This window comes from Apodemus sylvaticus, chromosome 11, assembly GCF_947179515.1.
Source record: "Apodemus sylvaticus chromosome 11, mApoSyl1.1, whole genome shotgun sequence".
NCBI lineage: Eukaryota > Metazoa > Chordata > Mammalia > Rodentia > Muridae > Apodemus > Apodemus sylvaticus.
This window is the reverse complement of record NC_067482.1, coordinates 20,904,119-21,048,297: the sequence shown is the minus strand read 5'-3', so window position 1 is coordinate 21,048,297 and position 144,179 is coordinate 20,904,119. Positions and strand designations below refer to the sequence as shown.

The window sequence follows — 144,179 nt, the reverse complement described above, 5'->3', positions numbered from 1 at the left end:
ATCTAAATGAATGATTGCCAGGTTAATTCTGCTGAACTAAACTACATTTGGTAGCAATTCCTCAAACATAAGTTGCATTAGTAAGTTTTGTCTGAGCTTCCAAAATGTTAATAGAGTGCAAGTCGAATTCCCACAGGCAAGTCAATGGGCAGCCAGGACACACTGGAGCAGAGCGTCCCTACAGTGCCTGCCTGATATCAATAAAGGAGATGGTGGCTCTGCCCCTCTGCCAGCCTCCGCCCATGTTGTAGACAGACAACCCATGGGGCCTTGCGTGGAGCATCAGTCTCCTTGAGAAGAACTCAGAACTCTATATCTCTGATGATCTTAATTTTAATTAGCATATGAAGTGACAGGCTTCCTCAAAGCACTTTCATTGTGTATCGTTACTCTGCAAGCTAAAAAAGTAACTATAGGCAAGTGCTACTTAAAACTGTTTTTCTAGTCTGAAAGATTATAGAACTTTTTCATATAGCAATAAAATATTCCAGCAGATCCTCCAACTCTAGCACAGATTTTAACCCCAGTACTCAGGAAACAGAGGTGGTGGATCTCTGGGAGATGAAGGCCAGCCTGGTCTACAGAGTGAATTCCATAACAGTCAAGGCCTCAGAGAGAAACCCTGTCTTGAAAAAAAAAGCTGAAATAGATTAATTAATTAATTGATTAATTAATCCTAGTATTCTGAACTATAATAATTATATGTATTTAAATAACTTGGGCCATAAAATGTGTCTCAAGATTCTATGAATTCAAATATATGCTAATAAAAATATTTTATATAGGGGCTGGAGAGATGGATCAGTGGATAAGAGCACTACCTGCTCTTCTAGAAGTCCTAAATTCAATTCCAAGCAACCACATGTTGGCTCACAACCATCTATAATGAATTCTGATGCTCTCTTCTGGCATGCAGGTGTACATATAGATAGAGCACTCATATACATTAAATAATTAAAAATAAATCTTTAAACAATATATTTTACATTAAAAAACTCTATGAACTTATAAAACTCTGACAATCATTCAAAGCCCCTGAAGATTTTGTGCAAGGGCTCAAGAATCTATGGTTCCATCAGGCTCTTGGATAGTTCTGATACTGATGCCATTGGCAACATAAAACCTTGAGAACCTAGATCCTGAGATACCAAATGAGAATGAGAAAAGGAATGATTTTTTTAAGGGTTTGTAATAATGTTTCCCTAAAATCTCTATAGTGAGAAAAGAAGTGGAACTCTGAAAAAAAGTAAGAGAAGTACCTGTTTGTTACTGACTCATACAATTCACAGTCCCTAGATATTCTTTTTTTTCCTTTTATATGTTTTTTTACACTCCAGATTTTATTCCCCACCATGTCCACCTTCCAACTGTTGCACATCCCATACCTCCTCTTAACCCCCATTTCTATTACTATGTCCCCATCTCCCAAACCCCAATACAATTAGACCTCTAAATTCCCTGGGGCCTCCAGTCTCTTGTGGGTTAGGTGCATCTTCTCTGACTGAACCCAGACCCAGAAGTCCTCTGCTATATATGTGTTGGGGGCCTCATATCAGCTGGTGTATGCTACCTGGTTCAGAGTCTGAGAGATCCCCGGGGACCAGGTTAGTTGAGACTGTTGGTCCTCCTGCAGGGTCGCCCTCCTCCTCAGCTTCTTCCAGCTTTTCCCTAATTCAACCACAGGGGTCACCAGCTTCCGTCCTTTGGTTGGGTATAAATATCTGCATCTGACTCTTTCAGCCGCTTGTTGGACCTTTCAGAAGGCAGTCATGCTAGGCCCCTGTTTGTAAGCACACCATAGCCTCAGTAATAGTGTCAGGCCTTGGGGCCTCCTCCTGAGCTGGATCCCAGTTTGGGCCTGTCAGTGGACCTCCTTTTCCTCAGGCTCTTCTTCCATTTTTATCCCTGTAGTTCTTTTTTTTTAAATTTATATTTCAAATGTTATCCCCTTTCCTGGTGTCCCTGCAGTTCTTTTAGACAGGAACAATTATGGGTCAGTTTTGACTGTGGGATGGCAACCCCATCCCTCCACTTGATGCCCTGTCTTTTTGCTGGAGGTGGACTCTCCACTGGAGGGCATTTCATCTAAGTTCCCTCTTTGAGTCCTGAGCATCTCCCACCTCCCAGGTCTCTTCATGTACCACACTTTCATTACTCATTCCACATTTTTTGTGACCATCTAGTCTGATTCTATTTCCTTGCTATTGTTAATATAGCGGCAATATGAGTACAATTAACACAGCAACAATAAATATGGATACCCATGTGTCTCTGTGATAACATGAAGATTCTGTAGAAAATATTTACACTCAATTAGGAGCTTCTAACCTGCCTTTGATCTTTCAGTTCCCAGATAAAAGACACACAACGTTTACTCTTTACAATAAACCTTTATCAGCACTAAAGCTGGGCAGATATCTACCCTCTATGCAATTAAAATTTATTTTTTATCAATAAGCCCGAGTTATTACTATGTTCCATCTGGGCTGCTCTTAACTCCAACTGGCCAGCCCTCAGGACCATGCTTTCTTGACTCCTAATCCATGACAGTGGTCTCTCTCTCTCTTTCTCTCCCCCCATGGTCTCCTCCAATTCCACATATACTCCTTGAACCCCAAGCTCCCCCATCTCAATTCTGCCTAGCTCTGGGCTATAGGCATCCTTATTTACTAATCATAAATAATTTGGGGACAAGGTCACATAGCCTCACATGGGTCTATAATTCAGACACTTTCCTCTCTGGGACAACCAGGCCTTAGGGGCCTGCACTTAACATTACAATAGATTGCAACAGACCAAACCTCAAGATTCCTTTGATTATATGCCCAGGAGTAGTATACCTGGGCCTTATTTATTTATTTATTTATTTATTTATTTATTTATTTATTTTACTTATTCACTTCACATCCTGTTCACTGCCTCCCTCCTGGTCAACCCTTCCCACAATCCTTACCCCATTCCTCATCCCCTTCTCCTCTGAGCCTCTGGAGGCTCCCCTGGGTATCTCCAACCTGGCACTTCAAGTCTCTGGGAGGCTAGGCACTTCCTCTCCTACTGAGGCTAGACAAAGCAGCCCAGCTAGAACATATCCCACAGACAGGCAACGACTTTGGGACCCACATGAAGACCAAGCTGCACATCTGCTTCATATATCCAGAGAGACCTAGGTCCAGCCTGTGTATGTTCTTTGGTTGGTGGTTTAGTCTCTGAGAGCCCCAAGTACCCCCAGAGCTCCCAGGGACGAAACCACTGACCAAAGAGTACAGATGGAGGGAGCCATGGCTCCAGCTGCATACGCAGCAGCTTGTTATACATCAAAGCGAGGAGAGGCCCTTGGTCCTGAGAAGTCTCCATGCACGAGTATAGGGGAATGCCAAGACAGGGAAAAGAGAGTGGGTGGGTTGGTGAGCAGGGGGAAAGGAATGCGATAGGGTGTTTTCAGAGGGGAAACCAGGAAAGGGTTTTTTGAAATGTAAAGAAAGAAAATATCTAATAAAAAATAAAATAAAATAACAAAATAAAAAACAATTAATGGGAAAAAGTTCATGAATTTTAAAGAGAGAAAGGAAGTACATTTTGGAGGGTGTTTGGAGGGAAGAAAATAATGAGCAAAATGTTATAATTACCATCTCAAAAATAAATTTTAAGGTAACTATATATGATTACTATGTGTTGGTTTTAAATAAAACAAAATAAAATAATCACAAAACATAGTTATACATAATAAAATAATAAATTTTAATGTTGTACAGCAGAGAGGTGACTATATTTTATAAAAACCAAATATTTATTTTATTAATAACTAAAATAGAAGTACTCAAAATCTCCAAAAACAAAATAATAAGAAATATACACATAAATTACCCTCATTTGATCAATGCATGTATTAAGGTATTGCCTATATTTCGCAAATATATATACTATATAAATGCAAATATATAGAGTTCATCAAAGTATTCTTAAATGTTTAAGATGAAAATATTAACTATCCTTAGCTGATCATTATGTGTTATATATACATATAGAATTATATTTTATCCCCCTAACTTATACAACAAAAAAAATAATTAATACAAATATAGTCACATATGCTAAGGTTTGAAATTTAAATGATAGAATTTAAATGTTTCTTTTTCCTTTCATTTCCACAGCCTGGTGAAAGTCATCACAGATGGCCAAAATCACATTCATTGAAAAGATCAGCACATTCCAGCAGACATCATCCACGAACGTCTTCGATTTACCAAAGATATGATTACCCTGCACATTATTTCCCTGTTTCACAGAAATATCAAGCTCAAAATCATCAAATTTTATCAAATCAACGTTCAAGGAATAATATTTGCCCTCCAGGAACTACTTTCATGCTGACCAGTCGTCGCCGTCACCCTAAGTTTCTATGCATTCCTAAAAAAGAGTTAATCTCTAACCAAATAAAACCAAATGCAACCACACCAGCACCGACCAACAAACCTACCACAAATGCAACCACACCAGCACCGACCAACAAACCTACCACAAATGCAACCACGCAAGCACCGACCAACAAACCTACCACAAATGCAACCACACCAGCACCGACCAACAAACCTACCACAAATGCAACCACACCAGCACCGACCAACAAACCTACCACAAATGCAACCACACCAGCACCAACTACCAAACCTACCACAAATGCAACCACATCAGCACCAACTACCAAACCTACCACAAATGCAACCACAGCAGCACCGACCAACAAACCTACCACAAATGCAACCACAGCAGCACCGACCAACAAACCTACCACAAATGCAACCACACCAGCACCAACTACCAAACCTACCACAAATGCAACCACAGCAGCACCGACCAACAAACCTACCACAAATGCAACCACAGCAGCACCGACCAACAAACCTACCACAAATGCAACCACACCAGCACCAACTACCAAACCTACCACAAATGCAACCACAGCAGCACCAACTACCAAACCTACCACAAATGCAACCACAGCAGCACCGACCAACAAACCTACCACAAATGCAACCACAGCAGCACCGACCAACAAACCTACCACAAATGCAACCACACCAGCACCAACTACCAAACCTACCACAAATGCAACCACACCAGCACCAACTACCAAACCTACCACAAATGCAACCACACCAACACCAACCACCAAACCCACCACAAAAGAACCTACTACTTCACCTAAGCCTAGCACTTCAACTACATCAACTAATTCTGCTAACAGCTCTTCCTCTACTACATCTAGTACTACCATCCAAACTACAACTCTGACACCTTTTCAAATACTTTTGCAGTTCTTACAGCAGTTTTTTGGTTAAAGATATGATGGGATGGTCTCCAAACTGTCAGAACAGTTTGATCTCTTAGGATAAATAAACCTCAATGATGATTTTGAAGAAATCAACCTGATCAAACTAGAAAATCAAACAAATAAAAACAATTTGAGCAATGAAATGTATCTGTTGTCCTGATGACTATCATGCTACCCTATGTTTTATCATCTATCACCAACTGATAAACAGGTTTCCTAGAAGAAATCATGGAGCTTTTGACTGAAAATATCTGTATATACACAGATGTTTGCATATATCTATTGTAAGTTGTATGAGTTTAAGTAAAAACAAAAAAATACAAGAGTTATTGAGGCATCCAGTCTTGTTCCAATGAAGCTGGTAAGGTACATAGGCATGGTGGGGCAAAGGGAATATAAAAAAAAATTAAATTAAGTAAAATAAAATAAAACCTAAATGAAAAGCAGAGAGACCCATCTTCCCTGCTTGCTGAGTCCTCTGGAGAAAGCAGAGCTGCCCTGAGCATCCTGCTATCCCAAGCACCTCCATTCTCCTGACACCTCTCCTCCTCCTTCATCATACACACTGCACCTGAACCATATAGGCAAGCTTCCTTTCCTCACCCATCTTTCCTGCTTGCTCAGTCCTCTGGCCATGCTAAGCTTCTCTGAGCAGCCTACTAGCCAGGTAGACCTCCATTCTCCTGTCACCTCTCTGCCTACCTTCATCAGACCTGTGGCTCCTGAACCATACAGACCTGCAGAACCCAAACTATACAGACCTGCAGATCCAGAACTATACAGCCCAAGGATACATGTCAGAAGCCTGCCACACCATAACTATTGAGGTCAATCCCCCTCCTAATACCTACTATAACAGGCACACCAAGGGACCAAAGCCATCCGGATGGCTAAAGGTCCTGAAAAGAGCACAATCAACAAAAGCCAAGGTAATATGATACCTTCAGAGCACAGTTACCCTACTACAGCAAGCCCCGGATATCCTAACACAACCTCAACACAAGAAAATGATTTTATAAGATTTAAATCAAATCTTATAAAGATGATAGAGGCCTTTAGAGAGGAAAGGAATAGATCTCTTAAAGATATACAAGAAAATACAATTAAACAGGTGAAGGAAATAAATAAAATTGTGCAAGAAAAGCTGAGGAAAAAATCCTACAAGAGTGTGTTGCACGTAGATATAACTACTACTAAATAATATGGCCTACAGCAATGAAAAGGAAGACAGAACCTCTACCACCACACCTATGTATTTTATCAGAAAACTCCAACAAAAGCTAACAGGCAAAGAAACACACCAGTTATAGTTTATATGGTCATCCATCCAGCATACAGAACTGATTGGGGGGAAAAGGCTGTTGAATTGTTAGAATAAGTAACGATCTAATGGACAAAAAAGCAGTCAAGAAATCTATAATTGTTCTGCTTCCTATGTAGAAAATGTCAGAGATTAGAAAAGATTAACTATTGGGGCTATACTGGTGTTCTCACCTGTGAGCTTGGGTGTGTCAGCACACCTGGGGGACATAGTATTACCCGAGGACCCAGCTATAACATTCCTGGACATATACCCAAAAGATGCTCCAACATATAAAAAGGACAAATGCTCTGCTATCTTCATAGAAGCCATATTTATAACAGCCAGAAGCTGGAACCCAGATGTCCCTCAACAGAAGAATGGATACAGAAAATGTGGTACAGTTACACAATGGAGTACTACTCAGCTATTAAAAACAATGATTTCGTGAAATTTGCCAGCAAATGGATGGAACTAGAAAATATCATACTGAGTAAGGTAACCCAGTCACAAAAGGTCACACATGGTATGTACTCACTGATAAGTGGATATTAAGAAAAAAAGCTTAGAATACCCACGCTACAACTCACAGACCACATGAAGCTCAAGAAGAAGGAAGACCAAAGTGTAGATGCTTCAGTCCTACATAGAAAAGGGAACAAAATAATCACAGAAGGTAGAGGAAAGGAGGGACCTTGGAGGGAGCAGGACAGGGAGGGGGGTGCAGGGTCAGGTGTGGGAGGAGATGGGAGGGGGAGATGTACAGAGGGTCAGGAAATTTAATGGAGGTGTGTAGTAGTGGGGCATGGGAAACTGGAGGTAGCCACTAGAAAGTCCCAATGCCAGGAAAGCAAGAGGCTCCCAGGGCCCAATGGGGATGGCATTCTCTGAAATACACAACAAAGGGGAGAGAGAACCTGTAGAGACCATATCCAGAGGTTAGGCACAGCCCCAGATTGAGGGATGGGGTCACCCACCCTTCTCAAAAATATTAACCAAGAATTGGTCCTGTCTAAAGGAAATAGGGGGACAAAGGTGGAGCAGAGACTGAAGAAATGGCCATCCAGAAATTTCCCCACCTGGGGATCCATTCCATATACAGACACCAAGTCCAGACAACTATTGTTGATGCCAAGAAGAGCTTGCTGACAGAAGCCTGATACAGCTCTCTCCTGAGAGGCTCTGCCAGAGACTGACCAATACAGAGAGATGCAGATGTTTACAGCCAACCATCGGATTGAGCACAGGGACCCCAATGGAGATGTTAAGGGAAGGACTGAAGGAACTGAAGGAGTTTGTAACCCTACAGGAAAAACAGAAATATCAACCAAACAGACACACACAGAGAGCTCTCAAGGACTAAACCACCAACCAAAGTACACATGGAGGGAACCATGGCTCCACCTGCATATTGTAGCAGAGGATGGCCTTACCTGACATCAATGGGAGGAAAGGGCCTTGGTCCTGTGGAGACTCGATACCCCAAGGTAGGGGAATGCTAGAACAGTGAGGCAGGAGTGGGTGGGTGGAGGAGCACCCTCATAAAAGCAGGGGGGGGGACTGGGATAGGGGGGTTATTGAGGGGAAACTGTGAAAAAGGATAACATCTGACATATAAACAAATAAAATAACCAATAAAAATTTAAACAAAAAGAAAATAATAAGTTATATTAGCATTTTATTCACTTTTCTAAGAAGATTAATATATCTTACAGAAAACTGGATGATGAAAATGTAAGTAAATTATATAAATGAAAATTAAGGAAATGCTACAATATATTTACTTAAGTAGAAAAGTACATAAATATGCAAATAACTACAAAGCAATAGGAAGTGGGAAATATGTTTACAACTTTAATGGTGATGTTGTAATAACAACAGAATTTCTAAATATAAACCATGAGAGAAACAGAGACATCAAGGAAATAATTTTAATAATTTAAAAATAAAACACATCTTTCCAAATGCTAAGGAAATGATGTGGTAATCATAATGCCTGAGTATGAAATAGAAATAAGAACACGTTGGAGACAGGATGTACCTTTCTGTCTTACCCACAATGCCCATCTCAGGGCTTTAGGCAGCATTATGGGGAGAAAGAATATGTCCATCTGAGAAGAAAGGGAAATGAACACAGGAGTCTGCCTTTTCCCCAGATACTAAACCTGCCACACACCCAGTATCGGTATTCAGAGTAAGGTTCTAGACCTACCTGGCTTTAGGCCACTAGCCACAGCTACAGGCTTTAGATCTGTGTAGTGACCTTGATCTCAGCTTAATACTACAGCTGAACTAACTGCAGTGGCCCTGCACCCCCCCCCCCAAAAAAAAGAAATGCTTAGCAGCAAGTGCTGGTGCAGGCTTCAACTCGCTCAAACAGATCCAGTCAGCAAATCCATACAAGTAAATCCATGCCTAACCATCTGCTGATGGGCAACCTGAGGACTTGGGCAGAAGCCTCACTCTTGGATCAGAGCAGACAGCTGTTCAGAATCCATAAATGTGTGAGTGTTAGAAATCTTTCAGGGAACTCATAAAGCCCCACACATAGCCAAGGAAGTATTGGAAACTGATGGCCACTTAGGAAGAGAGAGTCAGTTTTCCTCAGTGATGTCGCCTCTCAGAGGCTACTCATGCTGAAGTAAATGGTCCTACATCCAATGTGTACACTCAATTGATCTTTAAAAATGAAATAAAATACAAGGGCTCATGAACTTTGAAAGAAAAGGTTGGTGGGAAACAAAGAAAGGATTTGATCAAAATAATTTTATACGTGCATGCAACTTTCAGACAATTAAAAGGGTTAAGTCTTTCTCACATTGAACTTGGTCTGAGAAGACCGGATGAAGAACTAAATTCTTCGAATGTACAAAGGACATATTTGAGACACAAGGGTCAGGGAAACAAGACAGCAGCTGAGGTCGCCTGGTCATCTCCCCATAGGCATGCTGGAACATCTTAGACTTTTGTTGTTTGATATTTTCTATTTTAAGTGTTTATATTTGTGACTTACAATGTAATTATTTAAGTATATGGAATTATTTGCTTAAATTATTCAATTCAATACATATATAATGATACTGGTGAGATAAGGGCAGCTAAGGTTTCTGTATCTTTAATAGTACATTTTACTAAGATTCCTATATGGAATACCTCTTTTCTAGCTATTCACCAGCTATATTTTAGATTATCATGAACTAGATGGACCCTCACTGCTGGGCTATGTCCTCTCTACCTAGGCCTATCTGAGCACCCATTACCCTGCTTCCTTTGCCATTGTCCTCTTCCATGCACTCTAACCTAATTTATTTACATTCCAGTCATTGCCTCCCCAGTTCCCCCTCCCACAGTTTCTCATCTGGTTCCTCCTCAGCCTTGCCTCCAAGAAGGTGCTCTCCTCTACACCAGGCCTTCCCCTTTCCTGGGGCCAGGACCAATTAGACCTCTGCTACATATGTGCCTTGGACAAGCCCATGCATGCTCCTGGTTGGTGGCTTAGTCTCTGGGAGCTCCCTAGGGTCCAGGTTAGCTGAGACTGCTGGTCTTCCTGTGGGGTTGCCATCCCATTCAGCTTCTTCAGCCCTTCCCCTAACTCAACCATAGCGGTTCCCAACATCAGCCCAAGGGTTGGGTGTAAGTATCTGCTTCTTTCTCAATGAGCTGCTGGTAGAGCTTCTCAGAGGACAGCCATGCTAGGCTCCTGTTTGTAAACACACGATAGCATCAGTAATAGTGTCAGGCCTTGGTGGTCCTTCCCCGGTGCCCCCCATGAGATGGAGCCCAAATTGTGCTGGTCATTGAACCTCCTTTCCTTCAGTCTCTTCTCCATTTTTATCCCTGAAGGTTTTTTTTTAGACAAAAACAATTCTGAGTCAGACAGAGTTTTTGACTGTGGGTTAGTAACCCTGTCCCTCCACTTGAGGCTCTGACTATCTACCTGAGGTGAACTCTTTTAATTTTCTTTCCCCAATATTGGGTATTTTGGCTACTGTCACCCCCATTGAATCCTGAGAGTGTCTCAACTCCCAGATGTCTGGTACTCTATAGAGGATTTCCCCACCACCCACTCCAGGAGGCTACTTATTTCTACTTATTCTCTTGGCCCTCTGGGCTTCTCTCCTCCCCTCACCCCCAATATCTGATCCTATTCCCCCTTTCTCTCCCCCTCCCAGGTCCCTACCTTCCTCCACCTCTTGTGATTATTTTCTTCACCCTTCCAAGTGGGATTGAAATCTCCTCACTTGGGCATTTCTGCTTCCTACTCGTTATACAGTCTGTGAGATGTATCCTAGGCATTCTGTGCTTTTTGGCTAATATCCACTTATCAGTGAGTACATACCATGTATGTCCTTTTGAGTCTGACTTACTTCATTCAGAATGATATTTTCTAATTCTATCCATTTGCTTGCAAAATTCATGATGTCGTCATTTATAACAGCTGAATAGTATTCCATTGTGTAAATGAACCACATTTTTTTGTATCCATTCTTCAGCTGAGGCACATCTGGATTGATTCCGGCTTCTGTCAATTACAAATAGGCTGCTATGAACATAGTGGAGCACATGTCATTGTGGTATGGTGGACAATCTTTTGAGTATATGCCCAATAGTGGTATAGCTGGATCTTCAGGTACATCTATTTCCAAATTTCTGAAGAACCTCCAGACTGATTTCCAGAGTAGTTTTACCAGGCTGAAATCCCACCAGCAATGGAGGAGTGTTCTTCTTTCTCCACATCCTCGCCAGCATCTGATGCCACTGGAGTTTTTAATCTTAGCCATTCTGATTGGTGTGAGGTGGAATATCAGGGTCGTTTTGATTTGCATTTCTCTTGTTTTGTTTTGTTTTGTTTTGAGATAGGGTTTTGCTGTTCCTGGCTGTCCTGGAACTCATTCTGTAGACCATGCTGGCCTACTCAGAAATCTGCCTGCCTCTGCTTCCCAAGTGCTGGGATTAAAGGCATGTACCACCACTGCCCAGCTGATTTGCATTTCTCTAACATTTTTAAGTGCTTCTTGGCCATTCTAGATTCCTCTGTTGTGACTTCTCCGTTTAGCTCTATACCCCATTTTTAACTGGGTTATTTGGGGGTTTGGAGGTTGACCTCTTGAGTTCTTTATATATTTTGGATATTAGTCTTGTGTTGGATGTAGAGTTAGTGAAGATTTTTTCCCCAATCTGTAGGTTGGCAATTTGTCCTATTGACTGTGTCTTTTGCCTTACAAAAGCTTTTCAGTTTTATGAGGTCCCATTTACCAATTCTTGATCTTAGAGCCTGAGCCATTGGTATTCTGTTCAGAAGATTTTTCCTTGTGCCAATGAGTTCCAAGCTCTTTCCCATTTTCTCTTCTTTAGATTAAGTGTATCTGGTTTTATGTTGAGATCCTTGATCCACTTGGACATGAGTGGGCAACCTTTGTGCAAGGTAATAAATATGGATCTATTTTCATTCTCTTACATAAAGACTGCCAATGAGACCAGGACCATTTATTGAAGATGCTTTCTTTTTTCCTCTGTTGACTTTTTTCCTCTGTATGGTTTTGGCTTCTTTGTCAAAGATCAACTGTTCATAGGGGTATGGATTTAACTTCTGGGTCATGGATTCTATTCCATTGATTGACTTGTCTATCTCTATAACAATACCATATTTTTTTATCACTATTGTTCTGTAATATACCTTGAGGTCAGGGATGGTGATTTCCCCAGAAGTTCTTTTATTGTTGAGAATTGTTTTGGCTATCCTGGGTTTTCTGTTATTCCATATGAAGTTGAGAATTGCTCTTTCCATGTCTGTGAAGAATTGGGTTGGAATTTTGATGGTGATTGCATTGAATCTATAGATTGCTTTTGGAGCCATGGGAGAGAAAGATTGGATCTAGGGGAGAAGGGAGGTTGGGGGAGAGATAGGGGAAACTGTGGTCAGGATGTAATGTACAAAGAGAAAAAAATTAAAATTAAAATTCTCATTAAAAAAAACTGTAGGCCAACTGTGAAATCTAGGATTACAGCTGTTTGTTGTTTATTCCACTGCTTTCCTCACTGCACTACATGCGAACAAAATTTTTAATAAGTCTAAAATTTTGTAAAATGTTTAATGTTCATTTCCCAGCTGAAAATCTATTCATTACTAGTTTTTGGCACTGTGTTATTTTTTTGAGTCTTCTGCCCTTGCCAAGTTGTAATGATTGACATGGGAGAAATGGTGCTCTGCCGTTCTAACAGTCAGTAACCCTGCTTACTCTGAAAGGCCACAGGAAGGACCGAAGATCTGTTCCTGCTTGGAAGCCTTGGGCCAGGCTTGTTTAAAACTGCATTAGTGTCACCGGTGAGGCGCTGGCATCCTTCTCATTGTCACTGTGTGTATCGGGAAGAAAGGGATGCACACAGAAGCACTGCCAACCTCAGAAAACTACAGCTGTTCTTTCTATGTCTTCGAAAGCAAATTCATTGACAGAGGTGACCTTATCTTAAACCCAATACATTTCCTAATTAGAAAAAGCTTGACAACAGAGACATAAAAACCCAGACACTCTCTAATGCCTTCTGTCCCTCTGCTTCCAGGGAGTGTCATAAAAAGGATCACCTGTCTAAGAATTTCATGAATCCATTGTTTCTAATGGCCGAATAGTACTCCATTGTGTATATATCACATTTTTTTGTATCCATTCCTCCGTTGAGGGACATCTGGTTCTGGAAAGGCTCAGTGCAGCAGTATAGGGCAATACCAGAACAGGGAAGTGGGAAGGGGTGGGTGGGAAAACAGGGGGAGGGAAGAGGGCTTATGGGACTTTCGGGGAGTGGAGAGCCAGGAAAGGGGAAATCATTTAAAATGTAAATACAAAATATATCGAATAAAAAAATAAAAATAAGAAAAGGATCATCTGATGGTGAGGAATTGGACTGAACATCCTAAGAAGTCCCACACAGCACCAGGTAGGTGGGTGTTTGGGATATAATCTCATGTAAACTAAACCACCATCAGGTCACACCTCTGGGTCAGTCAGAGCAGTAATTAGTCTAATGATACTGTCCTCTCAGGAGCTGTTAAGCTCCTTGATATGAGGAAGCTCTCAACTCCAACATTATTAACAGAAAGTATACCCTATGAAAGTGCCTTCTGGTCATGAAATTTAAAAAAATTTTCTGACAATATTTTAGGAATTTGATGATATTAAACAATCTTTACTTCAATTCTGGATATACCAGTCCTGTTGTAGTAAACTACTTTCCCCTGAGCTTTTATACTAGAGAAGGCATTGTCCTTTGTATAATTTGTTATACACACACACACACACACACACACACACACATATGGATTCCAGGAAATCCTTAGGGCAATCTGATGATAAGGCTGAAACCCACACAAAGTCACACAGTAAGTAGCAGAGCTGGAATTTACAGCAAGTCTTCTGCAGCTAGCACAGTCTGACAAACCACAGGCCGGACCATGAAACTATTCTGACGGCCCACCACGTTAACTCACTTGCTCTGGTAGGCGTCTCTACAAATGACTTAACCTTTTTCTTTCTTTTCTAAGGTTTTCACTCTAACATTGTGGACACAATCAAACTAAGGAAAACAGTGTATCACACCCCTCTCTTACACTTCTCTGCTACAACCAGTAACCAAAGGAATGAGCATCTTTTGAAGTAGTTATTCAAAGGAACATTTTCAGTCTTGTACCATGCAAGAGGCCTTATGATATAAATATGAATAAAATGAGAGGTAGAACTCTCAGGATTTTGTAATGCATATCAGAGGGAAAATCCTCAGGACAATGAGAACAGGAGAAGAGCATGCTGGAAGTGGTTCTGTGTTCCAACCACAGCATGAGAGCAAGGACAGTCCTCTCTGCCTAAGGGAATAAAGTCCAAGGAACTTTGTAAAAATAAAACTTTAAAAAAAAAATAAGTTTTGTCTCAAGCAGTTTATATGATAGTTCACAAAAAGACAGCCTTGAGTTAAAAAAGAACTCTCTACCTCTCTTTCCTTCCCTCTCCTCCTCTCTGTCTGTATCTCTGTCTGTCTCTGTCTCTTCCTCTATCTCCATGTGTCTCTTTGTGTCTGTCTCTGTGTCTGTGTGTGTGTGTGTGTGTGCGTGCACGTGTGTCTTTCTCCATGTGAGTGGAGGCCACAGGTAAACTTGGATCTTGTTTCTCTGGAGCCATCCACTCTGTCTGTCTTTCATGTTGTTGCTGTTGTGTTTTGCTTTGGGTTTTTTTTTTTTTCTGTTGTTATTATTTTGAGACAAAGCCTCACTGGAACGTGGATCTTTCTGGCCAGCCTGCTACTATAATCAGTAAGACCCATGTCTCAGTGAGAGCTCCATCTCCCTCTCCCCAGGGCTGGACTTACAGGACCATGTCACCATGCTTGTCTTTAGACAAGCGCTGGGGATAGAACTTAAGCCAGGCCTCCTCATGCTTGCGCAGCACTTCTGGACTGTCGCCTCCCCAGCACCTTACACCTTCTTAGTATTAAACTTCCTCAGATCCCACCCTGTCTAGGCAGTAGGATCGCCTAGGCGCTGTGTATTGTTAGTCAAAAATCCTCATACTTTAGTTACTTAACATTCGTCAGTCTTCACTGATTCCTTTCTGCAAGAATGTGCTTAAGGCTCAAAATAATGTTGCCCACTGCTATGGAATAACAATGTATGCTTAAGTTTCAGGCCATCAGATCCTCAAAGATCACATCCATACAAAATAAGTCCTTTACCAAACTTTCCTCAACTTTATCCTTGTCAAACAACTAATGGGCCATTTTCTGATTTCCACAGAAGCCAACAGAACAAGAGCAAGGAGCTCTGCAGTTGCTAGCCAGGGTCTGCACCCTGACTGCTTGCTTCCTGCTAAGTGTCCACTTCATCTGTCAGGTACCAGCATTTACTGTGTATATCATATGGAGATTTCCAACCCCTTCAAAACCAGAGAGAGTAAGAGGAGAGTAAAGGTGAGAATAGGTTGACCAAGGCACTCACTCAGTTAGGAGAAGTTCTGTGTGCACACAGGTGGCTGTTGATAACCATTATGGGCTATGAGTTTCACAATGCTAGTTTAGTTTTACAAACATCTTAAAGGCTTTCATCATTACTCAAAGTATGCATGTATGAATATCACTTAATACCACATTACTATGTCTGCTTTTATGTTTTTATATAACAGTTAAGAGAACAGCCATTAGAAATTATGACAGGCAAAAAATATTGTGATAAGATTCTAGTGAGAGAACATACAGCTCTTGACAAGCACACCAATGAAAAAGACCAATCAGGAAGCTATAGCAGTGGACAACACAAACTGCAAGGGTGATGGAGATGTGTACTGAACTGCCAATGCTTAAAAGAGAATGGGGGTTTGGGTACACTCTGGCACTGGGTCTACTACAGCTTCTTGATTAAGTGTGTGGTTAAGGAGAATAAGGCATGATCTTAGAAAGTAGTGATCTGTCTCAGCCATACTAAGTTTGAAATGGCTCTTAGACTTCTACATGAAAATTTTAAAACACGAAATTGGCTATGTTCATTGTCTGGAGTTCACAAAGAAGCCAAGAATATAGGCTATACATAGAATATATTTGAAATCCTGAATCCTTACCACAGTAGTGAGGATAAGACTAGAAGAATCCAGGATATGGATAGAGAATTGCAATATAAAGGCAAACAGAAAAGAATGGTTTCTAAAGCCAAAACAATGTAAAACAGCCTTTAAGATATTTAAAGCCCACATAGAGAATAATTTTAAAATTAATAACAGCCCAAGGTAACACATCGTTTAATTATAAACATACTTGAATATAAGGCTCTAGACTGGTGTTTATTTACTTTTACTTTTATAAGTGAGAAAGAAGGACCAAGAGGTTTACTCTCACTAACTTAAGGATTCAGCCTCCATGGCCCCAGGGTACCATGATCACAGTGCATACAAGGACTATGGAGACTGATAAAGAGGGTAAGATTTACTCATCAAGATTACCATGTTTCCAACTTAACACCTAAAACCACAAAGCTTTCCCCTGGACTCAAATGCTGATTTCTGTGATTATCACAGGAAGAGTATTCAGCTGTGCTCAGAAGTTGTAGGATTTAATAAAACCCATGATTAATCCTGACCATCCAGGTGAATCTTGGAAAGGTTTTTAATCTGTCTTAGGGCAATAATTTCCCTGTGTGTAAAAAAAAAAAATTAATAACAACATGTAGTTCACAAAGCTGTAGAAGGATAAATAAGAATACCTCTGTAGAAACTGCAATGTATGGTATAAATGTGTGTGTGTGTGTGTGTGTGTGTGTGTGTGTGTGTGTACACTAGCTTAGAAGGCTTTAAGACCCAAATAAGCACAGTGAGGGTCACCTTTCAGTAAGTTAACACTTAATATAAAATTTGGATGTCAAATACCTCTAGACTTAAAGAAATAGCATTTTAGTAAAAACCTAAATAATTTCTTTATAGTGGAATGACGAAATCCGTTTATTCAGTGGTACTGTACTTTGTTTCATTTTGTTTGTTTGTTTGTTTTTGAAGCCCTTCTTGATCCTTCCCAAAAACCCAGATATGCCAAAATCAGGCTTGCAACCTGTGGGTCTTCATCCCTTTATGGATCAAATGACTCTTTCACAGGGGTCACCTAAGACCACTAGAAAACCCAGTTATTTACATTATAATTCATAATAGTGGCAAAATTACAGTTAATAAATAGCAACTAAAATAGGTTTATGGTTAGGGATTACCATGTGAGGAGCTGTGTTAGAGGGTGGCAGCATGAGGAAAACTGAGAACCACTGGCCTAAAGAATCATCATTGTTCTGTTCAGAATAAATAAAACTCACCAAGCTGCCAAAACTTCAAAAGAGAAACTCAAATGAGAGAAAGAATTTGAGAAAAAAAATCTGAATATAAGAAGGTAACCTTGAAATACCTTTACCAATCACTAGGAAACATAGATGTTCTGGAGGGTAACAATGACCAGTCACCTAGAGAGGGCCAGCTCTCAACACCCAGCAGCAGTAAGGAGCAGATCAGGGAGCCACTTACCTGGCTCCACCCCTTTTAATCCCAAGACTAAGGTCCAGACTCTGGGAGCAGAAGAGCTCTGTCCTTAAACAGACTTTCTTTTGGGTTTGAAAAGAATTACTAATGGCCCCCGCAACAGGCCAGTATTCACAAATGCAGAAATTACGTGTTTTCCAACTTCAGATGAAGGCAATGTTAACTTTGCACTCCCCTGGTGTCTTTCTTGTTCTGTGTCCTTTGTGCCTGATCTTTCCTTCCTCTGATGAACTTGGCACTTCTCTCATATTTCAGCCTCTGCTCTCTCCTCCCTTTCCTTTCTTGCCTGGGCCTCATGAGCTCCTTCCCTTCCCTCTTCCTGTCACTCCACCCACTCCCTCATTGCTCCTCTAATTTCTCATTTTAAGTGTCGACTGGGATTCCTAGACCTAGTAGCACACTTCTAATCCCAGGATGCAGAGGCAGGCAGATCTCTGTTAATTTGAGGCCAGATAGGTCTACAAAGTTTCAGAGAAAACAGAGTAATAGAAAGAGGACTTTATGCTCAGCACCTCATGGTACCTTCTCCAAAATTGATCATATAATTGTTCACAAAACAGGCCTCAACAGATACAAAAATATTGAAATTATTCCATGTGTCTTATCAGATCACCATGGCCTAAGGCTGGTCTTAAGCTCAAACATACGCATGGACCTTGAGCAATGCTCTTTTTAATGACAGTTTGACAAAGAAAGAAATTAAAGACTTTTTAGAATTTAATGAAAATAAAGACACATCATACCAAAATTTATGGGACACAATGAAAGCAGTGCTAAGTGGAAAACTCATAGCTCTGAATGTCTCCAAAAAGAGAATGGAGAGAGCTTACACTAACAGCTTGACAGTGCACTTGAAAGTTCTAGAACAAAAGGAAGCAAATACTCCCAAGGGGAGTAGACAGCAGGAAATAATCGAACTTAGGGCCAAAATCAACCAAACATAAACAAAAAGAACTATACGAAGAATCAACAAAACAAGGGGTTGGTTCTTTGAAAAAATCAACAAGATAAATAAACTCTTAGCCAGACTAACCAGCGAGCACAGAGACAGTATCCAAATTAATAAAATCAGAAATGAAAAGGGAGACAAAACAACAGAAACTGTGGAAATTCAAAAAAATCATCAGATCCTACTACAAGAGTTTATACTCAACAAGGTTTGAAAACCTGGTGAAATGGACAACTTTCTAGATACATACCAGGTGCCAACACTAAAACAGGATCAGATGAACCATCTAAATAGTCCGATATGACCTAAGGTAATAGAAGCAGTCATTAATAGTCTCCCATCAAAAAAAACAAAAAAACAAAAAACAAAAAACAGGACCAGATGAGTTTAGTGGAAAATTCTATCAGATCTTCAAAGAAGAGTTAATACCAATACTCTTCAAGCTTTTCCACAAAATAAAAACTCAAGGAACACTACCCAACTCATTCTATGAAGCCACAATAACACTTATACCTAAACCAAACAAAGACCAAATAAGGAAGGAGAACTTCAGACCAATCTCCCTCATGAACATTGATGCAAAAATACCGAACAAAATCCTGGCCAACCGAATCCAAGAATGCATCAGAACTATAATTTACCTCGATCAGGTAGGCTTCATCCCAGGGATGTAGGGATGGTTCAATATACGGATATATGTCAATGTAATCTACTACACAAACAAACTAAAGGGAAAAAAATCACATGGTCACTTCATTAGATGCTGAAAAGACTTTTGACAAAATCCAGCACCCCTTCATGATAAAAGTCTTGGAGAGATCAGGAATCCAAGGCCCATACCTAAACATAGTGAAAGCAATATACAGCAAACCGGCAGCCAACATCAAGTTAAACGGAGAGAAACTTGAAGCAATCCCACTAAAATTGGGGACCAGACAAGGCTGCCCACTCTCTCTATTCAATATATCTATTCAATATAGTACTTGAAGTCCTAGCCAGAGCAATCAGGCAGCAAAGGGAGGTCAAAGGTATACAAATTGGAAAGGAAGAAGTCAAAATATCACTGTTAGCAAGGTGATATGATAGTACATTTAAGTGACCTCCAAGATTTCCACCAGAGAACTTCTAAAGCTGATAAACAACTTCAGCATAGTGGCTGGATATAAAATTAACTCAAGTAAATCAGTAGCCTTCCTTTACTCAAAGGATAAACAAGGAGAAAGAAATTAGGGAAATGACACCCTTCACAATACCTAGGTGTGACCCTAATGAAGCAAGTAAAAGATCTATATGACAAGAACTTTAAGCCCCTGAAGAAAGAAATCAAAGAAAGTCTCAGAAGGTGGAAAGATCTCCCATGTTTATGGATTGGCAGGATCAATATTGTAAAAATGGCCATCTTGCCAAAAGCAATCTACAGATTCAATGCAATCCCCATCAAAATCCCAAATCAATTCTTAATATATCTAGAAAGAGCAATTCTCAAATTCATCTGGAATAACAAAAAAACCCAGGATAGCAAAAACTATTCTCCACAACAAAAGATCCTCTGGGGGAATCACCATCCCTGACCTCAAGCTCTACTACAGAGCAATCATAATAAAAACTGTTTGGTATTGGTATGCAGACAGGCAGGAAGATCAATGGAATAGAATTGAAGACCCAGAAAAGAACCCACACACACTTGCTATTTGAAAAAGGAACTAAAAATATCCAGTGGACAAAAGACAATATGTTTAACAAATGGTACTGGATCAACTGGAGGTCTACATGCAGAAAAATGCAAATCAACCCATTCTTATCTCCTTGTACAAAGCTCAAGTCCAAGTGAATCAAGGATCTACACATAAAACCAGACACACTGATGCTTATAGAAGAGAAAGTGGGGATGAATCTTGAACACATGGGCACAGGGGGGAAGTTCCTGAACAGAACACCAATGGCTTATGCTCTAAGAACAAGAATCGACAAATGGGACCTCATAAAACTGCAAAGCTTCTATAAGTCAAAGGACACAGTTAATAGGATAAAATGGCAACCAACAAATTGGGAAAAGATCTTTACTAACCCTACATCCGATAGAGGGCTAATATACAATGTATACAAAGAACTCAAAAAGTTAGTCTCCAGAGAGTCAAATAACCCTATTAAAAAATGGAGTACAGAGTTAAACAGGGAATTCTCAACTGAGGAAACTTGAATGGCCCTAAAACACCTAAAGAAATGTCCAGCATCCTTAGTTATCAGGGAAATGCAAATCAAAACAACACTGGATTCCACCTAACACCAGTCAGAATGGCTAAGAGGAAAAACTCAAGGGACAGCAGATGCTGGAGAGGATGTGGGGGAAAAGAAACACTTCTCCATTGTTGGTGGGATTGCAAGCTTGTAAAAACCACTCTGGAAATCAGTTTGGCGATTCCTCAGAAAATCAGACATAGTACTACCTGCTGACCCAGCTATACCACTCCTGGGCATATACCCAGAAGATGCTCCTACATGTAATAAGGATATATGCCCCACTATGTTCATTTCTGCCTTATTTATAATAGCCAGAAGCTGGAAAGAACCCAGATGTCCCTCAACAGAGGAACGGATACAGAAAGTGTGGTGTATATACACAATGGAGTACTATTCAGCTATTAAAAACAATGAATTTATGAAATTCTTAGGCAAATGGATGGAACTAGAAAGTATCATCCTGAGCGAGACAACCCAATCACAAAAGATCACACATGCTATGCACTCACTAAAAAGCATAAGCTAGACCAAAAGCTCAAAATAAACAAGTTACAATTCACCCAGCACAGGAGGCTCAAGAAGGAGAACTTATGTAAGGATGCTTTGGTTCCTATAAGAAAAGGAACAAAATACTCACAGGAGCAATAAGTGAGACAATGTGTGGAGCAGGGACTGAAGTAAAGGCCACCAAGAGACTGCCCTACCTGGGGATTCATCCTATAAACAGTCAATATACCCCAACACTACTAAGCAGTATATTCCAAAAGGAGCAATGGTTGTCTCCAGAGGGGCCCTGCCAGAGACTTACAAATACAGAGGCAGATGCTGGCAACCAACTATTGGACTGGGCATGGAGGACCCAACGGAGGAGCTGGAGGGTGGTCCAGAAGAGCTGAAGGGGCTTACAGCCCCATGGGGCAGAACAATGATTTTGGTCACCCAGACGCCCCAAGACTCCCAGGGACTGAACCATCAACCAAGGGGCTCACATAGTTCCAGCCAAAAATGTGACAGAGGAAGGCCTTGTTGGGCATCAGTGGGGAGGAATGGTCCTTGGTCAGATAAAGGGTCAACAGAGGCCCCAACAAAGGGAAACCGAGGCAAGGAGGTGGGAGTGTGTCAGGGGGCGGGGCATATACGTGGAGGCAGGGGGAGGTAGGAGGGGTTGGGGGTCTGTGGGGAGGGGGGAAATTGGGAAAGGTTTTACCATGGCAATGTAAATGAAGATGATATTCAATTAAAAATTTTAAAAAAAGTATAAACATGAATAGACAGACATACAATATATATTGGGTATAAAATTGCCTTTTTCTAAAGGTAACTTAATCTTCCTATAACTCACTTTCTTTATCTATATAAAGATAATATTAGCATCCACCTGAAGGCATAGTTAAAGAATTAAATAAATTTGTATTTGCAAATTATGTAGAACAAAGCCTGATATAAAGTAAGTGCTACATGAGAACTGTCTAAATCAAATAAGAAATAATAGATGTGAGCGGACAGATAGGGATAAACATCTCTTCCTGGAATATCTATACTTACTATAAATGCCTCTCCACTTACCGCATCATCTTTTGTTTGGTTGGTTTTATTTTTGAGCTTCTATTTTAACTACATTTGTTTCTTGGCCTTTTTCCCTTTCTTGCTTCCAAACCATCCCCTAGGTCCTTCCTTGCTCTCCTTCAAATTCATGGCCTCTTTTGTCATTAATTGTTATTGAATATGTGTATGTGTGTGTGTGTGTGTGTGTGTGTGTAAACACACACACACACACACACATATACATATATATATTCATTCATATGCATATATCCCCAAATCCAAACTGTTGGGTCCATGTAAAGTTACTTGCATGTGTCTTCAAAGATGACTGGCACTGACACTCATCTGGTGCACTCTTCCCTGGGGAGGGCAGCCTCTCCACTCCCAGCTTTACTCAGCTGCCTGTAGTTCTTTATTATTCTATGTATGTGTGTGCATATATACATATATGTACATACATACATTCATACATACATACATACATACATACATACATACATACATACATACATACTGTCTTAGTCAGGGCTTCTATTCCTGCACAAACATCGTGACCAAAAAACAAACTGGGGAGGAAAGGGTTCATTCAGTCTACGTTGTGGAAACATTGCTGCTCATCACCAAAGGAAGTCAGGACTGGAACTCAAGCAGGTCAGGAAGCAGGAGCTGATGCAGAGGCCATAGAGGGATGTTTCTTACTGGCTTGCTTCCCCTGGCTTGCTCAGCTTTCTGTCTTATAGAACCCAAGATTACCAGCCCAGGGATGGCACCACCCACAATGGGCCCTCCTACCTTGATCACTAATTGAGAAAATGCCCCACAGCTGGAGGGCTGTGGCATTTTCTCAACTGAAGCGCCTTTCTCTGTGATAACTCCAGCCTGTGTCAAGTTGACACACAAAACTAGCCAGTACTCATATATACATACACATATATGCATGTATATATAAACTTGTCAAATTTTCCTAAAGCAATTCTAATAGCAAATTCTGGTCTTCTGGTTTGATTTAAAATATAGCATTAAAAAAAAACAAAGAAATGTACATAATGCATTTGGATAAAATTCACCCTATTCTCTCCATTCCAATTCTTTCCTTATCCTCCCCACTAATTTTAACACCAGTTTTTACGGAGTTTGTTTTAAGTACTCAATGAGTCATTTAGTGTTGCCTGCATACTCAAGCATGTCAGACCATCTACTGAAGCATATGCAGCCTATCAAAGCTCACATCTTTAAAGAAAATTGACTTTCCCTTCGCCAACAGACATCAGTTGTCTACAGCTCCTCTGATGGGGGTGAGACTTTCTCAGTCCCTCCACCATCCATGCTGAAATTTTGGTTGCTTCTATCTTGTACAACTCTTGTGTGTGCAGTCTCATCCACTGTGAGTTCACCTATTTAACTATATGCATCTCCAGCAAACTGTTTGCTACAGACTACCTCTGAGTCACACGATATTTCTTAATGAACCTTAAGCCTTGAATACATGGAATGTGACATAGCTGCCCCATTTAAAGCCAACTACTCTACAGTCTCTTATACCTACACATTGACCAGTGGTAGGTGTCTGAATTATTCACCATAGAATACAAAAAGATGCTTCTCTGATGAAGGTAAGGAAATGCACTAATGTATTGGTATAAAGATTAGAACTTAGGATGTAGTTTATTATTCTATCCATTTAGCAGAATAATAGTATCAGGTTCTCCCCTTGGATTGATGATCTACCCAGCCACAGGATCTTTTAGTTAATATCACTTTAATTAATTCTCCTTCATTTTTAAGCATCAGAGGCACTATTTTACTTTACCTGAATAAAGAAGTTTATACCTATGTAAAAGTTATTACATATTCAATTTTTCATTCAAGAATGGATTATTTATTTGTTATCATGTCTATGAATTCACTCATTCAGTTACTATCTAATGAGTGTTTGCCATGTAATTCTAATTGAAAAAGAAAAATGTCCTTGACCTCATAAAGATGATCATTTGACCAATGAAAAGCATAACTATTTCCAAGGACAGAAGTCACAGAGTTACACATGGCTTTATAGCTTAATATAAATGACATAAGTAAGTAGGATCCCAAACTCATTCAGTTACTTACTGGTAGGCACAGTGTAAACCCAAGCTTCTGTTGCTGGTCTGTAACATCGTGTCTCACACACTGCTTTAAGATCTTCACAGTGCTCTCCCACTAACACCCTAAAAATGGGGAGAATGAGTAAGTTGAATATAAGAAAGTAGAATCAGATAGAAAGTCACTCCATGTACACTAATCTCCAACATCCTGACAATACAAACACTGTTGTACTGTCAAAAATGATTTGATAGCTAGTAAATTGATTCTTTCACTTCTGGCACTTTTTTCCCCACAGTTCAGCGAATGTTACACAATTTCTACTAAGAAAATTACACAAGAAACCTAAGGAAAATATAAATCTCTGTGGAGCATATCACCAGGAAAACCAGCCTATTCACAAGAATTCATATTCCCCACAAACTCTCCACCCATCTACATGTTCAGATGAAAATAATATTAGGGCGAATGGAAACCATTTAAAGGTAAATACACAAATCCCCTATCTCAGTTCTACATCTATTCTCCTCAAATTACAACCACTAAAGGTGTGATTCCTCTTACTCAGAATGATATCACTATATCTTCAAAAGAATATGGCACCACAACCTCTCGGTAGCTATGGCAACAGCACAATCTCCAGCTCCAGTTGCACCAGAAACCACAGGTGCCCTACTGATATCTTCTCAAGATACATTGGCCCTAGAACCTTGTTCAGAACAATGAGATATCACAGAGGCTACAGCTGTCTCAGCCACCATACCTCTACCAGAAACTATAGCTGTCCCAGATACAACACATAGCTATGCCACAATCCATATTGCATCTGAAATTTCCACATCTACAGCAGCATCCACAAATCAAGCTTCTTCTCTTACGACTAATAAAGCTACTACTAGTAAACAAGTTCATCTCTTAAAGAAGATGTGACTATGAAATTATTTTTAGACTTCCTCAACTCTTGTGGTACCAATGAACACTAATATAACATGTATATTGTAGGTATTCCTGCCACTTACAAGACACAATTTATAAGTGCACAGATACCATCTTTACTTTTGTTATAACTTCCTAAATGACAAAACATACTTGTTTAAAAACACTATCCATAATCTTTGAGTTAAACTATTAATCTTATATGACCAACTAACACATCAAAGCATTTCTATCCCACAAATCAAGTATATTTCCATAATTAAAGAATCAATTTCTGAGATTTATTTTCTTTAAATATCCAAGTGAGGGAAGAGAATATTAGATGACAATGAAGAAGAAGAGGAAGAAGAGGAAAAAGAGGAAGAAGAAGAAGAAGAAGAAGAAGAAGAAGAAGAAGAAGAAGAAGAAGAAGAAGAAGAAGAAGAAGAAGAAAAAGAAGAAGAAGAAGAAGAAGAAGAAGAAATTTGTATGAGTTAATAGCCATTTACATTTTCTTAAATGTAAGAGGATATGCTGTACCCTCAATCAAAAACTTACCTGAAAAATGTAAACTATTGGACATGAAGGAACAAAATGGATCTCTCCACACGAACACCAAAAGATTAATAGATTGATATATTCACTATCTCTCTGCCTTCTCATCTTCCTCTATCTATAGACATATCTGTCCTTGTATTTCTGGTTAAGAGTCAAATTCTTTATAAAAATAAACTTAAGATATAAGTGAATTTTTATACCCCTAAGTGTTAGAAAAGAGGTGGGAAAGGGTTGAAATGAGTGCACATAAGATGTGCAGCCAGGTACACACCCCTCACTCTGATATCACTTCTGACACTATAGAATTCTTTAAGTTTATGGTTTACACTTATTCAAGTTGATTTCTATCTAATTACTTGATTCTAGCTTATGTGAACCACTAGGTACACATAACATTTTACTGTTAATTCTATTCATTCACATTGTCAATATAAAATGTATTCAGTGAAAATGTTCTGAAAAAATTTTAATCACACAGGTATATGCAGATGATCTTAATTTAATGAAGCTGTTGTTTTCTGTTACTACTACTAAGAAACTTTGTCATTATTTTAAGGGTTTTTTTTTTTATTTTGGTTAACTAATAGAGTTTAAAATAGTAATCTATTTTTATTATGCAGATTTGAAAGTTTCTGCTCTTTTTTAGACATCGAGAGTAGTGCAGAGAGGCCCTGATTAAAGATTCACTTTCCCGATGGGGTGGGCAGGGCAGAAGACACCTTGAGGTCCTGCCTGCCACCAAGCAGAGCAGCTGTGTAGGTGGACACCCAAGTGGTTGTCACTACTAAGACCAAGTGTGTGGTAGGGAGATGGGAAAGAGAATCCCAGTGGTTTGCACTATGAAAAGAGGCAGAACGGAAGAGGCTTTGACAGCAGTGAGAAACAGCCTGATGTGAGGGGCTTTGCTGGCCATGGTGAGGTCCAGGCCTATGCCACAGAGTGCCATGCCTGGGTCTGTGGTCCTACGACAACAGGGACTTAATGTCCATGTCCATGGTGACACCAGAGGTTACAAGAGCTTGGGAGAGCTGGTCCCACCCCTCGCCTGGGCAGTGCAGAACAGCTGGCCCTTGTGGTGCGAGCGAACATGGGAGAGCTGGCTAGCTGACCAGCTCAGCTACCACCCAGGCCTAGACTCAGGGCTGTGAGTTAGCCTACCCCAAAACTACTCCACCATGAGCTGCAGGGGCTAGTCCTGCAGAACCGACGCTGCAGGATCCTGATGATTCAGAACACCAGGATATCTGAGAGGAATCTTGGTGAGGTCCAGTATTGATGGTATAGCAGAAGCCAGAGGCCTCTAATCAGATCAATAACTCATTGCAATGAACATTAGCAAGTAACACTGTGGTGAAGGGTGATGGGTCTTCTGAACATGGCACTGTCATCTTTAAATTTCTTTTTTTCTGGGAATCCTGTCCCTATAAGGACAGTCATTTCACCAATGAATGACTTCACTCTAAAAACTAGAATCACACAGTTAAAGAAGAAATCCCAAAGGACAAAACAACTACTTGCTCAAACACATTCATTGGGGGGGATGTGAAACAGTCAGAGTGTGGACTGGGAGGAAGATAAAAAGTGGACTGTAAAAAAAATATTAAAGAATAAAAAAAGAAAAAAAGAAAGAAAGAAACTGGAACTGATAGATGGTTCAGACTACCAAAAAAAATAAGTATATCAGAGGTGCCCTCTAGTGTTCCTCCTGCTGAACTGCAGCGTAGGTCTGGTTGCTTTTCATTTGCTTGACAGGCTTATAGCAGTAAGTTTTTGCTTAGTTGGCTGGTTAGTGTTAATTGGTTGGTTTGTTAGTTGACTGGTTTAATTAATATTTTTTTCAGACAAGTCTTAAAAATCTAAAACCCCGAAGTTCAAGCTGCACCACAGCACAGTTTAAGTTGAAAATTAGGAGCTTTAATCCATTTTTTAAAAAGCATTCTGTCTTATTAACGAACAGGAGCTTTTAGAAAAAATATTAAAAAAAAGGTAAAACATAAAACTACAGCCACCAACAATAGCCTTAAGCAAAATACAGAGACATTATTCATTGAAGCATTGCTTCTGAAGAAACCATGCCTTTCTGGGGGTTCATGTAGCTCTCCCAGATCCCAGATGGCCTGGACAGACAGTCTGCACCCTTAAGCATGAACTCCAGAGAGGCAGGAACAACAAGAAACAACACCACACGCAGCTGCTCTGAACAACGCTACTGCCTGAGCTCACTTCCAGATCTGCCCTTAGGCAGCACTTGAACATTTCACATGCATTCTCTACCTTACACTGGAACAGTGTTCACTGCTGATTAGTTCATCTCATTCTTCCACTGAACTCTACTTGTACAAGGGAGGATATATTGCTTAGGAACAGAAATCCTATGGAAGAAAGCATTGCTTATTTATGGAACCACTTTTGAACATGCACAGATGCGATGACCTCTGGGTAGTAGTGTGCACCATCAGATGTAAAGAGAGGCAAAAGTAGCTGTGTGGGTTAATATAACCGAATTGTTAGTTGTTGCTAAAAGCTGAAAAGAGAACAAAGACTTGGAGTTAGGTTATACAAAGGAATCCCAGCTGCCTCTAAACTATACATATTGACTATTGGTTCCTGCCCCCAAATCACAAGAATCTGTACTATATGGGGCTGGTATAAAATTGGTGATGTTGACATTTTTAATAATCTTTAAAATATCACTTAATATGCTTTGTTATTTTCTCTAAAACTTACTTTGACACATAGACTTGATGTATATTCCAGGCTTGGGACTCCCTGATAGTCCAAGCAGACACCACACCTGGACCTACCTGGGTTATCTTCTAAAGTGCTGGGATTACAACAGTAAGCAAGCATCTGAATCTGTCATGTTCTTAATAATGTTGGTTTTTAATAGCCTGTTGTTTCCCTTCACTGTTCCCATCAGTTAGCTGAATGGGGAAGAAAAGCATCAAAAAATTCCCCGATTAACCAACTGTAGCTTCTTGATGCTAATGACTTAAGGTGGCTCTCTTAAAAGAACTCCTCTTCATTTACCATTCTGTCCCAAATAATGATGGGTTTTAAGTGTGAGTTTGCATGAATCGCATCTTTTGTCCCTTTGAAGAATAATAGCTTTACATTCTTATTTGTAAACTGTGACCTCTATTTATAACTCTCTCCACAACTCAGCCTGAAAGTCTGGAGTACACTACACTTTTTTTCTCTTTTTTAAATTAGATATATTCTTTATTTACATTTCAAATGATTTCCCACTTCCTGGTCCCCCCCCAAATCCGATAAGCCATCTTCCCTCCCCTTCCCTGTTCCCCGATCAACCCCCTCCCATTTCCCTACCCTAGTATTTCCCTACACTGCTACATCAAGCCATTCCAGAACCAGGTGATTCTCCTCTCTTTGATGTCCAACAAGACCATCCTCTGCTGCCTATGTGTCTAGAGTCATTCATAACACCATGTGCACTCTTTAGTTCATGTTTTTGTCCCTGGGAGCTCTGGGAGTACTGGGTGGCTCATATCGTTGTTCCTCCTATGGCACCGCAAACCCCTTCAGCTCCTTGGGTTCTTTCTCTAGTTCACCCATTGAGGACCCTGTGCTCAGTTCAATGGCTGGTTGAGAGTGTCCCCCTCTGTATTTGCCATGCACTAGCAGAGCCTCCAAGGTGACAGCTATATCCTGCTCCAGTCAATGCTGACATTTTTAAACCAACACATGTTTAGAAATCAGGTTCACAATCAGGGCCTAAGAACCCAACAGACTCTGGGCATATTCATCCACAAATAGCAATTGACTGTCAGTATAACTTTGGATCTTAAACCTCAAAAACAAAGTTAACACTAAGCACCATTAGGAGGCAAGGATCATTCTAGGTCTCTACTGCCATACACACCTCAACCATAAGGTAAGAAGGAAAATGCCTGTCTTCTATAGGAAAAACTTAAAATGGTAGCATATAACTGAACTTGACTAAATATATAGCTACTAAATAGCAAAGCAGAGATTCAAATGCAGATGTTTCTAATACTGATGAACATTCCACGACATGCACTCATTTCACAGTATTTATCAAGTGACCATTATGCCAGGCCCAGGACAGCAGTGGAGAAGACAAAGTCCTACTTTCATAAAACGTGCTTACTCATCAAGATAGCTGCCAGGTACTCAGTAAGCAATGCATAAGCTTCTTATTAGAAGTGCCCACAAGGAAATGAACGAGGTGGCGTGTTAGAAGGTGACCGAGATAAGTACATGGCCACTAGAATGTTTTGGGAAAGCCTGTCAGAAGACTATGGGTTGTAAGGGATGAAATGAAATCAGTCAGAAGCCAAAGATTTCAGAGAGAGGGAAATCCAAGTCAAAAGCTCTGCTGTTCTTAAAGAAACAGGGAAAAGATGAGCGCCAGAGACAGTGCAAACTGTACAAAATCAATGGGGTTTGGTGTTGTCTCAAAATATGAAGCACGTTGGTATCCCCAAGAAAATCATCCAACAAAAAAGGTAAATGAAAGGCAATATCTTCCTGAAAGCAGAAAAGAATGGAAGCAAAGGTGTGAATGTTGCAACTTAAGGACATCTTACCTATTAAAGTAATATATATATATATATGACAAAAGAGGCTGAGCAGTAAGTGGGGCACAACTTTAATCCCAGCACTCAGGAGGCAGAGGCAGGCAGATCTCTTGAGTTCAAGGCCAGCCTGATCTACAGGGTGAATCCCAAGGAGGAAATGAAGACAAGAGAGCCATCTTACTAATGGCTTTTTTTTTCTCTCAATATTGCTCAATTAAAGAAGTTAGGATGTGAACTAAAGGAATAGAAAAAAATTTTTGAAGAGAAACAAGCCCAAAACAGGGGTTCTTAGCTAGTTGTAGTGGTACCATAAATCAGTGACTGTCTTAATAACCTTTTGCTCAGGGTCTGAAATAGTGAAGTCTTCCCACTAGAACCACAGCTGTCTAAGCAGTATCTTCATGGCCTACCTTTGAGGATTATCTGGAGATGTGCATGCAGTAAGGCAACTGAATTACTAGAAGTGCTTGCCCAGACCACTAATCTCATGTTAGCATAGCCACTTACTTATAAGGACCTCATAATATAGTTTTCAGTCTAAAATATTGGTCCTTCTCTTGTCTCCCAACTCCTACCAAATGAATATGACTAGTAGTTTAAAAAGCAAACTGAAGATATAAAATTGTTTCTTCAGAGTATTGCCAGCATATCTAAAAAGCTATTGCACCTGTGCCAATTTTTTGTCTTTATTCCTATTGTGATAACACAGACAAAACCCAATGTCTCCATTTGAGCTCTACATCCAAAACAACCCTTCCTTCCCAGGACTGCTGTCCCTGTAGATTCCTTATTGTTTCTATCTTCTGTTGCTACTCCCCTTTGGGAGGCTCCCAATAATTACAAAGTATGTATTCTAGCATTTTATGTTTTGAAGGAAGAAAAAGAGAGGCATATAAAGTGGAAAGAAAGGAAATGGAATAGAAAAAAGGAGACCCATGCAGCCCCTTCAGACAGCATTCAGCCACAGCACACAGATTTCCAATTGAAGTCTGACGAATCTGCTGACGTGGTTCTACCTGTGTCCACTGATGTGCCTTCCATTCATGTCTCTGTTTTCATCCTCACGGCTCTACTTTCATAGTGTACTGCTTTCCTATTCTGCTACTAAGTGGCCACAATTGAGTTATCATGCCTGACTTCTGAGAAGTTCTCCATGCTTTGATATTTGATCTTTTTAATTTCGTGTATGTTTACAATATTTACATCATTTCTCCCCCTCCCTTTCCTCTCTTCAACCCTTCCTCCCCTCCTGCACTCCCTTTCAAATTCATGCCCCTTTTTTCTTTATCATATATATATGAAATACATATTATGTATGTATGAAATATATGCATTTATATATGTGCTGCTGCTATCTTTTGTTGCTCCTGAATATATGGCTTACTTTTCACTTAAAACTATTCTCTGAGTGTGTCTCCTCAGTCTCTGTTATGTAATTCTGTCTGTTATAGTGACTTATCCACCCCTATACACATTCTAAAGCATTATACTCCTCAATAGTGAACCATCTATTCTTATCTCCAATCAACTGGTAACGTTCAGCCTATCGGGAGAATCTAGTGACTGGAGAGATGGGTCAAAGTTAAGAGCAACCGTTGCTCCTCCACAGGTTCCAGATCCAATTCCCAGCACCCACACTGTGGTCCACAACCATTTGTAACTAGAGTTCCCTGGGATCCGATGCCCTCTTTCTGATTTCCTCTGGCATTCGCATAGTGCACATACATACATTCAGGCAAAATATTAATAGGCATAAAATAAACTAAATAAATCTTAACAATTTTTTAAGTAAACAACTGTCAGACTAGAGCCTGTATACTCACGTAAAGCCAGCTAGGAATAAATAAATTCACAAAAAATTTCAACATTACCCAACACCATCTTTAAAGTTATCTGATAAACCCAAACATACAATTCCATAAATCAACAAAGCACATGGACAAATTCGAGAATGTTTTTCTTTCTCTCTCCTCTGTACCAACCCACGCCTCTGTTCCACACTTTCACTCCCAAGCTCTCCTTCTGAACTATAAAGTGCTACTGGAGCTTTCAGTGTCCTGCCAGGATCTTTCGATAACACTGTGCCTCACAGCACACCATAACATTTGGAGACTGGCACCTAGAACTCTGAAATGATGCAATCTCCCCCAAGTTAGGTGACTCTGCATCTAACTTTGAAATCACAGAATCTCCTACTGTCACTGAATCTCATCCTGGCCTCTGGCTGATTTTGAAGATAGGTATTCTTCTAATTAATCTCACAAAACTAGAAGTCACTTCTGTGACTGTTCACTGCTTCCTCACACTAGCAAAACATCCTTTATCCTCTCCTTCAGCCTTCTGTTTTACCTCCTTTTTGTTTGGTGGTGGTGTTTGGGCTGATAATTGAGCATCTACTGTTGACATGAAATTTTATATTAAGAAAATATACTATTGGGCAGTGGTTGCACATGCCTTTAATCCCAGCACTTGGGAGGCAGAGGCAGGCAGATTTCTGAGTTTGAGGCCAGCCTGGTCTACAGAGTGAGTTCCAAGACAGCCAGGACTACATAGAGAAACCCTGTCTCAAAAAATCAAAAGAAAAAAAATAAAATATAATATTATACTCTATCAAGCTGAAGGCCATTGTATGTGGAAATTTGATAGAAACACATTCAGAATTTTAATAATAATACATCGCCTATAGCAAAGTGCTTACTTACTTGGCCAAGAAATCTGGACACATTTTTCCAATATACACTCTGAATGAAACAGTTTTCTTCCATTAAGTAGGATTTTAGACAAACAATTCAATTCCTTGTCTAGCCTCCACCCAATTACTTCATAGAAAATGTTCTGTTTCACATTTGTAAGCATATTTCCTACTTTATTCTTGGGTACTATGAATTGGTCAAGTACTTTTTCCTATTTTTATAAATGTAGAGACAGAAACAGGTATACATTTATTCAGACTCATAGTGTTCCTTTAAATCTAATATTTCAAAAGAATAACAAAAATATCTTTGACATTAGAATAAATTCATAAATTTATGAAGAAAATCTAAGTTTCAGTAGTGCCCCTGAAAAAAGAATAGACTGATCCCAAATAAGAGGAGCAATAGAATGTTTTTATGAAGGCACTAGAATCAAGAAGAACACTTGATATTTGATAAGAAAAAGGAATGAGGAAGAGGACTCCAAGCAGCAGATGCATCATGAACAAAGGCAGCAGAGTAAGATGGATGTCCACTCCAGCTTTTTACTGCTCTCTTGAGAAATCCATTCTATGGTCCTTGGGTGCTTGCCAGGTTTCCTGTGAGAATATAAGGATGGGTTTTGTCCTTATCACATTGGTACATACCTCCTATGACATGTTCAACTTGTTTCTGGTTAACAAATGCCATTGTACATGTAGTATATTAAGAAAGATTGAGTACAATTTCCAATTATTAATGTACTTATTCAATCACCATAATCTGTCCAAAATTGTCTAGGATGCCAAAGACCTTCATTGACATTCAGGGGTTAAGATAAGGCAGGCAGCAGGGTGTGCGTTGGCGAGCAGGGTCAGGGCCGATAGCAACAGAAGGGATGCCAGGCAGCAATTGCAGAGGTTACTCAGCAGATTTTTCTCTGAGGGAACAAAGCTTTACTGGGGCTGGCACTCCATGTGGTCAGCAAAAAAGTCTGAACTCAATTTTAACTCTTAGGGGCTAGCAAGAAAGAAAAGGAAAAAGAGAAAATTCATACACACACACACACACACACACACACACACACACACATGGATAAAGCAACAGGCAGACTCCACAATAACTTCATACAAATGCATACATACATGCATGTATGCATACAGACAGACAGACATATACACATTCACGCAAAGAATGGATGGCGCAAACTTCCAGCAAGCAGGCCCCAAGCATATCACACACACACACATATACACATACATACATACACTCATGCATGTGTATAATAATATACAGTTGGTAGACGAGCAAGCTCCAACAACTTTTATTTTTTTGTTAATAGCTTCTATGTCCCAGCAAAATCTTTCAAACTGTATTAAATTACAGTGTGATTATATTCTATTTTTTCTAGTGAATGACTATGAAAAAACAGTATGTTCTCCAATACCTTTACAAGTTATGCATTACATAGTACACGTAAAGGAAACGAATTATACCCAAGAACTCGCATATCTTCCTAACTAAGCAACTTGTTATAAATTAACAAACTGTGAGCAAGCAGGTAGTTTTCTCAGCCAGTTTCTGTTGCTGGCAGGCAGCAATTTGCAGTTGCAAAGAAAGGATTAATTATTTTATTATTTATCTTAAAAAGTAATCTTACAAGAATCTTAAAATAGTCACAAATCTAAACTTTATATAAAAATCAGCCACTTCGCTCTGACTCTCTTGCCTCTTGCCCTCTTGGGCTCTCCTCTCCCCCTTCCCCACCCCCCCCACCCCCCGCCCTTCTCCACGCCCTTGTCTACTTCTCTACTCTCTCCCTCTCTCTGCCCTTCTCTGCCTCTACTACCCTCTTAACTCCCCTCCCCATGTCCTGAATAAACTCTATTCTATACTTCAAAAAAAAATCCTCAGGATGCATACCTAATCATCAGCAATTCTTATTAAAGCATATCAGGAAACTGAGGCCAAAAATGGGCCTAAGAAATCAGTCATTCAGCCTCGGGAAGTCCCATCAGCCAGTGCTGCCCTTGTTCCTGTTCCCCGGCCTTAAAAGGTCCCTAGCTTAACTAATAAGAGTGTGCCTTTCTGGACTTCAAATTGTTCCCTAAAATTTTTTACATCAGATCCAGTAGTGAAAATATCTCAACCTAGCTTCACTAACTATTTTTCCAAAGGCTTTCTAAGGGTGGTGGTCACTGTGACAATCTACATCTCTAAGTTCTTTCCTACGGTGGTGATTGAATCATAGTGTGCTCCAGCAGCAGTGTCTTAAAGAGATCAGGCACTATGATTGTGATACTGCCCAGTGAGGGGCTGGAAGCACCCTGAGAGTTTTCATAAAATTCTTAGGTTAAGGGGGATGAAAAGACAACAAGAATAGGAAAACTCCATAACACTGTGAAGTTCCTCCTTGAGGCACACCCATTATGACCATGCTAACCAGTGTGGGCCTGCATCCATGAGTTCTGAAGCTGTTTATCTTTCCTCTGGCGTCGCCCTTGGTGATAATCAATAGGAATCATGCACGCAGCATCCTTATGACACTGACGAAAGGAGATAGAAAGGATTTTCTATCTGCGTCATCCTTTCATTGCTGGACAGCTTCTCATGGACTGAGCTTCCTCAACAGCATCTGGGATAGTTCCAGCGTTTCCTACATGCACTGAGTATGGTGGAATTGGGGAGAGAATTCGTTTATTGATTGAAAACTCCTATTAAGTTCAGGGATTGCACGAACCACAGAGAATTCCATCAAGTTCCCTTTACATCAGAGGCTTAATTTAAGTATTCATCATTATGTATGGAAGTCTATGAAACCTGTGTCACTGTCTGGTATGCATTATGTACATTGCTATAGATGTATTTTTCTAAGAAAAATGATGCATAGGCTGAATGTGTTTCAAAGAGTCCATAAGCCAAAAAAAAAAAAAAAAACTAAAACCAATTAAAAAGCATACACTCCTCTAACCAGTAAAAACTAAAAGATATTACTTATAGTCCATAAACACCTTTAATGGCATCCCGATACCCAAAGTAATTTCAGAAACAAAATTATCTTGCTGATGTACCTTGATTTTGAACAATTTAGAAATTTTTCCCTTTCATGGTTTGTACTTCTTGCTACCCAACTCCATAATTACATTGTTGAAAGTTACCTCCTTTCAGACTTATATTTTCTAGTCAAGAAATTACTCAGCCCTCATAATGTTGCCTGCTTGTTCCAGTCTAATCCCACGGGTCACTCCGTTTCCTAGCTCGGGCATGCCTCACTTCAGCTTGGGGCTGGAGGTATGTCTGAAATATGTACTGTACTCACTGTGAGGTCCCTGAATCACCCAAGTCCCAGACAGAGGCAGTGATTCAACTGAACGTGCTATTCGCTGGAACCATACTCTAGGCTGCAAGTAGAACACAGGTTTCCCCACCTAATCCTAGAGACAGCAATAACGTGAAACTTAATCCTTCCTTTGCACAAACAAAAACATTTAACGAATCACCTGCAAATTATCCCAAAATAATACCTAAGAGAAGCAAAACAGCCAATGCCTGGGGTTCCCCACATGCTAGGAAGCTGCATGAAAATGTTACACTCCTCTACCAGTAAAAGGCAGGCTCCATAAGGAAAGGTAGTCTTGTACCTGGAAACTGAACGTGTTCATGAATATGTTAAATGAAAGGTTGAAAAATAGATTAACTAGGGCTGAAGAGTTGGCTCAGTGATTAAGAGCACTGACTCCTCTTCCAGAAAACCCAGGTTTGATTCCCAACACACACATGATGACTCACAATCATCTATAACTCTAGTATCAGGTGATCCAATCCCTACTTCTGTCTTTTGCTAGCACTGGGTATGTGCTACAGGGCACATAAACATGCGGGGAAAATACTCATTCACAATTTTTATAAGTTTTATATAAATTTACTCAAAAACAAAAAGATGAACTTGCTAAGGAAAGGTTCTAAGAATGAGAAGTTATTTCAATGGCCAGCCAAATGGCTCGTCAGATAAAGGCACACACACACACACACACAGACATACACAAATAAATAGTAATAGGAGGAGAAAAAGAAGAACTGCTTCCCTTTGTGTCCTGCAACACTGATATCCCACTATTACTCTCAGTATTGACTTTTACCATGCCTACTGTGTCATGCTCATCATGTTTATCCTCCAAACCCACCTAATGCATTCTGTCTCCTTTTGTGTGCATACACACCTGTGTGTCTATGTTTGTGTTCATACGGGTATGTGTATAGGTGTGCATGGATTTGCACGCATGTGTGTGCACATTCAAGTGGAAGTCGAAAGTCACTCTCCATCAATTTCCACCTTATCTTTCAAGACAGGATTTCTCACTGGACCTAGAGCTCACCAACCGGCTAGACTCTAGGCTAACCAGCTCCAGGGATCTGCCTCAGTAACAACAGGGTTACAGACAAAAGCAACTGCGCCCAGCTTTGATGAGTGATAGTGATCCCAACTCAGGTCCTCATGCTTACAGGGCAGGTATTTTACATCCTTCAAAACTCATCCTAAACGTGACCTCCTCCATAAAGCCTTCCCTGCACACACCTGTGCACACTCCTATTGTTAACCTTACTACAGTGTCATTAGTGTTAGCCTCCCATACAGTGTCCCTCCATTCCTACCAAATTATCTGACAGTCATCACTCGTGAGCAGATGAGTAGAGCTGCTTAAGTAAAAACTTAGGCAAATGCCTCATCATCTCTAATTTTCTATCAGTAGACATTCCACATTAAAGAAAAGACAACACTGTGTGTCATGTGGTCTTCAGTATGAAATTCTGACAGATTCATCATTGATTTCATTTCAGATATTACTGAACAGACCTTGCCTGGTTAAAGTTCAGGTTCTGGAAGCCTGTGGCTAGATGTGACCTGAACATTTTATGAAAGAAAGCTCAGTAGCTTCCTGTCTGCAGATATCATCACACCATCCTTTTCATTATTTCTGCCCTCCCATCTGAACTCCTCATATTTTTCCATTAATTTGTCTATTCACTTTACACCCTGATCATTATTTAAAATCAAGCAAATTATTCAGGAATTCTTAGAGGCAATTTTTTATATTCATTTAAACTATAGATGTATCTTTTTAATATTCTTAGAAGTAATACCTACAGAAATGCTGCTACATATGCAAGAAGTCTCTTATGAGGATATTTGTTGTAACATATTTATAATTTAAAAGTAGAATGATAACAGATTATACATCAAAAAGAAAGTGTAACACAATTTAACCATTAAATATCTAAAAATTAATCTATGCACACTGACACATAAAGCTCATTGTTGGCAAGGAAACAAGTTTAGAGAAATCATATAATAACCGTTATTTTTATAAAGTATACAGAAAGCCCTATATTTTTCCTCACTCTTATATGATAAAACCAGTACATTCAAGAATTTTTACAAAAGAGTTGAAAATAAAGACAATTGTCTTTTTTTCTTGTCTGCACTTTTTAAAATTATATAGGCATGTCTCCCTAAAACATCCTCTAGTCAGATCGCAGACATTGGGTAATACAATGTCTGCAGCTAATAACCCATCTAATGAAGTGTTGGGAAATGAAACCAAATGATTTCACAGACAGTTTAGTCCTGATTGGTCTCTCAGGTTGTCTATCTCCTGGAGCTGAGCTTAAATTCCTTCTACAAACACAAATCAGCAAAAGATAAATTTTGTACCAGAGTAAAGTGAAGAAGTCATCTGGATTTCGAATATCATTTTGCCTGGTAGCAGAAAGGTAACATGACTTCACCATATTGCAAGTAGAATGATCATTTCTAAATGTCATCTTTCATAGGTTAAAAAAAAAGTGAAAGAGTAACATAATTTTTTTTTCTTATAGGTAGCAAATCAAAACATGAAGACCATGATTCTACTGCTTTGTCTTCTAGGATCAGCCCAGTCATTACCAGTAAGTGTGATATATTTACTTACGTACTGACCAGCCTAAGTTCTGTCTATTTATAGCCATTTATCTCTTCATGCCTTTCTGAAGAACAGAAAGCCACTCTATTCTGTGACCCATTTTTTTAAGTTTCCTAATTTAATTTTCAAAAAAAAAAAAAGGTAAGCTAATAAAATGCTAGTGCAAAGACTATACTTTCAGGGGTCATTTCTATAGTTCGTTACTATAGAAGTTTCTCTGTGTAAAATGTTAGTGCAAATTTCACTATTTTGCATTTTTTTAAAAAATGCATTCATAATATCATGGAAATTTTTCAATTGTTTTGGCAAAGCAACATAGCAGAACTGAGGGACAGAGTGACAATTTTATGTTCCAAAACAAAATTACGATTTTCTTGGGGACTGGTTATTTGCTCATGACTAAAAGAGTAAGCTATTGCTCTGATTTTTTCTAATTGATAAACAAAGCATCTTAATCAGATAAACTCTCAGCTACAAGTGTGTGATACACATTATAAAATGGTGAACTTTTTTGATTTAACACATATCACTACAAACTATTTAAAATTGGGGAAGGGGACTGGTGTTCCATTCATACTTTAGTTGTTCTAAGTTATGTAGACACAGAGATGGAATATTTTATCTATACGTGGAACTTCTCTTTGACACAGTGCTTAAGAAATACAGGAAAAGATGCAACAGGTGTACTGTGAAGGAAGAACAAGAACCCTCAGCACCGGGCACTTCCATACTCGCCTGTACAATCAGGGGGGACTCACTGGAAGCTCTCTAGATAACAGGCATGCCCTGATTGCCAAAAACACAGTAATGAGGGCAAGACAAGGGGACTTGATCCCCGACAGAATTCACAGTGCCTACACATAGCAAATCATGGTTTAGGAAAAGCTTAGATTGTAAAAATTTCTGTGGAAAAAAATGATTGGGGGGACGAAAAAAATGACCAACACATTATTAAGATGTTCTCAGGACTAAATCTTTAACAAAAAGGCAAAATAAAAAGCAAAAGCCCTAAAATAGCGGAAGGGCTGGTGTCAGTCTTGCCCTCTGGGATGCACCCAGCAACAAATGCACTCTGAGATCAGACTGGAGGGCAGGGTTTCTTGTATTCAGGACCTGGAATCACTGCAGTGGTCCTAGTACTGACTCTATTGACACTCACCAGGTGGCCTTGGACAGGTCTTCTCTCACCTATAAAACATTTTAAAAAGCCACACAACTAGACTATCTGGATTGTGAGGTCATTTTCATCGAGAGTTCAACTAATTTTAATACAAAGTGATTATTCTGGCCAGGAAAGACTGAATTCTCATTATAGGATTGGCATATCACAGGCAAGCCACAATTGGGAAGCCTTAAAAAAATGCAGTAGGGACTCGTGGAAGTTTAATTCAAATAATGTAAGGGGGAAATAAAACACATGTGCATAGAGCTAAGACTCCAAGTGTACTCCAAGGTCTGGCAGAGGAAAGGGGCAGCTACTGTGGATGGGTGGGAGCCAGGGACCTCGGGACCACACTGGCCCTGGTTTCCTTTCTCCTTGTCACCCTCTTGACTTGGCAATGTCCCAGTCTCTAATTCTGTCACCTGCAGAGCATAAAATATCTGAGGACTTAAAACTGCTCCAAAAGACATGGTGTTGTTGGGGGCAAACTGCTGCCTTCCAGATATAAATGGATGAAAGCCTCAAGCACATTCCTCCTACTTTATCAAATATTTATATTCACAGAAGCAGCTTAGCCCTGCTTTGGGAGTTCCTGCAACAAAACCAACTCCAGGTCAAGTGACCCCACTATCTCAACAGCAACCAAATCAGGTATGTGCCCAACAATGACAAAGATTTATAAACCAGAAAAGAATGCATATTGAGACTGGCAATTTTTTAAAAATCAAGGTTTGCGTAGGCTCATGTCTGAAGAGGCTTTTTTGAGGGGAAGAAATGAGAAAGCCAATGTACTTGTTTTTATATTTAAATGAAGAAAGCAAAACAACCTCATTCTTTTTCCTTGTATGTGAATTAGTTACATGAGCAGGAATTTGGCTTAACAACTAAATATTCAAAGCTTTGAAAAGTAGATGGTGTCACCTATTTACAAAACTGTGAACCTGAGATACTCTGACATTCCATGGGATTTGTAAAACAAAAACAAAAAAACAAAAAACAAACAAGCAAACAAGCAAAAAACCAAACCAAAACAAAAAACAAAGATTAAAAGCTGTAGAGAGAAACCACAGCTTTTCTCATGGCTCCTTCACCCCCTTCTCGCCCTCTTTCTCCCCCACCCACATGTGTGTCCATGTGTGTCCATGTGTGTGTGTACCTGTGGCATGCACGTGGCACATGTCTGAATGTATGGAGACCAGCGGTAGGCATGAGGTGTCTTCCTCTATTGACTAGACCAGCAGGCCCTGGGTCCTCCTCCACATCCAGCACTAGATGTGCAAGCCCCTGTGAGTGCACATAAGTGTGAGAGCAATATAAATGACCTGAGACTACCATTGACACTGCCAGAGAAACAGATAATCTCTTCTCTAACACCCAGTTTCAATGTCCTGCAGGTTTTTCCTTCCATAAGTCTAATACCATTAACACAGCTGCTCACTCTGGGGTCAGACCTGCCCTTGGTAAGTACTCTTTTATACCGCCTCACTCCCTTTTGTTTAATACATCAGCACCTGATACTGAGGAGAGTCGAGAGCATAGGAAAACGCCTACCCACGGAGCGCATGCACACCTAATCACTGGACCTGGGCTGGACTAGGAGCAAGAAGAAAGGCAAAGAGAGTCAGATGACACTCAGTAATTCTTGAAAGTTTTCCTAATAAATCTTTATATAATTGTCCTCATTCTCACCTTTAATCCTGATAACCCCTTCTCTGAGATCCTGCACCATTTCTGTACCAGATCTTTCTTAATGCTCCCCACTGTATCCACAAGCTACATAAACACTATGACCAATATTACCTTCCTCTAGGATGACAAGAAAAGGACAACAAAAGTTTCTCTGCTCATAGAACATCTGTAAAGATCCTTCTGTTTGGGGAAGAAAAATGTTTCCCTCCTGATTCTGCCCAGTGTGCAGATTAAAAAAAAAAAAAGATTAATGCATGTTTTAGACTAGGTGTTTTATTCTATATCTTGCAACTTTGTCTGGAAATACCTATGAAAATTTTCATTCTCTAGTAGAAAAAAATCAGAAAATGTCCAAGAACCATTATTGTAGCCAGAAAGGGGTAAATGACCTAAATGATCTCAGAGATGCCAAAGGAAAACATTTAATTCCTGGGGAATGAGGGGACAAAATGGCGCTTGCAACAAAGGCCTTACAACCAAAGTTTGAAGCCCAGAAACCACATAAAGGTAGAGAAGACACCAAAATTGACCTCTGACCTCCACAAATAAAACATGCTGTGGCATAAGAATATATATACACACTAGTTTTTTGCTATTTTTTATTTTTATTTTAATGTAGGGACTTGAGAGATAATTTGGTGGTTAACAACTTGGAGAGGATTTATAGTAATATAATATAGAGAGAACTCTGTTGCTTTTGTAGAGACCTGAGATTCAGTTCCCTGCAATCACATAGATAGCTCACAACTTCCTATAACACCAGCTCCAGGAGGTCCAATGTCCTCTTCTGTTCTACTTAGAAACCTGCACACACACACACACACACACACACACACACACACACACAGGAACACACACACTGACACACGTGTATATGCCACACACATGCATATATATAATTAAATATAAAAATCTTTGGGAGATGAATGTAGAGGTTAGTATTACCTTGTGCTAAAAAAATAAATGAATATCTTAATCTCATCTCTCTGATTAATTATACACACTATAGATATTAAGAGCTTGGGCAGGAAATTCTTCCTTTGAATGCATTTTTACCTTTAATGTATGCTTTAGAATCCTAGATGCTCAAACTGAGAAACATAATGAAAATCTCCTTTGATGCCCACAGTTCAACCCTGCTGCTGTGCCCCACGGCACACAGATGCTCCCTTTCACCCTGGGACCACTGAATGGACAGCAACAGCTGCAACCCCAGGTAAACTGAGGCAAGGCCTCCTGAACTGTGAGGGCATCTTCGCTCAGCTGAAGCTTTGAAATGGGATAAAGGAGCCCATTTCAAAGTCCTTGAATGCAGATGATTCGCAGGTGTTTGTTCTACTGGTAACAAAATGGCATGAACTATTTCCACACCTTGCAATGCTCATGTGCAGTGTCACTTTAGTAACTGCAGGGTATGCATACTCTTGATCTGGGGAAATCAGGGTTGGTTTTGTGGGGGTTTTTTTCAAAATTTTCCCCTCTAAACTCATGTTATAGTGACACCCCTATAACTAAATCTATTGTTATATCAAGAATTGTTTCTTTTGAACTCATTCTTGGGCTTTTACGAAACAAAGATGCAATTTTTTATAATAATCTTAAGAATAAATTTTGCCCTCTGAAAGGGACCAAAGAAAGAGGCAAGTGCAATGTGAGCCTCTTTAATCCGTGAAGCTGGCAGAATTCGCATTCGAACTGCCCGGCTTCCGTCGCTCTCAGCTGCCTCAGTCACTCCACCCTAACCATGAAACATGAAGGAATCGAATCTGCTGTGGGCTAGGGCTCCTGTGTGCAGTGGGAGAAAGGAGGCCACAGAAACACACTCCATCAAATGCTGGTGTCTATTAAATCACGTAGTGTGGCGATTTAAAAGTTAAAATATTTTGAAAGAAACAAACTCAGCACAACATCTTATTCCCCAGAGTCAGAGGTATTAGTGAGCAAGTCATAAAGGTTTAGTATAGAAGATTTGACACCGTATATTCCCCAGCAAGCAGGAAGGTTAGGTCATTCATTCCTCATTCTCTCTGGGGAGTCTTCAATGTCTCTGGGCTGTGCCATCATGAAGAGTTGCACAGCTTTCTCCCAGGCCAAACCCCACCCCCTACAGCCTGCTTCATGTTACATAGAGTGATAACTTTTCGGAAGTAGCTTATTACTGTGGATTATACATAGTAATTGGTCATTATGACAGTCTCATGCATGTATATGAAGTGCATTGATCATAATCACCTCCTATTACTGTCTATGACCCCCACCTCTCCTCCTCGTGCTGACCGCCTTCCTCTTCCTATACATTCGCTCTTTTTCTCTCAGGTTTGTGTGTGTGAGCACATATGAACCAGTGAACTTAATTAGGTTAACTTACACAAGCATAGGTAAGGTATTACTTATAGGAACATGAATGACATACCACTGGCTATATGACTCAAGAAAATGTCTCTCTGCTACCCCAGCAAACATTGTCTATAGATCTTCAGAGAGAGGTGGGGCCTCGTGGACCCTCTCCTAAGTCCATGACAGAATGGTGACAGATCCAATCTTATGTAGAGCTTGTGCAGGTAATTACAGCTGCTGAGAGTCCTAGAGTATGACAGCCATGTCCCTCCCACAAGAGAGCACTGCACAGCACTCTGTCCGTTCCTCCAGTGCTTACATCTTTCTGTCATACGTTTCTGGTTCCCTGAGCCTTGGAAAGGGCAGTACAGATGGCCCATTTAGTCCTGAGCACTCACTGGACTTTTTATTCTTACCACTTACATCAGTTAGGAGTCTCTGCCTTATAGCTGCCACCCACTGCTAAAAATGAAGCTTCTCTGAAAAAAAGAGGGTGACAGTAGTACTAATTTATGGGCTTATATGACCATAACTTTAATAAACATAAATATGTATGGCCATAAACATAAATATTTAGAAAGTAAATGAAAATTGTATCACTTTCAATGATGCAAACCTAAGGATATGGTTGTAGCCTTTAACTATCAAAGCCCAGCCCTGGGAAGAAAGTATCCCAGAACCACATAGCTGCACAAATCTCAGCTCTCTGGGTTCAGCCTAAGCAACTAAGACAACAAATTTCCTTTATAATTACACTGCTGAACAGTTGGCTCTCCATTAAGAGATTTTTAAATTAGTGTTCTCCAAAATCGTACCTCTCCCTCCCCACCCACCCTGAGGGCTTGTTGTTCCTGCCGCTTTAGCTGCTGTTATATTTTGCTGTCTGTCGGTGACCAAGAAGCTGGCCAGCTTCTATGGGGAGATGTGTGCTTGTCACTGTCCGCCTCACAGGCACTGCTGCACCAGCTGAGAGGGAAAATTGTAAGGTCAAGAGCCAGTCAAACTCAGATCTGTGAGGGTGGTATATACTAACTTAAAAGTCAATTTTGATGATTTTTTTCTGACACTATGGATTTTCTTTTTTTTTTTTTTCACTGCTACAAGCTCCTTTAATACCCTTTACCTGAGCCCCATTGGTCCCAAAAAAGCATCTCTTCTAAACAGCAGTTTCTGATTGGCTGGCATTGTCAAGCCAACAACTGGTCTCTCTGGCAGTCTTCAATTGGGTCCTACTACCAGAGATGTTTTTGCAGCTGCTCAGCCCCTAGCGTTTACATAGAGGCTGCCCTGCCGTTCCTGCTACAACTTTGGATCCATCTGACTTTCTTCCTGACTAGATAGAGTTCTTGCACTTCTAATAAAGTGGAAGATAGATCTTCCTCAGGTTGTCACATGCAGATGCAATATGATATCTTTTTTTTAATTTTTTTATTCGATATAATTTATTTATATTTCAAATGATTTCCCCTTTTCTAGCCCCCCACTCCCTGAAAGTCCCATAAGCCCCCTTCTCTTCCCCTGTCCTCCCACCCACCCCTTCCCACTTCCCCGTTCTGGTTTTGTCGAATACTGCTTCACTGAGTCTTTCCAGAACCAGGGGTCACTCCTCCTTTCTTCTTGTACTTCATTTGATGTGTGGATTATGTTTTGGGTATTCCAGTTTTCTAGGTTAATATCCACTTATTAGTGAATGCATACCATGATTCACCTTTTGAGTCTGGGTTATCTCACTTAGTATGATGTTCTCTAGCTCCATCCATTTGCCTAAGAATTTCATGAATTCATTGTTTCTAATGGCTGAATAGTACTCCATTGTGTAGATATACCACATTTTTTGCATCCACTCTTCTGTTGAAGGATACCTGGGTTCTTTCCAGCATCTGGCAATTATAAATAGGGCTGCTATGAACATAGTAGAGCATGTATCCTTATTACATGGTGGGGAATCCTCTGGGTATATGCCCAGGAGTGGTATAGCAGGATCTTCTGGAAGTGAGGTGCCCAGTTTTCGGAGGAACCGCCAGATTGATTTCCAGAGTGGTTGTACCAATTTGCAACCCCACCAGCAGTGGAGGAGTGTTCCTCTTTCTCCACACCCTCTCCAACACCTGCTGTCTCCTGAATTTTTAATCTTAGCCATTCTGACTGGTGTAAGGTGAAATCTCAGGGTTGGATTTTCTAAATAAACAAAAATAAAATTTTATATTTTTCAGAGTAGTAGAGAATACCACAGCATGACAACTGTTCTTCCATTTCAGTCAGCAACTCACAACATAACCTAGTCTCACTTACTTGAAGATCTCAACTGTGGATGTGGGTTGATGAGCAAGTGTAACCCATAATCCAACCCCCTACATACACACACACACACACACACACACACACACACACCACACACACACACACACACCACACACACACACACACCACACACACACACCACACACACACACACACACACACACACACACACACACATACCACACACACACACACTACTATATTTTAACAGTGCTTTGGTCCCTTTATTTTTCAGATGTTACCCATTATTGTGGCACAACTTGGAGCGCAGGTAAGACTATTGCTAAACAGACTGATTGTTAATCACCCATGTACAGTATATGTCTCTTGTCTCAATTCACCAATCAGGCACAAGGATTCTAACTCACTTTGTACTGTGTACACACTACAATAGAGATCTAACTTACCTGGCCCTGGCAGGCTGGCAAGTTGCAGTTGTAAGCTCTTCACAGTACCATTTCAGTTAACAATGACAGTCTCGTGTAGACGTCATCGTTAACATCCACTCTGAAAATGAGTGAGATGCGGTTGCTCCTCTAGCCACACCCTCAGTAAATGAAGTGGACAGTCACCCCTGAATCACACTGACAAAAAAATAATAACTTAATGGGATGAATATGTGGGGGGGTTTATTTTACCTCAAATCTATTTTAGCCATAAGTGCTTATCCCAGAATGCTCGACATCTTTTTCTTCCTCTTCCTAATTGTTTTTGCAAACATTACTCTTGAACTCACTGATAAAATTTCCAAGGACCAACATCTACATCAGTATCAACATCAGATGGGAGCATCATTCATAAAATCGGAGACAAATATTGTATAAAATCCCTATGAACTCTTTGTATTTAAATAGGCATATATAGCTTATTAGGCTGACCCTGTATCTGCGATCCTCCTGCTTCAACCTCTCCAGTTCTAGGATTAAAGGAGTGTACCACTCATTACACTACTCCTACCAGCTCTTTGTTCCACATCTAAGTGTAGCTCGAGAAAAAAAAAATATCTGATGTGCCACAAAGATTTAAGTATAGGATACTCACCAAATGATATTTGTGGTGCATAAAAATACAGCTAAACCTTAAATTTAAGACTAAACCAAAAAGAAAACTCATATAAACTACAACATAACCACAAATTAGTTCAAGACCATTTAAATTATATTTATTACATTAATTTGGCAGTAAGACAGCTAAGAGGATGTTATAAAATACTAAGAGAAAAGGAAAAACAAAAAACCTATATAAAGGTTTCTATTACATGAAGAATAAATTTCCAAAAAACACCTGCAAAGACCATCATACATAAACCATAGGATTATTTTTCTGTTGCCTTCTGCATTCTCCAGGCTTCTTCCAATGTATATCTTTCACTCAATTTTATACATATATATATATATATACATATATAATACATATCATATGTATAATTTTCAAATAAAGGTAAGTCACATTATTCAATAATAAACATGAGCAGTCCTATATCACATGGTGACACAAATTTTGTGATATACATACCAGACCATTTAATATATTGTTGAAAGTAAAAATATTTTGTTAGAATACTTAAAAGTATTTAAGTTTTTTGTTATTTTATATACATTGCATTGAATATATTAAAATTTCCCTAACTGCTTCTGTTTTTTGTTTTGCTTTTAGGGCACTCTCCTAAGCTCAGAGGAACTGGTAAAAAGCAAATCTTTTAAGTCACTACTGCTTAAGTTCTTCTCCTTTCTGCCTTTCCAGCTCTTTTGACCAGCTGTGTGTTCAGAGCTCCTCGAATCTGGTACTCCTTCTCACCTAAAAACTTTGTCATCTTTTTCCTACTAATTTCCATTAATTTAACTTTGCATTAACTTTCTATATATTTCTGTGAGACTGTATGTTAACCTGTAGATCTACTGAACACTTTTAAACTTTATTTTGATTGACTTAAACTTTTTACTGAAGATTACATACCATACATACATACTATATTGACTCTGCAGGAAGGGTTAACGCTGTTGAACTTTCCACTTTGAGATTCTTTCCTATATTTTGGTAGGGGTGACTGAATTCTTTTCTATGAACACTAATAATTGAAGGATAGAAATTAAAGTTCTTATTCCCATCACTCATACTTTCTATGTAGTAGTGCACAGGCCATGTTTAGAAACATCTGTTTGGATTACTGTGCTATCTAACCATACCAACAGAGGGAACTGAGGCAGGTGCACAGAACAGTTTGTAAGTGCCTTTCACATTATGAAGAGCTATGTATCAGATCTTCTGTACTACCCTAAATAACGCCCCAGCTGCGGGGCAGCGTCTCCTTGGCCAGCGCTCACAGATGATCATTCCTATCTTCCTATTGTTGGGACATTTTCACATAACAAGCTCTTTAACAGACCTCTCAGCTTTAGGCCTCACAATACAAAGTACAGACCCATTATGGATGGAGCCGTACAGATAAACTGAGGCCCAGCAAGCTTAAATGAGTTGTCTCAAAGGCAACAGGAAAGGTAGATCCAGATCCACAGCCACGTGTTCTATAGTTCTATACTAGTTTTCAAACATTTTTTAGTTCAATCAATGGTGGTAATTAACTTTCCATACACCCCGACATACACCCCTGATTTCACAAAATAATACTTATACGGAATGTGTTCTGATAACTTCCAGTCTTCTCAGTCACTCATGATTTTTGTAAGCCGTGATCCTCAGCTTGAAATGTTCTGTGCCCTCCTCATCTAGCAGTGATCCAGGTCAGTCTCTAGTCAGGATCGAAGTCTAAGCCTTCGGTCTATCTATCTAGGGCTTCCATTCTCAGATCATCTCAGGATGACTTTGAAAACTAGCTTAAATTCATATTACCAAGCCTGGACCAGACCTCAAGCAGAGCGTAACCATGAAAACCTCTGAAAAAGAGGTGTTTCATCAGTAATCTCAGAAAATGTACAGGCAGTTCAAGTACCAAGAGAAATAACTATTTCTGACCCAACACAGTGATCCCTTTGAAACAGACACTGAAGGGACCTTAAAGGAACTCAAGCCACAAAGGCAATATCTGGTTAATCAACTTGCATTAATTTTTTCATTAACTTGTAGTCTTTTTTAAAAATTTTTTGTGGGCAAAAGAAATGCTGTCTTTTAGGTCAAGGACAGAAACAGAGCTTGTCAATACTTTGTGGATTTTCTACCTAGCACTATCTCCAGACATGCCTGATACCTTCAGACTACCCTTTTGTTATGACTGCCTTGTATTCTGATTCCCTTTTTAAGGAAAAGGAGCCCAGTAACAGATCCCAACACTGATACCAGCATCAGACTTGGCCCTGACAAGGGCTCCTTTCTGATGAATGCCAGGTCTCTGCAATTTCTCTGACTTTAGCCACTCCTTCCTGTCACTAACCAACCTGCTGTCCTCCAAACACTGAGTTTTTTCACTTTGTTTTCTGTTTCCTTCCCATTCTAGCCATTAGCCTCCCAAATCTTCACAGGCCTCCTTATCCACCCCTTGTTCCCTGGAGCCATTCCACCCGCCAGTCAGGCAGGGGCTAAACCAGATGGGCAGAAAGGAGTCCTTCCTACAAGACAGGCAGGCGCGAGCCCTGCCATACAGGGAACCACCCCTGGCCATGTTACAACTCCTGTTGTCACAGATGATGATGACTATGAAACGAGCACCCCTGCAGGCCTTCGAAGAGCCACACACACCACAGAGGGAACCACCATAGACCCACCGAACAGTAAGTTGCCCTAGGGTGGAGCATGTATGTCACCATGAAGGTCATCTGAAGAATAGCAGGGAGTTCTTTGTCTTGTGCTGACAAATGCAGACTTCAGTGAAAGCAAGGAGCCTTCTTTATTCACAGGCATCAAGACACATAAAGGAATTGTTTTACTAGGCTACAAAGCCAATGGTATTAGCCATAGAATACATTCAGTTACTGATGTAACATCCACAACACACACACACACACACACACACATATGCACACATGAACATAGGCTGTAACCAACTTGGAATGAGTCTCAGAATTTCTTGCATAATATTACAAGAAGTCACTGGTACACTGGTAATCATCTGGGATTAGCACAGTATAAACTTCTCATCTGCATTCCCTTTCTGTGTGTAAGCACAGAATGCTTTTACCTGTATCTAAAGCCACTCTTTTTCTTCTAGGAACTCAATAAGCTGTCTCAGATCTCCTCAACTACACATCACAGATGGAGCTCCATGTGAGCTATCCTAATTCATCACAGGACAGAAAAGACCGAGACCCAGTGGAAGGTCTTGGGAGGTATAAAGTCTTAAGTTTATCTGAAATATTTTCTTGAAATTTCAGGAGATATATTGAATGAAGAGACTTCCAAGTTCAAAAATCACTCATTAAATACATAAATTTGTCCTTGAAGTAGTTTAGTATACCACTTCATACAGACCTGGAAAATGTGTGTATTAAAATATATTTTGAAAACTGATTTTTTTTTCCTCTTTGGGCCTGAAAGAAACTTGGGTGACTTCATAAACTGCATTACCTCAGCACACCTTCATGACTTTAAGCCTAGAACTTCCTTCAGAAGTGGCAAGTTTTTCCGCCAAAGGAGAGGACAGCACCCTGAAGATAAACTCCAGGCCACTCACAACTACCTCATAACACACTCCCAGAGGAAATACTATTTAATTCTTAATAAACAAGTTATTTATAATAGTTCGAGGCAAACAACAGAAACAAACTGTTGCAGAGCATGATTAGCTCTAGAATCAGAGCTAGAAAGGTGGCATTTGGTGTCCGACTCTATAGCTGAGAGCAGGAAGCAGCGGTGACAGCACTCACTCAGTCAGACCAGTGTGATACTCTTGCATCATCCACCTGAAAGGCAGAATTTAACCTGGCTAGATTTGTAACCCAGACCACTGTGGTTCACTGTAGCTCCTATACAACAGACCTAAATATGCATCATGAAATGCATTCCATCCCAAGTCCTTCAGTGGTTAAAGATTTACCATTCAGCATTTCATATCTACAGAATCTCACAAACATACATACGGATTGGCACATCTTTGTGGTCAAACTTTCACAAAAGGGGGGGCAGCAAAAAGAATCACTTTAGTCTTGAAAACTCCTCATGTTTGATATACCAAAAGATACAGTAATTCCTTCATCTGCTTCTACATAGGATGTTGGAAGTTTTTACAGTGTAAGACTCAGAGGGGTAGAATTATAAAGTAAAATAACATTTGAATATTCTTGTACAAATGGACTTACTTTGCCAATACATCCAAGGGATCACAGAGACCTTCCAGTGATCAAGTGTTGACAACTTTGAGGATGACACTTATGTTTACCTTAATCCTCTCAGGTTACATACATTGATCTTCTGTCACAGGAATTCCCAATGTTTAATAGAATTACTAACACAGTAATTCTGACAAGAAACAATCTCCTTCAATGCACACCCAGAAATTAAAACTGTAATAAACCTAATTATAAATCCCACATATCAAATACATTCCTGAGTAGAAAGACTTCCCTGATAAACAAGGCATCAGTGAAAACAGAAGCCTGGGTTACCAGTTTGACTGTCTGATAACTGGTAGCATTTTCTTAGACTAGTCTTAAGACTGGCTTCGAGTGTTCAGACATTCTTTTCCTCTTCCATTAAGGAAGCAAGCACCATAAACTGCAGTCACATAGTGATGCCAAGTCGGACCTGCCACTGGGAAGGTATTTGCTGCAGGACGACCCAGAGTGAAAACTGCAGCATTCTTAGAAGCCATTTCTACATGAAACAACCAGAAATATCTACCCATAAACCATGTAAACATAAGCTTAAACTAAATGTATCACCAATTTAGTTTTCCTTAGATATATCTAAAATATACCTATGACCACATCAATGCCATCTGGTACAAATCATAATAAGACAAAGAAAACCCAGAGTGGACAGAAGTTATAACTAACTGTGGTTAAAATATCCCACACATGGCCTGGAATTACATCTGCCAGAGAGGTTGAAGCAGAAGGATCACTCTTTTCTTTCTTTTCTTCTATTCAAGCTCAAACAGTACCACTGCTATAGAGAGAGTTCAATGCCAGCTTGGAGAACTTAGTTAAACCTTCCCACAACAATAACGTAAAAAGAACAGAGGGGCTAGAAAGAGATGGCTCAGAGGTTAACACGCTTGCCATGTAAATACAGCATCAGAGTTCAGATTCCCAGATTCCAGCATGAAATGCTGGTGGACCCGGTGGCCTCCTATAATTCCAGCCTCAGAAGGTAGAGAAAGGGTTCCCCAGAGTGAGATCGATATCAAAACTAACCCTGTAGGAAAGTTCTGGGTTTCACTGAGAGACCATGCCTCATTGAATAAGATGGAAAATCAATCAACAAAGATTACCGATAACTTCAAGTTTCTATATGCACATATAACCATCCACCCACACATGCAGAAACACAAAAACACACACACAGTTGAAAAGATGGAAATAGGCTAGGTGTTTGATTCAGTGGAGGTTCAAGCCTCAGTCCTGAGGATGTCTTACTTTTGCAAAAGCTACAAAATATAGGGTTTTGTGGTTTCGTTACTAGCATCAGCTTAAGGCCTTGGAAGGGGTTCTATTAGTGAAAAGCCCTAGAACTTAATCTTGCATTTTATTTTGTAAACATCCTGTCATGTCCTGTCATCCTCATTTGATGGCAAGAAAGTCACCACAGCGCGTCTCTTTTTCTGACAAATCCTACTTAAGAGTATCAAAGAGAAATTGTTACATGCCTAGGGTGCTCTGTATATTTCTGTATAAGAAATATACATCCTAATTTACTTTTAACCCCAATTTAGCTATCAAAGCTAATAGATGTAAAAGCAAGGTAATGTATGTAAATCCTAAACAAGTTTTATTAATAATATATAATGCTAGCTTCATGCATAATTTTAAATATCCTAGTAGCCACATGAAAAAGGTAAAAACAAGTAGATTAAATTAATTTCACTAATAATATTCTTATTTAAGACAGCTAAAATATAATACTTAAAATAGCATTACTGATGGCTCATTTGCCTCTGTTTATGTAACTAAATTTGTGGAATCTAAGATTTATTTCCACTTAAGCCACATTTCAAGTTCTTAATGGCAACAAGCAGACAGGCTGGGCTATACTGGAGCACAGCTCTAAACTTAAGGAAAGAATAACCACAGGTTGAGACATGCTTGAGAAAACCACAAAACTTTAATATAAAAAAGTTTAAAAGTTGCAAGTTATCAATGAGATATTTCATGTAATGTGGTAGAACTTATTGTTGTCAAGATCCCAGTTTTCCCCAACTTGATCAACAGATTCAATGCCATCTTATCCAGAACCCCAGTAAAATATTTACGCCAACCTGAAACTTGATTTATATAATATACAACACAAGGTGTGAACCCTAATATAAAATATGTAACCCATATCATAGTGATGTATTAATATTAGATCATCAATCGCATCAAATGATCCACAATAATACAAGAGACTGATGAGATTAACTGTGTTGGGAAGAGAAAAACAAAGTTACCTGGAAAATCTCTACACTTTCCCCTCCATTTTTCTAAATATCTTTTAATTTTTTTAAAACACATACCAAAAACTCACAAATGGTTAATATTTTAGAATAATTGCCTCACATTTGCAAACTGCTATGATTTGCTAGAAATCTCCTCCCCCTAGTGGTTCTGAGGCAGTAAAACGATGTGTGTGGGGGGTCACAAAGTAGAGTCAAGGAAAAGCAGTCCCAATCCTGAGACCAAAAGGTCCTGGCAAGGACTTAAGTCCCAAATTGACAGTCATCCGTAAATCAAGCATGGACTGAAGTAATCTTGATGGAAGGTGGTTGAGGGTGACGTGAGAGAAGCCAGTGCCCCAGCAAAGTAAGAGAGTATATGACATGTGCCGTACATAAAAACAATTAGAAAGAAGGAGACACAGCATCCAGCTGAGGGGCCCTTGGGTCTGAAGAACCTCATCAGCCAGGGAAAAGAAGTCACAGCAGAAGTCCATCAAAATGCAGGCTCGGTCTTGAGGAAGCACAGCAGGTCTGACCAGTGAGATCTAGGATGGCAGGGGCCACATTAGGAAGGCTTTGTACTCACCCATTATTCCTGATTTTCCTCATTATTTACCATTTTGGCGTCTAACATTTTTATGTTGCTCCAGTTAAAATGTGTTATCCCAAATTTTATAGCTTATATTCCCAAACATAGTTTATAAGATTTGCTTTCAGTTTGTACTGGCTGGTTTTGTGTGTCAACTTGACACAGGTTGGAGTTATCACAGAGAAAGGAGCTTCAGTTGGGGAAGTGCCTCCATGAGATCCAGCTGTGGGGCTTTTTCTCAATTAGTGATCAAGGGGGTAGGGCCCCTTGTGGGTAGTAGCATCCCATCGGTTGTTAGTCTTGGGTTCTATAAGAGAACGGACTGAGCAAGCCAAGGGAAGCAAGCCAGTAAGGAACATCCCTCCATGGCCTCCACATCAGCTCCTGCTTGAGTTCCAGTCCTGACTTCCTTTGGTGATGAACAGCAGCATGGAAATGTAAGCTGAATAAGTCCTTTCCTCCCCAACTTGGTTCTTAGTCATGATGTTTGTGCAGGAATAGAAACCCTGACTAAGACACAATTCCTTGAATGTAGTCTCAGTTGTTTAATGCAAAATATTATTCTATATTTCATATGGAATTTTGCCTACTCCAAGCTCTCCAGTCCTATACAGGACAGTCAGCCCTCACCTGTGGATATCAGATGGAAACAGACCTGAGTGTGTGTCTAGGGTAAAGGAACTTAGCAAACATGGAGATTATTTTATTCCAGAGGGAACGTTACTTCCTCCTACCAGTGTGAAGTAAGATTCATAGACAAACACCCTTGTCTTGCCGCAGACCAATGCTTGTCTGTGAGTGGAATCTCTGAGACTGAAGAACTTCAGCCATGCCCTCGGGGCTCCTCGTGGGAGTTTTGTATGCTCAACCAGTTGCTGCAAGACTATTTACTAAAGCGGTCTCTCCTCACCTACTTCCACTTGTGGAGCGTCCACCAAGGAAATCCCATGTACTATATAATAAGTACCAGCACACTTTATCACTACTCAGATCAGACTTTGTGTCAGCAAGCTTTACCTAGTTAATTACCAATCATTCTCCCAAGTCCACACCCTGTCTGCCCCACACACTGTAACTGTGCCTCTTTTGCTTTTCAAAGGAATGTCTGGCCAGACCAGCTGTAACTGTGCCTCTTTTGCTTTTCAAAGGAATGTCTGGCCAGACCAGCTGAAACTGGTTATTCAGTCTGCTGAAACAGGCTCAGGGAAGCTTCTCTCTGCTCGACAAGCTACCCGCTGAAAGTCACCAACTTTTGCTCACATCTCTGATCCAATCCCTTTAAACTATTTACAACATTAAGCACATTTAACATGTTCTTACACTTCAATAAATTATTCTATGTGTTTTAAATAAGCCAAAGAAGACACTGTGTACACACATGACATGCTGAGAAATGAAATGGCCTCCCTCCCTCATACTCCTTTTTTCTTTGTGTTAACTGTTCTACCACATTTCATGATCCCAGGATTTGCAATCAGGAGCCTTTATCCTGCCCTCCTCCCCATGATCACACACAGTCGGAAGTAAACTCTATGTCTGCATCAGCCCTCTGAAAAACTGTAAGGAAGATCGCATTAGTTATTGCCAACCTCGCTAACACACATTAGGAATGTAGTAACGTTGACTATTATCGTTCACTACATCACAAAAAGTTTTGTATGTGTGTGTGCATGCTCACAGCTAATAAAAATTAATAAAAATCTTTTTTTAAAAAAATGAAACTAACTTTAGTATCTAATCTACAAGTTTGGATCCTATCTTATCTTGATTCTATATGAATCCTGTTTTATTTGAAAGAGAGCCTTTCTCTTTTTCTTGTCCATTGTGTGTTTGCATGTGTGTATGTGTATGTGTATGTATGTGTATATATGTGTATGTGTGTGTATGTATATGTGCGAATATATGTATTGTATGTATAAAGTTGGAAATAAAGGATATGAATCATTTTCAACTATTTTCTACCCTATCATTTTTATTATTTAAATTTGCTCTTTGAGGACTTTCTGAAGAGGATTCCATTTGCCCTGGAATTAAGTCCAACAACCAACAAGTGGGACCTCATAACTTAAAAACGTCTTTATAGCTAAGGAAATAATCACTTGAGTAAGGGAAAAATCCATATGGTGGTAGAGAACCTTGGATAGCTACACATCTGACAGAAGATTAATATCCTGAATATTCAAAACACTCAAAAAAACAAAACTCAAGGAAATACATAAAAGGCTAGAGAGATGGTTTAGTTAAGAGCACTTGCTCTTCAAAAAGAAATGTCTTTGATGAGGCATGAGAGCTACACTTACCTGTGGTTCTAAGTACAAATAGCTAGAATGTACAGGTCACTTCTCAGCACCTGTACAGTAATTCACAACCACACAATGGGAAGGAAAGACTGTCTGCTATTGCAAATCTGGGCAACTACTCATGGCTACTAAAGTCATGAATCTTAGAGGAGAAGCTACTACCGCCATTCTCCTAAACCAGTATAATACCTAATTTCATTCTAGCTATTTGTACTTAGAACCACAGGTAAGTGTAGCTCTCATGCCTCATCAAAGACATTTCTTTATGTAGGAGATGAAAACCATTACAATAAGCCACAACTGGTCAAAATGCAAAGGACTGACCATGTAATGTGCAGCCCCAGTTGATACATCAGGGAACTTTAGGAAAGGGCTATGGGATAGGCTCTAGGAGTCAGAGGACCAGGAAGTATACTCTTTGTGTCTTCTAGATGGACAAGGAAGCTACTCCCACGTAATCTCGACAATATAGCTCCCTAAACAAAACTCAAACAAACCCAAGAAAAATAACAGCTGTCATTCCAACACATGGAGGAAATACCATGGGGCCTTACAGATAGCTAAAGAGATACATGGAATTAACAACAAAAGAGCTATAAGAAGTATAGTTAGTCTTCCCCAAGGGATGAACCCTCTAATTTTTTATCTAATACTATGTGGTCATTCCTAAAAGCATATACCCACAAGCACTCTAAATTGGCTCAGCAGAATTTATATATCTATTAATTCACATATATGTATTGATAGATAAGTAGATAGATAAGTAGATAAATGATAGATAAGTACATAGACAATAGATAAATAGATTGATAGATGGATAGATAGATAAGTAGATAGATGATAGATAGGTACATAAATGGATGGATGGATGGATAGATAGATATATAGATAGGCAGATAGATAGATAGATAGATAGATAGATAAGTAGATAGATGATAGATAAGTACATAGATAATAGATAAGTAGATAGATGATTGCTAGATGGATAGATAGATAAGTAGATAGATGATAGATAGGTACATAAATGGATGGATAGATATATGGATGGATGATAGATAGATAGATAGATAGACAGATAGGTAGGTAGGTAGATAGGTAGATAGATAGATAGGTAGATAGATAGGTGCGATATATGTGTCTCCAGCCCCCACTTTAGGGCTACAGATGCATACAATCATGCACTGTCATTGTTTTGGCTTGGTGTTTTTGGTTTTTCTTTATGCAGACATTAGGGATGCAAAGCCCGGTCATCACCCTTATGCACAAGACACTTGACTGACTGAGCCATATTCTTATTTCTTTTTTTTTAATTACCTTTACAAACTGAAAGAGTATTGCCCGGACATTTTGAAAGCTATCCCTCAATTTATGTTTTTCTGATAACTTTATATGGCTATATTTTGGCTGTAGATTTTGAGGTGGATAAACAGGAGTAACGTGCCTCAGTGTTCAGTCAGGAGTAAAATAGTGTCGGTGATTCTTATTATTGATGATACTGAAATGGTGCCTTCTGGGTTCTTCTATATATATATTTGCTATTTTTCCTTTGGGATAAATATTTGGGGTGATAATATTAACCTATACCAATATCCTGTTTGTCCATTAAATTTTGACAACTTGGGACTCAGCCATGGATCTTGAAAAGTGTAATCTTCTAAGGGTGATTTCCTATTGTTCTCATCTATTTCATATTTACCTCTTGAAATTCTTCTATGGGAAAGAGGTGTCCCTTTTCCTAAAAAACAAGAGACTTTCTTATTTGTCACCACTATTATGACTTTCACACCCTATGACCCTAATGTTCTAACCACCTTACAGGACATGAGACACAGCAACATGTGAGAGTCCTGTTTCTTCCACTAGGTGACATTTAATGCTGGAATGTCCTTTTCTCAGTTGTCATTTAGAGGCCAACCAACTGTAATCAAGGAAGCTTGTATAGAAATTGCAAGTTCCCAAGATGAGTAAACCTATCCATAGCACATGCAAAATGATAAACATAAGAAGCATCAAGTGAGGAAACACCTGGGAGTTAGGTATGACCATGAGGGAAGACTCAGATGTCCAGCACTCTAAACAGCAGTCAGCCTAAATGTTCTCTCTTCATTCTGGAGAGCAATTCTGTCCACCTTTGGTAACAATTCAAGAAAGATTTAAATGTCCATGTGGATATATATATATATATATAGATAGATAGATAGATAGATAGATAGATATAGATATATCCACATAATTCATTCATGCCCCATTCTAAAACCTTACTTTCATATCTTTCAACAGCTAAAATACTGTCTCTGCCTTTCTTTAAAAAACAACTGGAAACAAGCAATAGTCATGTGTGGGGAATGAATTCCAAATAAAAATAAGACATGTAAGTGCATCTTTGCCTTTAACATATGCTCACATTGCCAGACGGCCTCATTAAAACCTAAATCCTGGCTGAGAGGAAGGGAAGAATAGAGGCCCTGCATTTGTCACACTGTCTGGCAATGAGCATGCTGCTGAACCTGGGTACTGCACTAGGAACAGTAATGATGGGTGTGTCCGTGAAAGCAGCTGCATTGGATGTAAGGAATCCTGTTCTGAGCCTGGACAACCTCTCTAGGCAGTAGTTTGGCTGTGCAACTCAGAACAGTGCTTCCCAGCCCCACTGCATATTAAAAAACCCTAACGAACTTTTCAAAGTACCAATGTCCGTGGTGCCCATCCACCTTCTAAATATCTGTTTTACATAGACAAATGCAGCCTGCCACCTTAAACAGAGGCGCTTCTTACAAAGAATAGCTATCAAAGCCAAGACTCCTTTGCTGCTCATGGTGGTGTAAGGCAGGGGATGGTTGAGTGATCAGCCCTAAACAAGGACATATCCCACCCATCTGGAGCTCAGGGAACGTCATAGAAAATGTGGAAACAATTCAAAGGGTGAAAGGGAGGGAGAAGGACAGCACACTGCACTAAGCCTGCGCCGAATAGACTGTCCACAGGCAGACGGGGCGGGGGAGGGGTCTCCTGAAACCCTCCCTCTCACTGAGGATGGACCTACTGATGATGGAGTCTAGAGGATGGAGAGTCAGTATCTTCAAGACTGAGAGCACCAGTCTTCGCTGGATAATCACATAGACGGCCCCGAGTAAATTCAGTGGATCATAAACAAAACAAAAGGACATTAATGTGCCTTGTAGGGAGGAGGGGGAACTGACATGGCAAAGGGAGGATCTGAGAGTTGCAGGGGCAGGAGAGATCTGAGTAATGAGAATGAGTTGCCCTCTTGTATAACACTGTCAAAGAACAAACTTGATTAATAATATTCGATGGCCTCCCACAGGCTGTCGCCTGACACGGGTGCAAGCACCACTACAGTGAGCCAGTTTGTGGCAGAGAGATGGGAGAGAAAGAGAAGCAGAAAGGTCTGTGAACTATGAAGAGAGGAACTGCAGACAGGAGGGCGGCGAGAAAATGCCTGGTGTGAGTAGCCTGCGATTCCACCTGAAGCCATGGGTCTGTGGCCTTGTAGCAGAAGTGAAGGGAAGTTCTGGGTTGATGCATGCATGGGTCCTGGAGAGCTGGCCTCACCCCTTATGGCACAGGAGAGCTGGTCCAGCACCTCACCAGGGCCACCGCTGGCAGCTGGTCCTGTCCCCCTGTGGCTACTGCAGGCAGGAGAGATGGTCCTGCCACTCCCCTAGGCAAAGCAGGAGAGCTGGCAGGTTGACCAACTCCGACCAGGGCTTTGAGTTAGCCCGCCCACCCCAACATCTGTCCCATCTATGAACTGCTGGGACGTGAAGAGGCTGGTCCTACAGAACCAAAGCTGCAGAATCTCCATGACACAGGGCACAGGATATCCGTGAGGATCCGGGATTGATGATGTAGCCTCAAACCAGACCAATGACTTAACATAATGAACATTTTCTAGTAAGGCTGTTTGGGCAAAAGGGTGTATTGTGTTTCACACAGTGACACACGGCAGCTTCCACAGCAAGTTGTTTCTTTTGTTTGTTTGTTTTCTTTTCTTTGGGGGAGGTTGCAAGGGCAGAGGGCAGATATGGAGGGATGGAGAGACAAGTGCGATCGGAATGCGTGATGTGAAATTCACAAAGAACCAATAAAAATTTTTCCTTTGAGGTTTTAATCTTAATAAACTAATAAATAAATAAGTAATCTATATCCAAGTTTCATTCCAGAGCAATGAAATAAAAATCTTTAACTAATAACTATATTTGGGACCAAAATATATGATAAATATTTTATTGAATAAAGCTGATTGTAAAATTAATGAACTATGTAGTTATCAAAATATAACAAGAAAATATGATATAATTCTAATATTAAATAATCATAAAACTATTGGATTTACTATGATTTTGATTCTTGCATCATTAATTCAACAAGTTAATTAATATTGCCAGCATGTACTGGGTACTAATTTAACTGATACATAATCAAATTTAACAATTTCTAATTTAATTCTCTGAGAAGCTTACATTCCACATATTATGTATCTAAAAATAAAATTAGATATATCCAAATTTGACTTTAAGTTGGTTCTGGGTAATCTTTATTTTCTTTCTTTAAACATTCCTTAAGTTCTTTATGTCACAAACAGAAACCAGAATTTTCCTCTAATATACTATTCACATGGTATAAAATTAGCATTACAGAAATCAATACTTTATTTAAAGTCATAAAGCAAGCCCTCTTGCCATGTTCAGTTTCCCCCTACGTGGCAGTGCATTTCTTGCTCTAGCACTTGCCTTGGTGGGGTTTTTTTGTTGTTGTTCTTTAATCCAAAGACGGACCGTGGACGCCCCCTGCTGGCCAGAAAAAATCTTCAACCAAAACCTGGCCAGTGAAAGGCCAGGAACTTTCCAGCACAGCTGCCACCCAATTTATACATTAGTCCCTCAAACAATCAGAAGATGTTTACCATATATGTGTTATTTGATTGATCATAAAAAATAAATAAAATTAGATCATTTTCCTTGATATTTCCTATAGTTTTCTATATGAAAAATAAATTTCTTAGCACTATACTGCAAGAAAAAGGAGTCACTCTGCCAAGAAAGGACACATGGTATGAAAGAATTTATGTATCCATGAATACAGGAAGCACTTTTCCACAACACTTTCTGCAAAGTACTACAATAATTCAACTTCAAGTCTCCATAAACTACTACAGTCTGTATTCAGTAAAGACCTAACACTAAAGGAGAAAACTGATCCAAAACTTGAGAAGTCACCAATAAATGTGATCGACTGTCCCCAGAGAAATCAGATAAATTTGTATTTTTATCTTAGGCATGGCTAAGGTTCATATCATTAGAAGGCTACAAGATTTCCCTAGACAGGAATCTTGGCATATTATCTAGCCCTAGCCTGCTTGCCCCATTGCTGATGGACAGTGGCCTGTTTGACTCAAATGAGCATGCGGTCTGGGAATGCCATCCCTAAAGAGATTGCTCACTGCGATGACGCTGCACCCACAGTCCACAGAGTCAGCTGGGTCTGAACCTGTCCTGCGGTCACTGGAAGACTCCAGGAGCTGCTCACTGTTGTGACACAGTGACAGGAAGGATCACCAGCACCCCTGAACAACAGTTCCATCACCACACGTGTGCTCAGGCAGACATTTCTTAGCAAAATTAGAGACACTGTTAGTGTTCTTTGATATACATAAAAATGCAGCATCCTCATCACATTATTAATAACCCCATTGGCTTGAATTTGTGACATGTGAAATTTATAATTTGAAGTTATTTGTAATTGCCTATTTTTTTGATCTCACATTTTCTACCTTTTTGAAGCTGTAATTTGCACATCTAACATGAAATTTCTCTTTACTGATCTTTCTTTGTCCCAAAGCTCTATAACTTCCTTCTGACCTTCAAAAATACAGTCTCTGTGGTTCTCTCAGGTTATCAGAGTCGGAATAGTGCTCTTCAACATGTGGTTTCAAGGTAAAAGATGCTTTCTGGAATAACCTGTCTCGTCTCCATTCCTCGAAACACAGGGAATTATTTAAACACATGCTCACAAAATAAGACCCAATTCTTTACAAGACATCCTGACTTCCTTATTTTCGCCCTCCTACAGTCTATAATCTGTCTAGACATGGTTCCCTCACAGGTAAGGTCATTTCATCTTTCATTACTCAGAGACTGCTTCAGCCTGCCATTATTTACCCTAGCAGCAGACTGTTGGTTGGGCTTTTTCCTAGTCTCTGCTGCACCTCTGATCTTTTGGCACAGCGTATAATTTGGTTTTTTATTCTGTCTAACTTTGCTCAGTGAAAACGTCTGGCTATAACCTTAGCCACCTGCTGTTCAAGCATTATGGATTGAAATATGCATTTTATGAAACCTTTTATTTTCTTCCAAACTGTACTAAAGACATCGTATCTTTATGTAATATAATTTATTTCTGTAATATAAGTATTACATGATGGATTATACCAGAATTTAGTTTCAGAAGAGAAAATGTTATGAAATGTTATGAAAATAGTGACTTTGGGTGGAAAAAGAACATTTTTTTTTACTTTTTTTCCATCCTTCCTCAGCCCCGATTCTCCATGCCGTAGAAATGGGTTTTATTCAGTCCTGGCTCTGAAACTCTTCTCTGATGGACCCTGAAAGGGTCTCTAAGAAACATGGCTCTACTTGCTGTAGAAATCAATACTTAATTTCACACTGCTTTGAACTATGGCCACTGATTATGTATAAGCGTGTATGTGCATAATTACATCACCAACTGTGCTGTGTGTCTCTAGAAGCAAAATTATTTGCCATGCTCTTATGCTACACTTTGCATATGGTTCATTCTCAGTAGATTCTGGTTAAGTAAATTAACCTTTAAGCTTTATATGGTGGTCTAGTTCTTGGCACATCTATCTACTGAAACATCTGATAAACCAAATTTATGATATTCCCCGTCCCTAATTTTCTCAGACACTGGTAGCCCCATGATGAAGGGACCACACGTACTCATCTTTATAACAGCAGCGTCTGTTGAGACGGCTTGTCAACAGGTCATCCAGAGGGTGTTATAAATGACTAAATAAATGCATTAAATTCATGAGGGAGAGTCTCCAGTAACTATGATTGTTATTAATCAGCTTAATGGTAATGGATGCAATTAAATTCACTGCCAATGGCAACCCTTAGGATAAAGTTCCCAGAACGTTACCATCAGATTCCCGCCATCCTTGTATTCTGACCTCATGTCTGGCATTCCATCCTCTTCTATGCAGAAAGGCTTCCCCAGTGGGGCTCTCTTAAAGAGGTCTGAAAGAAAAGAGAGACATTAAAAAAGATCGATTCCACTCTGAAATTAGCAGGATATTATTTTATATTACATTTTAGTTATTTTGTGAGTCTATAGCAAAGCCAGGTGGGTAGGTGGGCAGGTGGGCAGGTGGGTAGGTGGGCAGGTGGGCAGGTGGGCAGGTGGGTAGGTGGGTAGGTGGGCAGGTGGGCAGGTGGGCAGGTGGGCAGGTGGGTAGGTCGGCAGGTGGGCAGGTGGGCAGGTGGGTAGGTGGGTAGGTGGACAGGCGGGCAGGCGGGCAGGTGGGCAGGTGGGTAGGTGGGTAGGTGGGCAGGTGGGTAGGTGGGTAAGTGTGCAGGTGGGTAGGTGGGTAGGTGGGTAGGTGGGCAGGTGGGTAGGTGGGCAGGTGGGCAGGCAGGTAGGTGGGCAGGTGGGTAGGTGGGCAGGTGGGCAGGTGGGCAGGTGGGTAGGTGGGCAGGTGGGTAGCTGGGCAGGCGGGCATGTGGGTAGGTGGGCAGGTGGGCAAGTGGGTAGGTGGGCAGGTGGGCAGGTGGGCAGGTGGGCAGGTGGGTAGGTGGGCAGGTGGGCAGGTGGGTAGGTGGGCAGGAGGGCATGTGGACAGGTGGGTAGCTGGGCAGGCGGGCATGTGGGTAGGTGGGTAGGTGGGCAGGTGGAAGGTGAACAGGTGGGTAGGTGGGCATGTGGGTAGGTAGGTAGGTAGGCAAGTAGAAAGGCGGGCATGTGGGCAAGTGGGCAGGTGGGCAGGCAGGCATGTGGGCAGGCAGGCAGGCGGGCAGGAGGGCAGGAGGGGAGCTGGGTAGGTGGGCAAGCGGGCAGGCAGGTAGGTGGGTAGGTAGGCACGAGGGCAGGTGGGCAGGTGGGCAGGCGAGCAGTCAGGCAGGCGGGCAGGCGGGCATGTGGGCAGGCAGGCAAGCGGGCAGGAGGGCAGCTGGGTAGGTAAGCGGGCAGGCAGGTAGGTGGGTAAGTAGGTACGTGGGCACGTGGGCAGGTGGGCAGGTGGGTGCGGTGGGTGCACCCATGCCACAAAGTCAGGTGAAGGTCAGAGGAAAACTTTGGGGAAATCACTCTCCTCCTGCCATGGGCTCTAGAGATTAAACTCCACTTGTCATGCTTCCCCTCAGGTACCTCGACCTGCTGAGGCATCTCACTAACAAGAGATTTTATTCTTCTTTGAAATCAGGAGAAATTATAGATTCAAGGGCAGATTATCTAAAACTGAAAACATTCCTAAATGTCTAAAGGAGTTTATTCTAATTATTTTACCATATAAACATTACCAACATGTCAGAATATATTATATTTCAAATTATGCCTGATGTTTTTATTTTAAAAATAAAATAAAGGCTGAAAGAAGCTGAGGAGAAGGACAATCCTGTAGGAGGACCAGCAGTCTCAATTAATCTGGACCCCCCAGATCTCTCAAACACTGGACCACCAAACAGGCAGCATACACCAGCTAATATGAGGCCCCAACACACATACAGTAGAGGACTGCCGGGTCTGTGTTCATTCAGAGATGATGCACCTAATACTCAAGAGACCCAGGGAGTTTAGAGGTCAGGTGGGTTGGGGGGTAGGTACATCCACGCAGAGACAGGGGGAAGAGAGGAGGTATGGGATGTGGAACAGTCAGAGGGTGGACGGAGGGGAGATAAAATATGGATTATAAAAAATTAATTAATTAAAAAATAAAATATGAAAAAATAAAAAATAAAATAAATCCTTAGAGAATATTTTTTAAATATGGCACTAACTACATTGCACAAAAATGACATAAAGAAACTCATTAATACATATAATTAATATATGGTACTAAAAACAAAAAGCACAAACAATTATATATATATATATATATATATATATATATATATATATATATATATATGAAATGCTACAAATGCTTCATATTCTAACCTTAACATTGATTAAGTAACAAAATAAAATTTGGGCAAAAAAAAGTATATCCATAGCTGTATCCCGAGAGGTGGATGCTCGCAGCCAACCATTGAACTGAGCACAGGGTCCACAATGGAGGACCCAGAGAAAGGACCCAAGGAGCTGAAAGGGTTTGCAGCCCCACAGGAGGAACAATATGAGCCAACCAATATCCCCAGAGCTCCCAGGGACTAAACTACCAACCAAAGAGAACACATGGAGGGACCCATGGCTCCAGCTGCATATGTAGCAGAGGCCTTGTCGGACATCAAAGGGAGGAGAGGCCCTGGTCCTGAGATGGCTCGATGCCCCAGTATAAGACAGAGAAGTGGGAGGGGGTGGGTTGGTGAGCAGGGGGAGGAGGGATGGGATCAGGGGTTTTCAGAGGGGAAACCAGGAAAGGGGATAATATTTGAAATGTAAATAAAGAAAATATCCAATTTAAAAAAAAAGTATATCCTTAAAAGATTATAAACGTTCATAATTCTAACAAAGATTAATACATTTTCAGTATATTTCTTCTCAATCACTTTGATTTCATCTATACATGTATGATTTTATAGAATTATGATATAACAGTATATTTTTTTCAATTACTTTAGTTTTATCAATGATTTTTAAAAGACAATCATATAAGTTCACAAATGTACTGGGGTCAAAAGACCCCTTTATAAAACTCTGGAAAATCATCAAGGGCTCCATAGAATTAGTTAATTAATAGTAAGAAAAATAACATTAAAATGACAACAAAAATCACCTTAATATAAACAAAATACATTAAAAACCAATTATTTCATAAAACAAAGAATGCCAACAACAGAGATCCTAGTTGTGTGTTTTTACGAGTCTTAACCCCTCACATTTGTGCCTCCAGGCCTTCTACAATTTTGTGAAATGTTTGTCCTCTTGAAAATTCCACTATGAAACCCTCAGAGAATGAAAAGTAATATTGGAAACTGACATCTAAGTTATAAAAATAATTTTGAGTTCCACGCCCCAAAAGAGGATCAAGGATCCTCAGTTCTTCACAAACCACACTAGGAGAACGGCTCCCCGGTAGGACAAGCTGTGGGTAAGAAAACGCCAGTGGCCTCTACTCTCAGGGCAGGTTCTAACGGTTCCTAGAGCTTATATTGTTTGGTCCCTACAAGTCAATCCTCAAATGCTTTCCGTCCCTATGGTCACAGTGCAGTCCATAGGACACCAGTGCATCTCTCTCAGGTCCCACAAGCCCAAGGCAAGAAATAACCATAGCCTTAGCTGCATTAAGCTGTTGAGCTAAGAACTATCAAGAAATAGATATTGTGTGCAGTGCAAAAGGATACACTTATTTTTTAAAAACTTTTAAAAATGTTAAATCTTTAGCTAGAAATAAAAAGTTAAATGTCATCTACAATAATTAACTTTGGCTATAACTTAAATAGTTACCAGGCTGCTCAAACCTTTGATAAGGTATTATTCTAGGTATGTTTTTAAAAGTGTTCCTGGATAGGATAAAATTAGCAGGTAAGTCAGCTTACTGAGTAAAGCCAAACACCCTACCATTCTTGCATGGGTTTTACCCAATCAACAAAAGCCCTAATTTGAACAAAAAGCCAGCCATCTGAAATTTCTCTTGCATGAGATGTGACTTGGGTGAGTTGCAGGATCATCCAAACACACTTGTATATTAAAGGTTAAGCAAGGAAGTATCTGTTGGAGACTCTGCCTTGTCCCAGCACCTGGTTTGAAGGCTCTTAACTCATTCCACTGTACACTTGGTGCGAAATACAAAGCCTTTAATTCAGCCCCCCAGACATTTGGTCCAGAGCTCAAGTTGGTAATGGGTCAAAGGATTAGATCAGCTTCATGTAGTTAATAAAGGCTTAGAGGCAATATGGTATCTATTTCTACAATGTAGGCACCTTAGTTTAGATAACAGCAGGTTCTACATTCTTTACTGGCTTAATAGACAATTAAGAAAACATTTGGAGGGGCAGAGTAGGAGCTGGGTCCCCAAACCTGGGAATGTGAACTCACCTTGACCCTGCTAACAAAGTAGGAGAGCAAAATAGAAGTTGTTTCTGAGATGTCTGGGCTCTGGTGACTGTCTCCTCACCACACAAAAGTTTGAAGTTAAAGGATGCTATGTATCCCAAGCCTGGTAGCAAGTCCCTCCATCATAAGCTGTGCATGAGCCTGCCGTAAGCCACCTGCTGTCCTTTGCATTCTAGGCCATCTGTGCTCACACAGAACTCTGTGGTTATGGCTTGGCACTCTATGTGGGTCTCTCTACAGAGGGGCACACGAGTGACTATGAGTAGATGAGTATCTGACTAGGAACAGAAGTGTCTGAACATTACAAATTAACAAAGCAGTCTGATTCAAATTCTTTTTAAGATACAGTTGTGTCAAGAAGCTCATCTGAGACAAATAAATAATGATGGCTAGCAATCCTAACCCTTATCTGGAAACTTTTAAAAGCCTGTCAAGCCCCTTTTTCCTGGTAGAAGGTATCCTAATCATGTCTTATACTCTCTTACTCGGCCTCCTTGGTCATAATAGGTTGGACTAGGGATACATTTTCCAACCAGTAGTCTGTTTGCTATGCTAACTCAAAAGCTCTGCTCAAGACTGGCTTCTTTTATGGAATGTGGCTAGTTAAATGCTGAATCAGCCATATTCCCTCTCAGAAAATTCACATTGGAATTTCAGGAAGAAATTGATGTTGTGTGACATAGTTTTTCCAGGGAAGATCCAACATACACATCTACTCCCCCAAGACAGGGTGCCCATGACTGACGAAAACACAGATACCAACAAAGCCCAGCTTGACAAACCAATGAGTTTTATTGAAGTCATTTACAGGAGTATGAGTGAGGGTTTGTTTACAAGGGCTGAAATGACTCAAAGACAGTTACATCACAAAAGTCCACCTTAGTGTGGGTGACTACACAAAAGCTAAAACTCTGTAGCACATTGCACAGCCTGATATTGTTCAAAAGTTTGGAAAACATCCTTTCCAACCTCTTCTGTGGGTCTAAACCTCTTCAAGGCTGTTCAGTTAGCTTCTGCTTCTCTAGGCAGCTTGGCTAGTCTAACAGTGACTCTCAGCAGTCACTTAGTGCTTATTCTGGGATGTAGGGGTTTCATAAATCTGGTCACTTTCATGGACTTCCTGAACCTATTTTTATTTGTTTACTTTTATTTTAAAGTGTTCCCCACAGAATGGAAAGTTTCAATCTTAGAGGAAACTGATACACAACTTTTGGTAATAACTGTGTCTTCCTAAGGGTAGCTGTCATTATAGGGTACACAGTACCTGCCAAGTCTTGAAGCTGTAGACATACAAAACAGCAACTTCAAGGTCTTGGCAGGCACCCTGCCTCCACTGGGCCTGAGAGTGCATTCATTCCAATTTCGCTCTCATTAACAACAAGTTTGTACTTATGGTTTGCAGTAATGTAAGCATAAGGGAGAAGACAATCTAACCACAGCTACACTGAACAAAAAAAATCCAAGAATGATTTAGAACATGTATGAAAGGCCAAAATATCTACACAGACAGGAATGATAACATATACTAGTGAAACCAGGCAGGCATAGATAAATATGTAGAATATTTGCCCTCTTAAAACTAGCAATTGATTCCTAGCTTTGGTCATAGTTACCATTCAGAAGGGCAGGCAAAGTACAACAGAAATCTGTTATTACAAATGAGAATGTATGTCATATTGGTAAAATATGCCTATCACATTGCAATAGTGTATTATTTTGGAGACAGGGATATAGCTCAGTCAATATTTGCCTTCCAAGCATGAAGACCTGAATTCTATCCCTAGCATTCACATTTAAAAAAAAAAAAAAGATAGATTGGCACATGTTTGTAATCTCAGCACTGGGGAGATGGAGATAAGTTGATCCCTGGGGCTCACCAGCCAATTAGCCTAGCAGAATCACTGAGCTCCAAGACTCAGTAAAAGAGCTTGTCTCAAAGCACATGCTGAACAGTACCTAAAGAATGACATCTGGCAAGGATGCCCATAGATTGATGGATAGATGGATGGATAGATGGATAGATAGATGATAGATAGATAGATAGATAGATAGATAGTTTTAAATTTTTGAAATTTTTATTTTATATTTTTGAAATTTTTATTTATGTGAATCTATAGTAATTATATAAACTACTTAGCCAATGTACAGTTCTAATTCCTTAGCACAATTTTATTTCATAGTAATAAAATGTTTCTCTAAAACTAACTGGTTTCCTAGCTGACTCGTGAAAACCCTAAAACTAAAACCCTAAGTATGCTGACTCTTGTGGTTTGCTTTCTGCTAATGAGTCACTGAATTAAACAAACCCATTTCTGGGTATTTCTGACCTATATTTTCCCTGGATAATTACCTCCCACAGACACCTTCAGACATTGCCTACAAAACAAAAATGCATAGTGGGAAAATATGATTTTCTCCAGCATGATCTAAGTCTTTAATCAGAGACTGCCAGTTCTGAGTAGCTCTTCAAAATGAGTGTCCGTGCCTCTGAGGCTCACTACATTGAGTTAAGAAATGGACACAGAGACTGTCCTCAATAAACATTCATGGGAAGCATCACATGTTAAAGACAGGTAAAAGTCCCAAAGTATGCAATGCTGTATTAGTAGAACCTAAACTAAAGTCTGTCTCTTGATTAGGGGACATATGAGGAAAGAGGAGTATATATGAATTCTGAAGCCAAACTAGTTTGGCTTTAAAATTCTGACATGCTTACCAGATGTATGTCTTTAGCATGACTCCTAGCCTCTTAGTTTGTGTGACTGTCTCTAAAGACTGAGACATCAATGGTCTGAAAGCAAAATTACTTGACTTTCCATTATTTAACAGGCATATAATAAAGGATTACTTTCTTGTTTCCATTCCAACTCTTTGTGGAATGTAAGAATTATTCAATTGATAATTAATATAAAATTTTAATTAATATATAATACGCTTGATTATATATTAAGATACTTGATTAATGTATATGCTTTACATACATAGACTGCATCTGATGATGAAGGAGAGGACAGGAGCATCCTTAGATGCAGGGGTGAATGGCAGCCTTCCTCCTCCTCACACCTCTCTGCGACCCTTTCATGACAGGAATAGCTTGGGAGGAATTGTCACATGCCTGTGTATTTTTCACTTATTTAACAAATATTAATCCCTATTATATAGCAGGCAGTGATAATATGAAAGAAAATGACTCCTCTAACTCACAGGCATTCACTTCTCAGGCTCTGCTAGACTTACCTTATATATAATTTCATAATGTCTATTCTACAGAACCCAGGTCTGCATCTTTCTAAGTATTTTAAGAAAACTAAGTTTGGGAGTAAGTTTTCAAACTTTCGTTCCTATGAAGTTTTTAGAAACAGTAGTATTCTTGGAGGCATAAAAGATAGTACTAATATTTGACATGAACCTATTCTCAAAGGATCGGTTTGGGGTTTGTCAGAACAGATCTACAGTATAATCACAAAAAGTTTCCCATGCACCATTTCTCAAATCCCTTCGGGAAGCTAATGGCGAGCAGGCACTCTTCCCTCAGTGCCCATTCTGGATTAGTGGGACAGCCATGGTCACTGAGCCCAAACTGGATTGGAGATTTGATTTTGCAGCTTATCTGCCTCACTTGAGCAGATCAAAAAGCTCTTTTATTCCCATCACTCAATAAGGGTCCTAATACCAGTCTCTTAGAACTCTTGAAAGGAATAAATATACAAGAAGGAAGGTGCAAGGTACAGTCTGAAGGGAGAGCTTACGAGACATTCCCCCCACCCCACGCTAGGCTGGATTTTATTACATCCTGGGTAAGTACAGCACAGCCAGTCAGAGATAAATACATCCTGCTTGCCTACAAAGCAAGCAAATGTGCTTCTCTCTGTCTGTATTTCCTCTGTTATTTTCTTTGCAGTTTTGTGGTCTCTGCATTTCTGTGCTTCAGTCTTAAATGCTGAAATGACTGAAGGCAAGCAACAGGGTCTAGATCAGAAATCCTGCCTGCCCCCTTCTGAGAGTTCTTATATCTACCCATCATTTGGTCACCTGGGCATTTTACAACATCCACCAAGCACTATCATGTACCTTGTACAATTGAGAAGCTCTAAGTCCACCTGGGATTTGATGTTCAAGAAATTTAAAGAAAAGAGAGGGGAGTTCTGATGGTATCTAAATAAAAATTTCATATATACACTGTGGTACAGTGTCTGAAAGTCATGACGTTAATGCTTTGGTCAATACTGTAACCCGTGTCTATAAAGAAATAGCTCAATATTTTAAAAAAGAGTTCAACTTCCGATGCTTAAATCCAGATTGTCTCCTACAAACAAAAGGTAGTTGCTTTAAGCAACTACTTAATCCTACTCAACTCACTTTCTTCATCTACAAAAATAACATTATTTGTCTCAAGAGTCACTCAGAAGTAAGGATCAGATGAAATCAAAACCAAGACTAGAAACATAGAAACGACAATAAATAAAATGCAATAATAATGTTCATTTATATATGAATATGAATATCAAATTTTATACTTATGGCTAAAAACTCTAAAAGCTGGAATAAAAGCTTTGAATTTTTTATTATAAAGGTTTATATAAGGCTATTTAAAGATTTCAATTTTCATGGTATTGTTCATAGCAGCCTTATTTATAATAGCCAGAAGCTGGAAAGAACCCAGATGTCCCTCAATGGAGGAGTGGATACAGAAAATGTGGTATATTTACACAATGGAATGCTGCTCAGCAATTAAAAACAATGAATTCATGAAATTCTTAGGCAAATGGTTGGAAGTGGAAAATATCATCCTTAGTGAGGTAACCTAGTCACAAAAGAACACACATGGAATGCAGTCACTGATAAGTGGATATTAGCCCAGAAGCTCTGAATACCCAAGGCACAACTCACATATCAAATCATTTCCAAGAAGAAGGAAGGAGAGGACCCTGGTCCCGGAAAGGCTTGATGCAGAAATGTAGGGGATTACCAGGACAGAGAAGTGGGAGGGGGTTGATTGGGGAATGAGCAGAGGGAAGAGGGCTTATGGGACTTATGGGGAGGGGGGAACTGGGAGAAATCATTTTGAATGTAAATATAGAAAAATTTTAAAAAAATATTTCAATTTTCATAGTATTGTATTTTGACTACAAGTAGCTTAAATGAATAAAAAGGAGTTGGACTCTAATTTGCCTCATGTTATCCTAGACTATTAGCACATCCATCTTCAACAAAAAAACAAAAGCTTATAATATTTGGCATTATAATCATATTCTACCTTCCTGGTGATATTTTTTCACCAATAGTTAACCTTAGTTGATTTGCTTTACTCTCAGCATTATGCAAACAGCTCTTTCAGTCAGATTCTTCTCGAGGGAGAAGTTTGCCTGTCAGTCTAGATCCATCACTGGCAACCCAACGTTGAAATTGTACCTTCTGTCTCTCCCCACACCTGCTCCTGATGCCTATTCCCTGCCCTCTCCCCTCTCCCACCCAAATCCTTCCCTCCCTCTGCCTCACATAACTATTTTATTCTCCTTCTAAGTGTGATTAAGCATCCTCTTGGCCCTTCCTTCTTGTTTAACTTCTTTGGTCTGTGGATTGTAGCATGGATATTCTGTACTTTTGGCTAATATTCACTTATCAGTGCGTACATACTGTGCATGTCCTTTTGGGTCTGGGTTACCTCACTCAGGATGATATTTTCTAGTTCCATCCATTTGCCTAAAAAATCCATGATGCCTTTATTTTTAATAGCTGAGTAGGTTCATTGTGTAAATGAACCACATTTTCTTCAATTCTTCAGTTGAGGCACATCTGGGTTGCTTCCAATTTCTGCATATTATGAATAAAACTGCTATGAACACAGGGTAGCACATGCCCTTGTGGTATGGTGGAGCATTTTTTGGGTTATATGCCCAGGTATAGTATAGGTGAATCGTTCGGTAGAACTATTTCCCATTTTCTAAAAAACTGCCAGATTGATTTCCAGAGTATCCTTTGCCTTACCAAAGCTTTTCAGGTTCAAGTCCCCATGTATCAACTGTTGATCTTAGAGCCTGAGCCACTCGTGTTCTGTTCAGGAAATTTTCTCCTGAACCAAGGTTATTTCCCACTTTTTCTTCTATTAGATTCAGTGTATCCAGTTTTATGTTGAGGTCCTTGATCCATTCAAACTTGAGCTTTGTGCAGGATGATAAATATAGATCAATTTACATTCTTCTATGTACAGAACACCAGCTAGACCAGCACTTGTTGAAGAGACTAAACCACCAACCGAAGAGCATACATGGGCTGGTCTGAGGACCAGCACATATGAAGCAGAGGACTGCTTTATCTGGCCTCAGTGGGAGAGGATACACTTAATCCTGTAGAGACCTGATGCCCCAGGGTGGGGAGATACCCATGTGAGACCACCCTCTCAGAGATGAAGAGGAGGAAGTGGGAAGAACTCTGCTAGGGGGGACTGGGAGGGTGCAGCATTGGGGCTATACACAAATAAAATTAATAAAAAATCATTAAAATTGTTTCTACTTTATGCAAAAATGCTTCTGCAATTAAGCCTATGCTGAATGAGTACCATTTGCATTAATAGTGTGTTTTCACTGTGTCAGGCCCTTCTGTAAGAGCACACTGTGTTCACTCCTATTTGGATCCTTCAGTTATACTCTTTTACAGGTAAGTAATAGTATGGAAAAAAGAGCCTTGTCTTAGACACACAGCTAGAGACCGATGAACCTCTCCCAACAAAGCCAAAGGCTAGATTCCAGAGCCCACATTCTTCTCAGCAATTCATGTCATGCTTCATTTACTGTTTTTTCCCCAAATATCCCATAATCAGTTCATGCTTCAATGTCACATACTGTGTCTTCAATTTGACTGTAACATTTAGGGAAGGAAGTGTCCATTCCTTCATTAAACCTAATATGGTGGTCTACACATCATGAATGTGTAGACAGCAGCTATCTGATCAGAACAGCTATGTTGGTTAACTTCTCCAGTTTCTTATAAAAGAATCTTCTGGACAGAGAAAAAGTCAAATACCATTTCTAGTGTAAAGCTGATTCTGTTCGCAGGCAGAGTCAACAGGTGAATAGCAGAAACCATTCCACATTGGTACATATATGAACCAATGTTCGTTTCCCCCAAAGTACATATATGTGACCTGGCTATAGCATATAGAGTACATAACAATTTGCATGGTACAATATAACACATCAGGCAAGTAGACATTTTACTTAATAAATTATACCTATTGTGTATGTACAATATATGTATTATAACCTATTATACACAATTCTTCATAAATCCCCTTATTTATAAAGGAGTAATGCCAAATTTGTTCACTGTTTGGGATTTTTTAATATATTTCTTTTAAATCTACCATGTCAAGAAAGGCAAAGAAGGCAGATAATGAGATCATCCTAACTAGTTGATACATTTGAAGCATCTACTATGTAAGAAATTAGTTTTAAAATCAAAGCCTTTTCATGGAAGTGTTTTCACTTAATCTCATGTAATTGTTCATCAAAAAATTATAATACTGGCTAGCAAGATTGCTCAGCAATAAAAGTAATTGCTGCCAAGCCTTAAAGCTTAAGTTTAATACCCAGAACCCAAATGGTTAAGTGAGAAAATCAACTCCTACATGTGTTCCTCTGACCTATGTTTGTGCACTATACAGCGCATGCATACACACAGACACACAAACAGACACACACACACAGAGAAACACAGTAATAATAATAAAAAAATAAATGTTAAAAATTGTATTCAATAAAACAGGTTAAGATGATAATTACTTCAATGATGCTGTCGATTTATTGTAGTTACTTTTAGGATCACATGTAAGGGGTTGCTTGCTGGGGGCATAAAAGAATCAAAGCAGTTACATTGTGAAATTCAACATAGAGGAGTCAGGACTCAGAGAGTTGGACAGACCTAAAACTACCTCATAGTAGCCAGTAGCAGCTCCTCAGCTTTTTATGTAGACTTTCAACATAGTCTTTAGTGAATCATTGTATTTCCTTGTATCTACAGCGGTATCTCATGTTTTATTTACTAGTTCTTTAAGCATTACATAAAATGAATTGTGATTGTATTGACTCACCCTCTCCCAACTCTTCCCAAATTTACTGATAAATGGGATATCAGTATCACAACCCTATCTTCAAGGCTTGGGATCGGCAAGCAGAAGAAGCAGAGAAATTGTAAGAGCTAGATATGGTAGAGGACTCGAAAGAAACAGTATTTTCCAGATATAAGAGGTTTGAAGCACATATAAACTCCATTTAGGTTGATGTTGGCTGTATCCTTGCTGTAAATCTCCTTTATTGTATGAAAACATGATCCTTATACCAATAGTTTCTCCAGGACATTTAGCATGAAGAGGTATTAGGTTTTCTCAAAGGCCTTTTCTCCATATGAGCAATCATTTAGTTTTTGTCTTTCAGTCTAACTATATGGTAGACTACATTTATTTATTTGTTTGTTTGTTTATTTATTTATTTATTTATTTATGTTGAACCATCCATACATCTCTGGGATGATGCCTGCTTCATTATGGTGGATGATCTTTTTGATGTATTCAGTTTACAGTTATTACAATTTCTACATCTATGCTCATAAAAAAACTGGCCAATTTTCTTTGTTGAGTTTTTGTGTGGTTTGGATATCAGGGTAACTGTGGTCTCAATACAAAGAATTAGGCAATTTTCCTTCTGTTTCTATTTTGCAGAATAATTTGAGGAGTATTGGTATTAATTCTTCTTTAAGAGTATAGTAAGTTCATCTGACCCTGGGTTTTTTCATTTGGGATATCTTAATTACTATTTCTATTCCACTAGAGGATATAAATCCATTTAAATTGCTTGTATGATTTGGATTTAAATTTGGTAGATTGTATATATCAAGAAATTTACCCATTTCTTTTAGGTATTCCAATTTAGTGGAGTAGAGATTGTTAAATTATGTTTCTCTGAGTCTCCTCAGTGTCTGTTGTCCCATCTCTAATTTTTTTTCTAATTTTTATTAATTTGGATCTTCTTTGTGTCTTCAAGTTAATTTGGCTAAGAGTTTGTCAATCTTATTGATCTTCCCAAAGAATCAACTCTTTGTTTCATTGATTCTTTGTAATTTTTCTTTTTTTTATTCGATATATTTTTGCAATATACTCTTGGTAGATTTTTCCTTGATAAGGATGTAAGTGTCCTTCCTTATCTCTTCTGATTAGTTTTGATTTGAAGTCAAATTTTGTCAGAAACTAAAATGACTACACCAGTTTGTTTGGAATGCCTTTTGCTATCCTTTTACCACAAGGCGATGACTATGCATGATGTTAAGGTATGTTTCCTGGATACAGCAAAAGGGTGAATCCTATTTTCAAATCCAGTCTGTTAGTGTGTGTCTCTTTATTGGAGAACAAAGACCTTTAAATATTGAGATTTTATCAATGAGCAGTTTTGCTGGTCTTGAATTATTTATTGCTTGTGTTTTCTTGGATGTGGTTAGCATCTCCAGGTTAAAATTTACCTTCAAGCAGCTTCTGAAAGGCTATATTTAAAGAATAAATGCATAAATTTGATTTTATCATAGACAGATTTTTCTCTCCTTATCACAAGTTTTCCTGGGTATAGTAGTCTGGGCTGGCATCTGTGATTTCTTAGAGTCTGCAGGACATCTGTCTTCTAGATTTAGAGACTTCTAGCTTTTAGAGACTCCATTGAGAAATCAGGTGTAATTCTAATAGGTCTGCCTTCACATTACTTGAATTTTTTCCCTTTCAGCTTGAAGCATTCATTATTTGTACCATATATTTAGCATTTTGACTATGTGTCATGGGGAAATTCTTTTCTAGGCCAGTTTACTTGGTGTCTTTATCTTGTGCTCCAGATACACTAAGATCCTTAAGACCTACTGTAGTAGGATTTCTGGGATCTGGTGGAGATATATTGCCTTGGTTGTTAACAATTGTGTTTTTGCAAAGGTATCAAGGTATCTGGGTTTGACATTATTATAACTTTAGGTGTTAGTATCTGATATTGTGTATGTGGGTGGGTGTTACATTTGTTGGTCGCTACTGCCCTCTCTGGATTTTATGAATGTGTCGTGGCTGTGGGTTGTCTTGTAGGGAGTGTTTCTGAGAGGGAAGACAGACCTACAAGTGGTTTGCTTCAGGAGGTGGGATAAAACTGGGGAATTTGCAATGGATGACATCAAGCAGTTTAAAGATTGCCTCTCTGATTCACAGGCTAGTTTGGTCAGTGGGTCCAGGTACTGGCAGCTGACACAAAGTGATAGAGTGAGGGGGGATTGGCTGTACAAGTTCTGCAGACTCACTAGAGAAAGATTAGCTTTGTATTGATTTCTTCTTTGACCAAACATTCAGTGGTGTAGTGTTTGTTCTCCATGTGTTTTGAACCTTCTAGATAATCTTGTGATATTGATTTCAAGCTTTATTACATTGTGGTCAGATTTAAATACATGTAATTTTCTCAATTTTTCTGTATTTGTTGAATTTGTGTCCCAATCTGTGGTCTATTTCAGAGACTTGTTATGGGATGGGGAGTAGATGTGTGGTCTCTGATGTTTGGCTAGTATATTCTGTAGATCTGATGAACCCATTTGAGAAATGTGGTCAGTTAATTTTGATATTATTTTTTGTTCAGATGATCTATACATCAGACACAGTTGGGCATTAAAATCACCTACTATTACTTGATTGGCATTAATCTGTGGCTTCACATCAAGAAGGATGCTTTTTGTAAAATTTGGTGCACCAAAATTTGGTATATCTATATTTAGGATTTCAATGAACTCTTTGTAAATTGTTCCTTGATCCAAATGAAGCATCCTTCTTTGTCTCTTCTGATTAATTTTAGTTTGCAGTCTGTGTTATCAGGTGTCAGGCTGGCAAATCCTATTTGTTTCCTAGCCCCATTTGCTCAGAATACTGTTTTCTAATTTTTCAGCGTAAGGGGATACATATCCTTGAAGATAAAATGAATCTCCTGTAGACAACAAAATGATGGATTTCTGTTTCCTAATTCATTTGACTAACTTGTTTGTATCTTTTGGTTGGCAAGTTGAGCCAAATAATATTTAAAGTTATTATTGAAAGATGTGTGTTGAGTACTACGATTTTGTAACTTTTTTCTGTTTGTACACTTGTCATTCTTTGTATTTGGTTTATAGTTTCACTTGTTTCTGTAGTTTCTTCAGTATGTGCATTCCGTTTTTGTTTTGTTTGTTTTTTTTTTTCAATTCAATATACTGCTTCCAGTACTTTCAGTAGGGCTGGTGTGGTGCACATAAATTCCTTGTTTTACTTTTGTTTGTTTTGAGTCTTGGTATGTGTCCTTGGCTGACCTGGAACTTGATAAGTAGAACAGGCTGACCCCCACCTCTTAGAGATCTACCTGTCTCTGCCTCTCAAGTACTGGAATTAAAGGTGGGCACCACCATGTCCAGGGGGTACACATAAATTCTTGTAGCCTGTTTACAGCATGGAAAGGTTTCCCTTCTCCTTTAACTATGGCAGACAGTTTTGCCCTGTAGAGTAATCTGCATTAGCATCTGTGATCTTTTTAAGACTTGGAGGACTTTGCTCCAAACGCTTCTAATTGTAAAGTTTCTATTGAGAAGTGAACTGCTATTCTGATATCTTCATATGTAAGTTGCAGCTTTTCTCTTAGAGCTTTCAATACCCTTTCTTTTCTGTAGAATCATGATTTAATTATGATCTGTCATGGACAGTTTCTTTCCTGGTTGTTTAGTACTCTTTGTTCCTCATGTATTTGGGTGTTTGTAACTTATTGGGCATTAGAATGTTTTGATTCCATCTTCACTTCACCTTGCTTTATTTTCAGTATTTCTACCTCTTTATTGAATCCAGTTTGTAAATTCTGAGTTGTCTTTGTTATTTTGTTCAGTCATGAGTGTTTTGTTAAACTTCACTTGAGAGTTTATTTTCATCCTCTTGAACTTTTTTCTGTTTGGTAGTGTCATGGTTAAATGCCTTGAGTTCTTTGAACACATTTATGACTGTCATTTTAAATTCTGTGTCCTGAGGTTTATATAGATGATTCCCATTTGACAGCATTTTATAGGACTAATAGTCTTCTGGGGAGACACATAGCCTTGATTCTTCATGTCGTCCATGATTTTTTTTTTTTTTATGAGAGCTTGGCATATAGATTTAGTTCATTACCTATGTGTTGCATATGAGGTTCTATCCTTCCAATGAGAGGAAGATTGGTTTTGTTTCTGTTGCCACCCCAACTTAGCTAAACTACAGCAGTAAGACAGTTGCAGGAGATCAAGGGGATACAAACAGGAAGGGAAGACATCAAAGTATCTTTATTTGTAGGTGATGTATGTGTGTGTGTGTGTGTGTGTGTGTGGCCCTAAAAGTTCAATTAGAGTTTAAACAAAGAAGCAGAATACAAAATTAATACACAAAATTCAATAGCCTTCCTACATGCAAATGGCAATCATAATAAGGAAAAATGAGGACACAAATCTTTCACAGAAGCCTCAAGACAGATGTCTTGAGGTAAGTCTAACCAAGTAAGTAAAAGACTAATATAATAAAAACTTTAGAACATTGAAAAAAAATTAAAGAAACTTTCAGATGAGAGAAAAACCTCCCATGCTCATGTGCAAGTTGGATTAATATTGAAAAAATGCTATCCTACCAAAAGCAACCTACAGATTCAATGAAACCCCATCAAAATTCCCACATAGTTCTTCATAGATCTTGAAAGTTAAAAATTCTCAACTTCGTGTATAAAAACAAAAAACCTTGAATAACTAAAACAATCCTGAAAAATGAAAGAACTGCTTGCAGTCTCACCATCCCTGATCTTACCTTGTACTATAGAGCTATAGTAATTAAAAACACCGTGGTATTGGCATAAAAACCAAACATATTGGTCAATGAAATAGAATTAAAACCAAAACATAGTTCACACATCTACGGCTTCCTGATTTTTTTATATGGAAGCCAAAAATGCACACTGGAAAAAAGACAGCATCTTCAGAAAATGGTGTTGGTCAAAGTGGATATCTATTATAGGAGAATCCGAATAGATCCTTACTTATAACCATGCACAAAACTCACCTCAAGATGGATCAAGGACAACATCATAAGACCATAAACACTGAATCTGATAGATGAGAATGTGGAAAATAGCCTTGAACTCATTGACACAGGAAAAGGATTTCTGAACAGAACACCAATAGCACAGGCACCAAGAACAACAATTAATAAATGTAACCTCGTGAAACTTCTACATGGCAAAGAACACCCTCATTAAGACAAAGCAGCAGGCAAGGAAAAGGGAAAGGTTTTTACCAACTACACATCCAATATCTAAATATACAAAGAACTAAAACTACTATACATCAAGAAAACAAATAAACCAATTTTTAAAATGGGGTACAGATCTAAGCAGAATTATTAAAAGAGAAAAATGACTGAGAAGCACTTAAGAAAATGTTCAATATCCTTAGCTATCAGGGAATTCCAATTATAAACGTCATCTTACACTAGTCAGAATGGCCAAGATCCATAAAACAAATTACAGTTCTTGCTGGCAAGGATGTTGAGTAAATGTAACTCTCACTGATCAATAGTGGGAGTACAAACTTGTACAGTCACTATGGAAATCAGTGTGGAAACTCCTTAGGAAGCTGGAAATAGATCTATCTCAAGATTTAGCTTTATCACTCTTGAGCATATACTCAAAAGACTCTACAACTTACTACTACAGAGGTACTTGTTCAACCATGTTCATTCATACTCAGCAAGAAAATTAAAACAGTATAGATGTCTGTCAACAACTTAATGGATAAAGAAAATATGATTCACTTTCAGAATGGAATATTACTTAGCTATAAAAAGAGAGGGAGTAAATAAATGGAGCTAGAAAAAATAGCAAACCGCAAAAGACAAATATAGTATATATGCTCTTATATGTATGTGTTTCTGTTAAAGCTTTCAATAAGCATGCTAAAATCTGTATAACCACAGAGGTTAGGTAGAGAGTTAGAGGTTAGCCGGGAGAGAGGATTCTACCTAGGAGGGGAAACAGAATGCATAGTTAAGGATAGATGTGGGAGAGTGAAGTGGGGGATTAAAGAGAGGCCAGAATGGGATGTTCAAAGAGCGGTGAGGGAGGCTATCCAAGGAGGAACATCTAAAACTAAAGGCCTTTTGAGGGAACATATTGAAGCCTAATACAGTAGATATATATGTGTAAAATGTATACACATATAAAAGAAGTCTAAATGGGATCACCAAATAACAGGAGAGACAAAGCCCCAACTAAACATCTCTCACCACCAAACAAAATCTCCAGTTCCAGGAATAGGTTACATCTAATCTAGTTCTTGACCAAAGGGGCCTATGGAACTCCTGGACAACTCCGACTATTGTCATAGCTATTGATTGTTCTCCATAAACTGATCATAAGGTCCTATCATTGAAAATAACACCTACCTATCTTGTTACACACAGAGAAATCAAGCTGGTTAATACATAAAACATTCTCTCTTTTGACTGAGGTTCATGGTACTCGAAGGTACTCTGCACTCTCCCAGAGGGCAAGGGTAAACCCCAACCTAGCTACAAACTCTTGGATCTGCAATGGTGTATTGCCTGCAAGATGTGTCGGTGCAACAGTGGCACAAATCTTGGATTTGGTTGAAGGCCCAATTCATGAGAGAGAATCCATATCCAACACTGCTCAGGTGTACAAGAACTTGAATAGTCAGGCCAGAGAAGTACGAGAGAACCAAATACTACTGTTCTGCTAAAAGAACATAGCAAATAAAATGGCTCCTGACAACATTCTGCTATATTTATAGGCCAGTGCCTTGCTCAGCCATCATCACACAGACTTCTTTCTACAGTAGAACTGTGTAATATGCAGAGAGTCAAAGACCTTAAGATACTAGGTTGTAAATGGTATGTTTCCATTATATCTTTCCCCTTGGGGTTCAAGGAACTCTACAGAAATACTATAAGAGATGGTAGGGATGGATGATACTAAGGAAACAAGGCCATCTAGACACAGCTAGACTTGGGCCCAAGTGAACGCCCAGCGACTGTGGCAGCATGCCTAGGGCTGCCCAGGGCTAGTCCTCACGGGCTTTCAGCACTGAGAATGGAAATATACACAAGCCTCCATTCCTCGTCCAGATGCTATCGCCAATTGATAACTGCTAGTAAAGGAAAATTAGATTTCTCCAGTGGAGTCTCACGGGATTTACAAATCACTTAAAAGTAGGCCCCATGCCCAGTAGTAGATAGCCAATATTAAACAAACTACGTGATATAGAGCGGGGGACTCACAATAGTTTGGGCACTTTTAAAAAACTTTTTTACTTATATATTATGGTTTTTTAATTTTGCACTTCTGGGATTTTTGTGTTTGTACATGTTTATGTCTCTGTGTATTTTCTATGGTTCCACTTGTTTGTTTGTTGTTTGCTTTGTCATATCCTAGTTTTTATTTTATCTTATTTTTTACATGCCTGTTTGTTCTATAATGAGATCAGGTATGGATTTGCATTGATCAGGAAGTGGTGGCGATATGGAAGGAGTTGAAGAAAGGAAAACTGTAGTCAGAATATATTGTATAAAAAATATATTTCTAATTTTAAAAAAAGAAATCAAATTTTCCCATAATTAAGTGGAAATAAAACAACATGCAAAGCCTCTGGGACACAGTAAAAGCAATCCTAAAAGGTAAATTTATAGCTCTAAGTACCCACAATAAAAAAATCAGAAACAGTTCAAATAAATGACAGTATGATTCAACTCAAGAAATCAGGAAAAACAAGAACTAACCCCAAATCCACTATGTGGGAAGAAATAATTTTAAAGCATGGCATAAATTAATAAAATAGAAACAAAAATATAGAAATATTCAATAAATCAAAGCACTAATTATTTGAAAAAGCATACTAGATTTGCAAACTCTTGGCTGAATTAACTAACAGAAATAAAAAGTAAACTCATTAATACAATTAGAGATTAACACGGAAACAGAAGAGCAGACACAAAAGAAATTCAGAAAGTTAGAGAGGAGTATGTTAAAAAACAATTCTCCACCTGAAAATATACACACAAGTAATATTATGTGAACTGAGCAGCTATAGTTAAGAATATACGTATATGTGCGTACTTAAGAATTTGTATGCACATACTTAAAAATATGTATGTATGTGCATGAACATATATGCCTGCAACAACAATGAATAATCCAGGGCCTCAAAAATGAGTTATAGATCTGGACAAGGACTTCTGTTTTGAAAAAAGAAGAGAAAGAGATCTCGACACTTCTGGAGGACCTGGCTATACCACTCCTGGGTATATACCCAGAGGATTCCCCGGCATGCAATAAGGGCACATGTTCCACTATGCTCATAGCCGCCTTATTTATAATAGCCAGAAGCTAGAAAGAGCCCAGATGTCCCTCAATGGAGGAATGGATACAGAAAATGTGGTATATTTACACAATGGAATATTACTCAGCAATTAAAAATAATGAATTCATGAAATTCTTAGGCAAATGGTTGGATCTGGAAAATATCATCCTAAGTGAGGTGACCCAATCACAAAAGAACATACATGAAATGCAGTCACTGATAAGTGGATATTAGCCCAGAAGCTCTGAGTACCCAAGACACAATTCACATATCAAATGATTCCCAAGAAGAAGGAAGGAGAGGTCCCTGGTCCTGGAAAGACTTGATCCAGCACTGTAGAGGAGTACCAGGACAAAGTAGGAGGGGGTTGATTGGAGAACGGGCAGAGGGAAGAGGGCTTATGGGATTTATGGGGAGGGGGGAACAGGGAAAGAAAAAATCATTTGGAATATAAACAAATAATATAGAAAATTTTTAAAAAAGAAAGATGAAAAAAGAAAGATAAAAAAATAAAGTATTCAAAGGCCAAATGTCTTCAATTCTATCACTTCAGAATACAGAGGCAGGTGGATCTCTGAGCTCCAGGTCAGCCTCATCTACATAATAAGACCCCATCTGAAAAGAAAAATATGTTCAGCTTCTTCTACACTCAGGAAAATTAAAATTAAAACTACTTTAAGATCAAAGCAATAACTGACAGCAAGTCCTGGCAGGATGTGGTGAAAGGGGAAGCCTTGGACACTGTGGTGAGATTGAAAACCAGACAGCCACTATAGAACTCAGTGTGGAGAATCCTCAAAATCTTAAAATAGATCTGAGGACCAGCCATACCTCGCTCTGGAATACACTCAATGACTCGATATCCTACTAAGAGATAATTGTATTTTGCCACTTTATTCACAATAGCGAGGAAATGGAAGAAGCCTAGTTATCCATCAACAAGTGGATGAATTGTAAAATGTGATACATTTACATAATGGAATTCTATTCAGTGTGAAGAAAGATGAAACCATAAAATTCACAAGTAAATGAATGGAACAGTAAAGCATTATACTGAGTAAAGTAGCCTATATCCAGAAAGACACATGATTCATGGTCTCCCTTACTTTTGAATCCTAGATATAAGTCTTTAAGTGTACAGTTTGACATTACTATAGAAGGTGGGAATGTAGAAGGAACCCACTGGGGAGGAGAGGGAGTTCTAGGGAAGAGGACAGCAGGATACAGGTGCTATGACGTGACTAGGTTTACAGAGCTAGGCATGACCTCTCTCTAGTTGACAAGACATCAAATGCAATCACTATCCAGTTGGTTGTCCCAGTGCAGTCATGCCGCTATTGCACCAGCGAGTGCATCTTGCCTGGCAAGTCAGTATTGTAAGGCGTTGGGGTCCAATTCTGGGTAAGATCATCAGCATTGGTGGTTTGGTGATGGTGGTAGTAGTGTGTGTTTTTGTTTTTTTTATTCAGAAGTCTGAATACTACCTTTTAGCACTACAAAAGTTTGACAACAGAGAGAAAGATTCCTAGTCATCCTGATATTAACCTCTCTATGTCCTATGACCAAAGTATGTGGTGGTGTCTTCTGCAATGCGATTCTAGTATCTATGATGTATAACTAGGAATAATAGCAATAGGCTAAGATATTTGCAGCTCTCTGGAATCTCTCATAAGGAGGTATCCCATGCTGAGTTCTGAGGTTTCACTTAACAACCTATGTCTTCAGGGAGCAGTATTAAGCTTCTTAAATAACATTATTTGAAGCTATTAGGTCTACAGTTGGGTATGAAGATGTCTTTCTCCCAAAATACCAGCTTCCTCAATGTTCCCTATAATTGGTGCAATCTCTACTTTCCAGAAGAGTCTACTGAGTCATCCCTTCTTCAGAAACTGGTCGTAAATGGCTCTCCATGTACAAAATCATACCCTAGGATAGATGCAGAGGGCAGCTGGTCTGTCTGTATCCACACCATTCTCATCTGCTCATGGAGCGGAGCCCAGCCATGTTGATGTGTATTTTTTAATTGACCCAAAGATACCTTATTAATCTAGCTTGATACTGATGCCTGGTAGCTGAGTGTCTAAAGGGTACAGGTAGAGTTGTGATCTTAGATTTTTTTGGTTCCAGTAGAATATTCTAAATTATTTTCTCTCCCCACAAAAAACACGGACCAAAGATTTTCTGTCATTCTTGCGGAGGAGCCAACTTTAATTTCTTTTTTTTTTTTAATTGGTTATCTCTAGACAACTATCCTTAGATGAAAATACCTAGGAAATTCAGAAAGGAAAAAAAAATCACAAAATCTTCAGCATCTGATCTACATTTTCATATTCCCTTTCAAGCCCTAGAGGTAATTTGATGTTTCACTCAGGGGTATATGCGTGTTGGTGGGGTGGGGTGTGGTGGTGGTGGGAGAAATTTTTTTTTACTACAATACGAATGAGGGTCAAAATCTTGGGAGTGCTGGCATTGGGTCACTAGCTTTATCTGCAGATAAACATTTGTACAAAACAGATAATGGGTTGTTTTCTACCTTTTACATATATTTCCCAAAGCTCACCAAAATGATTGTCTTCAAAGCCCATGTCCATTATCCCCTTGCTGTCTTCCCTGCAATCAGCTCTCTGAATAAATACAGGGGCTGGGTTACAATTTAAAATAATGAGAGCCTGCAGGCCCAATGTCCTCACATGCAATACAAGGGTGTGGACTAATTGCAGGAGCACAATTTTTTTCCTGCATTTGCTTCACTTTGATTGGTGGATTGGCGCTTTAAATAAAGGTTTCTGATCTTTCCAGAATGAGAGATACAGAGAGAGCCCCAGGAACAGTCCAGAAAAAAATTAATCTTCTTTTCTTAGAACTGTTTTGATTGGCATCATCAGGCCTGGGAGCACAGTGAATGTCACCATCTAAGGTAAAATGTGATTTTGTCATTTCCATGTCTTTGCTGTAAACTCTCTTTTCCTATCTCCAGATAACCTTCACAAAAAAGATTCATCTTAATTTATCACAAGATGCTGAATAACAGCTTAGTTCAACCACTAGAATGTTGCATTAACCTAAGAAAAAAAGCTTATTTGTACAACTTTTTAGAACTATGTTTGTGACTATTAGTGATGGTGCACACTTACAGAAGAAGAGAGGATAAGCACACCTGCTGGTCATATCTGCTCTCCTGAGAGAGTGAACTTACAAAATGCATCTCAAGATTATTTATTTTTAGGAAGGAAAATCACTATCCAAGGAGATGAATATACTCAACTTAAACTTGCAGGCTGAGTTTTGATATGGTTCTGCATTATGACCCAATCATAGCTTGTATTTCAAATTCTGAGTTTAAACAAAGAATACAACTCTATGAATGGTGGTTGCAGGATACATTTTATGAAGCGAAGCATAGTGTTTAAGGAATATTCCTGGAGGTTGTTCTTAAACATTCATTCAAATCTCAGCTTCATAAAACTAAACACTCAGATACACATAGTTCAGCTGCTCATCACTACATCCTGGGACCACTTGTTTAGCAGCATTTTGCTTTTACATTTTTGAGTTTTTTAATCTGACTGTCTTTGGAAGAACTGACACTCATCTTACAAATGTACTTTGACCATTATGAATGCAATTTTGCCTGAGGTAATTTTCCAACCCAACTGTGTTTTAGATTCCACTTTTCAAAATGAAGGGCCTGATCCTGTTCCTGTCCCTAGTGAAAATGAGTCTCGCCGTACCGGTAAGTCTATCCCAGGAGATCTCTCAGGCTCCTGCATCTGACTAAAGCAACCCCAGGGACGCTCTGTCTGACAATTCAGGCATGGACTCACTCGATTTGTAGCTTCCGGTGAATAAAAGGTCACATGTCAGCCTTATCATCTAAAAGAGATAAATAAATATAATGTTTCTACTCCAAACCATATTTTAGAATATTTCAAAGACAAATTCTATACCTCATGTCACTATTTTAGCCAGTAAAGGACTACAGCATTCTCGTTATCATGTTTTATTATCAATTCCTTGCTAGCACTATGAAATTGAAAGAAAAAGGGGAAATATCTCTTGGCGAGGGGAGTATATGTCTCTTTATATTAGCAACATTATCACATGGTTATAAAACTACAACATGTAGTCCCAGTTAAAGCTACTAATTAGCAGCACATTTGGCTATTCTACCACCCAACAGGAATTTTTAAATGAAAGAAAAATGGAGATCGTCTCCCTAACTTGCCTTTGGATGAACTGAGACTGGAGTCCACTTCAGCCATCAATCATCAATCTAAAACACTGGCACTCTTTGAATATACAGTGAGCCACACCTTAGTAATTTAGAGTCACCCTGAGCAACGGGAAAATCATGCGCTTCCTAAGTGACTGCCTGTCAGATCATGTGTTTCTGCTTTTAATTCCCCATAGGGAATGTATCCTCTGTCTAGTCACATCCATGTAAATAATGTTTCCCTTTAACCGGTAGCCTGGAGCATGTAGAAAGCAGACTACCTTGCCCTGGAGTTAGAACTCTCCAAAATGTGGAATTTGGGTACTCGCCAACGAAGGTGAAGGAGGCTGCACTCTCACAATCCCTCAGAAGTCTGAACACCCTCCTGTTGCACACACTGACGTGCACTCACGCACATAGGTGCACACCATCACTCTCCTTGTCTACAAAGCTCAGCTTCTTCTCTGCCACAAGTGTTTGCTTCACATGTGTAGTGCATTTCCTTCAACACACACCCAAAATGAATTGTTTAGAAAAATTTGCACCATAATTCAGAAAGTGGAGTTGTACTTGCATAAAAAAACTAAGGGTTAAAAAAAATAAGTACAAGGTGGAAATCCTTAGCAGCTTACTCCTGAAGGATACCGGTCCCAGTGTTCCATATCTGAGGGATGAGTGGATAGGCAGACAGACAGGTATTTTCTAGTATAAATGAAAGAAGGGATTACAGTACTAACACTAAATGAGCATATTCATGAACTCAGAGAATTCTCAAAATTCAAGTTTGTAGTAGACAGAGTAGTTCAGAGTTGATCCGGTGCATGAAAAGCTGGGAATATTCGGAACTAGAAGCCAACCTTGGCTACATAACAAGTTCAAACCCAGCTTGAGCTAATTACCAAAACTTTATTTAAAATAAATGAGTAAATGTTTTAATTTTAAATTTAAAAATCTAATTTCTGCTATTATATTCTTCCAGTCTCCACCCATCCTTGAACACTGCTGTTTGTGCTTATTAACATATGGAAAATGTTAAAGATGTTTAGAAAAAAGAAGTATTTTATATTTTTGCAAAGCTTTTTCTAAATATGTTTATGCTTCACAACAGCATACTACTTAGTACACGAAGACTTTTTATTTAAGGAAAAATATTCATTGTATGATTTAAACAATTTAAAAGTATAATTTTTATTATTTTTATTTGGGCATATGTGTGTGTAGGTAAGTGCAGGTCCCCAGTGATGTCAGAGGCATCAAACCCCTGAAGCTGTCATGTCAGATGATTATGAGCCCCTGGACATGGATGCTAAGAACCAAACCTAGGTCCTCTGGAAGAACAACAGGTGCTTGTAATCATCCAGCCCATGATCTAAAAACTTAAACAGAGATCCACAAACTTAAACTTAAAACAATATCTAAATAATGGCACACAGGATTTGTTAAAACCTTTGATTGGGAAGCACGATAAGTTCTGGACATGATTTTTCTCAATGCATAGCCTCATATCATATTCCACAACCAAAAGCACACCCATTTATAAAAAGCTCAAGGAAATTCAGCTCATACTTGTCTCCTTTGCTTTTACATGTGATTATATCTATGAGTATAAAAATCTTGTGTTTTCTTCCCTTTATTCTCATCATGAATTGGTTTCCTTTCAAAGCACCATAAGGTTAAGATAAACATGCACAGAAAAGCCGATGTGAGAGCAAAATTACTAAGTACAATAATCCTCCAGATAACTTTAATTCTTCATTCTATATGAAAACCCAAGTTATCTGAGCAATAAACCAGAATGGCAGCCTCTCCACTAGACATTTCATTCTGCAGTGACCTCCTACTCCAAACATACATTTAGAAAAGTTTGGTAACAAAGAACTCAAGAACATTCAATTTTCTATTTAGGCATTTCCTCAACAACCTGGGGCTCAAGGCATGGCACCTCCTGGCATGGCTAGTTTGAGCCTTGAGGTATGTATCATCAGAGGCAGTGTGTGTGTGTGTGTGTGTGTGTGTGTGTGTGTGTGTGTGTGTGTGTGTGTGATTTCTATACTAGCATGTCCCTGCTTGTAGATAAGCATGATGTTTTGTTTCTCAGTCTTCCTATTCCAGAAATCTTTGACTATCATTCTGAGGAATTCTAAAAATGTTAATGACATTCACTACAACTTTATCTCATGATTCTATGTCATTTTTAAGCTCAGAGCTATTTTAAGTTTTAGGTCATTCATTTGTGAATCAAAGCAACTATAACAATTAATAATATATATGCATTAATGAACTATTGTCTGTGTTGAAACCCATAATTCTGTGCTTGGAAACAGCTTGCATTTAGTTCTGTTGCTTATATCTTAGATGATAAAGTCTCATGATACAAACACACGTGGACAAACTTTAGCTGTCTAAAACAAAAATCCTATCAGTAGCATTAACATTATTTTATAATTGCTCCTGTACAAGCTGCATTTGTTTTACTACAGATCCTATAAATAATGCATTTTTTATTTAGAAAAACCACAGTGAAATAGGAAGATTTTTATAATGAAGAAACTAATGGAAACACAAATAAATACCACAGTTTTTCATAAGGTCAAGCAAGATTTCATTTGAGTGCAATCAGTACATATGTGGGCCACATAGTTATTTCATATAGAAGCTAATTTCATTGAGGTGTTTTATCTCCTAGATTTTAGCTCAAATTTAATACAAGTAATATTCTTTTCCCATTTAAAAAGTAAATCTAGGCTAGGTGGTCACCTGTAATCACAACATCCAGAGAGACTGAAGAGAGGAGGAACATCATGAGTTGGAGACCAACCTGGATTGTCCAGGGAGACCCATCTCAGGAAGGAAGGAAGGAAGGAAGGAAGGAAGGAAGGAAGGAAGGAAGGAAGGAAGGAAGGAAGGAAGGAAGGAAGGAAGGAAAAAGGAATTTAAGTGAGAGGAAAAGGCCAATAAAGCAATATTCTCACAACTGTTCATGTATTGTATTTGAATGAATTATTTTCCTAAGTCTCAAGGTGATACCAGATTAACTAGTATGTCCCCATTTAATCAATGGTGAAAGGACGCATACTGTTTTCAGACTGACCATGTCAATGGCAAAGCAACATTTTACAGTTCTTTCAATAATAATTTGTGTTTACTTTAGCTCTAATCAACTTGCCTTACACCAAGATTTGTATTGATGATATTAACTGTCATGAGAACTCAGTTGTGTCACACAAACATGTAACATATGTTAGAACATTAACCCACTTTTTCTTATAGACAATGAGACAGCTGGGAAGCTTGCAAGGACTCAACGCACTTTCTCAGGTAACTATAAGAGATGAATGAGATCGTCACAAAAAATTTAAATATTTATTGAAGCATTCATAGTTTGTGGTTATGACAGCAACAGTACTGTAATGTCTAGCATTTACTTATTAATAGGTAAATAACTAAACAGTAAAAGAAGAAAGAGTCACTAAGAAAGCCTTAAACAAAATAAAGTGTGAGAGGCCAGCATGAGCCCCACTCCTGTAAACCCAGTCTGTGGGAGACTGAGACGGGAAGAATGGTGTGACTTCAGAGTCAGCCTAGGCTACATAGTCAGGCTCAAAAGGCAAATTTTAGTAATATTAGTATGTGTTGGCAGATGAAAGTAGAAACAATATATCCTGTACTCAGAAGCTGACACACAAAGAACATAAATTCGAGGCCAAGCTGGGACATGCTGTAGCATAAGCCTGTCTCAGCACCAACAAACAAGCCGTCATTGCTTGAGCTTCCTTAAGTAAAATAAAATAATTTATTACATTAATGATTTTGGTAAGTGATCCCAAATACAAATTTCCAGAGTGATAGATCACCAACAAGTTTATGGTATATTGTGACATGCCCAGGATTATTTAATTTTGTTAGAAGAAAGAATTGGCTTACCCATTCCACATAATCCAGCATTACTTTTGCTTTTCGTTGCTATCATGTTCCTGAAATGTATGTTTGCTTTCTTTCTCTGTGTCAGTATTCTAGACTTGGCTTTGGAAAAGCACTTAATAGTTTATGGTTGCACGGACTCCTCCCACCGCATAATTCTTTCCCATGGATAGGACCAAGGGAACATGAAACCCAGCAGGTAAGCTAATTGCATCCATGTGTTCAAACTCAAGGTTTAAGATCTTTTCCTACTATCATTCTTAAAATAGCAGCAAATACAAATTAGTAATTGACCAAAAATTCCCCTAATAACAAATAAATCTAGTCCTATAACTCGTGTTACTTAGGGAATATTTTTTATTTTAAATTTGCATATTTATTTCAAATAGCCTCTGAAGTAAGAGATCTACAGTAAAGATATCAGGAGTAACAATAAACAAATCTCAAAAATCAAAATAGACTATACACCGGGTAACTTTCATTTTAACCAAAATTTCCTAAATTATTACCTAAAGACTAATTTCAAATTACAATAATCATCCTGATTGAAAATACAGTGAGCCAAAGAGGAACAAATATATTAATCTATCAATAATTACTATAATTATTATATATTATTATATATTATGTTATTATATATTATATTATATATATATTATAATGTATCTATTTGGGGGGTAAAAATAAGAACATGTTAGAATGGCTCAAAGGAGCCGGATGGTGGTAGCGCACGCCTGTAATCCCAGCACTCTGGGAGGCAGAGGCAGGTGGATTTCTGAGTTCGAGGCCAGCCTGGTCTACAGAGTAAACTCCAAGCCAGCCAGGGCCAGAGAAACCCTGTCTCAAAAACCAAAAAAAAAAAAAAAAAAGAATGTCTCAAAAGCTCATGGAATTTCCAATCTGATGGGACATATTTCAAGGTAATAACTGTGAGATAGACTAATGGATGCCGTAAGAGCTGACACATGGGTGATGGCTGAAGATGAAAGGCAGAGCCAAGTTAATATGAGACTTCCATACCAGTTCTGGGAGTATGCAACTAACGTACAGGCAGTATGCAGCCAATCACAAGTAATTTATAAAAAACAAAACCCACAATAGTTTAACTCTTAATTAATTTACTTTTAACTAGTTTACAATTAGTTTACTCTTAATTCTACACAGACTTGCATAACAGCAATTTCTACAAGGCCACATTGACCATATGAACTGTGTTATTAGTGGTTATTCCTTCACTTGATTGCTTCCAAAATATATTTATGATGAAACATTTAATTATTTTAACTATCCTTGCATTAAATCACAAAATATTGCAAGTATCCATCATATACCTGGTGCTTATTAGTAGCAATATTAATCTGTAAAATACCAAAGTATAAAGATAAAAGAGAGGTTGTTTTCTGTCAGTAGACTTAGGACAATATTTTTTACAAATTCTTTTTTTTTTTTGCTTGTAATTTTTTTATCCACATTCTATCCAAATTGCTGTGCCCCCTCCCTACTCTGCTCCCAGCCCCACCCTTACAAGTCCCTCCCACCATTACCCCTCCTCTTCTCAGAAAAAGGGAAGTGCCCCTTGGATACCACCCAACCCTGGGACATCTAGTCCTAGCAAGACTAAGACAAATCCATAGAACCCAGTAAGAAAGTGGTGAGGTAAAGATACATACAGGTAGTGGTGGTTACTCAGAGGGAAGGAGTCACGACACCAGAGAGTACAGGTGTGGAGATTTCCACACCCCATGAAACAATGGTCCCAACAAAGGTAGAGGGGTAAGTATGCTTAAAACTTTCTCAAATGCTTCCTCTAAAGTATCACCTCCTCCTCCTGTGTAAACTCTGCCTCAAGACTACTCCCTTCCAAACAGCAAGCCTCCAAGTACTTTGCTGTAGAAATTCTAGGCACCGTGGTTCACTGAACCATCTCTTTCTGACATTCTTTTCAAATTTCTCTACAGTATGAATATTCTTTGCCTGTGCATCCCCCACCTCTCCCATCACAGCCATCCTTGCAGCCTCACCAGCCAGGACTGAAACCCTTCCTCCAGCCCACTGCTGCAACCGGTGTCCAGGCCACACCCCAGAAGCCAGGGCCTCAGCCTCCCATGCACCCTGGACAGCTGCCCTTGCAGGAAGGAGAGCTGATAGCACCAGATGAGCCGCAGGTGGCGCCATCAGAGAACCCACCAACACCTGAGGTAATTCTTTGAACCCCTAATACAGTGAAAGAAAACCCAACTGGGAGGGCACATTTAGATAATCACATCTCTGGCCTAACATGCTAAAAGATGTTAACACTTTATTAATATTCTTTCATGAGATATAAATATCCATTTCTACTTTTGCCATCAGAGATAGCAGATTCCAAAAGATCTGCCTCTCTAAACTTAGCTTAATGAGACCATTCCTTGGGAACTGGACACCTCAGAGAAGTCCAGCCTCACTACCTGGGAGTTTTCAGTGTTGGTGGTAGTGAAGTGCAGTGACCTGTGTCTTCTACAGATAAAATACAGCTGTGCAAAATTGCCTTGTAATATTACAAGTAAAAGAACAATGAATAGAAAAGGGAAGGTGCTATGTGACTCTCAGTACTATGTGGCAGGCATGGAACATTCCCTCATATCATCCTGACTACACACTATAAAGAAAGCATTAGGAACCTTGTTAACCCAAGATGTCAGGCTTGGGACATACCTTTAATCCCAGGACTTCAGAAGAAAAGACAAGAGGATCTTTGAGGTCAAAGTTACCCTGATCCACACAGATTGAGTCCCAGAAAATCCAGGACTACACAGAGAAACCCTGACTAAAACCAAAACAAACAAAAAACAATCAATAAATAAACCTAAGCTTCAAGAAGCTACAAAATTTTCCAAAGATTCCACTAATGGCAGAGCCAAAATTGAAACCACTCAAGTATGTGCCAATTCCAAACCTCATTATCATTTACTCTATAATATAGAGCAAACCCTTGATAGACATTTCTCATCTTTCTCTGTCAGTTCACTTAATTCATGTCAATACAACTGTAAAAGCATATGTTATCCCAAGACTTAGAGACTAAGTCAGAGAGACATCTTAAACTACTTTACTGTAATCACAAACGAGAGGTGTACTCAGTTTGTCTGTTTCTAGTGACAGTTTTAATATTTCCTCATGACACAGGTACCAATAATGGATTTTGCTGATCCACAATTTCCAACAGTAAGTACAGATTTCAATAAGGCTCTTTCTTGGAGAAAAAGTGTCTATATTTCTAAGAGTTTGAATTTTCTTCTTTTCTTATTTGCATATAGGTGTAGTGTATTTCTGAGTTTCTTTTTCTAAATACTACGTACTAAGTTTTCACACTAATCAATCAAAAAATGTGTTTCTGGAGCTCTTCAAAGTCTCTCAGTGGAGGTTTGCTGTGTTGACTGCCTTTTCCGCTTTCCACCTCTTAAAGGTGTTCCAGATTGCCCGCTCAATGTCTCGGGGACCAATGGCACACAACAAAGCATCCGCTGTAAGTGACTGCTTTCTATTTCCACATCTGTTTTTGAAACTTACTTAAAAGGTTGATCTTGGGGAGATTCACTTTTTTATAACTATTTTGTTCTGCTCAGTTTTACCCAGGAATGTTTTACATGTCTTATGGAGCAAACCAATTGGTAAGTCCATATTCTGTAAACAGCAGCCGTTAGAAATCAATATCTTGAGGGTTAAAAACTATAGGATCCATACCTATCACAAGATATTCCAATTATTTACTCCCTAAATACCTACAGTCACAATTTAAATAGTAAAGTGGCACACTTTTCTATGTGCATAATTCTAGACACACACACACACACACACACACACACACACACACAGTTGCATTAAAGAAAAGGTTAATTTTAAATCTGTTAAATTGGTTCTTTTACTCAATAATCAGTCAGCTCTGTACTCTGCCTCTGGACACAGTACTATTGAGTCCTAAGGGGATACTGAGTGGCTTTTGGCATTGTCTTGAGTAGATTTAAAAAAAAAAAGTCACAAATGGTTGTGAGTTCATACAGTGACACACTGCTTCTTTTGAACAGAATGCTCCTGCCAGAATTGGCTTCATGAGTTCAGAAGAAATGCCTGTGAGTACTACCTTCTAACTCTTCTCAAAACAATGGTCAGGGATAACAGCTACAGACAGCTGTCTACTGCAGGCAAAGACTGTAAAAGGACCTAAAGGATTATTAGACTTCAATTGCTCTAAAATTAGCAGCTCGATTCTGAAGCAGTATCAAAAGATTTAAAACATCTCAGAGCTGAGAATGGTGGTGATGCACAGAATCCCAGCCCTCAGGATGTAGAGGCAGGAAGATCAAGAAGAGTTGTTCAAGGCCAGCCTTGACTTCATGAGAACTAGACTCAAGAATAAATCAAGTACAGATAATGCCAGATTACAGCTTCCATGGTCATGGCAGCAAAAGAAATATGTTAAGTTCTGGAATTCTGTACATATGTGGTGTGAGTGGGTGGGGTGTTCCTCCAGAGAAATTTCTTTTTCTTTTTTTTCCATGCATTTTTTTATTCGATGTATTTTTTATTTACATTTCAAAATGATTTCCCCTTTTCTGGCCCCCCCACTCCCCGAAAGTCACATAAGCCCCCTTCCCTCCCCCTGTTCTCCCATCCACCCCTTCCCACTTCCCTGTTCTGGTTTTGCCTTATACTGCTACACTGAGTCTTTCCAGAACCAGAGGCCACTCCTAAACTGGAATACCCAAAACATAATCCACACATGAAATTTCTTCTTCTTATACTTTGTTTTTAAAAAAGAAAGAATGGGGAGATGGGAGGAGAGTAAAGGGGAGGGAGAGAGGGGGGAGGAACTGGAAAGAGGAGGAGAGAAAAGGGAGGGAGAGGAGAGAAAAGGGGAGAAGAGGAGAAAAGAAGAGAAGGAAAGGAAGAGTAGGCAGAGGGAGGGAGGAGACACAGGTGAGGGTAAGGGAGAGAGGAGAAGGAAAGGAAAGGGAAAGGGAAAGGGAAAGGGAAAGGAAAGGAAAGGAATGGAAAGGAAAGGGTTAGAGAGAAAGAAGGGGGAAGAGGAAATGAGGAAGAGAAGGAGACAGAGAGGGACACAGAAAAAAGAGAGGTGGAGAGAAAGAGTTAAAACTCATACCTAGAGCTATATTTGAGGGATACTGAAAAATGTCATGGGCAAGATCCCTCAGAACACTCCTCCTCAATCAAGGCACAATGAAGCCTGTGTTTTGTTTCATGATGGTAGAGCCCATTTCAACTGTTTACTGTTTTCTTAACTATGCAAATTAGTAGTAGAGTCCTGCCTTTCCTGAAAGCGTCCTTCCCATACCCAGATAAGTGGAGAATCCTCTCCCCGATATTTCAAAATTGGTTCAGTAAGAAGTATGTTTCCACAAAGCAGTCAGCCAACTCACTGCTGTGTTAAGTATGTACAGCTTCTCGGTGAATATAATCATGTACAATTGTTTGGAATGAATAACACACAGTAATTGGGTCACTGATGGATTTTTTTCCCCCTCAGGGAGCAAGAGGAAGTCCCATGGCCTATGGAACTCTGTTCCCAGGATATGGAGGCTTCAGGCAGACCCTTAGGGGACTGAATCAGAATTCACCCAAGGGAGGAGACTTTACTGTGGAAGTAGATTCTCCAGTGTCTGTAACCAAAGGCCCTGAGAAAGGAGAGGGTCCAGAAGGCTCTCCACTGCAAGAGGCCAACCCAGGCAAGCGGGAAAACCCTGCTCTCCTTTCACAGATGGCACCTGGAGCCCATGCAGGACTTCTTGCTTTCCCCAATGACCACATCCCCAGCATGGCAAGGGGTCCTTCAGGACAGAGACTCCTTGGAGTCACCCCCGCAGCTGCAGACCCACTGATCACCCCTGAATTAGCAGAAGCTTATGAAACCTATGGTGCTGATGCTACCACACCCCTGGGTGATGGAGAAGCAACTATGGATATCACCATGTCCCCAGACACTCAGCAGCCACTAATGCCTGGAAACAAAGTGCGCCAGCCCCAGGTGCACAACGCGTGGCGTTTCCAAGAGCCCTGACAACCTTGACATAGCAGCTGCTTTGTGTATGTGCAAGCTTTCCAGCTTTGTCCCCATAGCGTACCTTGTTGCTAAAACACTTGCTACCCTTCCACAGCGAAGGTGTTAAGAGCACTAAGCATGTATTAATAAATACAAGTGGCTAGAAATAGTGTAGGTCCCTTCTTGCTTCCATTCTTATCAAAATAAAATATATCAACTGTCTCTGTGACTTAGAAATAATATTAATGATATCAGAGCAAGTCTGAGTGTCAGCACTTGGTGATCTAGCATGTAGCTGTCTTAGGCATTATAAAATTTCTCTTACTACACATTATTATGCCCAGGAAATGTGACACTGCTTCTTTCTCTACGCAAAAGCACTTAGTTTCAGACTTCCAAAGTATTTCATTTAAGCCTTATTAAATGGTGATTGGTGGAGAACCCTGACTGCTATTACTGGTTTCATATATTGGATTTAAAATTCTTATTTATAGAATATTTTATTTAATCTAGGAAAAGAAAAGGCAATTGGCCTGTTTTAAATAAAGAATATTTCTCACTGAAAATATCAGGAATTGTATGCTTATTATTTATATGTATTTAAATAGTAAAGAAAAGCATACTCGTCCCTTGTTTGCTATTCATTAACTTATTTATTTTATCCAAAGTTCTCTGAAGATTTACATAAGTCCTAAGCACTGTTCAAGGTATCAGGTTTATGGTCCCATCCTTCGAAAATTAGAGTGGACACAACTGGTATCACAGTAGTAACAAACAACAGTCTAAAGCAATCTCAGGTACTGTATATACATTATCTCAAAATACTGCAAAAGAAAGTGTACTCAGGACTACTATACATTACCAAAGTTCCATGAAAAGACCAAGCCCTGGTACCATGGAAAAGATGCTTCTGAGGGCCAGCCACATGGCTCAGCAAACAAAGACACTTATCACCAGGCCTGATGACATGAGTGTGGGCCCCAGGCACTCACATAGTGGAAAAGAGAACTGACTCCCAAAAGCATCCTCTGACTGCCACACGTATGCTACAGTACATGCACACATGTGCACACAAGATAAATGTTAATGTTTAAGTTAGAGTAAGGCTTCTTGTCCAACCTAAGTGACAGTAGAGGAGCAGTGAAGGAGCAGACTGTTTGCAGAAAGAGGAGGAAACACAAGAGTCCCTTGTGCAGCAGTAGCACAGGAAGCAGGCTGCAGGAAAGCACACATGCTGACCACCAGGGACGAGCTCTGTACACATCAGAGAAGTCTGCCTGAAATAAGAGCCTGGGAACCCAGTTCTGGACAGCATTAAATATGAGTCTCCTGCTCCTCTCATTCCACCTTTCCTAAGTTTTCCAGGCCAGGTTTTGCATTCTATAAAATTAAACTGTGCCCCATCCCCCACATCAGAATATGATCAAAGAAAAAAAGGAGCCTGAGATGTCTCCCAACCTAGAACACTTCAGGAATGTTAAGGAACATGTTGCGACAATTTCCTGCCACTTCCTCTTCAGGCAGGAAACGTAAAGGTACAAGGTATGGAGAGTGATTCCATGGTGACCAGCAGACACTCACTGAGACTTACCAGTGCAGACAATGGCTCTGAAGAAGCATGAAAAGACATGAAATTATATCTGAATTCTATTCTTGACATCATCCCTTAAGATTTGTGAAACGCTAGATGTGAAATGTAATCTCTATATCTGATCTTGATTCCTGTTACGGTGCTGCTACCTACACCCCAGGCTTAAGGTCCGGAATGAACTAAACACACAGTAAATTGCTGAGTCACATCCTTTTCATCTTTTCCAACTGACCCATTTCATAGAAAGAAATCAGGACAGCAGCAGCAGTAGCAGCTAGAGGATAGAATTGTTCCCATTATCTGATGGAGTTTTGCTTTTCCATCCACACTAGACACATAGCCCTCTGCTCCTTCCTTATAAGTCATAGCACTTGGGAGACCACATGTACTGTAAACATCAGATCATGGGTTCAAAGTTGGACTCTGCTAATAGTATACTAGGTACTTAATAGTGGTAATATCTAAATCAGTTTTGGTGAGAAAAAAATGTTGTTGAGTACTTGAATGTCCTTATCACTTCCACATAGTCATTTCTAACACTATCTTGGTACAAACAACAAAATACCCATGGAAACAGGCCAAATGTCACTTAACAGACAGCCATATTAATTATTGAGTTTCTTCATTGTGATTTTTCTCTACTAAGCATTTATGTGAGAAAAAGATGTCATCAAATTATATCCCACCCTGACAGGTCTAACCTTTCTTCTAGACTCATCCCACCACTAATCTCTTTTCAAATTCCTGACCAGGAGACAAATCTGGAATTTTCTGGATAAATACAATCCTGACTCTTAGACCATCTTCCTTACCACACAAAAGTGACAACTGTGGGGCTGTTAAAGGCAGTCTGTGCTCTGGTTGAGCGAGGCTTAACCCCCAGAGACCCGTAGATATTCTACAAGGGTCGGACCGTTGGTCACACTCCCAGACACTAGGCTTCTAACACAAGCCCTCAGCTCTCCATAATTCTGTGGCCATCAGTCACGCAGGGCAATGGCCCAAGCCCCTGGTATTCTGTCTGGACTCCACCCCCACAATTACCTGGCAGCTGCCAGGTATGCCCAGATACCTGGCAACAGCCAGGAAGGCCCAACCCACTATAAAGGGGGGTGTTTGCCCCCTCCTCTCTCTTCTCTTACTCTCTTGTTCTCTCTCTCATCCCTTTGCTTCCCCTCTCTCCCCATTTTCTTCTCCCCTCTCTCACATGGCCATGGCTGGCCTCTACTTCTCTCCCTTATCCCTCTCTCTACTTCTATACAATAAGCGCTAAAGCCATGGACTGCCTCTTAAATGAGTATAGTTCCCTGACTGCTCCCAGCCGACACCGAAACACCATACAGACATCCATGAACACACTGTCCCACATAGGCTGCTCACAAGCAGAGTAGCCACACAATTGATTCCACTGAGGTGGGAGACATTTCACAGTGAAAGGGAGTGTCGCTGATGACTACACGAGACAGCAGGTGTAAACTAGTGCTGCCTAAAGCAAACCTGAACATCTGGCTACTCTGACATGGCACTCCTTGTGATGACAGACCTATAAATGGATGGAAAGCTCTCAAAGTTTAAAAACTAAAAAGGAGCAAGAATGTGGAAACCTGAGTCTGTTGCTTCTGCAATTTGTGTCCTCCAGACCTGCTGCCATATTCTCACTTTCACTGCTGTTGTGTCCTTTGAACTGTTGTGTTTACAGTTCAAAGGAGACACACAAGCACATAGTCAAGGGACTCAAATGACACAATCACTTCACCACCCACAGAAAAGCACTTTGTCTCTGGCAATACCAGGAACTACTTTTCACAAGGAAGCACCTAAGGTTACATGCTGTTATCGTCCTGACAGCGCTGGCCATGGATCCCATATTGCTCTACATACTTCTAACATATTAAAGTTGTCTTTGTCCTAATACCCATATGATAATAGGATTTACTTTATAGAGACTCATTTGTTTGCCATATCCTACTCCAAATGTTTAGCCTTCTGAGGATAAATACACAATATGTGGTTTTGCTGTCTTGAACTCAGAGACAAGTGCTACTGGACTTCTTTTTCCCTATAGGTAGCATGAGAAACAACAGCTTCTGATACCCTCATCTATCCCAATATGCCTCAGAACACAAGATCTGTAGAAATGTGATTGTCCCGTGGGTTATGCAGGGTTAAGTTCTACCTGAAGCATGCTACTTCATATTAATTGAATACTGTGGCACTGGTTCAATGTCCTGGGTAGTCACAGTGCCTTATAAGATATATATAACCAAGAACTCTCAGAACTGTATTGTAACATACTACACTTTATCTAGTCCTAGATTAATTAGATCATGAAATAGTATTGTTCTTGCTTTTTAAAAGCAAATTGATTCTAACATTTCAAGTGAATGAAATGGAAAGAAAATGTTTACCAGATCAATAACTACATATCAAGTTCCACCCTGGAAAGGAATATGGAACTAATATCATTAGTTGAATGAATTCACAATGGTCCACTTTAAAATCCCATAACACACTATTCCTGCACAATTAACTTGTCAAGCCAGTTAATTAAAAGCAGAGGTGATGGGACACCCTGTCAGCAACTCTAATCTCTTTAGCATCCTCTACAAGACATCACACTTTATTGGGAATGATGAAGAAATGCAGTTCCAGAAGATTCCTTCTAGCTGATAGTTAATACCTTCAGGTTTCATGGCTGGTGTAGGAAGCATGAAAGAATACAGCTCGTGAACAAGTATAACTATTAATATTATATACTGTGAGGCTGAGGAAGTAATTGTATGATGGATCCATTGAACCTGCTGTTAGATAGATGTGCAACAAAATCTCACTGCTCATCTGATTTCTAGAAGCATCAATTAATAAACTACCAGTGATTTTCAGATCCTAAACCACTGCATCATAGTCCTCCAGAAACCTGAAGTCTAGATATCTCTCCTCATTCACAACACCCAATATGGGCTCCCCAGTAAAATGCCTCAAGTACTTTCATTGAGAGTTTTAAGGAAATGTAAATGGATGCACATGTAGTCATAATACAAGGTCAGGCCCACAGGGGCTCTAGGTATAGAAGCTAAAGTAAGAAACCATGTAGCAGAGGATGTCCTTGTTGGACATCAAAGGGAGGAGAGACCCTTGGTCCTAAGAAGGCTCTCTAAGATGCCCCAGTATAGGGGAATTCCAGGATAGGGAAGCAGGAGTGGTGGGTTGGTGAGCATCGGGAGGGGGAATGGGATAGGAGTTTTTCGGAGGGGAAACCAGGAAACAGGATACCATTTGAAAAGTAAATAAAAGTAAATAAACAGGATACCATTTTTAAAAAAAAAAGAATAATGAAACCATAAATCCCACTATAAGTTCAGTTAGGCTCAAGGATCCTAGAATTATTTAACAGTTTTAAATTTTCTGAGAATATAATTACATCATTCCCTCCATCCATTCCCTTCCTCCAACCCCTCCCATGTTCCCATATGCCCTCTTGCTCTCTTTCAAATGCATGGCCTCTTTTTCTTTGTCATTGTTGGTCTGTTTGTATGCACACATATGTGTGTGTGTGTGTGTGTGTGTGTGTTCCTAAATACATAAATACAAGTTGCTCGATCCACATTTTACTTGCATGTATATATTTTCTGACTGACCTGTTTAGTATCCCTGGGAAAGACTATGTCTCCCCCTCTCAGCATTCCTTAGCTAACTGTAGCTCTTTGACTAAGCTTGCGGCTCATGAGCTTTCCCCCATTCACTTTAGCATGTCTACTGATGTCATCAATGTTCTGATCATGTTTAGGCAGCCACCCTAGTGAGACTTCATGGTTGTAGCTCCTGACAGTACTACGAGACACAGTCTCATAGCAAATTCCCTGTTACCATGAATCTTACAATCTTTCTGCCCCTCCTCTGCAATAAGCCCTGAGTCTTAGGTACAGAGGTTATTCTGTGGATGTGTCCGTTGAGACTAGGCTCCACAACTCTGCATTTTGGTCACTTGTAATTTTCCATAGTATTCCCAGTCTATAGCAAAGAGAAATTTCTTTGATGAGGGGTGAAAACTACACTTATCCCACTGAACTCTGGAAAGAGATGTTGATCCTAGAATTCTTATGTGGAGCAACAACTTAACAAAATAGCCATCTATTTTTCTGCTAGAGGCCTATGATCACATAGTATCAGCATAAAACATATAGTGTTATTGTCAAAAATTCTGATCAGCATTACATCCTATAGTTTATTGTGGTCAGACAATCTTCTGTGTCACTGAGAGATAAACTCTGCTGTCTATTTGCTGTTCCTAATACTTATTTTTTCCCACTAAGCACTCAAAGCAGCTGCTTTAGTTACATTTGCTCTATGAAGAATAGAACCACAGAACATCGTCAAGAAAGAGTATTACTGAGATCTTCTTGGGGGAAAATGGTGAATCAGACTGGTAAATATAGTATCCCATTATACAAGTGCCTGGTGTAGCATAAAGACAATTTTTGTGTAACATTTGAATAGCAGTGTTTAATTTATATTAGATGACATCATTTTTCCATTTACAGATGCAAAGAAGAGGCATCTTTTTGGTTTTTTTTGTTTTGTTTTGTTTTGTTTTGTTTTTTGAGACATGGTTTCTCTGTGTAGCCCTGGCTGTTCTGGAACTCACTCTGTAGACCAGGCTGGCCTCAAACTCAGAAATCTACCTGCCTCTGCCTCTGCCTCCCAAATGCTGGTGTTAAAGGCATGCACCACCACTGCCCGGTGGAAGAGGCATCTTCTAAGATTTTTCTTGTTAAATGTTTAGATAAAAGTAAACTACAGTGAGTAAGTGAGCACAGTTATTGCAAACATGGGAAACACCTTGGGAAAAATGAAGATTTGATTCCATCTTGCTTCTTATGGATGATGAAACTAATGCTCAGAAGATAGATGTCTTCTTTCATGTCCTAGTTGCTTTGAGAGGCAAAAATCCAGTCATTGCTAACCCATACCTGTGTCATACAGAATTAAAGTATATAAAAACTACATGGTAAGAAGTGACAAGATTCTGTCGACAATTTCACTGATTGCTCTTATGATTTAAAGTCAATCCTTGGATTAAAGTTTAGAAATTTTAATATGATTGTTTAAACACCTACCAGTGTATGGTATAGATGAGATGAAATATTCAAACTGAACCAGATTAAGTACTTAAATTTCAGTAAAAGTTATAATACTCTTCTCAAACATAAAAGCTGTGAACTTCATATGAGCTTCTCTTTGGTTCAAAACTGCTCATCACTCAGCCCTCCTGGTAGTCTACACCTGTAATCCAGCACTCAGAAGGTGGACGAGGGAGGGCTTTGCAGGTACAAACCTACCCTGGGCCACAGCGAGGCCCTGCCTCAAAACACCAAAACTGTTCTGCACTAAAAGATTGCATACTATAGACAGTATGGCAGCCAGTCAAATAACATCAACAGACATACATGGTTCCATCTGGTAAAGGGAGAGCAAACCAGAAGTGCAGATGGTTGCTTTCTTCCACAAACATAAGAGACCGAGAAGACAGAAGAAGCAACAGCAGCCATAGTCCACAGAAGTCAGACATTAGAAACAAAGATTTCTGGTCTAAGAAATGATCATTATTACGCTGTTTGCCATAATGTCTTTGCTGATGCCTTCAGCTCACTCTCAGAGCTTTCATCTTTCCCCCAGGCTCAGCAGCTTTTACTCAGAGACTCATCTAACAACCAGTTTGAAAATGACTTAAAGATAAGCTGTAGTGAGCACAGTGAAGGAAATAACTGTGGGCTTTCCATGGTGGATGGGCATTTACATTCTAATTTATTCACAAGCCAGACATGTATGGGTGTTAAAGATATGCTTTGGGAAAACTAACATTATAAAGGTCAACCCTGGAGTTACATGTCTAGCACATTTTAGACATCATTTTTAATGGCTCCTCCAGACATAAAACAAGGATAGATTTCCAAAAGACAGAAACAGGAGAACATCTATGGATGGTGAGGTACTGTTACTGTTCCCAGTAGGTACAACTGAAGAGAAAGATGAAGGAAAGAAGAGGAGGGAGAGGAGGGAAGGGGAGGGCAGGGGAAAGGAGGGGAGAGGAGGGAAGACTAACTGATTATCTGTGCTTTCGAAGACTTTATCTTCCAATACCTAAATAATGTCATTAGTTCTGTTCTACACTAAAAGATTGCATTCTATAGACAGCATGGTAGCCAGTCAAATGACATCAACAGACATCAACAGACATACGTGGTTCCATCTGGTACCAAGCCAACATAAGTAAAGATAGTTCTCCCTTCCACAGCAGATTTGAAACAATTTCTGTCTCTTTTTCTTTGGCCTTATATTGCTTATATCAAGCATGGCTTTTGTGGAGATGTCATGCCTTTCTAAGGATGTCTATCTTCTATCTTACTGTTCTGTAAAATGTGTTTGTTCAATAAGAGTTCTAGTGACTGCCAGAAATGCACTATGCTAGGCATTAGGAAGTAGTAATGAACAGAATACCATGTCTACAGTTCAACCTCAGGCCATCATAAGCTTTATTGAAAACTAAAGTGGAATGAGAGGAGACTGGATATTAGATGATTGAAGAAAATTCTCTGAGGAATTGATATCTGAGTATGATTATTTCAAAACAGAAATTCCTGAATCACTAGCACAATGTCAACCATACACATTTTTTAAAGAATGCTAAATAAAAACGCCCTTATAATTACAGCCAGAACAATTAAATGCCAGAGTGGTATCTCCAACCTAAATATGTCTAGTCTGGTTTCTGTCCTAACTCCTGGCACATACTGAAGCACCTTCTTGGTCATGGTGTGGTACCAGTGGGAGAAAAAAACCTGAGAAACTTAACCTTGACTCCAAACTAACTTCATTTTAGCTCAAAAATGAAGTAAACAGTAAAGAGAAACCATCATACTAATTCAGATTTCAAGTCTGCTCTTTTTAGCTGGTGCCAAATTTTCTGTTCCACAGCTTCCACATCTAAAAACAAGACAATAATATTATAACTTAGTGAGGATCGGTTTGATGGTAGAACTAAATCCCAAAATTAAGGAACTGGAGACAGGAGAATCAAGAATTTAAAGTCAGACTTGGATATATGACAAAATTAATCCAGCTACATAAGACTTTGTCTCAAACAACAACAATAACAAAAATAGTAGTAATAGTAGTAGTAGTAGTAGTAGAATTCACCATCCAAAATGAAATAGTAAAACTCAACATTCAAAGGATTTACAATAGTGATTTCTACATATCAACTCATCAAGTGTGGCATGGTAGCACCTGCCTATAATTCCAGCTCTCAGGAGGAAGAAGGCAGATCTCTGTGAGTTCAGGGCTAGCCTCTACAAAGCAAGGACAGCCAGGGATATACAGGGAAACCATGTCTTGAAAAAAAAAAAACCAAAACGATAACAAAGAACTCCTGGGATAACAGGCATGGTTATAGCTGCTTTTCTTTGCTTGCCTTGCCTTGTTTTGTTTGTTTTGTTTGAGATGAAATCTCATTCTGCAGCCCTGGGTGGCCTGGAACTTAAAATGTAGATCAGAATAGCCTCAAACACACAGAAATCCACCTGCCTCTGCCTGTTAAGTGCTGGATTAAAGGTATGAACCACAACATGTGGATATGACTGTGGTTTTTAAAGCTAATTATACATATAGTATCTTTGGTTACACTTGTAAAAAAAATATTCTTTATGCAATACCTGAGTTTAAAATCCATTCTCATAGTGCACAAGCTCCTGATGGCAAAGATAGCATTTGCTATATTCATTCAATTCACTCTCCCCAGCCCTAAAACAGCTCACCAAATTTTAATGAAGCATGCATTTCCCATAGTCATTGAGAAAAAACAGCTAGTAAACGTTTTCCCAGTAAAACTTGCCAATGGACACTGACTTAATTAACTGTAACTTAGAACTCACAATCTGTTCTCACAAAGAGAAGCTTATGACACGACTCACCAAGTTCTGTTTTGTAGAGCTGTCTTCCATAAATATAATCCCCTACTTCATGCTTCCATAGTCACCTACCACAGCAGGAAAAGTCCACCATGCTGATGCAGGTGAGCTATATTTGTTCCGCTTAGACATTTTTGACACCTACCAAGCCTAGACACTGCATCCACTAGAGAAAATGAACATTATCAGTGTTACCACCAAGATTAGGACATAATGCACACAGAGGACAGAAAGACTGGCTCTGCCAAGAAAGGAGAAGAAAGTTTCACAAAAGAATTGAATTTTTAGGCTGCCTCTTAAAATAGAGAATATTTTTTTCCAAGAAGAAAATTAAGAGGGAAATATTCATAAGCCATCATACAGACAGACAAATATGCACAAAGATCTGAAGAACTGTGAAAGAAGAGTAGAACACTATGACATATATGTGAGAACGTCAGAGAGACTGTATGGTGGTATGTTAATAAAATAGGATGGGATATTAAACTTGCATTTTACATATTTATAGATAGATAGATAGATAGATAGATAGATACAGGGATAGAGATAGAGATATATATAGAGAGAGAATACAGAAAAATATAGACAGAGAATGTATATTCTCTCCACACTTTAGTTCCCTTATATATTCAATAAAAACGTTTGATTGTCATGTTTTACTTAAAGGCACACATATTTCTTGACCACCTACTATGTTCTAGGCACTAATGAAACAGCAATGAGTATGACAAGCAAAATTTCCTGCCTTTAAAGAACTTACAATGTGGTAAAAAGACAACAAAGTTTAAGTCGGAAAATATTTGTGAGCTGGTGATGAGTGAGATGGAGAAACATAATGAAGAAGGGAGGATAGGAAGGGTGGGGACGAGGGAGCACTCACGAAGGACTGAAAGTCCCAGAGCTTGAGTAAGGCTGGTATAATACATATAAAGCAGTGAGGCCTATGTAGCTGGAGAACAAGGGGACTCTAGTTTAAGGACTGGAGACCAGAGGGATAGGATCAGATCATACAAGGCCCTGTGGGAACTACAAGGACTGTCTTCAAGTTAGGCTGTGATGAGGAGCCACTGGAAGAGAGATGCAGTGCATTTAAAGTACATTTAAAGTATCCTATACATTTAAAGTATCATTAGCTGCTAATCTGAAATGATGCTGAGGATGGACAAGAAACAGAGGCAACAGTAATGCAATGTTCTGGGCCACAGGGATGGATGAGTGTAAAGTGGTCTCCTTCTGTGTCTGCCTTCACAGTAGAGCTAACCAGATTGCCTGAGTTAAGGACTATCCCAAAACTTTAGGCATGTGGAACAGAGGAATCAGGGAATGAGTCTATAACACTGCAAGTGTCTATGTTTTGTCAATCTTTTCCTTTCATTGTGATAGAGACCTTTATTTAGAAACAAGTTTCACAAAAACTAAACGTATTTACTGTCTTTTAAATCACTCCTTGCCTTCAGAAAGCCTTAGAGTAAAGGAAAGATTATGATTAAAAAAAAGAAGAACTCTTTCTTAAAAATCCTACTAAAAGATCTAAAAGATGCATATAAAGAGCTGGCTCACCAGCTAAGAGAGCTGGATGCTATACACACACACACACACACACACACACACACACAAACACACACACACACACACAAACACACACGCGCGCGCGGCATATACTACTTATACAGATATATAAATTTTAAAAACACACCCAAAGAAAAATATTCACTTATTTCAAAGTCTCAATCTTTTTCCAGTTACTTATTTTTTTTATTCCCTCAATTGTATTGTGTTCCTATGTGTCTTGTAGATAAGCAGATGTTGAACTGCTGGTGCAATTCTGGTCCTCAAAACAATCTTCTTATCAGAGGGAGGAAGAGCCAAGACATATCCAGAACTGGGCTGGTGTCACTTGAAGTTCCTAACTTCTCTGTGTTGTCTGCATGTGCACAGGCTGCATGAAGGCTTCAGAGCAATGAAGGAATGCTGACAGTTCTCAGAGCAAACCCATTCCCTTTATATCCTGACCTCTGTGTATCTGAAACACAGAACTCCAGCTTCTACTTACTGATCAGCTGTGGTACAGTATGTTCTTAGTCTATAAAATCTTAGAGTCAAACATACTTAGTAAAGGTGATTTTTGATAGTCATTCTCTGAATGGATGGATGAATTTTGGTAAACACTAGTATAGTACAAAATCCATAAACATGTTTTGTAAGTAAATGGTCCCAGTACATGGAATGGAGCCTAGGCTGTATGTGTCCTTTGAAAATAGACAGTCTGTGGAATGCTAACATTTCTGGAAAAAAACTGATTAGGTGTTGTCTGGGAAGAGATGACGTAAAAGACTAAATGAGCTCCAGCACATTCGATCGTCTAGTCTGCTCCAACAGTTCATTTAGAAGCTGACTTGTCTTGCCTATCATACAGCATACCCCCAATACCGAATGTTGTTTTCCGTAACGAGAAAAGCAAAGCTTTTCACTTTTTCACTTGCCATTAGGTTGTTAAACATTCTTAATTCATGTCAGTATTTGGAACTAAGATTGTACAAACACATGTCATGAAAGTTCACAGCCTACTTCATCTTCATCTAGGAAATCTTTACACAACACTGGAGCTGGTGTCCTGATGTCAGTCATAAAAACATACACATTGTGTATGTATAATATATGTACATATTATTATATTTTTAGTAAAAAATAAAAAATTAATATTGCATTTTCTTCAACAATAACATGTCTCCAGTAAATCAAAGCACACATTTCACAGTGTTTTTATGGAAACTAAACAAGTTGTTAATGGCACGAGGCAGCGCCCCCCACACACAGTACAGAAAGGCAGCAATGCATCCCAAATGCATGTGTGCACTGTGAGAGAAGAGCATCTAGGGACATTTATTGTCACTAATTTCTGTTTTTCATTTCTACTCTCAAAACCAGTGATCAGTTCATGGCTGCAGTGGACATGAGGCTAATAGAAGGAGAAGGCGGCATAAGAATCTCATAAAATTTCCCCACAGTTAAGACAGGTATTTTTCTGTCCTGTCCTGTCAGGGTTCTGTGGCTTGGGTTTAATAAAACATACTTCCGTGATTGCCAGCCACCTTCAGGACACGGTTCAAACACTGCTGGCCATCTTCACTCAGGAAAGACTCCCAGGGATGGTTCTTCTTCCACACAACTCTCACTGCTGATTCACTTGTCCTGTGCCCCAAAGATGCTGTGAGTAGATAAGGAAATGAGGCAGCAAGTGTCCAGATCACACGCCACCACAGAGAGGCCTCCAGACATCAGAAACATGCCTTCCTTTCTGCATTTTATGGTATTTGTGCCACTTGCCACCTCCTTCAAATTTGCTACAGTTTTTTTCTTGTCAAAACATATATTCAAAATAAAAATATTATTATTAAAAACATATATTAGTTTCTTACATAGCTTTCTGTTCTTTTTACTAAAGAAGGTAACGTAAGAGTTTACTACTTTAGAGCTCACATGCCTTATATCTACTGTTCATCTGAGCATCAAATACAGCTCTACTCCTAATACTGGAGTGAATAGGAAACACCATGACACACACAGACTTTTAAACCAAATGAGTAAATATACTACAACAAAAGTACGGAAAAGTGGTCAAGTATATTGTTCCCATAATGAGATGGCTTCATAAATACTCATATTAACTGTAGAGTAACGAAATACCAAATCCATGTGGGATGCTCACTGAGTCAGCTGCTGCTTGTGGCACTCAGTACATCCAATCCCATGCCCTGGGACCTTAGTCATTGGGTTAAGGTCCAATACATTGTCTCCTTGTAATGGATAGAATATGGCTAACACACTGAACTTCTTAAGCTGATTGTGAATATATATACATAACAGAGTTGACTGCTCAGAGCTCCACAAAGTAACTACTACCTTTGAGGGCGGTCCAAATAAATGACTACTCTCCAGCAGTTAGTCCTGGTTGCCCTGGGCCATGTCCTTCTTGTGAACCAAATGCTGAACTTAAAAAGTACAAAATCTGATATGCTGTACAGATCCTTGGCTGACCTTTTATTCTGTTTGTTTGTTTGTTTGTTTGTTTGCTGAAATAGAATCTGGCTGTAAGCTTATGGTATTGCTCCTGCATCACCTCATTAGTGCTGGTATAACAGACATGCACTGTCATGGCCAGGTGGTATTTTTATTTGATAAATAAGTATCACAGTAGTGATAAATTACTCAAACATTTTAATAATGTATCTGTGGTTGGTAATGAAGCAATTATTAAGAAACCTATCATAATTGTAACATTTATTTATATATAACACTTATTTAAAATGGGAATTAAAATTTGTCTCAAACTCTCAGGAAAGCTATTAGAAATTTATTATACCTCATTTACATATGAGAAAACTGAGGCTTAAAAAGATTAAATCACTTGACCAAGACTTTAAAACATGAAAATTATAAAATCAAGAATTTAAATCTAATGCCACATCAATTTCCCACTTGGAGACACTATAAATAATGGTGGGCACCTGAGTCAGGGGTCTGTACGAATATGTTTTGAATGGCTTTGTGACACAGAGCACTACTTACTTTTTGATCTGTGAATGACAAAGGAAAAACTAACCACGCTTCTTCTCTTCCTCTTCCTCCTATTTCTCCTTCCCTCTTTCTTCCTCCTTCCTTCTTCCTCCTTCTTCCTATTATAAAGGTGGTTCACACTTAGGGAGATCTAGATAACTTCAGAAACCAACATGGTGGATATTTCAACATTACCTGACACTATGATCCTACACACTCTACCTATTAAAACAAGCCACAGAAGCTCAACATGATAGCTGTACTCCAGAAAAGCGCTACTTGAAAACTTTAACTTTATTACTCCTCAATCACTAGTAAATAATTAAAAGTTAACATATACAAAAGTGCCTCGATATTGATGAGCCAATCCCTGTTTACTAACTGCATTGTATACTATTTCATTCATTTCATTGTACACTGTTTCATTTCAAACTTAGGGGGCATTTACTATTACCCCCCACTTTACTCAACAAAAAAAGCAAACAAATTTCTAACAGTAAGTTTAAACTTCAGTATAGTAACTCAAAATCTAGTGTTTTTAACCACATCTAAAAGTAATAAACCAAAAGACTTCTGCTCCCAGTATCTTAAAACCTAGATCAGTTGAGAATGGTGACATGAGACTTTAATGCCAACACTCAGGAGGCAGGGGCAGGTAGATCTTGGTGACTTCGAGGCCAGCCTGGTCTACATACTGAGATCCAGGACAGCCAGGAATACATGGTGAGGAATACATGTCTCAAGCAAGCAAACCACCCTAGAGAATCTGAACAAACAGAGGCAAAGAGAAGGCTATGTGGTCTTTTTGGGGAGAGGGGGATATTTAAACACAAATGCACAAATTCTGGTCCCAGACTAAAAAGGGTTTTTTTAATGAGAATTAAATTGAATCCTGAATATCAAAAACTAGAAACAGATATGCATAATAAAATAAATTTTAAGGCACATTATAAAACATGTTCATAGCAGTCATAATTGTTTGGAGAGAAAAACAATTATAAAATAAGGAATGGAGTAAATGGAGAAAAGGCACAGCCTGGTTCCAAAATATTCTATAGAGTTAGACACATTCTTAGGTGTCTGGGCAGGGGGAGGGGGAAAAGAATTTAAGTTATTTTTTATAATCTAATCCAATCGCACTAAGCACCATTCACCCAACAGAAATATGGATTTTCATGATCAATGCCTAACATTGTAGCACAGACAACTAATAAAAACAAGCAAAGAGTAGTAATTTTGTGACTACACCTAGAAACCAAAGCATTTATTAAAAAAATCAAGACTTCTCACCCTGGGTTCAAAATCAGTGCATTTCTGTGTACACAGGCTTTTCTCTCCTGAAATAGAATATATCTTCAAGGGCTGGGGAAGGAGGGTAAGCTGAGAAAGCAATCAAGAATGGCAGCTCCCAGGAGCCTATCTACTTAGGCCAAAATAAAGTGTCCAGATTCTGTGGGGAGTGCCTGCATAGCTCAGGGCTGTCAATACCATATTCCATCCCCACTGCCCCTAAGTGACCTACTTCTTGCAAATTTATGTCAATGTAAACAGTGTTATATTCGATACTCATTTATTATAGAATCAGACAAGGGAAGCCTGACACTGCTGGTTTCCTATATCAGGTACACCTGTGTGAATCTTGCATACATACAGATTGAAAAATATTTCTAATTTACTCAGACTGTCTTTAAGTTCTTTCTAGCACTGTCTTATTCTTTTTATCACTAAACTTTGGAACTAGAGTCCCTAAGAACTGCATTGCTGTATGGCCCAAGATGAGACATTCCACTTCCCATACCTTGGAAGAATGGTAAATGTATAACCACTTGGTAGACAAAGACCTAGGATGTAGGAGACAGTGGCAGGAGGAGGACATCAACTCAGCCACAAAACCCCCTACATATTTGCAGCAGGTGTGCAGCTTGGTCTTCATGTGGATTGCTCAACTATCAGAGCAGGGGCTGTCTCTGACTTGGTTGCCTGCCACTGGATCCCTTTCCCCTAGCTTGACTGTCTGGTTGGACCTCAGCGGGAGAGGATGTGCTTCAATTTATCCCAGGACAAGGTGTTACCCAAGGGAGGCTTCCTCTTTTGAGGAGAAGGGGAGTAATGGGTGAAGGGGTTTGTGAGGGTGGGACTAGAGGGGAGGAGGGAGGGGCTGCAGGTAAATTGAATTGACTAATTAATTTGACAGCTTTTGGCAGCAAACTTAGTTCTCAGTTTTTAAATGACAGCATTTAACTAAGCAAACACACTATGACAAATATTAGGAAGATACAGAAAGACCAGAGTAACCCAGGGCAACCAGAAATGCAAAGCTTGCTCTTCTCAGTCAAAAGGAAAATTGAGTTTATTTAGAAGTGAAGTCTTTGATCAGGATGTAAGGTGAATAAATAAATAATGAAAAATAAAGAAGGAAACTGAAAACAAAAAGTGAAGTCTTTTTATAAAAAAAATCATGCTGCAGAAAAAAAATAATAATCACAGCTCCAAGTCATCATAAGCATCTGAGATTACTTATCATTTTGGCCAGCTCCTCTAAAATTCTGAATCCCCAACAATGCAGCTACATCTGATTTTTTAAAAGGAACTATACCCTCGGCTTTCATATAATGCACAGCAAATAACTGAGCTGGTTATAGCTATAACATTCTAGTTTAATTACATATTAACTATATATCAACTAGATGTATATTATTCCAAAACCTTTTGATGGTGGCCAGTGTTTTATGTCAGTAGCATATAGTTAATAGTCACTTTTGTTCCCAAAATATATTTGTATAAATGAAGTTTCTATACTTCAAAGCCCAAATTCACAAGGAAAGCACCTTCTAAATCTTACTGCTGTAAGCTTGTTTTTCTGAGCTGTTATTATAGATAATAAGAGACTTCATTCCACGGGTTGTATAATAACACATTATAAATTTTGCACTGGTTTTTTTTCCACTAACTCTTGTGATGGCAAAACCATTTTTCTCAAAGCTGATTGGTTGTGCATGTCTACAACAGTGCTTAAATGTGTTCCTGCTATCAAGCCTCCTGACAAGGAGGGATCTTTTTATGTTAAGTCTTTTGGGTACTGAACATGACACCTTCTTGAAGAATTTTTGTTTTATTATTAAGAAATAAATGTGTCTTGCTCCTTGGCTCTCCCTGGCTTTAGCAGTTTGTAGTCATTTCTACCACAGACCATTAAGAACATATTTCAAAGACAGGTTAACGGGGTTCAAGTTTACTTTTTATATAGTGCAGCTTCTAAGTGGCGTTGGGTGAGTATCAAAGATTATCAACGTATATTGTATAGTGCCAAGTAATATCCTTGTTTCTAGATGTTTGTTAACTTTCCTATTGTATTTATGATGTTTCTAAGTCACCTTTATAGACTAACTTTGATAAAAGTTTCGACTCTTCGTTTATTTGGTGTTTGTTTCTCTTGTAGGTTTTCTCCCAAACTACTCTGACCTCCTTAACACTGTACCTTTGCACATTTTCCATAAAGAAGTTTTGTCAACAATGCACTAGCAGTGTGTCAAAATACGATGCCTATCTCATTTTCTCTCTGATTTAGCTCTCATCCTAATCTTAAAGCTCCGAAGACTAAGCTCGGTTTTGAGGACCCTCTCATAAGGGTATGGTTGAATAAATGATTAATGTGACTTGAGCTACCCTTAGAGGTGATGACCCTTAGAGGTGATGACCCTTAGAGGTGATGCTTTGGTATGTTTCACTTATTTGCTCTCTTTCCAAATTGGAGTTTCTTCTCATGCAAATATTCTTATTTTTCCCAAAAGGCTTATGAAAGTTTTGGTGAAAGCATGTTGCTGCTTCAGTGCAGAAATACGACGTCTCCTCCAAAGCCGTGTAACTTGGTGAGTATTCCCCTCACTTGACTGTTATCTCCTCATTCAGACTATAAAGTTCATTAAGTGCACTTAAGAGAACAACTCTCACTTAAGTATGTAAGACAATGTGGAAGATGTAAAACTTTATAGTCAGACTTCAGAGCATCCTCTGAGTATTATTTTCAATCAAAAATATGATCAAAAATAATCAAAAAATCAGCTGTTGTTCAGTTATGTTCTTTTATGGGTAGAAAATAGTTTAGCAAAAACAAAGACATTGTTTATATACACAAAGAAAGTGAGATGTCTCCTTTCATGTATACAAAATCCAGAATCACTGTTAATCAACTACAAAGATGAGATCAAATATGTGCCTGATGGACACCCTGGGATTTTCAAAAGCCGTGATCCACAACCCTCAAGGTGTTTAGAAAGGAGATCCTCTACCCACTCTCTTTTCATTTCCTGTGGCTTTGTAACCTAAACTAAATATACCAGCTTCAGCGGGAACTTTTCTAAGGAAGAGACAAAAATCCACATTTCTGCCTCTTCGTTCTTAATTTACCCTCACAAGCCTTTGAGCAAAAGTGTATTTTTAGGTCAGGTCATAACAATATTAAAAATACAAATAGAGGAAAAGAGGAAAAATTTAACACTGTGGGATTCTACAGTTTATTTCATTAGAACATTAACTAATTTCTATATAATGCAGTGTTAGATGCAGTATCTTAGAAAACTTTAGTCCTAATTTTTGATGTGTGCATTCATTGAACCTGAAGGTATGAACACTGAATGTGGACCTTGCAATGCCTTTCTAAACCAACTTGGCAGAGAAAACTCAGAATGATAAATACTAAGGGTTTTCAGATTATAAATGATCTCCCCCATCCCCTATCCCCTATCTCCCCAACACCATCATCTTTCCTTCTCAGTCTGACTTTGGTAATTAATGTCTCCAAATTAACATAAAGTCACAGTAGAATCTCTTTTGATTTCTGAACTCTGATAGAAAAGCAAAGATGCTAGTACCTAACTGCAGAGAGCCAAAAGCACAATCATTTTAATGTCACAGATAATATTCAAATTTATATTTTAGGTACCAAATGTAAAGATGGGTCTCCTTGTTTTCCTTGGTCTGCTTGGTGTCTCTGCTGCCATGCCAGTGAGTATTTACATCTATGTTGGGCCTTTCCTTGGTGTTCTGTTGTTGCATGACTCAGGGACAGCTGACAGATTATTTCAGCTAAGGCTCTGCATTTCTCCCTCAGTTCCAGATGCCAATGCCCCGAATGCCTGGATTTAGCAGTAAAAGTGAAGAGGTATGTATTACACTCTGTACAGGATGAGACGTGTGCCGCCCCATCTAAAAGGTCAGGAAAAGGAGAGTATTGGTACTTTTGGGGAGTGGGTGGGTTAGTGAACAGGGGGAAGGGGATGAGATTGGAGTTTTCAGAGGGGAAACGAGGAAAGGGCATAACATTTGAAATGTAAATAAAAAAAATATCTAAGAAAAAATTCTTATGAATAGACAAAGGGGGGTAAAGTTCAAAGTGTATTAAAATCAAAGGAAAAACTGTCCTCCCCTACTCCCCCTGAGCCTATTTAAGTGTTTCAGTGTTGGTTTAGGTTAAAATTTAGTAGTTAGCTCTGGGGCCAGTTTTATTCCCTAGTAAAGAGCCATTTGTACCTCGGAGTGTTATGAAGTACACACTTGTTTATATCTTTACCATAAGTCAAACTAGTTATCATTAGTCAAATTTCATGTTCATAAGAAACAAGAATCTTTGTATGTTTGCTTGGGTGTTTTATTTTGGTTTTGAGACAAGATCTCTTTATAATATAGCCCTGGATGTCCTGGAACTCTCGTCTTTCCTTCTTAATTTGGCTTTGGTAATTAAGGTCTGCTAGTTAATACAAAATCACAATAGAATCCCTTTATATTCGTGAACTCTGCCTCAAAGAAATACAAAGAAGCTAGTGCCAAAGTAACTGGAGTTATATAGACCAGGCTGGCCTTGAATTCACACAGATCCATCTGCTGGGATTAGAGGGGTGCCAGAGAAGCAGATATCTTTTTACCATGGAATTATCTTGTTCTAAAATCCTGAATTCTAAATAAACAACATTCAAAATCTCCAAAGTAAATTATGTTTATTTTCTATTATTCTATATTGATTCAATATGAAGTCTGACATCAAATTCAAGAATTTGATGGAGGCTGGAAAATTAGCTCAGTTAGTAAAGAGCTTGTGTTACAAGCTTGAGTCTGATCCCCAGAACCTCCAAGTCTGGTGACATTCCCCTGTAATCCCAGCACTGGCAGTGGAGATCAGAGGATTCATGGAGCTCCCTGGCAAGCCAGTGAGGAAGGAAAACCCAAAATCAGGAAGCCCCAGATCCTAATAAAACTTAGTCACATAAGAGGAGGTAGATAATCCTAAGGAACACTATCTAAATGCCACCTTCCATAAGCACACACATGAACACATATACAGCCCTGTGTACATGGGGCTGAAGAGATGGCTCAGCAGTTATGAGCACTGGATGTTCTCCCAGAAATTAGGGATTTGATTCCCAGGACCCACATAATTATCTGTAACCCCAGTGCCAGGGAGTTTGACACCATCTTATGTCTTCTTTGGACAGCAGACACACACTCTAACGCACAGACATATGTGCAGGCAAACACTCATACTCATTTAATAAATGTTTAAATTTTTAAAAAAGTATACATGTACAAAAATTACATACTCCAGAACTTTTTAATGAATACAAATTTTAAGCTCATATATAATTAAAAAATTATGACTATTGTGTCTTCAAACCATGAACTCAACTTATTTCTTCTGTTTTATGAGTTAATTTGAATAAAGGCTTTTCATTTTCTGCCACATTAATGGATTTCTTTCATTTCAGATGATGCGATATAACCAATTCAACTTCATGAATGCCCCACCAGTAAGTCCTTTGTACTGCTTCTGACACTTTCTTTTTTATATCCAGAAGCTGTGTTATCTTTGTCTTAGCTGATAACAATGCTAATCACCATCCACCTGGCTTAGTTAAAAGATAACCGTTAAAATAGTTTCAAGGAGAAAAACCACTTCACTTGCTCCTAGTGACAAACATTGTCCTTATTCATTTCTGGTTTATTTTTCCTACAATTGAACATCATCTACTAATAACAAATATTCTTTGTGTCTCGGAAAACTTTGTTCTAACTAAAGTTCTAGGAGCTCTTTCAAGAGTAATGGCAACAAACACAGGATAGTGGATACTGTTCAAGGAGAAAACTCTATTTGTGTTATCTTACACAATTCTAAAACTGTGAATCTTTTTGTATTTTGCTGGAGTGAGCATGGGATATTCTTGTGGTTGTATGCTAATTCTAGAGCAAACTAAACCATGACCATCAAGAGATCTTCTGAAAAAATTCTGACAAAATGGCCCAAAAGTGCCTATCTCATGATACTCTCGTGACACGATTAAAGGCTTCATCAATTCTCTGCTAACCTTTCTGTTCAGTGATTATCTTAAGGTCTTTACCTAAAGTCATCGTTTTCAATGCCCCCCCCTTCTAGATTCTGGTTGGCCCAACTTTCCTTGCTGTTTTTGTGTCTGTGAACTGAAATTTCCACCAATGTAAAATCATGCATCTGTTTTGGGGCCTTGCTTCTTTGTTGTTTGGTTGGATTTGGTTTATGTTATTTTGGTTTAGGTTATTTTCGTTTTGGTTGTTTTATTTAATTTTCCTCCCATTTTACCTGGCCTTATATATAGCAAGTCATATGAGTTTTGAATTTGTCATAATTTCCATAAATATATATATATATATATATATATGTACACATATATATACATATATATGTATATATATATACTCAGAAAAAACATAGGATTTTTTGGTGGTGGTGCACCCCAAAAGTCTCCACACTCAGGATTTCAGTGACATGAAGATTGCTGTGTGTATGCATGTGTGTAGACAAAATGTGTGTATTTGTGTATGCGTGTTTCAGAAAACAACTTAGAGCATCAGTACTTGCCTTCCACCTTTTGTGAAACAGTGTCTCTTTGTTGTTTACCCTGCACATACCAGTCTACCTGGACCATGAGCCTCCAGGAATTCTTGTGTCTCCATTTCCCATCTCACCATAGGAACACTGGGATTATCACACTATCGTGCCCAACTTTACATGCATGGTTTCTGGCGAGACATTTGTGCAGCAAGCACTTTGCCCACTAAGCCATTTTCCAGCCCACCAAGTTCTTGAACTGGTATCTCTTAGTGTGCACTTATTTGATTAGTGTGACAGGCTTTCTAGAAAACTGAGATCTCATTCAGTAGGACAAAATGAGATAAAGTCTTCATTAAAGATCTTAGACTCAAATTCTACTGGATTTTTAAGCTTCTTGACTTGGTTTTGGAAGCTTGACTTTAGAAGATGGGGCAAAACTGGACTTCAGTCTCATTCACTGTTCCTGCTTTTGCTGCTCTTTCAGATGATGCCTATGGGCCCATATGGAAATGGTATGCCAATGCCTCCACACATGCCTCCACACATGCCTCCACAGTACCCTCCATACCAGATGCCCATGTGGCCTCCACCAATGCCCAATGGATGGCAGCAACCCCCAATGCCCAATTTCCCAAGCAAGACTGATCAAACCCAGGAGACTGCAAAACCCAACCAGACCAATGCACAAGAGCCACAGCCACAAAAGCAACCTTTAAAGGAGCCACCCAATGAAGCAGCACGGGCCAAAGATGAAGCCCAGCCACCTCAGGTGAGGCTAGAGCAGAGAACTTCCATATCAGATGCATGAGCATACCTTAAAAGAGAGGTTCACACCTTTCCAGCATACATGCTGCCTCCAAAATCATTACAGGTATTGTTATGTAAGAATATGATATTTAATTTTGACATTTATCAAAAGTTGCCTGGCAGGTCAGTGCCAACCTTATTTAGTTCAATATTACACAAATATTGTTGTGTTAAAGATCCTTTTAAAACACAGAATCAAGCTGTGTTTGTGGGATATGCCAATAATACCAGCAATACGAAGGCTGAGGTGGGATCATAGGCAGACGGCTATCATGGTTATGTGATAAGATAGTCTTTAAAAATAAATAAAAATAAAATATAATACAGTCTTACAATATAGAGGCTCAAGACTACTAGCAGAAGAGTCAGGAAAGAAAGATCAAGTTCTACTCCAGCATTCATTAGTCAGATGATGTTGAGGAAGACACCTTACCTTTCTAGACTTATTTCCCCATAAAGAAATTAAATGGCTTTTAATTTATTTTAAGATCTATATGTTGATGCTACACAACATTTTTCTGAAACTGCCACTACTTTCAGTACTTCTAGATGACGCAAATTCAGTCATAACATAAGGCAAGAAGATGTAAAACTGGTTTCTCCAGAGTTCCTGCTGTATGGAACTTCAGAAATAGTGGCTTTTGGTTGTTTATTATCACATAGATATATTTATAATTGTATAAATGAAATGCAAAACTTAATAAAAAGGCACTCCTAGATTTAAATCCTGGTTTCAGTCATTCCTCTGCCATTTGGGGCAACTAATTTCTCTAACCTTCAGCTTCTCAAGCAAACTGAGAATAACAATGATGCATGGTTTCTGAGATCTGAAAGAGTTCCAGAACCAACTATTTGAATACAAGTGTTTAATAATTACCCAAAACATGCAGAGAGGGAGGGAAGGAAAGGGGGTAGAAGAAGAGAAAGAGAAGGAGATTTGATGAAAACAAAAATACAAGCAGTCTCCAGTTTTAAAATAATTATTATCAATTTCTGTCATTTCTCATTTTCAATTTCACTGCCAGATAACTCTAACTTGTCTTTCTTTCCAGCCATTCCCATTTGGCAATGGACTTTACCCCTATCAACAACCACCATGGCCAATTCCACAGGTAAGAACATTCTATATGCTATAAATTAAAAATAATATCAGTATGTAAGACTAATATAAGTTCACATACTGACAGTCAGCAGAGAGTATGAAGCAAAATCAAGTTAGTAATTATTCAGAAATAAATGATTAAAAATTGAAGATATTTTTTACTCACACCAATTTACAACATGAACGAAGCCACTAATAACATAATTTAACAATTTAATTTTAGCCAGGCGGTGGTGGCGCACGCCTGTAATCCCAGCACTCTGGGAGGCAGAGGCAGGTGGATTTCTGAGTTCGAGGCCAGCCTGGTCTACAGAGTGAGTTCCAGGGCAGCCAGGGCTATACAGAGAAACCCTGTCTCAAAAAAACCAAATCCAAAAAACCAAAAAAGAAAAAATTTTAATTTTAAATGGTAGTGCTATAATGTCCTCACAAAATAAATTAAAATATATACAATGAATATCATAATTTAATATAGTGCATAAAAGCACTAAACAAGACAGGTTTAAAACTAAGAAGCAAGCCATGGTTACCTCCATCATATATTTTTCTAACAACAGATACGTCATTATAAACAAGTCTGCAAAATAATACATGAATTCTCAAAGAGTTCTTAAAGTTTAAAATTAACAATATAAAGTATAATACTTAACTTATTTGAACAAAAAGAATAGTAAACACAGTGGTTCTCAATGTTCCTAATACAAAACCCTTCAATGCAGGCCCTCATGTTGTCGTGACCCCCAACCATAGTATTTTCATTGTTACTTCATAACTGTGATTTTGCTATTGTCTTATTATTATTATTATTATTATTAACTTTGATTTTAAAGACAGCATTTTCAAGACATAATTCACATATAGGGTTTTTTTATGTCCTTGGTGCTGTGGGCTTATCGTCCCTAGTTCCAGAATATTGTCACCACCTCTAAAGTAAGCACGGCACTCCTTTGCAGACCCCCATGTTCCCTGTCCCATTATTGTCTTATTATAATGTAAAACTGTGTTTTCCGGGCTCTTAGGTTCCCTCAGTGAATGGGTCACTCAAACCCTGGAGGGGTGCAACCCACAAACTGAGAACCACCAAGTAAGACAAGCTGTTGAAAACAACTACACACCAACAAGTAGTCAGTGACTGGCTCTGAAACAGGTTTTCCCTGCTTATAATTTACTGACCAAGAGGGTTTTAATCAGGAAAAATTCACTCCTTACTTTTTTTCCTTAAAAGGGTGGCTTTTGCCACATTGAAGTAAGGAAACATAGGCCATTCCAGATAGGGTTTTTGTTGTTGTTGTTGTTGTTGTTGTTTTTGTCTGTTTGTTTGTTTTTGGATTTCTTTTTTTTTTCCAAGACAGAGTTTCTCTGTATAGTCCTGGCTGTCCTGGAGCTCACTCTGTAGACCAGGCTGGCCTCGAACTCAGAAATTTGCCTGCCTCTGCCTTCCAGAGTGCTGGGATTACAGGCGTGCGCCACCACTGCCCTGCTTTCCAGATAGTTTTAAAGCAACATGATTTTCATGTTGAAATGACTATTAATCTCATCTACATCAATCTCTTGATGAGAAGCAAAAACTGCTTCTCAAACCTTGCTACTATAAGCTTTCATTTCTTTAAATTTAATATACTCTTATTCTTTTAACCTTTGACATTAGTATACAAAATAATGGTTTCATTCTAGGCCTTTCTCTCTCTCTCTCTCTCTCTCTCTCTCTCTCTCTCTCTCTCTCTCTCTCTCTCTGTGTGTGTGTGTGTGTGTGTGCATGTGTGTGTTATGGTATGTCTGTGTTAGTGTGTGCACAAGTGGGTGTGGATGCCTATGCACATATGTGGAGGCCGGAGGATGGAGTTGACTGTCTTCCTCAACCACTCTCCACCTAGTTTTGAGACAGGGTCTCCTACTGAATCTGGAGTTCACATCTTTGGTTAGGCAAGCTGGCAACCATCTAGGGATCTGCCCATCTCTAATCCCAATGCTAGAACTGTGGATGCACATGGCCACACCCAGCTTTTTATAGGGGAAGGTCCTGGGAACTAATCTCTCAGGTCCTCAGCTTGCATGGAAAGCACTATTCCACCCGAGCTGTCTGCAGCTCCTCCTCACAGCACTTGCACACTCATTTGCCTTCTTACTCTCTTCTTAGTCGGCCTCTTCACCAACTACATTGTCTCCTCCTTGACTCCTCTTTTGCTGGCTGCTTACTTTGTTTCTAAAAGGTCCTACTTTTGCTTTCATGACACATATTTCCTTACTCTTCTCCCCTCCCTCTCACTTCCTTTAAGGTCTTTCCATCCCCTCTCATGGGCACTCTTCTACTTTACTGAGTTCAACACATGTATGCAAACACACACACACACAATCTAGAATCCACATGTAAGCAAAATCATGACATTTTTCTTTTAAACTCAAACTTATTATGCTTAACATAATGATCTCCCATTTTCCCAGAAATGTCATTATTTCATTTTTTAATCATTTTATGATTAAAATTCCCTGTGTAGCCTGGAAGTGGTGGAATATGCCTTTAATCCCAGCACTTAGAAGGCAGAGGCAAGCAAATCTATTTGAGTTCAAGACCAGCCTGGTCTACAGATCAAAGGCTATGCAGAGAAATCCTGTCTCAATAAATAAATAAATAAATAAATAAATAAATAAATAAATAAAAATTCCTTATGTAAATGCACACTGTCTTTACCCATTCACCTGATAATAGATATTTAGACAGATTCTACTTGCTAATCATTGTAAATAAGTTTAAGAATCGTGATATGTCGAGTGCTACAGATACAACCTCAGAAATGGTCCAACTAGGTCAAACAGACAGCTCTATTTTTAGATTTGTGAGTAACTTCCACTCTAACATCCGTAGTGGCTGTGTCACTCCATATTACCACCTGTAGTTTCAAACAGTTCTCTTCCCCACATCCTTGAGAGCATTCCATAACATTTGTCTGCTGGAATGAAAACCTTTCAATGTTAAGATGAAATCTTAAATTAATTAATCTGACAGTTAAGAAAGTTCAATAGTATCATAATTACTGGCCATTTGTATCTTTCTTTTAATTAGTGTCTCTCCACTCCATTAGACTATTTACTATTTCTTTTAATGTTCAATCTTTACAGTACCTTCTATATTCTTCGCATTTATCTGTTATGTATAATGGGCACTGATTCCTTCCCACTCTGTAGACTGTGCCTTCACTCTGATGATTGCATACTTTGATGTGCAAAAAGCTCTTTAATGTCACGAAATCCTCCCATTTTTCAATTCTTGGGAGCCTACTGTGCTACTGGAGTCTTTGTCAGAAAATTCTTAACATGTCTGCATCTTAAAGTATTTTATCTGTGTTTTCTTTATTAGCATCAAAGATACAGGTCTTATACGTAAGCTTTCCATCCCTTTAGAGTTGGGTTTGGTGTAAGGTGAGAGATAAGGACTTAGTCTAACTCTTCAACAGGTGGATATAGTTTTCCAAGCACCATTTGTTAAAGAAGTTGTCTTTTTTGCAATGTATGTTTTTGACCCCTTTGTTGAAAATTGAGTGTTTGTAGCTGTGTGGGTTTAATTCTGGATTTGATTTTCTATTTTTTCTAGGTTTTTTTTCTATTTTCTGTCTGTACAATGTCATTCTAGCTTAGTTACTATAGCTCTGTACTGTAGAGCTGTATCAGGTATAGTGACATTACCAGAATTTCTCTTTCTGTTTAGAATTTTTCCAATTATTTTAATCCTTTGTGTTTTCACATAAATTTTATAATTTTTCCTATTTCTGCAAAAGATATAACTGAAATGTTGATGGAGATTGAATTAAGTATAGAGATCACTTTTAGTAATATGATTGTTTTTATAATCTTAAGTTTGATAAATCCATGTACATTTACATTTCTTATGTAAAGTTCATATGTGAACTTTAATTTATTAAGAAAATTAGCTTTAAATGTACACAAAGAATATTAAATATAATATTACAATTTGATCTCATATCAAATTGTGTGTGCTAATATAGATACTTGGAGCCCACTATCACTCAAATATTAATATCTATAGCTATTTTTCTTTCTCCTTTCTCCTCCCTCTCTTCTTCCCTCCCCTGAGATAGTGGTGTAAAGTAATTGAGACATGTGGATATTTTTAGTAAGATAGCCTCAGATCGTCTTACAGATTTATAAGAACAGTATCACAAATGGATCACACATAGCGATAGGCAGATAGTCTAATGACTCAGGAGCACAAAGTTCACAAAACAATGTATCATCACTAATGAACCAATTAAACATACCTCCTGTCTTACAAACAAATGGCAACATAGAAAGTGCTTGCCAGGCCGAGGAGTGAGCTCAGTGGGTAAAGTGCTTGCTGCACAAGCATGAAGACATGTGTTCAGATCCCCAGCACTCCCTCTCCACCTAGTGCTGGGGTGACGAGAAGACAGGAGAATCCCGGTTCTGGCTGGCTCAGCTACTCTAGCCAACCAGTGACCCCTATGTTCAATGAGAGATCCTATCTCAAAAGATAAAGCGAAGGAGGAAAGAAGAAGACATCCAACATCAACCTCTGGCCCCCACACACATGTGCACATGCACATGTACACAAGTACACATGGACACATACACAAGCACACATAACACACACAATCATACACATAAACACACATACACAGACACACACAATCATATACACATTTTTAGTCAGATCTAATGGCGCACAACTGTAATCCCAGCACTTAGAAGGCTGAGGCAGGAAGACTGCCATGAACTCGAGGACAGCCCAGATACAAATGATGCTGATATAAATCAAGATCCTGCCTTAAACACAAAGAAAGGGAAGGAAAGCGGTTGGCTGCTATGCTCACTGTGCCTTTCATCTTTCAGCGGGGACCACCAACAGCATTTGGACGGCCGAAGTTCAGCAATGAGGAAGGAGTAAGTACAAGCGGCGCTGTCACATGGTTAACAATTACAGTCTATCAGCTGCTATCATTGAACCCAGTGTCACACGAACTTAAAACCATCCTAAAAACTTCTTTAACTCAACCTCTCAAGTTTTTTTTTTTAAGTGAAATAAATCAAGCCAGAAACGTGAATAAGTCTGATACAGTGTTGGTTGTGGCAGTACATGCACAGTCTCAGCACAGCAGACAGCTGCATGGCTTTGTTTTTAAACCCAGTACCATTTCAATGGTACATAATTCCTCTACATGTATTGAAAGATTTTGCACTGAAAACTATTTGCTATGAAAACTATTAGCCTCTTTGCAAACTTGATAGTGAACTCTAGACAGTAAAACACACAGAAAGAAATTAAGATCATCTTAGAATATTCTCTTCACAGGAAACTACGTCATCATCTAACTATCTCATTGAGTAAGTAGTGAAATCCAGAGAAGATAAATTAATATCCAATTTTTCCTCTTGGGTTACAGGATAAACTGGACCAAACCTAAGTCTTATGATACCATACCTAGTTTTTACTATACTCCAGGAAAGTAATCAAATATACCCAAACAATTCATAGTATGCCATCAAATAAACTATTCTGGTGGTTTTGAGTCCACCCTGGACTTGGCTTACTCATTACCTCTAGCTATGTGACATGCACTCAGTGAAAGCATAAAATGATACCTTTGCTGTAGGGGGAAGGAACAAGATGTCATTAAAGTAATGGTGGTGAAGTATTATTTCAATAATATCACAGGATGTTTAAAATAATATATCACTATAAAATATCCACATAAGAGTGACTCAGATCATTGCATACAATAACCTTACTTAGATACTAGAACTTCAGATTTTCATAAAAATTAGCAAGTAAAACAGAATAACTCAGGCATAAACATAGGCTTAAATCTGTATCCTACCTCTTGGGGATACTGTTCAATTTTCTGTGTGGCACTAGGAATATTTTCTCATCTGCCTATTTCATTATCTCTACCCCCAAATGAAAATAAAACTAGTTTCCCTTCTATTCTATTTGTTTTCAAAGAAAACCTAGGGCTGGGATATAGCTCAGTGGTAGAAGACTTAACTACCATGCCTAAGACCATGGTCTTAATCACCAGCACAGGGGGGAAAAATTAAATAACCAAATGATACACACGTGTCTAAAAAAAAAAAATCACATAGGTTTTCATTTAATTCAAAATTATTAAGTATTTCCCACTGGTCTAGAAAACTAGAATATAAAAACAGTATTTTTACTCAAAAACTTTACATGGAGGAGTCAAGTGGGAGGACCCAGTGAAATAAGCAAGCCAGACTGCTGTACTGGGAACCATGGCAGAAGGCTGCAGCCATGCAGCAGCGGGGCCTGAGCCTAGCACTGCTACAGGAGCCAGGTGCAGCTGGCTGTGGCACTCAAGCTGCACCTTGAAGTCACGTGTGCTGGGAGGGGTGGGGGTGTAGTGGGAAATGGTTAGATAGGAAGAAGCCATGCACAAAGACTCAAAGAAATAACAGCAGATGCAATTTGCAGCCGCATCAAGTTTAAGGAAGAGGAAATACGGTTAAATGCCATAGCCATGACTCAGATGACTGTAAAAGTTTTAAAAAATTTAGTACAATATGTAACATTTATTAGAAACAAAAATCCAGATATGAAGTTAAAGAGAAAGATATATATTCGTATTTGACTCTCATGACAAATTGTGTGGTTTATACTATTCTATTATTATTGTTTCCATATTACAATTTAACAACGTGAATTTAGCCAACAGTTATACCCTAAGAGTGGTAGAAAGTACTGCAGCCCACATTTATCTGGCACCAAGACATTCTGCTTTCTATGTTATGCTAAAGAATTTAGAGTTATCTTTTAAGGGAAAAGCAATTCTAAACACATATTTAAAGAGAAAAAATGTTGCAACTCTCAGAAGCCTTTCCCTAGTATCTCCTACTCTGATGGAAATAATAAATGGAAATCATAAAATAAAATAAGATTATACATCCAGTAATCACTGAGAAAGCAACATCAACAGCTTGGGAGTGCAGGCATAGGAGACAGGACAAGGATGCAAGTTCAGATGGAATGTTTGCACGTGGTAGTCAACTATCCAGGGAAATAAGAGAGAAAGCAGAAGCTGGGGCAAGTGGATCTGAGATCAGAAAATTCTCCTTAGATACACAATATTGGAGAACGATGTTTGTGGGGAGGTGAACCCAGTTCTGGGCACATTCCATTGGAAGAGTCTGGAGCCTTACTGACTGGACCTTCGGAGAGAACTGTAGGACAGGCTTTTGCCTTTGTGAATGTATCTATATTTGAAGTTCATTCTCAACAACACAGGAGGATAAAATGAGAAGACAGAAATGAGTAGGAGAGGGGATGAAATCAAAAACAAAAATTGTAAATCACGATGTTGTCCTGCCTGTAATCCCAGCATTCTGAAGGTGAACACAGGAGAATCACTGTGAGTTTAGCACTACACTGATCCACACAGCAAGTTACAGGCCAGCCAGGGTTATATGGCAAAACTCTATCTCAAAAATAAATACCTAGATACAATATTGAGAATTATAGAAGTTAACCTGGACACTATAGTCCACGTGTGTAACCTTAGTACTCAAGCATGGGAGTTTTTCACACGTTCAAAACCTAAGCAACAGTTTCACACTGTGAGATCCTAGATCAAAAAACATTTTAACCCTAATGTTCAGGATCTGGACCTAAAGGTTGGAGAGAATACTCAGCACCCAGAGGGTAGAATAGAGGCCTCAAACTTCTAGGAGCGTATAGGCTGTCATGGTAAGAGAAGTCTGTGAGGGAGATTTCCCTGTTACACTAAGCAATTCCAAGCAACACCATGGAAGGAACTGAAGAATAACTCTCCTTTTCTGTCTTCTTTCCTACAGAATCCTTACTATGCATATTTTGGATATCATGGCTTTGGGGGTCGTCCTTATTACTCAGAAGAGATGTTTGAAGATTATGAAAAACCCAAAGAAAAAGATCCTCCTAAACCAGAGGACCCACCCCCAGATGACCCACCCCCGGAGGCCTCTACAAATTCAACTGTGCCTGAAGCTAATGCGACTCAATCAATTCCTGGAGGGAGTCAAGGCGGAAATGACACTAGCCCAATAGGAAACACAGGCCCTGGGCCAAATGCTGGGAGCAATCCTACAGTTCAAAATGGTGTCTTCCCTCTCCCTAAAGTTAATGTTTCAGGCCAGGGAGTACCAAAAAACAAAATTCCGTGGAGACCAAGTCAGCCAAATATTTATGAGAATTATCCTTACCCAAATTATCCTTTAGAAAGACAATGGCAAACCACTGGTACCCAGGGACCTAAACAGAATGGACCTGGTTACCGAAATCCACAAGTCCAAAAGGGTCCTCAGTGGAATTCCTTTGCTTGGGAAGGCAAACAAGCTACTCGTCCAGGAAATCCAGCTTATCATAAAACTTCCCCTCCTACCTCAGGAGTTAATTATCCCAACTATGCAGGAAATCCAGTCAATTTTGGAAGAAAACTGCCAGGGCCAAAGAAACCCTTTATTGGAACCAATCCAGCCCCAAATAAGCCCTTTGTGGGAACCAATCCGGCCTCAAATAAACCCTTTATGGGAACCAATCCAGCCTCAAATAAACCCTTTATGGGAACCAATCCAGCCTCAAATAAACCCTTTGTGGGAGCCAATCCGGCCTCAAATAAACCCTTTGTGGGAACCAATCCAGCCTCAAATAAACCCTTTATGGGAACCAATCCGGCCTCAAATAAACCCTTTGTAGGAGCCAATCCAGCCCCAAATAAACCCTTTATGGGAACCAATCCAGCCTCACACAAACCATCTATAGGAACCAATCCAGCCTCAAATAAACCATCTATAGGAACCAATGGTGCATCAAATAAACCATTTGTGAGAAACAATGCAGCTGCAAATAAACCCTTTGTGAGGACCAATGGTGCGTCAAATAAACCCTTTGTGGGAGCCAATGCTGCCTCTAATAAACCATTTGTGAGAAGCAATCAGGCCTCAAATAGACCATTTGTGGGAACCAATGTGGCCCCAGTGGGGCCTAAACAAGTTACTGTTAGCCACAATATGAAAACCCAAAATCCAAAGGAAAAGTCACTAGGTCAAAAAGAAAGAACAGTCACTCCTACCAAAGATACAAGCAATCCCTGGAGAACCTCTAAACAATATGGAATTAACAATCCAAACTATAATTTGCCTCGCTCTGAAGGTAGCATGGTAGGCCCAAATTTTAATTCCTTTGATCAACAAGAAAACTCCTATTTCTCAAGAGGAGATTCCAAAAGAGTGCCAAGTCCTAAAATACAAATCAAAAACCAAAATTTGCCCAAAGGAATTGCTTTAGAGCCTAGAAGAACCCCATTTAAATCAGAAACTAAAAAACCTGAATTAAAGCATAGTACACACCAGCCTGCATACCCTAAGAAAATCCCTTCTCCTACAAGAGAGCATTTCCCTGAAGAAAGAAACACCTGGAATCACCAAAAAATCCTTCCACCCTTAAAGGAAGACCATGGGAGGCAGGAAGAAAATTTACTTCATCCTTCCTATGGCTCTAGAGGAAATATTTTTTACCATGAATATACCAATCCGTATCCCAATGAAAACTCCCCATATATTAGAAGCAATCCATGGGATACGAGGGCCGGCTCTCCCAGTACTATGATGCATCCAGAAAACCCACAGTACACCATGACTTCTCTAGACCAGAAGGAGACAGAGCAGTACAATGAAGAGGACCCAATTGATCCAAATGAAGATGAATCTTTTCCAGGACAAAGTAGATGGGGTGATGAAGAGCTGAGTTTCAAAGGAAACCCAACGGTTAGGCAATATGAAGGTGAGCAGTATGCCTCAACCCTAGCAAAGAAATACCTTCCCTATTCCTTAAGTAATCCACCAAAAGCCAGTGAAGATTTTCCTTATAGTGAATTCTATCCCTGGAACCCACATGAAACTTTTCCAATATATAACCCAGGTCCTACTATAGCACCACCTGTGGACCCCAGAAGTTATTATGTTAATAACGCCATAGGACAAGAAGAAAGCACTCTCTTTCCTTCGTGGACCTCCTGGGACCACAGGAGCCAAGCTGAGAGGCAGAAAGAAAGTGAGCCATCTTTCAACAGAAATGTCTTGGATCAGTCAATGAACTCACACAAATCTAATATCCCAAACCACCCTTATTCCACTACCTCCCCTGCTGGATTTCCAAAAGATCCAACATGGCTTGAAGGTGAGAATTTGAACTACGATTTGCAAATTACTAGTTTAAGTCCATCAGAGAGAGAGCAGTTGGCCTTCCCAGACTTCATGTCTCAAAGTTACCCAACAGGCCAAAATGAAGCACACTTATTTCACCAAAGTCAGAGAGGGTCTTGCTGTATTGGTGGCTCCACAGGACATAAAGACAATGTGCTTGCTCTACACGACTATACTTCATCCTATGGTCTTCCACCAAGGAAGAACCAAGAACCCAGTCCTGTGTATACAGAAAGCAGTTATACCAAGTATGCAAGACCTAATGTTTCCCCAGCAAGCATCTTACCTAGTCAAAGAAATATCTCAGAGAACAAACTAACTGCAGAAAGTCCAAACCCAAGTCCATTTGGAGAGAGTGTGCCTACTGTGAAGATAAACACTCCATATTCTGGAAAGAATCAACTGGAGACAGGAATTATGGCCTTTTCTGAAGCCAGCTCTTCTCAGCCAAAAAATACACCCTGTCTTAAAAGTGACCTTGGAGGAGATCGGAGGGACGTTCTGAAACAATTCTTTGAAGGCAGCCAGCTGGGTGAGAGAACTGCTAGCCTTACTCCTGAGCAGCTTGTTATTGGCATTCCCGATAAAGACTCTGCCCCAGGTAGCATGCAAAGTGAAGTCCAAGGAAATGATGGTGAGATGCAGCAGCAAAGGCCGCCTACCATCCTGAAGTTGCCGTGCTTTGGCTCCAAATTAACAAAAATTCACTCTTCTACCACTGGACCTCCAACTAACAATGGAAGACCAAGTCTACTCAATGGTGCTCTCTCCACACCCACTGAAAGTCCTAACACATTGGTTGGGTTAGCTACTAGTGAACAATTTAAAAGTATAAATGTAGATCAACTTAATGCAGATGAACACACTACACTTGAATCTTTTCAAGGAACCAGTCTACAGGACCAAGCACAAGGCTGCTTACTGCTTCAGGCTTAGGGATCACTTCAACTGAACATCCTCAGGGGATGAAAAAAACCTATCAATGTTTTGTCAGTGATTCCGCAACTTTGTACCCTGAGACTTGATTACCTTCTTATGATCCCTAGGCCTTTTACTCTCCCAGCAGTAGGAATAGTGGCCCAGGTAGAATCAATGAGATTGGGCCTCTGGGGCTGGCTGGATCCAGCACTGTTACAGTTAGTGCTCACTTAAAAAGCATGAAGGCCATGACCATTCCTGCCTTGAAACTTGGAAGGTATTTGATTGTCTGAGTTAGTTTCCTCTTTCTTGTTAACTTATCCTGTTTCTCTCAAATTGCTTACAATGCTCTCTGGTTTTGCACATCTAGCAGGCTGTTGAGTTTTCCATTTTCATACAGAGGTCTGCACACAAGTATAGTCCTTATGCACTGTATACTTTTTGTGCATGTTGTTTCTGTGTGTTCTATTCCTAGTTAAGAGTCTCTTTGGCATGATTTCTCCTACTGTATCCTTGATGACATTAGTCATTCCTTCTCTCTCCTTCCTTCTCCATGCAGCTCAGTGTCCCTCGGCATTCTCTGTCCATCGTCTCTCACACGCTAAGGTACTGACCAGCACCACTAGCATTCCTTATGTTTGATGCCCCATTCGTGTTTTCCTTTCACTTCAAATTTTCTGTTCTGTCTCCAAATGTGGAACTTTAATCTTTTACCAAAATTAACCTTTCCTCTCTGACTTTTTTCTCCTTAAAATCTCTTTTTTCCTTACTTTATATACTATTTTCATGCTTTAAGACTATATATATCACCTTCACTCTCTGAATCCACTCTGCAAATTCTACTCTTTTTCTCATCTAAACTATCACTGTAGATAACACATCTAAAATAGCTGCTTTTGTTGTTGTTGTTGTTAATTTTTTCATGATCTCTCCACAAAGCCTAGGTAAAAGTGCATTCTAGGAGAATCAAAGACAACCTAGTAACCAGATAGACCATAGGGCTTAGGAACGTGGAAAATGAAGAAGAGAAGAAATTGTCGCTCTGGGACTGAGTATCTAGGAAAAAAGATTAAAGCTCACTGTACCGTATCACCAATTCACAATCTCCAAGATCTGCAGAGGACATTCCTTGAAATACTACCTTATGCAGATAAAGAACTCAATGTTTAGCTTTCTTTACTAATGCAGTATAAATTATTGCACCATTATATATTATGACTACTATGTTTATGCTTCATATCCTTGTAGATTTTTTTTCCAGACATAATTTCCGGGTATCATGATTAAATAGTGTAAATTATTTTGTAAAGTAGATGTTTCTATATTGTCTTGCTTAGAATATATTTGAGTTTTATTGATATTATTTTTACTGTTATTAAAGGCATTTTGGCCTGTTATATGAATATTATGTTTTGAGTCTGGCTGTAAATTTTTTTTCTAAATTACCTACAATGTTACTTTCTATTCCTAAAAACTGTCTTGGGAAAATGTTCCTGTGATGGATTTTATATGACCTCAGAAATTTGGTGAAACCTTCCTGAGAAAATTAACTTTGTCCTTGACTCTTGTATAATGTCTTACCAATAGGAGATTTCTAGTAAACTTTTACTGACTGGCTGGCTCTTGACTGCATGTGAGCACTCACACGGCCACCTACTCTTCCTGTGAGGGGTGTATCAGGGTACAATGTAAAGCACCATGTTTTCTAGCCTTGTGTTCAGAAGCATCTGCACTGGCCCACTGCAGACTGTGCTGCTCACTGATGGACTAAACTCCTTCCCACCCCACAAGGTTTATACTTTAATCTTATTTTTAAAAAAGCACTAGCTTATTGTTTACCGAAAAAATTCATAGTGAATACTTATACTACCAAATGTTCACTTTGTTTTTCACCATAATGAATAGGTGATAGTTGTTTTGGCAAATAATATCATGCCAAGAGTTATGACCCTGAGGCACAGGGATATAAGTATTTATCACACCAGAACTGATAAAAAGTTTTAGTGAAGAACAGACATTGTGGGCAAGATTTCATGCTCAGAGTCCCGCCCATGAAAAGGAATGATGTGCCTCTTTCCTAACAGTTAAGAGAGCTTGCCCTGTGAACCATTCACATTGAGTTGCATGAAAACAAAGTTCGAGATGGCAGCTCCCTATCTTGAAGTAGTCAATTTTATATAACATCTTTTTTCTCATTGGGGTGAGGTACCAGGAACTATTAGGAATGAGACCCTGGTAAAAGGTGTGCTAAGTCACTGGGTCTGGTGCTAAGCAGTAATGATCCAACTACTGCCAACTAAGTAAGTTTCCTCTTTAGGGGACTTTGGGGTTTTTTTTTGCTTTTTGTGGGTTTTTTATTTAATCTCATTTTTTATTGTTTTTTGGTGGGGATATGGTGTTTAATTCTTTCCCTTTGGTTTTGGCCTTTTGTCTCTATATGTTGGCACATTCATATTTGTTAGATAATGACACTATCATCTGTAATGCAAAGTATAAAAGAAAGAATGTGACCAAACTTGAGAACATAATAAAAAGAATGAAAACTCTTCCTATAGAAGATGATGCTTCTTCCTATTAGCACAGGGTGTTTCTCCAAGACTGCCTAATAGGCATGAGTTCCTTTCATTAAATATATTGCTCACCTGTGTCCTGCTTAAGATGTCCATAAAGCTTGTGAAGTCTAAAGGGGCACATTCTAAAGGTTCTGATAACAGCATATGCCTTAGCTCTCGAGCCTTCCTTCTGCTACCCCTACCCACTTCTACAGTGAATGACTATAGCTAACAGTTGCCCTCTGCTGCTTCTAACATAGCTAGGTATAACCTACATGTCCCAAGAAGACAACTTACACAGGATAAAATCGTATCTGAAGGTAACAGAACGTGAGACAACCCGGAGGCCCATGTATACCGTGTCACAGCATCTCCAGAGGCACAAGCCCATTCTCTGGGGGACGTTTGGGCTTCTCACGCTGCATGGGGAAGTAGAATGATGATGTGCAGGGTCCAGCTGACCTTCTGAGAATTAGACGTAACAGGCACTGTCATGGAGACTCTTCCTCCGGGTTTCTGGAACATCTAAAGATGTAGGCAACACATCTAAATTTGGCCACTCCAACCAGAGTAACAAATGCAATACTTTTTGACAGTGGTGGCGGGTTTTCTTTGCTTGGTTGGCTTTTGTTGTTGTTGTTTTGTTTGCTTCTTTGTTTGTTCTGTTTTTTAAGGCAGGGATTCTCTGTGTAACACCTCTGAATGTCCTATAACTCACTTCATAGAACAGGCTGGCCTCAAACTTACAGAGGTTCACATGCCTCTCCCTCCCAAGCTGGAATTAAGGGGGTTCCCATCATACCTAGCCATTTAATACATCTTTAAAGAGATGTATTAGTTTGAATGTTTGAGTTACTTTTATTGTTTATTTAGGCATTCCTATCTGTTCCTCTTGTCGCATTTAATCCAGTTCCAACTACGAACTTCAAAATATTTATCATGTACTCATGAAACCAAAAGTCATCACTAAGAGCCAAAAAGGGAACCAAAAATGTTGGGCTTTAAACAGATCTGTTTCTACTTCATTAAACCGTAAAGGTTTCACTATGACTCAGGCCAACAGCTAACCTCTGAAGGAAAATATAATGGACAGGAAAAAAAAAAAAAAAACATGCAAGCAGAGAAGAAGGCCTCCAGACAAGGAAGGAAGCAGCTGAGCTGTCATCTGACACAGAAAGAACTGTTCAGTGAATAAAGCTGAGCCCAACAGCCCAGCCCTGCTCCACCAGTGAAGACCCTCTGCTCCCAGAGAGCTTCATTTCACACACCCTGCTGCCCTCGGGCCCAGTCACATACAGACGGAAGGCAGGGTTCTTAGATTTCCCGAACGATTCTTCCTCCTTGTCTGGCTTACATAATTCTAGAAGATCCTCACTCTCCAAGTATGAAAATCCTGCTTGGTTAACATCTTTCCGAAGGCAAGGCCAAGCCCTAACGATTCTGCTTCCCTCCTGGCTCACAGTACAGCTCACCTCTTACATTCAACCATATTTGTAATATATTATGTGCAAAGTTTTTCCTGTTAGTATGCCTATAGGCAAAATAGGAAAATGTCTAGAAAGTAAAAGTTGTTTTTCCTTTACATCTCGCAGCAGCTAGCAATTGCACTAGCAGAGTAAACAAATGCTCCACAGACACCTCTCTCTCTAAATACTGTGTAAGTGCATAGACATGCAGAATTTCAAAGCAAAGTAATTATTTCTCAGATCATAATAAGCATCTTCTAAAAGATAATGGTGCATATAAAATGTGTACTAGTTACAGAATATTTGAAAAAAGATGAAAAGGAAATTGAAATAAAAAATATCACATTTTGAGCTATTTTCACCAAATATTTTGTCATGTGTAGATGTATAAGGGTGTGTTCTAAAAGTCATTATTTTCTGTAATATAATCCATTTTCTCTTGTAACATAAATTTCTATAAAATTAAAATATTAGAAATTTATTACATCTATCAAGAATTCTGAAGTATAGCATTGTGTCAATTCATTCATTGAATGACCAAACACCCAACAAGTACAATTTATGGGGCAACAAGATTGCTCAGTAGTTAATGCTCACTTGCTGCTATGCTTGAAAACCTCAGTACAATGCCCAGGGCATTGGAAAGAAAGGACTGACTCCTGCAAGTTGTATCTGTATCTGACCTCCACACATGTACTACGGCAAGCATGCACACACACACACACACACACACACACCAATAAGTAAAAAATATAACTTAGCTTCTAAGTAAAAGGAGTCAAGCAGAAGATGGACAATCAGAATTTGAAGAACAAAATTTGAAAATGTTTAAAGCAAAGGAAAGGAATGTGCAGGAAATATGGGATCTCATTTTTGAATTGTAGGAAAAATCAGGGAGAAGCAGCCTGGGTCATTGGCATAGATGAGACTTTTAACAGGAACATAGAAGAAAACTTCCCCAAACTGAACAATGGCATATCCATACAGATATAAGGACATAAGCTACCAACTAAACAAGACCAGGAAGGAAACACCCCATGGTGTTAAAGCATTAAATATGCACTACAAAGAAAATATACTGAGAGCTGCAAGAGAGAAAAAAACCATATATATGGAACATAAAGAGAAGCCCATCTGGATAACAGTTGGTTTCTCAGTGGAAATCTGAAAACAAGAAAAGGCCCTGGGCATTCCCAGTTCTAAAAGATCACGATTGCTGCACCCAGCAAAACTATCTGCCTTAGTTGATAGAAAAATAAAATCTGTCCATGTTACAAACATCGTAAAACATTCATACCTAGTGGGTGTAGGAGAGCTGGTCCCACTCCTCATCTACCATGGGTGGCATGGGCAAAGGAGAGATGTCGCCCTCATCCGCCTGTGGCAGGCTGGAGAACTGACCCTGAGGGCACGAGAGCTGATCCTGACCCGCAAGGACAGCAGCACCTGGGAGAGCAGGCACTGAGCAGCAAAGTAGAGGTGATCCTGGTGGCAAAGGGGAGGGGGAGGGAGAAGGTGCGCCCACTCCAAAGCAGGGAGCTGGTCATTCCCCTTTCCAGCTACAGAATTGGGTGAGCTACCTGGGGCAGTGCTGGAGAGCTTGTTCTTGTGGTTCAGGTGCAGAGCTGGCAGTCCCGACTAACTCAGCTACCTCCCATGATAAAGATTGCAATGGTCTTAGAGTTACTACTGCTATGATGAAACACAATGGTCAAAACAACTTGGAGAGAAAAAAATTTATTCCACTTATACTTCCATATCAAAGGAAGTCAAGACAGGAATTCAAAGAGGAAAGGAACCTGGAGGCAGGAGCTGATGCAGAGGCCATGGAGTGGTGCTTCTTACTGGCTTGCTCCCTGTGGCTTGCTCAGCTTACATTCTAATATCTGACAAAACAGACTTAAAACTAAAATTAATGAGAAGAGGCAGAGAAGGGTATTCTAATCCACGGTCAATTAATAAAGAATATCTACATATTAAAAAACCTACACATATATGCACCAAACTTTTAGTCACCCAACTCACAGGAGCATACTAATGGAATTTAAGGTACAACTTAACACAAACCTGATAACAGGTGATTTCAACACCCACTTCCTCCAATAGATAGGTCATCTGGACAAAAAATAAAACAGAGAAACCTCAAGATTAAATGACATCTTACATGAAATAAACCTAGAAGATGTCTACAGAATATTCTACCCAAACACCAAACAACATAAATGGAAGCTAACCCAAAATAGATCATATGCTGGGATAGCAACACAAATAAATAAATAAATAATCCCATATATCCTACCTAGTCATTGTGCAATAAAAGTTAATATTGATAACAAAGTCTTATGTAGATTACATAAGTCATTATTGAATGATGAACATATCAAAGAATAACTGAAGAAAAAAATCAAAATATTCATGGAACTAACTGAAAATGAAATCACAATACAGCAGAACCTGTGCACACACTAAAAGCAGTTCTAAGAGGGAAATTTATAACCCTAAAAGCCTACATTAAAAAATTAAAAATTAGCAGCTGGACAGATGGTCCAGCACCCACATAGCAGCTCACCACTGTCTGTAACACCAGCTCCAAGAGTTCTGACACCTTTATACAGATACACATAAAGGAAAACACCAATGCACATAAAACTAAATAAATGGGTTTTTTATTAGAAACAGCAGAAATAAACTACTTATACAAGCCAATACTAAAAAGTCAAAGCAGAAATTAATGAAATTGAAACAAAGAAAACAATACAGAATCTGTGAATCTAAGAGCTGGTTCTTTGAGAAAGTAAATTTGATCAACAGACCCTTGGCTCAATTAACAAAAGAAAGGAGAGGACCCAAATTAACAGAAATAGAAATGAGCAAGAAAACATTTTTGAAAAACGAAGAAATACAAAATACTATAATGAATTTTTTTAAACCATTAAGTTACAAAGTCTAACAGAAATGGATATATTTTTTCTTAATTTTTTTTTACATTTTTCATTCGATATTTTATTTATATTTCAGATGCTATCCACTTTCCTCATTTCCCCTCCAAAAACCCTCTGTCCCCTCTTCCCTCCCCCTGGTCACTAACCCACACACTCTGATTCCCTGGCCTGGCCTTCACTGGTCCAAGGGCTCTCCTCTCATGGATGTCCGACCAGGCCATCCTCCACTAACCATTGGCTGGAGCCATGGGTCCCTCTCCATGTGTACTCTTTGGTTGGTGGTTAAGTCCCTGGGATCTCTCAGGGTACTGGTTGGCTCATATTGTTGTTCCTCCTATGGGTCTGTAAACCCCTTCAGCTCCTTGGGTCCTTTCTCTAGCTCCTCCATTGGGGACCCTGTGCTCAGTTCAATGGTTGGCTGAAAGCATCCCCCTCTGTATTTGTCAGGCATTGGCAAGGCCTCTCTGGAAACAGCTATATCAGTCTCCTGTCAGCAAGCACTCATTGGCATCCACAATAGTGTCTGGGTTTGGTAACTATATGGAATGGATCCCCAGGTGGGACAGTTTTAGGATGGTCTTTCCTTCAGTCTCTGGTCCACACTTTGTCTCTGTATTTCCTCCCATAAGTATTTCATACCCTATCTAAAAAGGACCAAAGTATCCACACTTTGGTCTTCCTTCTTAAGCTTCATGTGGTCTGTGAATTATATCTTGAATATTCCAAGCTTCTGGGCTAATAGTCACTTATCAGGCAGCACATATCATGTGTGTTCTTTTGTGATTGGATTACCTCACTCAGGATGATATTTTCTAGTTCCATACATTTGCCTAAGAATTTCATGAATTCATTGTTTTTAATAGCTGAAATAAATATCTCCATTGTATAAATGTACTACATTTTCTGTGTCCATTCCTCTGTTGAGGGACATCTGGGTTCTTTCCAGCTTCTGGCTATTATAAATAAGGCTGCTATAAGCATAGTGGAGCATTGTCCTTATTACATGTTGGAGCATCTTCTGGGTATATGCCCAGAAGTGGTATAGCTGGGTCCTCAGGTAGTATATGTCCAATTTTCTTAGGAACCACCAGACTAATTTCCAGAGTGGCTGTACCAGCTTGCAATCCTGCCAGCAGTGGAGGAGTGTTCCTCTTTTTCCACATCCTCACCAGCCTCTGCTGTCACCTGAGTTTTTGATCTTAGGCATTCTGACTGGTGTGAGGTGGAAACTCAAGGGTGTTTTGAGAGTTGCATCTCCATGATGACTAATGATGATGAACATTTCTTTAGGTGCTTCTCAGATATTCGGTATTCCTCAGTTGAAAATTCTTTGTATAGTTCTGTATCCCCCCCTTTTTTGAGTTTTGACATCTGCAATGGTCTATTTTATTTTTCCATTAAATTTTTAACTAATTACATGACAATTAACCTAAAAATATTGAAACTGCTTGGAAGAGTTCTGAATTGTTTATAACCTTCATTTTTATATTTTTCTAAAGAAATTATATTGTGAAGTTATAGCCATTTCTATATAATTTCTTGCAAATTCATCACAAAGTATCAATTATTTAACAATATATTTGTGAAAATGTTAAACAACAGTGAAACCAGTAGCAGCTTTCATTCTGTAGTTGTGCCTAGCAAGTACTTTCTTTTGTACTTTGTATTTCCAAATCGTAACACTTATTTTCAAGTAAATGTCTGCATCATGATGATGAAGATGATGATGCCTGATGATGATAAAGATGAAAAGAAAGAAGAAGAAGATGATGATGATGATGATGGATAATACACTGAAAACAACAAAGTTTGTTTCTGGAGTCCTAACATCTGTAGATTCCAAGGAAATGAATTTCCCAATATAAGAAAATGAATATTATATTATTTACATAAACATAAAATATTAGAAAACATAAAACAAAAAGATTGCAGCATAATCATGAATGTTTAGTAAAGTTCCCAATATAAGATTTAGTTTGTACTTCTGTCTACATATTTTTGTTATTCTTAAATTATTGAACTTGTCAAAGAATAAAGGAAAGAAAGCAAGTGATGTGTGAAGCTATGACAATGACATGAAAGACATGACATGGATTCTGGAAAACTGAAGATGCCAAAGTTCTGAAACTATTAGGGAGCCAGTCAAGAAGTGATGTCATGTGGTATGTGGTCAGCAAGGCCACACAGATAGGGAAGCCAAAAAGCTTTGGCACAGATGCTACTCCAAAAATGTGCCCCAGATGCCAGGCATATAGCAATAGGATTTGCTTTTGTTCAGTTTGGTCTTGATCTTAATTTGTTCACATTCCCTTCTTGTTATGCTGAATTCCTCTTTTTAAATGAGAACATTGAAACTTCGGCATTTATGTCAGTTTGGAATCTTCCTTTTGGTTTTACAAGAGTTTACACCTATGAGCTTAAGTAGCAGAAGAGACATTGAATATGGTCTTATATAGTGGAGTTATTAAGTCTATAAAAAATCTTGACTACAGACTGAAAGTATCTTTTGGTAAACATGTATATGAGTCATTTAAAGGTCAAGATAAAATACTGTAATTCCAGAAGATGTGTTTTAATTTAAAATTAACAAGTTAAACTTGGGACAGTTAAATCTGATTGTGAACTTAATTACATTGGGAGGACCTAAGCAATTAGTAAGAAGAGAGCAGGCTGAGCAAGCCAGGGAAAGCAAGCCAGTAAAAAACATCCCTCCATGGTCTCTGCATCAGCTCCTGTATCCTGACCTGCTTGAGTTCCAGTCCTGACTTCCTTTGATGATGAACAGTAGTGTGGAAGTGTAAGCTGAATAAACCCTTTCCTTCCCAACTTGCTTCTTGATCATGTTGTTTATGCAGGGATAGAGACCCTGACTAAGACAATGATCCTGGAGATTATGCAGTTTGGTTTGCCTGAAAATCCAGATCCACATGGACCATACTGCCATATTCTGATGGCAGCTCAATATGTAGTTTGGCTCCCTTCTCTTGTAGTTGTAGTGGCCTGTGTACCTTGGAGGCTGAACCTAGTGAGTTATTTTTCAAGAAGAGAGCACTTCAACTGCATTCTTGGTTTAAGCTGTCTCCTTTCAAATTAATTTATATTTCACAAGGTAGAGTCTTTGGTGGCCAGGACCACGCTCTAAAGATACTTTTCCTATTGTCCCAGTGTGACGTGTAAGGTCTTCCCTTCGTTGTGCTAACTCTTTTAATAATTATAGTTGCTTTCTTTACTCTTCATCACCAACTCTATATAAACTTTCTCATACTTCTCTCCTTGCCAAAAAAA

General features: G+C 39.2%; 4 protein-coding genes, 1 long non-coding RNA gene and 1 pseudogene across 6 annotated transcripts in view; 5 read left to right on the top strand and 1 right to left on the bottom strand.

The window, feature by feature from the left end:
* Muc7 (mucin 7, secreted) overlaps positions 1–5,339 on the top strand; it is a 6,805-nt gene extending 1,466 nt beyond the window's left edge. The window contains exons 2-3 of the mRNA XM_052199287.1: positions 4,152–4,687; positions 4,922–5,339. Coding sequence (XP_052055247.1) covers positions 4,152–4,687; positions 4,922–5,339 — 954 coding nt within the window. The remainder of the gene's footprint in view (positions 1–4,151; positions 4,688–4,921) is intronic.
* Positions 5,340–39,096: 33,757 nt separating this feature from the next.
* On the top strand, positions 39,097–52,389 carry Amtn (amelotin). The gene is made up of 8 exons (XM_052199679.1): positions 39,097–39,150; positions 40,891–40,977; positions 41,721–41,786; positions 43,145–43,231; positions 46,889–46,924; positions 48,310–48,336; positions 50,105–50,378; positions 52,301–52,389. Exons 1-8 carry the CDS (start codon positions 39,097–39,099, stop codon positions 52,387–52,389), a joined length of 720 nt encoding a protein of 239 aa, XP_052055639.1.
* Positions 39,330–39,441, top strand: LOC127696956 (uncharacterized; annotated as a pseudogene).
* Positions 52,390–63,617: 11,228 nt separating the features above from the next.
* LOC127696608 (uncharacterized) lies at positions 63,618–140,070 on the bottom strand. Its single transcript, XR_007980280.1, has 3 exons — positions 140,020–140,070; positions 136,845–137,011; positions 63,618–64,347 (listed from the first exon to the last, which is right to left on the bottom strand). It is a non-coding gene; the product is annotated as an uncharacterized LOC127696608 (long non-coding RNA).
* On the top strand, positions 87,636–98,922 carry Ambn (ameloblastin). 2 transcript variants are annotated; one of them, XM_052199446.1, is made up of 11 exons: positions 87,636–87,650; positions 88,398–88,466; positions 90,852–90,917; positions 92,217–92,264; positions 92,956–93,066; positions 94,871–95,065; positions 96,033–96,071; positions 96,313–96,372; positions 96,473–96,517; positions 96,932–96,976; positions 98,392–98,922. In XM_052199446.1, exons 1-11 carry the CDS (start codon positions 87,636–87,638, stop codon positions 98,920–98,922), a joined length of 1,224 nt encoding a protein of 407 aa, XP_052055406.1. The 2 variants fall into 2 exon arrangements, with proteins under 2 accessions (XP_052055406.1, XP_052055405.1); XM_052199445.1 differs by having other exon boundaries at positions 94,826–95,065.
* Enam (enamelin) lies at positions 116,835–133,952 on the top strand. The gene is made up of 9 exons (XM_052199444.1): positions 116,835–116,888; positions 117,958–118,023; positions 118,136–118,180; positions 119,778–119,819; positions 121,362–121,646; positions 122,737–122,796; positions 127,653–127,703; positions 130,629–131,259; positions 131,755–133,952. Exons 1-9 carry the CDS (start codon positions 116,835–116,837, stop codon positions 133,950–133,952), a joined length of 3,432 nt encoding a protein of 1,143 aa, XP_052055404.1.
* Positions 140,071–144,179: the final 4,109 nt, after the last annotated feature.

Excerpts from the sequence above, each read along its gene's own strand:
- Amtn (XM_052199679.1), top strand. The coding sequence starts at position 39,097 with ATGAAGACCATGATTCTACTGCTTTGTCTTCTAGGATCAGCCCAGTCA. Across the intron at positions 40,978-41,720 it reads CTCAACAGCAACCAAATCAG|GTTTTTCCTTCCATAAGTCT; the intron begins GTATGTGCCCAA and ends AATGTCCTGCAG. Across the intron at positions 41,787-43,144 it reads TGGGGTCAGACCTGCCCTTG|TTCAACCCTGCTGCTGTGCC; the intron begins GTAAGTACTCTT and ends TGATGCCCACAG.
- Enam (XM_052199444.1), top strand. The coding sequence starts at position 116,835 with ATGTTGCTGCTTCAGTGCAGAAATACGACGTCTCCTCCAAAGCCGTGT. Across the intron at positions 116,889-117,957 it reads CTCCAAAGCCGTGTAACTTG|GTACCAAATGTAAAGATGGG; the intron begins GTGAGTATTCCC and ends TTTATATTTTAG. Across the intron at positions 121,647-122,736 it reads ATGAAGCCCAGCCACCTCAG|CCATTCCCATTTGGCAATGG; the intron begins GTGAGGCTAGAG and ends CTTTCTTTCCAG.
- Ambn (XM_052199445.1), top strand. Across the intron at positions 88,467-90,851 it reads AAATGAGTCTCGCCGTACCG|GCATTTCCTCAACAACCTGG; the intron begins GTAAGTCTATCC and ends TTTTCTATTTAG. Across the intron at positions 96,977-98,391 it reads TGAGTTCAGAAGAAATGCCT|GGAGCAAGAGGAAGTCCCAT; the intron begins GTGAGTACTACC and ends TTTCCCCCTCAG.